Consider the following 144,179-nt stretch of genomic DNA (forward strand, 5'->3'; position numbering starts at 1 on the left):
AGGCTGGACTGGTGGATCCCTAAATTGAGACTCAATTCTGTTATGGCACGATAGATGAAGTAAATCCCGGACAAAAATTGTTCTATAGAAAAGAATCAACGGCTGTGCCTCTCAATGAGGAAAAAAGCGTTGGTCTCTATGATCCAAGTACAATCTTTTCCTGATCTGACTATGGGACTTACGGGTTTGGTCGGATCAGTTCAGTTAGTTAATTCAAGGCTTTTGACTACGTTAAGAGAAAAATTATCCTGGAGAAATCACCCATGCTTTCCGGGCAAGGGAAGTTTTTTCAAGTTCGATTTTGGAAGAAGCGATGGATTAGTCTCTTGTCCGGATATCCGTGGGCGAGGCCCTCAAGTGTGGGACCTTGCCCTGCGCAAGAAGTGCTACTTCCACTACTAGCACCCCTGAATTTGTTGCGCAGTGGGGACAGGGATCTTACAGTTGGTATCAGAGCAAATTGGCCAATGAGGATCAACCGAGAAGCCAAAAATGTTAAAAATTTATGAAGAAGCAGTAGAAGATTGTAATTGTGTGATAAAATTCGTACAAATTGTTATTCAGACTGAAATTCATAAATGAGTAATTGGGTCTTCAGATGGAAGTACCACAATTGCATGGAATCCCTCACTTGCTTGAGACCTAGACATGATGGTATTTACCTTATAATTCCAAGGATCGTGATGACTACCCGTATATACCGAGGATATAACTATAGCTCTTTACTATAGCAGTATATACGAGTAAATCTAAGACTTAAAATTATAAGCAAAAATGCTATCCAGATGATGAATTCGAATGTGTTTGATATGAATGAATTCGAATGTGTTTGATATTAATTCGAATGTGTTTGATATGAATTCGAATGTGTTTGATATGAATGAATTCGAATGTGTTTGATATGAATGAATTCGAATGTGTTTGATATGAATGAATTCGAATGTGTTTGATATGATTTTTAAATTGTGGTTCAGAACTGATGAGTTGATTTGGATTCTGATTGAAAAATGATGATTCCTGAATTTTGGTTGAAATGTAATAAGCTGAGCAAAACCATAATGAGGATGAATGGGACGAGTCCCTGTGATGATGTTCATAACTGGAATGATGTTAATGACTTCAGCAAATCACTATGAGATTAGTGGATTGTGATTACAGATTGCTGCTATTAACACTTGACCCAGTGGATCAAGTTAAGGGATGTCAAATTAAAAATCTGTATAATTGAAAATTTCCATGGAGGACTGTTCAGATAGAAAGTTCGATCTAATGGACCATCATTGTGATAAGGATTTGAATGTTATATTTTGAGTAAATTGTTATCTAATGATGAGTTCTATATAAAGGATCTTTATCCCAGGATTCTGTTGGGTTCACCATACTATAAGGAACCCCAGAATCAGTTGGATCTTAAGGAAAAGAGTTATCCTCTAATTTTGCGAGATGAGGATATCTCGCGTTTTTTAAGTGGGGTAGAATGTAAGTTTCCTTCCTCCAGCTTTTGAGATGTACAGGTGTAAGAACCTCCCCTTTGAAATAAAAGAAAGATCCTATTTTACCCTGTTTTGGCCTAGAGAGAGAAAAAGTCTAGAGGGAGGTAATTCAAAATTGAGATATTTTTGGATATAAAAATCCTCCTAGTGTCTAAAATGGTTTCCCCTAAAACAGAAATTCAAAAAGAACTTTCCAATGTGCGATTGTAATTAATTGAAAAAAGGTAAAAAGGACCTTATATCCTGAGGGTCTAGATTTTCTGAAAATTTTGGATTAAGGTTCCTATGGACCAATAAGATTAATCCAAATATAGGGAGGAGATAAATTGAAGAATAAAAGAAAATTTCTCAAAAATGAGTAAATACTCACATAAGATGGAGAGCTGACTAAGGACAAGGTTTATTAGTTAAAAAAGAAGAGATATTTAGAGGAAATGATGCATTTTTGACACCTCAGTGTGGGGAATTCCCCTCATGAAGGAGGCGCCTATTTCACATGTGTGGATGAGTTTTAAACTCACAAATAATAAGATATTTTCATCTCTCCTCTCTCCTGTTTCAACTAGATCCAAAAAGTAAGCTAAACTGACCTAAAAATGGTCAAAGTGACCAAACTGATCTGGAAAATTCTAGAATCAATTTGCTTGGTTAGAGGCTCACTTTTTCTTATAAATAAAATCCTCCCCCTTTGTAAAAGCTTAATGGTTTTTATGCACTGTTACTCTGCTTCTGTCGTCTTGAGCCATTTAACATTGAATTTCTTGATAATTCAATTGTTTTTTGGCCTAATCCTCTCCAAGTGAATTTAGTGGCCACTCTTGCTGCAAACAAGAGTAGAACCCTCAATCCCTCAAGCCAAAGGAAACCTTACAAGCTCCATGTAAGCTTAATTCTTACTTATTATGAATTATTAAATCTATGATTTTCTCAAATTTTATGCTTTGTAAGTGTTGAATTAAAATCTGATGCTATGCCTTGATGGAAAGGCCACCCCCTTCTCTTCTTTACAATTCAGCCCTTCTCAATCCTAGAAAGTTTAATTAAAAGATTGATTAAACTCTTTTCATTGTTTACTCTCTTGATTTTTGGAAAATGGAGTAGATTAGAGATATTAAAATTCAAATTGGATTAATTCAAGTCAAATTGAATGATAAAATTGAGAAATGGTTAGCCATACAAAGGAGGTTATGTTAAAATTTTCTTAAATTTTGTGGAACTAAAGTTTATCATTAGGTTATTCTAAAAGAGTAATTCCCTCCGTTTGTGCATTCTAAAAGATTTATTTTTATATCAAAAGTTCTATTCTCATTAAAATTGAATTTATGCATAGGAAGGATGCATAAAAGATTTATTTTTATTTCAAAAATGTCATTCTCATTAAAATTGAATTTATGCATAGGAAGATGCATAAAAGATTTATTTTTATTTCAAAAGTGTCATTCTCATTAAAATTGAATTTATGCATAAGAAGATGCATAAAAGATTTATTTTTATTTCAAAAGTGTCATTCTCATTCAAATTGAATTTATGCATAGGAAGATGCATAAAGGATTTAATTTTATTTCAAAAGTGTTATTTTCCTTAAAATTGAATTATGCATAAATAGATGCGTAAAGAATCTTTATATCAAAAATTAGAAGCCTCTTAAATTCTATGTTTAAATTCTGTGAATAGAAGTGATGAGAATATGAGGCAAATAGATGTGATGAGATAAGATGTGAATCAGATAGATGATTGGATGGATGGGTGTGATGTGAATAGAGGTGATATTATGTGAGGCGAATAGATGTGATGAGATAAGATGTGAATCAGATAGATGATTGGATGGATGGGTGTGATGTGAATAGAGGTGATGAGATGTGAGCTGAATAGATGTGATGAGATAAGAAGTGAATTAGATAGATGATTGGATAGATATGATGTGAATAGAAGTGATGAGAATATGATGTGAATAGAAGTGATGAGAATATGAGGTGAATTAGATAGATGATTGGATAGATATGATGTAAATAGAAGAGATGAGAATATGAGGTGAATAGATGTGATGAGATAAGATGTGAATTAGATAGATGATGATTGGATGGATGGATGTGATGTGAATTAGATAGATGCGAATGAATGGATGGATGTGATGTGAATAGAAGTGATGAGAATATGAGGTGAATAGATGTGATGAGATAAGATGTGAATTAGATAGATGATGATTGAATGGATGGATGTGATGTGAATTAGATAGATGTGAATGGATGGATAGATGTGATGTGAATAGAAGTGATGAGAATAGAAGTGATGTGAATAGAAGTGATGAGAATATGAGGTGAATAGATGTGATGGGAATTAGATAGATGAGAAGAATGGATGGATGGATGTGATGTGAATAGAAGTGATGAGAATATGAGGTGAATAGATGTGATGAGATAAGATGTGAATCAGATAGATGTGAATCAGATAGATGTGAATGGATAGATGGATGGATGTGATGTGAATAGGGGTGATGAGAATGAGAGGTAAATAGATGTGATGTGAATCACATAGATGATGAATGGATGAGATGTGATGTGAATCAGATAGATGATGAATGGATGGATGGATGTGATGTGAATAGAGATGATGAGAATGAGAGGTAAATAGATGTGATGAGATGTGATGTGAAAATTAGATAGATCTGAATGAATGGATGGATGGATGTGATGTGAATAGAGGTGAAGAGAATGAGAGGTGAATAGATCTGATGAGATAAGATGTGAATCAGATAGATGATGAATGGATGGATGGATGTGGTGTGAATAGATATGATGAGAATGTGAGGTGAATAGATGTGATGAGATGTGATGTGAATCAGATAAATGTGAATGAATGGATGAGATGTGATGTGATGTGAATCAGGATGTAAATGAATCGTATGGGATATGAGTGGATGATATGTAATGAAAATGGATGTAAATGTATAAGTGAAGAATGGATGTGAATGTATGTGATGATAATGGATGTGAATGTATATGTGAAAGAATTGATGTGAATGAGTATGTGACAGAATCGATATAGATGTGTATGTGAAAGAATGTGATGTGATGGAAAGAGATGTGATGTGTCATAAATATATATGAATGTGAATGTGATGAATATGAATGAATGTGAATGTGATGAATTTGAATGAATGTGAAAATGATGGATATGAATGAATGAATAGATATGAATGAATGTGAAAATGATGGATATGAATGAATATGATGTGATAGATATGAATGTATGGATAGATGTGAGTAGTTGTACATGTGAACGATTGGATGGATGTGGATGAATGAGATGAGATGTGTATGAATGAGATACGATATGGATAGAAGTGATGTGATATAATGGTGATGAGAATGAATGTGATGGATATGAATGAATGTGATGTGAAGGGATGTGATTTGGGAGGATAGATGTGAATGAATGAGATGTGAGGTAAAATGAATGAGATGTGCTATGAGTGAATGTGATGTGGTCTAAATGAGATGTGATGTGAGTGAATGTGATGTGGTCTGAATGGATGAGATGTGAATGAATGCGATGTGATGAGATGTGAATATGGGTAGATGTGAGTGGATGAGATTTGATGAGGTTAAATTGAGGAAAGATGAGATGAGATGAAAATCATGAGATTGGATGAGAATAGGAATACTTATGAATTTATTGTGGAATTAAATAATGTGGTTTGATGTGGAACAATGTGGAAAGATGGGAGTTTGTTATAGAAACTGTATTTTTGAACTGTTTTCAAATGATTGTTTTATGTCAAGAATGCTGGAGAAGCATTTTGACCGTCTTGTGAATGAGGTTGTGAAGACCTAATCTGATAAAGTTGCAACAACTGACAGAGAGTCAATAGAGGACGTCTCGCGTAGCAAGGTCGACCGAGGTCTTGACCAGCCTCGGTTTGATTAAAATGGTGAGCTTCCGGTACGGTGGATGAGGGACCAAGGAAGCGGCCTATGATTGAAGCGGTAGGTCACCTACAAAGGATCCTAGAGGGTGCTGACCATACGATGCTCGGGCTCTGGGTCACCGACGATACCCACCTGTGCGTCGTGGAAGATATTGGAACAAGGAGTAAGAGTTGTTTTCTAAATTCGGGCATGGATCTCGTTGCTTGACCTTGCTGGTCCTCAATGGATGAGTCCATGGCTCTTTTATATGGATCCGTTGGTTGATCTTGTTGATCTTCAACGGAGATTCCATTTTGAGATGTGAATATATTGCCAGTTACTATGAGCTAGGAACTATCGAAAAGGTCCCTGAGTGGACAGGTGGTGAGCGTTCTGGTTGCCAATGATGCCACGGGTACACTGATGAAGAAATGATTGGAAATAAGGATTCAATCGAAGATTTTGAGGATTATGATCAGTGACACAATGGTTTCATTAAATGATTGTTTTTAAAGATAGCTGATTCTGTGAAAAAGGCAATTTCATATTGGGTGTGTAAGTGATGTGACTAGTTTTAAGTTTGCATGAATATCCGGCTAGGGGGCCTGGGAACTCTTTTCCCTGGGGTACCCGGGGCAAAACCTAACCAAATTCTTAATTGGATCCCATCACTACAGTGGTTGCTAACCCACGGGACTGGATGGGGTTAGGCTAAATCTCCTATGGGCATCGGCATATTGCTTTGTACTTCTTTGAGCATTCTTCAAATTATCCTTGCATTGTTGTACAAGAGTTTGCATTCTTTCCACCTCATCCTTTACATTTTGATTTGCAATATCCTCTTTATTGATCACCATTGGCACATTCACTTTATATCCATAAGTAGCCCCAAAAGACAACATGCCAATGCTTACATGATTAGTGTTGTTGTAAGAAAACTCCGCCACCCAAAGGTAACCACTCATCCCAAGCATGTTGAGTATTATGGCAAAAGTGTCTCAAATATGTCTCTAACAACTTATTAAATCTCTTTGTCTACCCATCCGTTTCCGGGTGATAGGTAATGCTAGGAGTCAACTTGGTACCTATGAGCTCAAATAGCGTTCTCCAAAATGAACCCATAAACTTGGAATCTCTATCAGTCACAATTTGTTGAGGCATTCCATGCAACTTGAATACAAACTCCACAAATTTCCTTGCAACCATAGATGCCAAATGGGTGACCTTAGTAGGAATAAAGTGTTTCATCTTTGTCAATTGGTCCACCGCCACAAAAACAATGTCCCAACCCTTCCTTGTGTGAGGAAGTACCGCGATGAAATCCATGGATATATGCATCCACTTTCACTAGATACTATGTGATGAGACTTTTCATCATGTACTTTCAAACATGATTTATGTAACTCTACAGTTGTTTCATGGGTCACGTGAACATATTATTTGAATCAAGGTGGTAGCATATTTCTATTCGTCTATGGATTATTGTATTATGTTTAATACAAAGACACACACACACACACACACACACTCATGGTTCCTAATTCCTCACTATTCCTAGGGCTTAATTTTTTACACAACACACATACAACTTTTCACCTATCAAGCCCTACCTATATGCACTCACTATAGAGCTTCCTTCACTATGGACACACTATTTTGGGAAACCTTTTTCTACCAAACATACATATTTTCTATTCACCTCTGAGCTAGTAGAAAATCTAAGGGAAATTCTCTTATCTATGAAAAACAACTTACACTATCTTATCCATTTGTGCTACAGGCTTAATTCATTCTTGACTAGTTTTGGACTAGCCATTTTGGTTTTTAAAGATGAGGTAAACATTTCCCAAACATTGTTTGAGCCCCTATCTTGCTTCACTTTTGGGCCCACAGCCATTTTGGACTATGGCTAGTCAAGGTTGATGGGCAGCTAGTTTAATAACCTTTACCCCAATTTCCTTTTCTGGCTTTGCTCAGCAATGCGACAGAGGTGATCTCTGCACAAGCGATTTATGATGTCTAGAGGTGGAGTCTACTGGGTAGCTCGTATCCACCTTGGGCTTGCATCATTGGCTATATAACCCTATTTGTGAGTGAGTTCTCAGACTCACTTAGTCTACATGTGTTATTTCTTACAGTCAATACCTATAACATGGCTATGGTGCTGGCCTCAGCTGGGAATACTCCATCCCAGGTACTTTTGTGCATATATTTTTTCTCTCTCTCTCTATGGTTTATTTATCACATTGTCTTGTATTGTCGGTTACCCTCTGATGAGTTGGAGTTTTCATGGTGATATTTTCATGCAAATTAGCAGGGGGTCATGTTTTTGTATGGCTTTTAGTTGGATGTCTATTGTTTCTTTATATTAAATACACAATAGTGGATTAATCACCCAAAAATATTGGGTAATGCAAAAAACACTTTTAATCTGACTAAAATGACTATGTTTCCCTTTGAAAAGGTTGGGGCTTTCATGACACTCTTATTCTATACTAAAGGTGTATTGGCATTCTAAGATCAGAGGTTTTTTAAGGTTTGAGCTATAAACTGGTGTTTACCTATTTCTTTAAAAATTGTTATATATACCTTGCTTCTTTGCTTGTCTCAAGGACTTATTCTTGTAAGTTCTTGCATATTTTTCATGATTGTTAACCAATATTGAAGGCATATCATTACGGTGTTTGCTCAGTTCTTGTTCTATGGCCAGCTCACACCATGTCTACTTAGAATATGTCTCATCCTCAATTTTAGTTATGATAAAGTAGTTGTTGATAGTAATGCAGCTATGATTTGACACCTTTTTAGTTAGCCTCACTGTTCCATGAGTTTAGATATGACACACTGTTATAGAGGTTTTTTACCTTCTTCTACATACATACTTTTCAGTGTTAGTAAAGGTTTTGATGTTGAGGATGATTATAAAATTTATGGTTGAACAATCTTATAATGAACATATTTGATTATTTTTATTAACCTTAACAAGTATAAAGCAACATTTTTGCCGAGATATCAAAAGAAGGTTAGTTGGTTTTTTATGTCTAAACAAGGTATCTGGTTTTTTTATGGGCTTGCATGGTATGGTCATTATCATGGATCTAGTCAGACTATGGAAATGTATCGTGTTGGCCTGGTCATTGTCATGGATCTCTTCAGATTATGGAAATGTATCTTGCTAGAGTTATTTTGGGCTTGCATGGCCTGATCATTGTCATGGAACTACTTAGACTATGGAAATGTGGCTTGTTGGGTCAGCTACCTTGATCGATAAAACATCTTACTTTGATATTTGAAAAATGCTTGACAAGTTACTTGCCCCTATTAGTATGATTTGGTAGTACTCTATTTTTTTCAGCTACAAATTGATCAAGGTTTATGGATGTTGAATAGTGTAAAGGACTTTAAGATTGTTTACATGATGGACCGTATGGCCTTGTGTGACATACTATACTAACTATGTATAGTATGGTGCATCATGGTTATGTCATATCTCATGTATAACATAGTGCAATGTGCAGGCTACCATATTGCTTGTTGGTGGGTTGCATGTTGCATAATGGATTTAGATTTTCTCCAAATCTCAGGCTCTCTTAGATTTTGACCTGGTCTGGTTGGAATTTTTTGAGCACTATAACCAATTCTGTTCTATTCTAAGGTATGGACTCTTTATCTATGGTAGTCTCTTATTTTTCATATAGTGTATGATGTCGAGTTTGCCTACCCCACAACAATGGTTACTACTCACTTATATGTAAGACTATGGATCTAACTGATGTTTTCTGATAACTAAGTACCTGGCCCATTTAATTTCATTCATTGTTAGTGTTTTTTTTAGTAGATGCTATTTCGATCTGTGGAAGCTATGATTTTGCTAAACTATTTTTCATATAGTATACCTACTATATGCTATTTACGTACTACAGTGGTAGTGCTCACTTATGTATAAGAGTTTGGATCTCATTGGCTTACTTCTAAACATTTGGTCTTTGCATGGTCTATAAGAGTTTGGATCTCATTGGCTTACTTCTAAACGTTCAGTCTTTGCATGGTGAAAAGATGCAGGGGAGAAGAGAGCTTGAGCTCTTGCAAGCACACACACACTCACAAAACCCTAAAAGAGAACACACAAGGTGAGAGGCTGCAAATCTTCTTCTTCTTCACACAACACTCAATACACCATATACAAAGATAAGAGTACACAACATATGAAAAGGTACTCAACCAAATACATACTAGGGTTCTCTATAGTATGAAACCAACTAAATGAGCTGGAGCTATAACTATGCCAGTCTCTAGAATGGCTGTCACATAGCCTGTCATCCCACTGGCTGCATATCACCCATGATCTCACCAACCATGCCAGTGGTGTAAGTGTGGGCCCTATCCCCCAGGCGGGTTATCAGTGTCCACCGCCTCACTAGATGAGCTCGATATCTCAACACTCCCCCTCGAGCTCAACTCCATCTCATGTACACCAAACGAAGCCCTGAATCTGCGGAGCTTCTCTGCACCCAATGCTTTGGTGAAGATGTCAACGACCTGATCCTGTGTGCTTACATAAACAAGGTCAACGTCTCCTACCAAAACCTTCTCTCTGACAAAATGGTAGTGGACCTCTATATGCTTCGTGCGAGCATGAAAAACTGGGTTCCTGGCCAACTATATACTGCTAATGTTATCACAGAAAATGACAACTTGTCTATCCACTGATAGACCCAAATCAAGTAGCTTTCTCAACCAAGCTACCTCACATGCTACCATAGCAGCACCTCTGTACTCGGCCTCTGGTACAAGATAGAGCAACCGTAGGCTGCTTCTTGCTGCTCCAAGTCACAGCAGCACTCCCCAAAGAAAACATGAAGCCACTAGTAGATCTTCTATCTGAGATACTACCAGCCCAATCAGCATCTGTGTACCCATGTACACATATCTCTGTCCCAGTTTCATAAAATAGTCCACAATGCAATAGCATAGCTCAAATCTGGCCTGGTGATCATCATGTAGATCAAGCTTCCTACTATGCGCCTATACATAGTAGGATCCTCCAAAATCTCTCCTGAATCTGCACTCAACTTGCCATTATGATCCAATGGCACTGAGATAGGCTTACAGCCTGTCATACCATACTTGGACAACATGTCCAAGCCATACTGTCTCTGCAGTAATCCAAGCCATACTGTCTCTACAGTAATCCAATACCATGTGGTGACCTAATCACCTCAATGCCCAAGAAATATCTGAGCTCCCCCAGATCCTTCATCTCAAACTTCTGTCTAAGCAAGATCTTTACATCAAAGATCTTTGCATCATGGTCCCCCGTAATGATCAGGTCATCTACATAGATGACAACAAGCACAACCCCTCTATCATTGTGTCTCACAACCCCTCTATCATCAAAGATCTTTGCATCATGGTCCCCCGTAATGATCAGGTTATCTACATAGATGACAACAAGCACACCCCCTCTATCATTGTGTCTCACATACAGCGAGAAATCTGCATTGGCTACATGAAAGCCAATAGTGACAAGATATTAAGAAATCTTGTCAGACCATGCTCTTGGTGCTTGTTTTAAGCCATACAAGGCTCTCTTCAACCTGCAAACATGCTCAGGGTGACTCACATCCTCATAACCAGGTGGCTGCAACATATACACCTCTTCTTGCAAATCCCCATGCAAGAATGCATTCTTTGATGCAGCCACTGCTATCACAACTCTCACTATTGCCATCTTGGCAACTGGGCTGAAAGTTTCCTCATAATCAATGCCATATGTCTACGCATATCCTTTGGCTACCAATCTAGCCTTGTTACTGCTTATGCTTCCATCACTATTATGTTTTACTTTGTACACCCACTTGCATCCAATGGCTTTCTTGCCTTCAGGCAATTGCACTAAATCCCAAGTCTCATTTCCATATAGTGCATCCATCAGTACTCTCCCCCTCCATCTGACCTTAGGCACTTTACATGTTTCCCTGTTTGCTTTTCAACCATAACTCTGAAATTCTAAAAATGAGTGAACACCTCACTCTTCTCCTTCATGAAGTATACCCACACTTTCCTTATGTGGTCATCAATAAATGTCACATATAATACCTGCAGCCTCCCATAGACATGGTCTTCGTAGAACCCCATACATCTGAATGCACAACATCTAGTGCATTTCTGCTCACATTTCTGTAACGTGGAAATAATGCTTTGTTTGCTTTCCAAATTGTTATGCTTCACATATTTTCTACATACCTTCAACTTTAAACTTTGGCAGTCCTGTCACAATTCCTTTAGTCTGCATAGACTTCATTCTCTGCACATTCACATGTCCAATTCTTTTATGCCAAATGTCTGTGTCTGTAACAATTCCTGAACCATTTGCAAACATCGCAGCACTCACTTCAGGCATGTTTACATTCAATGTAAACATTCTGCCCACTCTATTGCCTTTTGCAACCAACCTGCACTTGTCTTTAAAGTCTTCAACATAACAACCATTAGGGTTAAACCGAACCTGCAAACCTTGCTCAATCATCTGGCCAACTGAAACCAGATTCTTTGTTATGTTCGGGACATGAAGTACATGTGCAAGGTACTTCACTTTGCCATCCTACATAGACAATGGCATATCTCTAACATGGGCAATTGGATGAGTAGTGTCATCCCCTGTTTCCACAAAATCTGGTCTTTCAAGGTATTTCATCTCCTTAAACCACTCCCCATGACTTGTCATGTGGTTTGAAGCACCTGAATCAACGTACCATACATCATCTTTATGTGCTGCTTCAACATTTTCAGACATGGCATTAACGACATGCTGCATAACAAACAACCTTTCATTATCCTCATTGTTTCTGCTCAAGGATGCATAGTTGTTTTGCTGCAATTTCCCATTTTGCATATCAGCCTACTTCTTATAACAATCTGCCTGCACATGTTCAGGCTTACCAGCACAATAAAAGCATCCACGTGTATCATTATACTGCCTTTGTTGATTTCCACGACCTCTTTGACTCCCCCTGCCTCTGAATTGGCCTCTTCCACCTGCGTGTTGTTGTTGTTGTGAATTCTGGGACTGTTGCTGCTGTTGGCCATAATTCTGATTACCTATTCAGCCACCTCCTTGGCTGCGTCCATGGCCTCCTCTACCTCGACCTCTTCCTGAACTTGTGTAGAAGGCCTATTGCTCTGAACTGTTTTTGTTTTGTGAAGACTTAGTCTTCACCCAAGCTCTTCTCTTCTATAATCAACATAGACACCAAATCTGTGAAATTGGGAATGTTTTCCCGAATTTGAATAGACATCTTGAACGCCTTGTATTGTGGCCCGAGACCACGTAGACAGACTTCCACCTTATCATCATCATCATCATCATCATCTACTGAATAGACATCTTGAACGCCTTGTATTGTGGCCCGAGACCACGTAGACAGACTTCCACCTTATCATCATCATCATCTACTGAAACGCTAATAGATGCAAGGGATTCCACAATACCCTTGATCTTCAATGCATAGTCATTCATAGACATACTCTTTTTCTGTTCATTCTTCAACTGTATCTTTCGTGCCTTGGTATTCGTTTCGTAGAGTTTTACCAAGGTGTCCCACGACTCCTTGGGGGACTTGGCATCTTGTATGTGCCCAATCATGGTGTCCTGTATACTGATAGAGAGCCAATACATAACTTTTCTGGCTCCTTGGTTCCAATCCTTGAACTCTTTCACATCTGTATAGCAGTCGGATTGATCTCCAGTATCTCTGGTGCCTCTTCATGCTCACCTTCTATGTAGTCCCAGTAACCTTTTTCCATCAGAAAATTTGTCAACCTGAACCTCCAAGCATGAAAGTTGTTCTTGTCAAGCTTCTCAGCAACAATCTGGTTTATGCCATCATTTGACATCTTGCCAGACACACAAATTTACCAGAAACAGCACTTTGGTTTGTCCTACACAAACTGTTGTATTTTCTGCATAGCGGTACTGTACTACACTCAAATGTCACAACCAGTGACCTCAATGTGCATACATACATCCAATGGCAACTGTTTGACCTCCTTGCAGCACACACAATGTCTGCACAACCAATCTGTCTTCCTACAGTTCTTAAACAGAGTTCTGCATAGAATCGATTACTTACCCGTGCTCGAAATCGCCTGACGGATGTCCTAACACGCCCGAAACGCGTTTTCGGCCCGAAAAATTTAGAACAATAATATAGTATTGTTGCCCTATAGCTGTACTCCCGCAAAGAAACCTCCTCAATCAGAGATCGTTTGCCGGTGCTTCCCGTAGAGCTCCCGATAAGGGTGTAGTTGCCAACACAAATAGGGAAGAGTAGATGAAGCTCTTACCCTTGTACCGTTTCCTGTGCTTCTCTTGCTTGAAGCTCAGCCCTTAGCATGAACCAGGCTCTAATACCATGAAAAGATACAGGGGAGAAGAGAGCTTGAGCTCTTGCAAGCACACACCCCTAAAAGAGAACACACAAGGTGAGAGGCTGTAAATCTTCTTCACACAACACTCAACACACCATATACAAAGATAAGAGTACACACCATATGAAAAGGTACTCAACCAAATACATACTAGGGTTCTCTATAGTGTGAACCCAACTAAATGAACTGGAGCTATAACTATGCCAGTCTCTAGAATGGCTCACACAGCCTGTCAACCCACTGGCCGCATATCACCCATGATCTCACCAACCATGCCAGTGGTGTAAGTGTGGGTCCTATCCCCCAGGCGGGTCATCAGTGTCCACCGCCTCATTAGATGAGCTCGATATCTCAACACATGGTCTATAAGAGTTTGGATCTAACTGGCTTACTTTTAAACCTTTGGTTTGCATGGTCTATAGTTTTGGACTTTGCCTTGTCACTATTTATGTACTTTGACTATAGAGAGTTCAATGTAATAGACTTCATGTATCCTCCTTTGGATCTTCACATACTTTGGTTATTTTTTAAAAAGGCAAGTATGGCCTATGTCATATTGGTTCACATTGTTTATATAGATACTTTGGCTTCTTGATTTCATGGTTACTCTGGGCAGGTGTAAGGTTATCTTGACTCTACTAAAACTTTTATATGATGATCTAACTTCTATTCACTAAAGATAAAATCTTGGTTTTTAGTGTGTATTCAGTACATTTAAAATCTTTCAATATACAGATGAACGCTTGCTAAAATCTTTGTCTAAATAAAATTGTTAACTCGTTACTCTAAATTGATGATTAATTCACTACAAGTACTCTTAAAAATCATCATTAAATGTATATTTAACATTGGCTTTTAAGAAATTTGTTTGAAAATCGATTTTGGTAACCTTTGAGAAAAATGAATTAATTATAACATTAATTAAAGACTGTATCACCATTGTTTACTTATGTACCCAAAATTTATCTTTTAAAAAAATTAGGTCAATTTCAAATACTTTTCTAGAGATTGGATATGGTGACTAATTTCTCCTTTTAAATCTATTTCAATTCAAAAATTGGTGTGACTGCTATTGGAAGTGGTGACCAATAGCCTATCATAACTAAAAAAAACTAGGGACACATTTTTACATGATACCACTGATCACACTTATAGGACCTCATAGGTAGGTGGCTGTTATAATATGATTTGGGTATGATAAATACCTATTTTGGGCTTTTGATTTTAGCTAGTAAGGGTTGGGTGACAAATATGACACGTGGTTAGGTCCCTTGACACCTACAATATGCATCGAGACTAACCATTTATTTGTCTATTTGTATGGATGTAGGTCACAGGACCTACCTTCTGAATGCTTATTAGTTTTATCAAAATGATGTTATTGTTGTTCACTAAAGATACTTTGTGATGAGACTTTTTATCATGTAATTTCAAAACATGATTTATATTACTCTAAAATTGTTCCATAGGCCATGTAAACATATTATTTAAATCAAGGTGGTGTTGTTTTTTGAATAGATGTTTCTATTCGACTATGGATTATTGTTTAATACAAATACACACACACACACCCTTCCCCTCGGGGAGTGCAGAAGGGTGTTTATTATGTTTTGTTGAGATTTCAAGTTCAACACGAGTTGACACTTATGATATGTCTGGTTGATCATTTTTACCACTTACATCACTGCATGTTTGGTAGGATGCTGACATGATAGATCTTTGCCAGTGATTCTACAGCTGGAATCCACCAACTACTAGTCCACCATTGAGTTATGGCATACTTATCTTGCCAGCTCACTCACTTAACGTGTTCACATTATGGACCACATGTACATAGTACTTTAGTCCTTATGTTGTATTTCACTTATCTTTTGGTAGAACCCTTTTGTTGAGAAGAAGAAGAACAACAATTTTTAGCCTCTCATCTTGTATATTCTCTTCTAGGGTTTGTGTGAGCTTGTGTGTACTTGCAAGAGCTCAAGCTCACTTCCTCCCTACATCTTTTCATAGTATTAGAGCATGGTTAATGCTAAGAAGCTAAGCGGCAAGCAAGAAAAGCACAGGAAGCGGTACGAGGGTAAGAGCTTCACCTACTCTTCCCCCTTTGTGTTGGCTACTACACCCTTGTCGGGAGCTCTTCGGGAGGCACCAGCAACGAACTCCAATGAAGGAATTGTCTTCCTGGGAGCGGAGCTGCAAGACAACTATTCTGTCCTTTGGACTTTATTTTTGTGGCTAAAAACGTATTTAGGACGTGTCTTGACCTCCGTTTTTCAGTTCGCAGGCGTTCACGTGCACTGCGGGTAAGCTTCGATTCTCTACAGATTTCTGTTTTTGGAACTGCAAGAAGGGCATTTGGTTGTACAGACACTATGTGTATTGCAAAGAGGTCTTACATGTGCTAGGCACATATATGAAAATCGAGGTCACTGGTTGTGACAGTTTGGGTGCAGTACAGTACCACTCTACAAAGAATACAGCAATTTGTGCAAGTCAAACAAGAGTGTTGTTTTTGGTGAGTTTATGTTATAGACAAGATGTCGAACGATGAAATTAACCAGATTGTTACAGAGAAGCTTGACAAGAATAACTTCCATGCTTAGAGGTTTAGATTAACAAATTTCTTGATGGGAAAAGGCTATTGGGACTACCTTCTTGAAGGTGAACATGAGGAGGCACCAAAGACACCTAAGATTAATCCAACTACTGTAGATGTAAAAGAATACAAGGATTGGAATCACAGAGCAAGGAAAGTCATGTATTGGCTTTCTATTAGCATAGAGGACACCATGATTGGGCATATACAAGATGCCAAGTCACCCAAGGAGGCATGGGACACCTTGGTGAAATTGTATGAAACTAACACCAAGGCACGAAAGATTTAGTTGAAGAACAAGCTTCATACTGTGGAGAAGAAAAACATGTCTATGAATCATTATGCCTTGAAGATCAAGGGCATTGTGGAATCCCTCACATCTATTGGTGTTTTTATTGATTGTTTCTGATGATGATAAGGTGGAAGTTTGTCTACATGGTCTTGGGCCACAATACAAGGCATTCAAGATGTCTATTCAGAATCGGGAGAACATTCCCAACTTTACAGATTTAGTGTCAATGATGCTGATCATTGAAGAAAAGAGTTTAGGTGAAGACCAGTCTTCACAAAACAAAGGTAGTTCAAAGCAATAGGCTTGCAGGTAAAGGGCGAGGGTAGTGGCCAAGGTGGTGGCCAAACAGGTAATCAAAATTATGGTCAACAAAACAACAACAGTCCCATGAATCACAACACAACAACAGCACACATGTGGAAGAGGCCAGTTAATAGGCAGGGGGAGTCAAAGAGGTCGTGGAAATTGGCAATGGGGTAGCAAAATGATATACGAGGCTACTTTTATTATGGCAAATTTGGGCATGTGCAAGCAGATTACTATAAGAAGCAAAATGACATGAGAAGTGGAAAAGTGCAACAAAATAATTATGTGTCCTCTAGTCGAAGTAATGAGGACAATGAAAGGTTCTTTGTTATGTGACATGTGCTTAATGCTGTTGGAAAATGATGTATCTGTATATGCAATGATGATATATGGTACATGGTATTCAAGTGCTCCTTAGGTTGCTTTTTGCATTGAGTATATGTCATGTGATATGATTTTTAGTTTAGGGTGGTTGGGCGGGTTTTAGTTTCTTGATTAGTCTGTGAGGTGCACTGATGAGTGACGGATGAAAACTTGTTTCATCCTCACTAAGTGACGTACTAGAACTTGTTTCGTCTTCTAACTTTCCTTGGATCATCAAGTTTTCATTAGGTTTGCCCATGCAACGAGAATGAGCTTTCTTTGGTTTTTTTGTTCTGTCTTACCCGTGGGTGTTGTGGTTTGAGTGGTAGCCTTTGAGGTGGATGCTTCTGCATCATGTGTAGCTTTTGGCTCTTTTGGGGTTATGTCCTCCACAAGCTCTTTTCCCTTGTCCTTTATTTCAACCCTTGTTTTGACAGTTTGTTGCCCCTTGTTTTTCTTGGGTTTAGAAGGTTTTGTTTCCTCTTTTGGCTTCTGCTTTAAAACATGCTCTTCCACCCATTTAGAAGTGTTTTCTTTTGCATTCTTTTTAATTGTTTCTCGTGCCTTAACTTGTAAGCATTTAAGCATATTCAAGGGTACCGTGGACAATTTCCCGTTTTGCACACTCAAGATGTTAAGAGTTGTATTATGTGAGACAAGTTGCATTAAAGCAACTCGCCTTGGGCAATCTTGGAATATGTGATTGATACCACATCGTTCACATATGGGTTACAAAGTGTCAGTGTGACTGTGTGCTTGGAAGTATTCCAAACTGTGCATTCTGCCACTTTGTGTGGTCCACGATAATAAAAACACTGAAGTGTTTGCTTAACTGCTTCCTAGGCAATTTCAACCCTTTGGACTGTTTTCGTTTGGGGCACGTGAGATGGAGGTTTTGAGTTAATTGTTGGTGAATTGGGACATTGCAGTGTGTCATGACCAAAGGTTTTGCAACATATGCAGTACAAAAAAATAGGCGTATTGTATACACAATTGGGGTTGGGATGGATGTAGCGATTACAATGAACACAAGGCATTTTTCCCATCACTTTGAGTGGCATTAAGGATGGTTGGTTTTGAGGGGGTTCATCCTCTCTCGTAGATGTCGTTTTTCAAAGCTTTTAAGTAAGGCTGCGTAAAATTCAGGGAATGACGATTCCAAAATCAATTTTTCTTTAGCCATTGCTTCACTTGGTTTAGATGAGGAACATCTCGTATCGTGATCAACCTCCATCATGTTGTCATCTACACGTTTTGCTTCTTTACCACATTGATCGAAATTGGATACAATGAACAAGTTTGGTAAGCTGTTATTCTTTAAGCCCCCAACATGAAACATCTCTTCAATTGAGCATCATTTAGTTTCTCCCATGGCTCACAACATGAGTCTAAGATTTTTATCCGAAGGATAAAATCTCTAATGGTTTTGTTTTGTTTACCCTTAATTGAATAGAGTTCTTTTGCTGCACTCCACCAATCACCTTGTCTTGAAAAGCCATGGATAAAGGTTGTTTTCAAGGTCCTGAAGTTTGTCTTGATCGCCGACATCAATGTGATAAACCATCGACTAGCCTTTCCCACTAAGCAAAGGTTCAATGCATGTACCTTGGTGGGATAGTTTCGGTTTGCAAAGGCTTCGCATCTTTGTTCAAACATTTGTATAAATTAAACAAGATCAATCGTTCCATCGTATTTGCCCATGATTTTAGAAATCTGTACGATTGTTTTCATATGAGTCACTGAGGCCACGTGTGAGTGCTAATGTGGGTAGGGACTCGCTTCGTCCTTGGGCAAACCCCCTTCCTAGATTAGTCAATACGTCCAAGGTGTGGGTATCTAGGGGTTGCAAAGGGTTGGTACCTAACATGTCTAAAGGCTTAGGACTTGTGATAGTGCTAGGCAAGGGGCCAAATCCTCGAGGGATTGATGTGATAGGGGGTGTAAAACCTGATGACACGCTTGTTGTAGGTATGGAAAATGGTATTAGGAGATGCATTTGGGGCATGGATCTCAATGGCACGAAGATATCAGCCGTTGGGTTTAGTCTGGGTGTGAGCCCACATAATCCCTCTATCGTTGCCATATCTTGACATTGTCAATAGCTTCTTAATGAGCAACCACACATTTTTTTTTAACTTTTTAGGTTTTCTTACAGCTCGTTACATAGCCTCAGGAGGCCTGGCGTACCCTTTGTTGGGTCAAACGAGTGTCTGTTTTCCCTAATTAGCTTAGGTACTACACGCACGTGAACAACCTGAGATATTTTCCCGAAACAAGTGCATGCTAGTAGCATCCCAAATGGAAGAGAAGGTCTCAAAACCTATTTTCCAATCACTCGCTTTAGATGAAATTTTTTCCAAATAGATTTATCTTGTTTCGCAACCCGTTTTTTTAATGTGTTTCAAAAGGAATTTGGAAAAACTCTGTGTGAGAGAGTTGTAGTATTTTTGGAGTCCTACAACTTTGTCTCTCTGATTTTGTCGTTTAGGCACTCAAAAAGTAGTCCGAATATGATTTGCAATCGTTTTCAAGCTGTTTTGGGCGATTTTTAGTGCTTTAAGGGCCGTTTTCTACCTCAATTTCTGGGTCGAATTTTGAGGCTACTAGTCGAAAAGCCAAAATGAAGGATTTTGCCCTCAGATGCTCAAGACCAATTTCGAAGAGCTCGATGCCGACTTTCCGATGAGCACTAGAGCACGTTCATCAAGTACAGGATCTAGGAGATATGAGCCTCTAAACAGGGCTGTTTTCATGATGGACCTCTTTCACAACGTGAAATAGCGGTTTCACAACATGAAATGGACTTCACGCAAAAAAATAAATACTTTTTTTGGCATGAAATGCTTAACCTGTGAACCACTTAATCCATGAAATGTTTAAGCCGTGAAACGTCAGTTTTTTTTTTGCCGCGAGGACTGTTTCGCGTCGTGGGTGGCGAGTGGTTCAAAGATATGAAAAATCTTGAAAAGCCAGGTTTTGTTGAAACAAGGGATGATACTACTCGTCCAATTGCCCATGTTGGAAATGTGTCATTGTCTATGTAGCATGGTAAGGTGAAGTGTCTTGCATATGTACTTCACATTCCAAATATTACAAAGAATCTAGTTTTTGTTGGCTAGATGATTGAGCAGGGTTTGCAGGTACACTTTAACCCTGATCGTTTTTATGTCAAAGACTTTAAAGACAAGTGCAGGTTGGTCGTGCAAAAGGTAATAGAGTGGGAAAAATGTTTACACTAGATGTAAATATGCCTGAAGTGAAAGCTGCAATGTTTGCACAAGGTTAAGGAGTTGTTGAAAATAAATATATTTGGCATAAGAGAATTGGGCATGTAAATGTGCAAAAAAATGAAGTCTATGCAAACTAAAAAAATTGTTACAGGGCTACCTAAGTTTAAGGTTGATGGTATACATAAAGTATGTGAAGCATGTCAATTTGGAAAGCAAACAAAGCATGTGTTTCCACATGATAGATTTGCGACCAGGAATGTACTAGATGTTGTGCATTCATATTGGGGTCCTACAAAAACTATGTCTATGGGTGGCTACAAGTACTATATGTAACATTCATTGATGTGACCACACGAGGAAAGTGTGGGTGTATTTCATGAAGGAGAAGAGTGAATTTTTGACTCATTTTAAGAATTTTCAAGTGATGGCTGAAAAGTAGACAGGAAAGCATGTGAAGTACCTAAGGTCAGATAGAGGGGGAGAGTACTTCTCCAATGAGTTCTCTAACTTCTTGCGGAAGAATGGCATTCAGAGATAGTTTACATGTAGATACACTCTGCAGCAAAATGGAATTGCTGAGCAAAAAAATGGGCATTTTGCACTAAAAAAGATGTTATTGGGTTGATGTAACTGGAAATGTGATTGCACAGAATGTAAGTCAGCAATCACAGTCATTGAGTGGACCTGGAGAGTCCTCTTGTGTTGGGTTTGTTGATAGACCATGGAGTGGCCAAGCTGCATCAAAATACCAATCCTGAAAATGTAGTTGGTACATCACGAAAAGGCAAAGAGAAGGTTAGTGAGCCTCTTGGTATGCCCGACATTTCTGCAGGGCATTCTTATGTTGATGGAGAGTCTAGTGGCTTGAAGCAGAGCCTTGATGATGAGCGTGGGATTCCATCTATTAGAACACTAGGTGTAAGAAAGGCAAGAGAAGCTACAAAAATACCAGGCAACAACGCAGGTAAGGAAGATTTAGAAAACCTCTTGACAGGTTGACATATGATGGGTTATGTTGCTCATCATTATGCATATATGGCTAAAGTTGTGTAAGATGTTGAACCCACATGTTTTGAAGAAGCTGTTGGGAATTTAGATTGGGAGAATGCCATGGATGAAGAAATGGCTACATTGGATGCAAATGAGACTTGGGACTTGGTGCCATTGCGCCTGAGGACAAGAAGGCTATTAGATGCAAGTGGGTGTGCAAAATAAAGCACAACTCATATGGAAGCATTAGGAGATATAAAGCAAGATTGGTTGCCAAAGGTTATGCTCAAACTTATGGCATTGATTATGAGGAGACGTTCAGCCCTATTGCCAAGATGGCAACCGTGAGAGCTCTTATTACAGTGGCTGCATCAAAAGGATGGGTTTTGCAACATATGGATGTTAAGAATGCGTTCTTGCATGGTGATTTGCAAGAAGAAGTATATATGGTCATTAGCCAAGTTATGAATATGTGGGTCACCCTGATTTTGTATGCAAGTTACGTAAAGCTTTATATGGCTTGAAAGAGGCACCAAGAGCATGGCATGATAAGATAGCACAATATCTTATCACCATTGGCTTTCATCTAGGCGGATGTTGATCACTCACTCTATGTGTGGAAGAGTGATAAGGGTCTTGTGGTCATCACAATCTCTATGAATGACTTGATTGTTGAGGGTGAAAGTGGAGAGGAAGTTGAGAGTGTGAAATGTCTTCTCAAGAAGAAATTTGACATGAAGGATTTGGGTGAGCTGAGATACTTCCTTGGCATTAAGGGCCAAGGGCATATGACTATCACAGAGGTAGTATGCATTGGACATGGTGTCCAAATATGGTATGGCTGGTTGTAAGCCAATTTCTATGCCATTAGATTCAAATGGCAAGTTGAGTGCAGTTGTGGGTAAGATTTTGGAGAACCCCACTATGTACAGGAAGATAGTGCGTATCTTGATTTACATGACGATCACTAGGCTAGATTTGAACTATACAATTAGATTACAGAGTCAGTTTATGCAAGTTCCTCGGAAGCCACATTTGGATGGTGAGAGGTGCACATTGCGCTATGTGAAGTCTACATTAGACTATGATCTCTTGTATGAGGCTGGTACATAGATCTTCAGCCTCTCATCTTGTGTTCTAGGGTTTGTGTGAGTGTGTGTGTGCTTGCAAGAGCTCAAGCTCTCTTCCTCCCTACATCTTTCCAATGTTTAATACAAAGACACACACACAGACCCTTCCCCTCAAGGAGTGGGTGGAAAAGCCTAAAAGCTAGACCCTTCCCCTCAAGGAGTGGAGAAGCCTAAAAGTTAGACCAATAACCTTTGAGACCTTATGTATAAAATGTGGTCTCTCCCCCCCCCCCCCAAATGGTTCACCTAAAATCTTTTCCATTGGAAATGGATTAAGTCTTAAGTAGCAAAGAGATCCTGTTTTCATTAGGAAATGGATTAATTCTTAAGCAGCAAAGGGACCCTTTTGAGTCAAATGGAGGATTGCATCCTTTCCTAGGTATATTTTAAGCCATCTTTTTTTGGGAGAGAGAGAGAGAGAGAGAGAGAGAGAGAGAGAGAGAGAGAGAGATTAACATAATTTACGTCATATTATTGTCACCTTCTAAGCATGGGTTTCTTTCATTATCTCACGAACTAGAAGGGTGCTTTCCAAGGGTATATTTTAAACGAGAGAGAGAGAGAGAGAGAGAGAGAGAGAGAGAGAGAGAGAGAGAGAGAGAGAGATTAACATCATTTAAGTCATATTCTTATCACCTTATAAGCATGGGTTTCTTTCATTATCACTAACTAGACCCTTCTACTAGGCACATTGCATATTGGATAGGGAACTCTACAAAGACAACAGCCCCAAAGGTTAGTATGTGTTGCCTATTAAAAAAGTAAAATGAGTCTTTCAATGTTCTTGTTGAATTCTCATAAACCATATACTTGATAAGCTCCTTCATTCTACATCGTGACATCTTGGCATGAGAGAGAGAGAGAGAGAGAGAGAGAGAGAGAGAGAGAGAGTTTCTCCTCAATGCTCATATTTATTTCAAAGGGATCTTCCTTGCTTATTGTCTTGTGAGTACTCACACAAACCTATTTATTCAAAATATTTCAAAGAATAAGACAAAAAACACAAGCTCTTGTCTATAGTAAAGTTGAAGTCTTGGATCCAAAGTATGTATTCATAGAAGAACTTCAAAATGTTTCCTACATAAAATCAAAATAATAGCATGCCCATTTTTTATCATCTCAAAATGATATAAAAATGTATACATTCGTATTTCACTCAAATCACAAATATACCTTTATTTTTTATGTGCTTAAATGGGAGCATAGCCCTAATCTTGTAACATTCTTGTTTATCATCCTTTTTCTAAGAGCTTTGATAAAAGTAAGTACTTGATCAAGTTCTCTATTCCATATAATCCACCACATCCCTTCCTAGGGTGTTATTGTTGTTGTTATTGATGGTGGTGGTGGTGGTGGTGTTATTGTTGTTTGTTGTTGATGTGTGGGTGTGTGTGCATGCATGCGTGCAAGCGGGCATGCGTGCACATGCACGCACGTGCATGTGCATGTGTGTGCATGTGTGTGGACGTGTGTGTGTGTGTGTGTGTGTGTGTGTGTGTGTGTGTGTGTGTGTGTGTGTGTGTGTGTGAGAGAGAGAGAGAGAGAGAGAGAGAGAGAGAGAGAGGAGGAGGTGGTGGTGGTGGAGGATTTTAATGACATATGATCCATATGGATGACAAGGAAGTGCATAGATCGGACTTGAACTTAGGATTTCTTGATTGGAAGCTTGATGCATAAACTACTAGGCAAGAATAATCAAGCTTGAATTTTATTTTTGTTAAGTATTTTCTTTCAACTACCAATCCTGAAGAGTGGGCATTTACTTAGCAATGGTGGTGGCCAATGGCCAAATTGGTAGCGAAGTGTGTGAATATAATAGGCCATGAGGTGGCTCACATGAACAACCCCAAGAAAGTGTGAAGTGAGAGGAGTGTCAAATGTGGCACACATATCCCTATGTCCATGTTGGCGGATAATAATTGACCACAAACATTGGGAGGCAAATAACAACACAATATAACACCTAACAAGTGAAATAAATGGCAACCCTTTAGAATGAGTTGAAAGATTTAACTTGATTATTTCTTTCACATCAAGACATATTAATATTGGAGGTCCTTGAAAATGACCAAATTGTGGAAAGAAGACATGACCACCTAAACATTGAATAGGCAAATGACAACACAATATAACACCTAAAAAGTGCCATAAATGGCAACCCTTTCAAATGAGTTGAAAGATTTAACTTGATTAGTTCTTTCACATCAAGCTACATCAATATTGGAGTTGCTTGAAAACTACAAAATTGTGGAAAGAAGACATGTTTCAAACTCCATGAAATTGAAGGCTTCTTTGCAACAATGAAATTAATGACATAATATCACAAAAATTGTAAGATTTTTTGGGCATTTTTTTGCCACCAAAGAGAGATAGTTATGAATTTCTTTTGATAAATTTATAAATTAAATTAACAATTTTGAAATGCAAGTCCTTGTATCGTTTTGGTAAAGAACACACGAGAGCTCTCTAGAAAAGACAGGTACACTTAGCCTTAGAACTCATTTAATATTTGAATTTGTTCAATATTCAAAAAATCCTTATCAAATTGATAGGAGAATTAAAAAAATTATCCTTGAAAATTCCAAGGTTTAGTAATAATTAGTCTAAAGTGTAAAGAAAATGCTTGTCCAAATTTATAGTTATCCCTTCTATGCATGGTGAAAAGATTGTTGTGAGGCTCAAAAAATATATTTTCCCTAACTCTAGAACACGAACACCCAACAATAGGTGCTACATAACAAAGTGTAATTATTACAGATCTTACAATATCTCCTAACAAACTAGCCATGAAGGCAGCTCCTAGAGTCTTATGAGGATGTTAAAATAAAACTAGCCATGATGGGCACCCTTGTCTGTCAAATTTGATGGGACATTTTTATTTTTGCAAGTTTTTTAAGTCCAAAACACCCAAAAACATCCACGAACGCATGTCAAAAATCAAGCCTGAGGATACAGTGTCAAAAAAACGTCCTTTGATGTAATTTTCACAGCTTAAATTGCGAAAAACCAGTTGTAATTTTGCCTAACCTTGAATTTAAAGATTCAAAATTTTGAAGTTTTAGATATAAAATGGTTAACCTATCCATTTTTTCAATAAAAAACCGACGGTCAACCTTTTTTCCATTGGTTGGAAAAAAGTTTATTTTTGACACTGAAGCCATATACAATACATGGAAAATGTGAGTATCCAAAAAAGTGCAATATTGTCCTAGGGATAGTGCAAGGGATGTCTAGAACATAAGTGTGGAAATGTGTGTAGGGAGTACAAGGGACATTCTTTTTTTTCATTTGCATGAATGGGTCCTTCCCTCACTCCCTTACTTAGTCGCACACGCACACGGGGATTTCACCTGGCTACACATACAAACCCCTAGCGCAACACCTCATGCACGGGGATTTCCCCTGGCTACACACACCCCTAGGGCAACACCTGCTACACACACCCCTAGTGCAACACCTCATTCGGTACAGGGACATTCTTTTGACTTGAGATGAACCGACATTCTTTTGCCTTGAGATGAACCACCAAAGGTCAGGGGATTTCTTGACCGTTTGGGGGTAGGAGGAATGCACACACTACAAAATCTAATGGCGCGATTTATTATTTAGTTTTATTAGAGCCCATTTTTTAGATCTGGTTTTTCGAAGAAACGGAAATGCCACGTGCGAACGCAAGTGTATGCAATCAAACAGTCGCTTTTGAATCGTCTTCTTCTTCTTCTTACCCTTCCCCTTCCGATCACACGCACAGAGCACTCCCACAAAGTCAAAAAAAAAAATTTAATTTGATTTTCCTGCTGTTTGGGAAATCTTCCCGTTGCCCGCATCACATTTTGAAACTTAATTTACCCAACAGAATTCAAATGCTTGCAATTCGATTAGCGTTGCCATGGCTGCTGCTGCTCCCCCTTTGACAGAAGCTGTTAAGAAGGTTGGTTGGCTCTCTGTTCTTTATCATGGTTTCACGCTTGGGTTATTCTTCTACTGTTTGATTATTTCTAGTTCGACTCGCAGGTGGATCGTGCTGTCGCTCGATTGGAAGAGCTTCAGTCCACCATCCGAACTCGACACCCCGACGCAGAGAGGCACAGATTACAGCAAGAACGACACCCTTCGCGCCAGAAATTGGATGTCAATGTCGACGTTAAGCCTGGCAGGAGGCGGGGATGCGCGGCAGCGGGCGGGGATACTGCCGGGGGTGAGTTACCGTGATCGCTTTTATTTTTTCGGATTACATTTTAGTGTCTCAAATCATCTTCTTCCGTTGCCCTTCTACAGTGAAGGAGTGGCGCCGCTGGTCTACTCCAGCGGCCCTGGTGGACGGAACGGTGGCGGAGATCGTGGAGGCTTTGGGCGGCGTCGGAGACACCGGTAAAGAGAATGCAGGGGTGAAGAAGAAACGACGGAAGAAGTCTTTGCCGGCTCCTGCTGATTTGCCTCCGGCGGTGGGGACGTCGCAACGGCGGGCTTTGGAGAGCCGGCCGGTGAACGTAGTGCCTGAGCAGGTGTCTTCTCCGTCGTGTTCCGGCAACGACATCAAGAATAAGGGGCTGTCGTCCGGCGAAAAATCGCCCCCCAAACCAGCAGGTTCGGGCGGGGGTGGCCGGCCACCGTGGCGGGGTTTCGCCACGATCACCACCAACAACCGTCCTGCAGCCACCATAGCGGAGCGTGTGCGCCCAATTTCTGCCGTGAGCGGTCGGAGGTCTGCGGCAAAAGCGTCCGACAGTCCAGAAGTTCTGACACCGGCGAAAGCAAGGAGGAGGACATCGCTGCCGGCAAGTGGGCGAGCTAGCAAGGCAGGGGTGGCGGAGACGGGCGGCACTCCGGCGGCGCGCCCGACGTCTGCCCACGAAGATGTCGAGTTTGCGAAGACGTTTTGTGTGGATGTCCGCCCAAATCCCAACCGCCCGTGGAGGCTAGCGCCCAAATCGTCGAAGCCTTCTGAGCCAATGGTGATGTTCCCTAATTCAGCATCTAGGGTGGGGGTGGAGGTGGTTTCAAACAAGGGATCTCCAAAGCTGGCTCCGTTCAAGAGCTTTCAACTGAGACCTCTAAAGCTGGGAGGTTTGCAGCAACAGCGCCAAACACCGCCGGCCACAATCCGCCCATACTTGTCTCCGTCGAAAACCAGTCCAAGGCAAAATCATAATAATCAACAGCAAGAAGATCCACTAGCCTTTCTCTTTTCCAACAGAGTGAGGGACACCAAAGCACGTCCACCACCTTCTTCTTGCAGCAGCAACAACAAGGGCAAGAAGAAGGCAAAGAAGGAGAGTTGGTTAAGCAGGAGGCTCTCTCTCCCTTGCTCGCCTTCCTCTACTGCCCTTATCAAGAGGTTCTCATTGCTTCACAACAAAGAAGAAGAAGGCTCCCCAGCAAAGCCCTTGCCCTCTCTCATCACTCGCCTCCCCACAAGAAGAAAGCCCACCTCCATTGATTCTCTTCTCCAAGCCACCACCACCCCACCACCACGTTTCACAAAAACGCTCTCTTCCTCCTCCTCCACCACCACCCCCCTTATACCCCCATTGCCCCTCCCCCCAGCCCTTCGTGTAGAAGGCTCCAAACCCCACCCCAAAACCCATCACATTGCTTCACACAAGCGTTCTTCAAGCTGCCATCTCCGGCCTTCCTCTCTACTTGAAGATGAGCACACTATACTACCACAAAAGCAGAAAGAGAGCTTAATCCAACGCAGCCTCTCCCGTAGCCTCTCAAGCAGGGGCGTTACAGAAGACACCTTGGATCCCACCAGAAAGAAACAGTCTTCAGGCTTGCATTGTGGAGCCTTTCCAGGCTGTGGTAGCTCCGTCTGGCCCTCCATGAAACGAAGCTGGTCCTTTGGCCAACATCTCACCTCGGATTGCACAAGCAATTGCACTGGTGCAGGTTAGTTTCCTGTTTTATTATCCAACCGTATGTCTTCTTAATTATCATTTCATCCTAAACCATTTACCAAAAACTTATGTCTTCTTAATTATCATTTCTTCTAACAGTGTGCTTTGTGGTATCCCTATCTTAATTGAAAATCGTCCTAAACCATAGTTTGTCTCTCACAAAAAGCACCCACACACTCCCCCATGCTTGATTTTTGACAGGCACTCTTGACCTTCAATATTGACAGGTTTGGTGAAAATATAGCTAGTTTTTTGTACTTTAGTGTAATTTTTTGACTGGTATTTTAAAAATTTGCAAGTATTTTACGACCAAAATGCTTTTGTTCCAGGTCCATGCCTCTTGAAGCATGTCAAAGGGTGGATGCACAATAACAAGACTACGAGTTCACAAATCTACAAAGCAAGTATTAATGGCAAATGAAAAGAATGTTACTACCAAAGAGCTTTTCAATGTTAATGTTATTAATACAACCCTTTTCCAAGAGGGCTTTTGTGTACTCTAGCCCTTTGGTTCTTTTCTTTTATTTTCCTTTTTTTTAAGAAGATGGTGTCTTTTCCACTCTGGAAGAAAATGGGCTTCCATTTAAGTGTATAAAAAATAACATCAACTTTACGATGACTCAAGTGAAACAAGAATGTATACTATGACACTTACAAAATTTAACTTAAAAAATGACACTTACAAAATTAACTTCAAAGAACAACTCTAAACACACAAGCCCTTGTTTATAAAAAAGTTAGAAGTTATGAAGCCAAATTGTGCTTCTTAGTGGAGCTTTAAAATGATCTTTACATTGAATCTAGGTAGTAACATGCCTTTTTTTGTGACATGGAGCTAACAAAAGAGATCAATTGACAAGAACGATGAGTCATTTTACTTTATCAATAAACAGCGCGAAAACGACGACGAGCCATATTCGGGCTACTTTTTAAAGGTCTAAACAATAAAATCGCGGACAACTCAGGAAAATAAAATTGTAGTACTCCAAAAATACTACAACTCCCTCATACATGGTTTTTCAAAATTCCTTTTAGAACACCTCAAAAATGTGTTGCAAGACAGGGAAAAAATTCTCGTCTTAAGACTGATGGAAAATAGGTTTTAGGACTTCCTCTTCCATTTGGGAAGTTCCTAGCATACGCTTTTTTCAGAAAAAAATCTCTAAGATCGTTCATGTGCATATAGCGCTTTAGCTAATTAGAGCAAACGGACACCCGTTTAATCCAATGAAGAGTACGCTAAGCTAAGCCTCTTGAGGCTGTAACGGGCTGTGGGAAAGTATAAAAAGCAAAATTTAAAAAAAACTATAATTGCTCATTAAAGAGCATTTAGGCACTCCGACATGGCCATGATAGAGGGAGTGCCAGGGATTGAGGCTGTAAAACGAGTTAATTGCTCATTAAAAAGCATTTAGGCACTCCGACATGGCCACGATAGAGGGAGTGCCAGGGATCACACAAGGACTAAACCCAATGGCTGACATCTTCAAGCCATTGAGATCTATGCCGCAAATTCACCTCCCAATGCCATTGGCCATGCTTATAACAAGCGTGTTATTGGGTTATACACCCCCTATCCTATGACTTCGATCCCACCGGGCTTTGATCCCTTGCCTAACATTCTCGTAAATTCTCTAAATACCAACTCTTTCCTGGATGCCCACACCTTGGACATACAGACTAGTCTAGGAAGGGGAGTAGCCCAAGGACTCACTGAGTCTCTCCCAACAAAGAGCACTCACATACGGCCTCAGTGACTCCTACAGAAATACGGCCATACAAATTTTCAAAACTATGGGCAAATATGACGAAACAACAGACCCTGTTCAATTCATTCAAATGTTTGAACAGACCCTGTTTAATTCATTCAAATGTTTGAACAGAGATATGAAGCCTTTGGAAATCCCAACTGTCCCACTAAGGTACATGTGTTGAACTTATCCTTAGAGAGAAAAGCTAGTCGATGGTTCATTGCATTGATGCCTGCGAATCAAGACCAACTTCAAAACCTTGAAATCAGCCTTTATTACATGGCTTTTCCAGACAAGGTGATTGGTGGAGTGCAACAACATAACTCTATTCAATTAAGCGCGTTAACCAAATGAATCCATTAGAGATTTTATCCTTAGGATAAAACTCTTGGACTCACGTTGTGAGTCTGGGGAAAATTAAACGATGTTCAATTAAAGAGATGTTTCATGATGGACTTAAAGAATAACAGCTTACACAACTTGATCATTGTATCCAATCCGAAAACATTCGATCAATGTTGCAAAGAAGCAATATGTTTAGATAACAACATGCTAGAAGATGAGCATGCTACGAGGTGTTCCTCATCTAAACCAAGTGAAGCAATGGCAAAAGAAAGATCTATCTCAAGATTAACATTCCCCGAATTTTATGTAGCCTTACTTAAAACCTTACAGCAGCAAACATCTATAAGAGAGGATGAAAACCTTCAAACCCAGACAAACTTAATGCCTTTAAAAGTGAGGAATGAAATGCATTGTGTTGAATGCAATCACTACGACCATCCCAATCCTCATTGTGCATACAAGGCACCTGTTCTTCTATATTGCATATATTGTAAAACCTTTGACCATGATACTAAAAAATGTCCCGCTTCATCTACAATGGACTCAAAACCTCCATCTCCCATGCACCAAACAAAAACAATCCAAAGGGTAGAAACTACTCACAGGAAGCAGTTAATTAAACACTTTAGTTTTTCTATTGTCGTAGACCTCAAAAGGTGACAGACTACGGTTTAGAATACTTCCATGCCCATACTCACTGACACCTTGTGACCAATGGATCACATGTTCCAAGATTGCCCAAGACTGAGTTGCTTCAATGCAACTTGTCTCACAAAATATAACTCTTAACATCTTAAGTGTACAAAATAGGCAATTGTCCACAATGCCATTAAATGTGCTTACACGTTTATACGTTTACAAGCCAAGGCACGATAAACAGTCAAAAAGAATATAAAGAACAATACCTCAACATAGGTAGAAGAACATGCTTTAAAACAGCTTACACGTTTACAAGCCAAGGCACGATAAACAGTCAAAAAGAATATAAAGAACAATACCTCAACATAGGTAGAAGAACATGCTTTAAAACAGAACCCAAAAGAGAAAACAAAACCTTCTAAACCCAAGAAAAATAAGGAACTACAAACTATCAAAACCAAGGTCAAATTAAAAGACAGGGAAAAGGAGCATGTAGAGGACATAAACACAAAAGAGCCAAAAGCATCCACCTCAAAGACCACCATGCAAACCACAACACCCATACATGCGACACAAGACACAAAAACCCAAAAGAAAATTCGATCTCGTTGCATGGGTAAACATAATGAAAAACTGACAAAGCAAAGAAAGTGAGAGAATGAAACAAGTTCTAGTACATCACCAAGTGACGATGAAACAAGTTCTAGTACATCACTAAGTGACGATGAAACAAGTTCTGACTATTCGTTCAATGCACCACAGAGACCAATCAAGAAACTAGAACCCACCCAACCACCCTAAATGGATAATAATGATCACATGACGTATGTGGAACACAAATAGTAAGCTCAGGAGAGCATGCTCAACTTGGTTGAATGTCTTACAGGGTCATCGATTGTGCTTGAACCTCATAATGACAAACCTACAAATAGCAACCAAGATACTAAGCCTAGAGGAGTACCGCTTTCCCTTTCAAGAGAAAGATATACTCTCTACAGAAGAGTCATTTGAAACAGACTGTACGAACTATAGGCTTGAGAAAGCACGTGAGGAATTTGATAATTCCCTTACAAGATTAAAACAGTCTCTCAAAACCTCATTCGGAGGAATGCTCTTCTCTCATAATAAAGCCAGCATCACATCAGCACTTACACCTTTAATAGCTCATCCTGAGTTATACAAGGATATAACGAACTCCATAAATTAAGACTGTGAGAATTCGTAAGTTTCTAAACAGCCCTCATTAAGAATTGTCAGAGGGCCAAGTGTGCCAATGTACGCATTGGATATGCTTGAAAAAGCTGAGACCCAAACAGAGCATGAAAGTGAATGGGACTATGAAACAGAAATAAGATCTGAAGCTGAAACAATAACCAAAACACCCATGGTTCCTTTTGAAGATTCTATCATGGTATGGTTGGATTTCCCTACAGGTAATGATGTTCAGCGCCGCAAACGCGCCATTGATTAGCCCTCAAGCTAGTCATAACACCATGAGTGTCATTGGGACAACCTAAACTCATCCTTGCAAGCAATAGTCTTGTAAGAGGATCCAATGGATAAAACATTGAAGTTCCAGGTTACTTTAGATACACTACTCAAACAATCGATGTGGCGATATGGAATTTACATTCCATATTACCCTAGATTCCCTTGAGTATGATGTCATCCTTGGCAGAACTTGGAATCGTTGTATTCACTACATGAATCCATGCAAACAGTCACCTTGAACACTCTTGCAAGCAATGTACAATTGCTATTACGGGAGGAAAAAACCTTGCAGGAGCTAGAACTTCCAACATATCTTACTGAAAAGATCCCTAGGATTCTGGTTGGATTGGAAATTTCAAATAAAATCACCATAGCTCAAGCACAACTTTATCCAATACGAGAACACAATCTCATGACTCTTGAGCTATGGGATTTGTTAGGTCAACCAACACTCACGACACATCCTAAAAGGATTACCTTTACACAAGACTTGAACATGCCATGTATGGAATACTTTGAACATACAATGTATATTGAAACTAACCCCCTCACTTGCAAGTTTTTTGTGGTTGAGTATGTATTAGAAGCAGATTTGATCTTGGGGCATAAATGGATTATTGCTGCCCAAGCACCACTATGCTTTGCTACGATAGAGTCATCATGATGGTCAACGATAAAAAGTTGACAATAGCATACTGCCAGGAAGAGGATCCAACTTTAATGGATATCTAAGATGCTGAATGCAAAAGGATACAACCCTCTTCCACAAAAGCCCCTCTACACAATGACCATCTGCGTCAACAACCAACTCCGATAAAGCCTCTACTCTTTCAACCCCATCCTCACCTATTAATTTTAATGCCAAAACCTCGCAATGAGTAGCTATTCTTGAAAAAGTTCCCAGAGCCAAACCATCTATCTCTAACAAGGAACTCAAAGGAAAGATCCGAGAGCCTATGCATCTTCATCGACAAACCTCAACAAAGGAGACAACCACATGCTCAAAGGCCTCGTCATCGACAGCCACTCCACTAATCTCATCATCAACAATGCCCATGAGTCTCAAACTTATAGCCTCAACACCAACTAAAGTCAAGGAGGGTCCCAAACCTTCCACACCAAGATTACCACAATCACGATATCTTAACAGTATCAAAATGTGGGTGGAGAAGCAGCTACTTGTAGCTCAAGGCTACTATGAAGGTGCCAATCAAATTTGGGTGCCTCGACAGTCAAAACCTCTTCCTCAACGTAGCACTTGAAAGCCAAGGAGGAAGAAGAGAACTCCACAACACCGTTCACAAAAGCCTATGCGAGTTCCTCAAAGAATTCCACCAATGCAACAAGTGTGGGTACCACAAAAACACTGTTGCAAGCACAAGGGTACTACCAAAGAAATACCAAAGCTTGGGTCCCCAACAAGCACATCACAAAGTCCCCTAAGATTGCACAAAGAAGAAAACTTCAACACCAAGCATATCGGCCACCAAATTACAGTGTTCGTCAAAGATGGGTGCATGTGCATGTACTTCAACAGCAAAGATACTATGATGGTAATTCCATCATATAGTTGCCACATTCGAACATTGTGAAGAAAACCTCACCACCGACTTCAACCCCAACTTCACCTAAAGCTCGACAAGAATGGAGGCCCAAGCAATAGCAAGCAAATCACTCAACCACTCTCATGCATTCAGCACCAACACAAGAGCTTGTCTGTTCAAGCAAATCACTCAACCACTCTCATGCATTCAGCATCAACACAAGAGCTTGTCTGTTCAAGCAAACAATCAGCACTCTTCCCTACTGCCTCGACATTATTTCAGAGCAACAAATTCAAGAATCAATATACGGAGACTTAGGAGCACATCAAGAACAAAATAACAATGCTCTTGTCACCCCTTTGGAAGTGAGAAATAAGCGCACAAGAAGCTATTGCTTCCAAATCATGACCTAGATGACCCATAAATTTTAAAAATTAAAAAAAAAACTCGAGGTCAAAACTAACAACATCACCGAATTAGACCATCTCATGAAATAACCCCTCACGGCCAAAATCCTGCAATCTCACGAGTCAAGAAATACAATCTCACGGCTTAAAAACCTGCACTTTAACGATTTAAGCCCCATCACGGATTAAGCCATACATGCAATAGCCACTATATATTTGTTAAGCTTATTGTTTACTATTCTTTTGGCTAAATTAATGTAGCAGCTGCTCCATGAGTACGTATCCATACTCATGCACTAGAGAACATTTGCACCAAAGCCTCACCATCAACAACTTCCAGGTACATCTCTGGATGGGGGGGCCATGGTGCGCGAAAGCCTAGTCAATGGTACAACCCATTGTCTGGAATTTTCCTTTAAATTACAACCTCTCCAAACAATGCCACCATCTTCATAAATCAATGATCTTCAATCCTTAGTGAAGATATCTATATTAGCCTCGCAAGTCGACGTAATTCTTTCAATCCTCACCAACAAGTGGCTACTTCAATACAGAGCAGTTCAATAAGAGTCTATATGACTCAATTCTTGTACTTCATGTAAATCTGCTTCATAAGAGTACTTAAATATGCATAAAAACATAAAAAGCACATGGATAGAAGAAGATAGGATCAAGTCCTACTCAACAACATTTGACAAGAATCCTGCCACACAAAGGGATATCATCACAAGCCAATTACTTCAAATGATAAAAGTCGCTTCAATGTATCAAATGAGGAACTGAGAATCACCATCTCATTCTGATGATTAAGTCTATGTTCCTCCGGATCCTTCTCTCTCTTCTCTCCCATTATTAACATATCTTAGTGTCCCCACTAACAAAAATCACATGTAACCTTGCCGATCATTGCCAAAAACAAATTGAGCAAAAAAAAAAACAGGCTCACACAAATATAAAAATGCAATCATTCACAAAAAACCCCACCCCCCACCCCGTTAGGAATTCCCGATACACCACTAATCTCTTCATTCATTAACTAGCTTTTCTTATTCCTTCCGAAAAGGAACAAAGACCATTGAACGTCACTCAACATTAATGTCATCGATAAATCTTGTTCATTCTCCCCACACAACAGTCTTCAATGCGATCACGAGGACGCGATCGCCATCAGAAAAGGGGGGATGTTAATCCAATTCTAGGATTAACAAGAGCTACCGCCATTATCTTACATCAAGGAGTCATGGTAGATACACCAAAGGGTCATACATTCAAGATATGAAGCAATAGTGTCCAAAACTACAACTTGGACGGGCGCCCATAATGGTGTGACGGAGTATTTATGGTGAAACCTGCTTCAAGAGCGTGTGGTAGCAAGATAGGATGAAGTCCTAAGTGATGTACTTCATGGATATATTATGAGAGTAGTCATTATAATAGCATTAGGCCTCTTATGAGCCTAAAGTGCCTGGCCGGCCACAGTTTAAGTGAGTGTGAACACTTATGGCCATGTATATAAGTGAATTTCTCTCATAATACAACATACTCTCCCATTGTACAATTGAGTCTTGCTCTTGCTAATCTCTCTCCCAATGCATGCTAGTGAGTGTGTGTGAGTGAAGTGAGGTGAGAGGAGGGAGACGAGGACCCGTAGTGCCACGCGGCGATGTGACAACGCTCACAGGAGACGCAGTAGAATTGCTTCTCAAGGAGTTGTAGCGCTTGAAGACCTCAAGGGTTACGAGCTCGGCCATTGGAAAGATCCTCACAATAGTTGCAGTTCACCACATAATCTCTTTTTTGATGTATTTCAAGGAGGGTTAGGGTGAGCCATAACAAAAGGCGCCAAATGTAAATGGTCTCTAGTTACAAGGTAGTTATGTGAATCAACCTTCCAAGGATTAACACCACTAATAAGGGATGCACCCAAATTAAAATGTGCAAGTGAGTGAGTGTGTGTGTGTGTGTGTGTGTGTGTGTGTGTGTGTGTGTGAGAGAGAGAGAGAGAGAGAGAGAGAGAGAGAGAGAGAGATATGAGAAGTATCCATTTTTTAGTGAGTTTATAAAAGATGAGAAGCATGTGTGTGTGTAGGAAAGGATCAATGCACACACCGTACACATTAGCAATTCCTAGCCCACCTCAGAGGAGTGAGTACAAGCTTAGTGAGTGTATCACCTATACAAGACATAGCAAGCCTCACAAACCTCTTATCCTTGGAGATCCGAGTTTCGATAAGTTTCATTTACAAGGAAATTCTCAACTTTGGATAGACTTATTAGACTGGATAAATGGGAACCTAAGATCCCACAAAGCTAAACCTGAGCTCGAGGAGGAAGAAGATAAATCATGTCCCATTGAGCACCCTCCCTCCATAAACAAAACCACAAGACAGTCCAAAGTGCCCATGAACATTTACTATTTTGAAAGTGACAAAATGAACGCACTATTACCTGTCGTGTACAAGGAACTTATGGTTTCTGTGATATTGGATGTGATGGGAGGGGTAGGGTAGCCTGCCACTCATAGTACAAGCCTCATAGTAGTGAAGCTTTACCAATGGAAACACAACCAAACCTATAGGCATCTTGCAAGATGAACGCACTATTACCTATCGTGTACAAGGGACTTACGGTCTCCGTGATATTGGATGCTGATGGGAGGGGTAGGGTAGCCAGCCACTCATAGTACAAGCCTCATAGTACTGAAGCTTTACCCATGGAAACACAACCAAACCTGTAAGCATCTTACAATATGCAAAAATCAAGACCTTCAAATTAAGTTTCCACCACACATTTTTGATGATGGGTTTTCAAAGAAGAGGGTCATACACAATGATCCTCTGAAGACCTTACATGATAGAAGGTTGGTTTATGATTAGAAAACCAATCACATCTATATACACAAAGGCAACCAGTTCTTAAAGATAAATCTAAAGTCATGGAAGACTCATCTCGTGGTGGGGCAAGGCATTCTTGCCAATAACTCTAACATTGCTATATACAAACTACTTTAGTCAACATTCGTAATAAATGTTACAAGAAGTTATTAGATAGTGAAGATGAGAACCAAGATTACAAACCTCTCCTAAATCTTAACAGCTATGAGGAGGATCGGGTCCATGTGAAGATGAGAACCAAAATTATGAACCTCTCCCTAAGCCTGACGATGGGTCCATGTCTTGGAAACCAAGGACACTCTTCCACAAAAGCTTGGAACAAAGCTCGCACAAATGGATGCGACAAAAATCACCTACATGTTCATGCTTATTAATGTAACATTCCTCTAAGTTGGGAGCCAATAGAAATTTTGAGCCTGGATAGTTTATGATTCATCTAGCGAGGTCTCCTCTATAGAAGGACTAAATTCTATGCTATCCATAATCACACCTTGCCAAAAAAAAAAAAAAAGGAAACCACATCGAAAGCCTAAAAAGTATCTCCTCTCCATAGAGATGGATCTTCACTGACTTCACTATCTCAAGGCTGTGGGTTCACATGAAACCTACACCCGACAGTAGGAAGTTGATTTAAACAAGGTCACTATTCAAACCAAGATAGTGGTCTATAAAAGTGATGAGGAGTCCATGAGCTGTGAGCAAGCCAAGTTCTGTCGTGCTTCCATATGTAAGCTCAAAAAGGTTAAGACCGACGCAAAGAAGCAAGAAAAACTCAAAGAGCTCATTAATCCTCAAGAGGAAGATCTGAGGCAAAGGCCGGAGTACCTCAAGTCCTACAACATTGGGGACAAGGTGGTACATGGTGAGAAGGATCAAAGGATCCTGGGTGAGAGCCAGATGCCTCTATGAGACGGTCCTATTGAGGTTAAGGAAATAAACATTGTTGGCCCAAGTGAAGAGCTTAAGCCAATGTTTCCAAGGACCTAACCCACAAGTAAGAAGGAGAATTTATTTCCTTGCTCAAGGAATTTCAGGATGTGTTTGCCTGGAAATAACTAACATGAAGGGAATTCCTAACCCTTGAGTAAGAAGAAGAATTAATTTCCTTAAGGAATTTAAGGATGTGTTTTCTTGGAAATAACTGACATGAAGGGAATTCCTTCAAAAGTGGTGAAACAACACACCATCCAAACAGATGTGTTTTCCTGGAAATAACTGACATGAAGGGAATTCCTTCAAAAGTGGTGAAATACATGAAGATATGAAACCATCCAAATAGATAGCCTACCACATGAATCCCATGAATCCCATGTATGGTCAAATAGTCAAAGAAGAGCTAGACAAGCTTATTAACATGAGATTTATGTACCTAATTGAGATTTAATTGAGATTTATTAACATGAGATTTATGTACCTAATTGAGCTAGACAAGCTTATTAGCACGAGATTTATGTACCTAATTGAGAACACCAACGAGTGGGTATCATCGCAATGAGTGATCATTCCCAAAAAGAACAAAAATATTAGAGTGTGCATTAACCTCAAAAAGATAGTGAAGGCTATAATGTTTGCACATGGTATAAATGTAAGCATGCCTAAAGTATTGTTATAGGTTTGCTAAAGTTCAAAGTGGATGGAATGCACAAAAAGTATGTGAAGCATGCCGATTGGGAAAATAGTCTAAGTATATAGGCCAAAGACCATGGGATGTGGTGTATTCTAATGTTTAAGGATCAACAAAGTCAGCATCAATCAAAGGATGCCAATATTATGTGTATTTCATTGATGATCACATTAGGAAGTTGTGGGTATACTTCATGAAAGAGTGGAAAGCGATAGAACACACCTGCCCCCAATGCTAGCAAAAACTAAACAAAGATGGCCATGTTTGTACCTTTCTCGTCCTTGGGATCTGATAACACACCTGACTCATGAGAGGGGCAACACCTAATGTGGTAGCTTGCAGCTATAGAAACCTCCAATTCATTGTCACCACAAAGCCTTCTAAGTAGAGCTTAGGCCCTCTTTACTCTAGTCTATCCAAGTCACAATCCAAGGCAACCGTCACTCTGGAGAGCACTCACACTAACAACTCTCGCTAGCAAGCATGGCATGCAAAAATGCACAAGCACTACCAAGAGTAGACAAATATATCCTAGAGGGTAGAAGCACAAGGAGAGCATTAGCTTACACAAAACTAGACCCAAGAGAATGACCCTTTGTCATTAGTGAAAATCACTTATATGCATGCCACTTATTGGCCTCAGGCATCCACACTTAAAAGTGAACTAATGAAAAATAACCGATGATACTTCATGAAGTGCATGGGATGTCAGCATTTTCTTGGCTGTGCAAACATCATGAAGTGCATTTATATGCAAGCTAAGGCAAGGGCCATGACAAATAATCTCGAGCAGCCAAAGAATGTTTCTTTGTTTCTGTGATCGCATCCTTAAGAATATTAGTGTCGCACTCCCTTTTGGTTCACATAAGCCGGATATATATGTGTAGTATAGTCTTTATTGGATAACTCTAACATATATCGATGATGACCACCACGATGACGAGGATGAGGTAAACTATGTAAGAAGGTCCCTAGTTAGCCTTGAGTTAAGATCCCCCCCTTGTTCCTAGGTCTATCCCTAGACCTAGCCATGGTTGGTGGTCTCGAGGGAGATATGTCAAGGACATTAGTACATCGAGCCATAACAAGGTAATGATGGGTGTCAATGGCAAGATAGGCTATTACTGTCTCAATGTCGTGCAAATGTAGGTACCTGAGTGAGAAATCAGAAGAATGTGTCAAATGCATGTGCTTAAAAAGTGCAAGTACCTACTTGCTTATATGCACCACAAAATCAAACAATCTTGCTATGCAAAAAAGATATAAAAACAAGGGAATGGTTGCTAGTGTGACAAGGCACTACATACACATACACCGTGCATGAATGAAAGTGTTTTGTGCATGAGTAGATGTTTGATATAGTTTGAAAGCAAGAGAGATTTAAGTTTTTGTGTCATCTCTTCTAGATGAGAGGAATGTGACATAAAATTATTCCACATTGGTCACAATAGGGTGAAATGATTATTGAGGTTAAAATTAAGTGTTGTTGGCGAGGGTACTCGTGTTATGTGAACAATGCATGTGCCTAGGATAAATAATTGAAGCGTGCCAAATACATGTGCTTAAAAAGTGCAAGAATATACCTTCTTACATGCTTCCCTACTCTAGAACATGCTATGCTAGCACGAATTGAAAGTAGGTACATGGCATTTGGTGTCAAGGCACTAAGTTAAAAAGTGTGCATAGTGTGCGAGTGAAAATACTCCTTCCTCCACCATTAAAACAATCGATTTTTTACTCTTATGCTTGCCTCTCCAGCACAAGTGACATACTTTTATGCTTGCCTCTCCAGCACAAGTGACATACTTTTATTTAGACTCTTGTGTGTATCTCATCCACCAATGTGCACAACTCAGGATTTATCTTGTTATGTGCATATACTAGGAGGCTAACCCACCCTAGTCATGTGAGCATGGGAGCATGGGAACATGCTCTAGTGGGGCAAGGGTTAGTTCTAACCTTGGGTTGAGGTTAGGGTCATGCAACCAAGGGTCACACATGGAAATGGAGAGTTTAGAGTCACTTGAGGGCCCTCCTATAGAATAGGGGCATGGGGAACTCTCAAGGGATGTTCTCTTATGTAGAGCATTGTATCTACTCTCTTGTCATTTCATGCTAGAGCTATGTGTTGCTGGAGTGAAGTCATATCTCTTGGTGCTATGGGACACCAAGGTATGTGGTACTTCATTGTATTTATGTGTGCACCCTTGGGCTCGGGTGGATGAGTATATGCCTGGTTTATGCATGTTTATGTATAGTGATTAGCTAGAGAGATCTTTAGGGTTTTAACATATGTCTACTTGAAGGTATATACAATAACGTTCAAGATAATTTGCCAGCTAAGCAAAATGTTTGAAGTACCTTTTGTAGAAGCCCCACCCCCCCTTCATTTTTGAATTTATATATTTCAATCAAGGGGATAAGGTGGTCATTATCATGTTGATGATTTTCTAGATGGTTGGAGATGGAGGGTTGGTTGACAATGAAAGAGTCAACTCCTCCTCCAATGATAGTCTGTGGTGGAGAATCTTTTGTTTCCTCTTATTGAGACGTGCTGGCTTTTCCTTGATCTGCCCATTGTTACTTCTTCATCAAGACAAATAACTAAGGTTGAGCATTGAAGTGTTTGTCTAGCGGGGTTACTTGAGTTGGCTTTTTGAGGTTGTACCTAATGTTAGGTGACCTCAGAGGCTTGGAAGGTTGAGTATGTTGTTGGGATCAAGACTTTACTAGGCATGCGATGTCTTAATTCATCTTAGATCTCCCTGGGAATCCACACTAGACGTGTTCTCGACTTCCTCCTAGAGCTTGGTTTTGTAAACCTCTCCTGATATTGTTGGTATTCGTAAGGAACTTATGATAGGTTGCTGTCAAAACCCCATCTTTTCTTGCGTCTTTTTCTCCACTTTGACTTTTGGGGTTGATGAGGATTTGTTTAAGGTGAAGATGCAGTAGTGTGTGGACACTATGTTGAGACATTGACCTCTTCTTGAAGTGCATTCCATTCAAGGAATCCGTATGAACCCACTGTTGGGCTGAATTGAGCTTGTGGTTGCCTAATTAGTAGAATTGGTGGTATGTATGCCCCATTTGCCATGACTAAGTCCAAACTAACATGATTTTTTTTCCCCTTGCCTTCTTGTTACTAGCCATAATTTTAATAATCTCCAAAACTCAATTATCCTTTATGTGCTATCTTTCGTTGCAAACCTCTAAAAACTTGCATCCAAAATAGATGATTTCTCAAGGCCACGTACCTTCAAAGGTGATGAGAAAGACCACATGCTGATATATCAACTACATGACCACATCTCCATGTTTTTTGAATAACAAACTATAGAGCCATATCCTTTTTTCCATACATGCAATGCATCCTGGTGCTTTCCTAATCCAACCAAATCATGAACTTTATGAATATAAGATTGAAAAGAAGTTGAATTACTTCATAATACTTTCTCGCAATCCTTGATTACATGCTTGTGCAGTTCTAAACATCTTATGACAAAAGGCTCAATTGCATACCAAGTCAATCGAATTGGAATGATGTGAGGCAAGAGAGGTGAAAATTTTGATAGCCTTGGAGCAATATAGATCTACATGAACTTATGCTACTAATTACATGCATCTAGAGCCATGGAGATCGAGAGCTTCCTACGTGTTGTTGTCTTTGATCTTTTCAAGGGGCGCTTCCGCCATGGCCATAGTTGAGAGAGAGAGAGAGAGAGAGAGAGAGAGAGAGAGAGAGATCAAAGGAAAACTAACTTAAATATGTTATGTCAAAGTCTATATACAACTTTTACTATTATGTTACTTCAATAATCAAAAGTTTTTGCTGCTCCTATAGAGGAAGAAAGATAAGACACTTGTTTCAAATAGCTCAAGATGTATGTATGCATGTGCAAGAGAGTAGTGCTTTAGTCTAAATTGCCTCGTGATAAGTTTATCAAAGTCCGTTTAAGATGCGAAACCTACTAAGCCCATGGAGGAGCAAGTGGAAGGTTTTGGGTTAGCCTAGTAATTAGTAATCTTAATTCAACAAGTTTCATATTTCAAAATTTTGTGCTTGTTTTGAACATGATTGAAATTGCATTTTCACCTTTTGTTTTTTTTTCTTGCAATTACATGCCTTGAAAATCAAGATATAGTGCAATGAAGAATCCCTGTATACAAGCTAACTAAGAATCCTTGTATACAAGCTAACTAAGATATGTGTACATATTTTATGTGTAGAAGCGCAAAAAGGGATCACTTCAATAATTAGTGTATTTGAGCAAAAAAAACAAAGAGTGTGTAGAGTGCTCTCCTTTACAATCCCACGCTACGCCATCTACATCGACGAATGAAAACAATCAAGATTAAAGTGTAGATGTGAGGTCTAAAGAGAAATGTTCAAATAAGAGAGAGAGAAAAGGTGCAGAGTGCTCTCCTTTACAATCCCATGCTACATCTACATAGATGAATGAAAACAATGAAGATTGAAGTGTAGATGTGAGGTCTAAAGAGAAACGTTCAATTAGGAGAAAAGTAAGGACCTAAGAGAGGAACGCATAAGGACTAATCAACCTTAAAGTAACACAAGGACGTCCCATGGAAAACATAGGGAAAGATTTGTTTAGGTATTTATGTAGATTGGACATTTCTATTCCTTAATATAAAACAATGCCCATAAGTGCAAGTGAAAGCAGTTAGATTGGCACTAAACGTAAACCCTTTTCTACCTCCGAAATTTCTACGCATATAATACATTTCAACTTATAAAACTTTTAGATATTTTATTTATGTTGATGTTTTCTCTTTAGGATTTTAGACAAATACTTCAACACAAAGCTAAGTAAGACGGTTGGTTCATTAAAAAAAAGGGTAAGTAATGGATTAAGACCATTTTGTCCTAGTCATATTTCTTTCATCAAACATGATGTATTTATACTTTTGTATCACTTCAAAAGGTCATGTAAATTCTATCAAGTTCTTGAGAGGAAGGTATTATGCCTAAAATGCCATTGTGGATTAAAGAAGATTCATGGGAAAGATTGAATCCTCTCCCAAATACAAGGTATTATGTATATATATTGATTATTTTCTTTCAAATTGGATATTGCTAAGTATTATTGACACTTGTTTTTTCTTAAATTATAATTGTGATGAGACATATATTGAAAGATGAAAATAAAGTCAATAGATCTAAACAAAAAATGGTTCCTTGTGCAACAAGGATACGTTGGATTGCAAGAAGAGATGGTATTGCTTTATACGGACTAGTGGATCAACTTTAAAAACAAGTGTAAAGGCATTCAATTATTATAAATAATCGTTGAAATATAATATGCTCTTGTCCGACATGTTATCTCTTACATGATGATTTTTTTAAAAGTGTACAAAGAAGTGGTTCATTACCTTCAATGTTACGTAAAGTTTATAACAATGATCACTTTTCTTTATAAAAAGTTTAATAACATCACGAGCTAGGAAGAGTGCCTTCATGCACCAAATTATTTCTAAGAGCACATACTTCATAGAAAGATGGAAAATTGTTGAAAGGTGAGCTCACTCACATATATATCTACATGTACTTTTATTTGAATTCCTTCTAGTCATTGACATTGTCATTTAGATTAATGATTTAGACTACTTATGTTTAGAAAGGGAGGAGAAATGGCATCAAAGAGTCACATCATAGCATCCATTGGAATGCGTAAGCTATTTTGGAAAGATGTTTAGAGGACTACTAGGGTCTTGGAATGTCACGAAGAAAAGATAAGGATAAGACAAGGGTATCGAGAGAGGGAGACATGAAAGGGATTGTAACATTAATCCAACAACAAATAGAACAAAAATTCAAAGACAGGTTAGATGAAGAAGTCCAAAGAAGAATTGGAATTGATATAGCTAGGTTAGGAAACCCAAGTTTGCACCATTCTTCTACCACACATACAATGGCATTTTGTTTTATTGAATGAAGGCATGATAATATAAAGATATATTAATCTTATTAAACGAAGGTATGTGTAAGAAGATACTTTAAATATATATTAATCTTTCTTGTCTCTCTCTCTCTCTCTCACACACACACACACACACACACACACACACACACACACACAAAGAAATTTTATTTTTTGATTAGCTTAGTGAGGGTTTGATACCTTATTTTCTTTCAAATTCACTTCATGTTTAGTGAGGGTTTGATACCTTAATTTCTTTCAGATTCACTTCATGTTTAGTGAGGGTTTGATACCTTATTTTCTTTCAGATTCATTTCATGTTTAGTGAGGGTTTGATACCTTATGTTCTTTTAGATTCATTCATATTTAGTGAGGTTTTGATACCTTATTTTCTTTCATTCACTTTTTTCTTTCTTTTCTATTTTGATACTTAGGATCATCTTTCACATTCTCTTCAAGCTCCTTTTAACAGCTTGAGCTTATCAACTTGACAAACAAATATTGATAATGTATGCGTTAAATTTCATTATTAATGAAACAATATCATTAATTGCTAACATCAGTTATGTGCAAGACACATTTAGGTATTTATAAGTTCATGTATATTTGTTTATTATAGTTAATTGGTAAAAATAATAATTCCCTAAGGGTATTTCAGATATTTTGTATTAATAAGAAAAGGAGAAGATGCTCCCTCAATCTCTCTCTCTCTCTCTCTCTATCTTTCTTTCTTTCTTTCTTTGTCTAGATCTCTCTCTCTCTCTCTCTATAAAAGGTTATATTGTCTAAACATCCACCATAATAAGGAAACATGTGAAATCACCGAAAACTTAGATTCCATGTGTGTGTGTGTATACGATAGTATCAAATTTAATAAAAACACATATAAATGATAATCTTTACCTCAAATCTTATTTCTTTTGATCTTTACATTCACAATAAAGGTTATGCTACACTTTTGAGCACTTGATAATTAAAAGGCATATCTATCTAGCATTTGGGAAAGTGTAGCGCGAGCTTATCTTTTGGTTGGCTGAGAATTTGAATTTGTTAGTTAAGATATTTATTGGAGAAGGAATATGGTAACATGGCAAAATGTACACCTTTTTATCTTCAAGCTTTCTGGTTGGTTGGTTGTTGCTAAAATTTGTGTGTGTTTTGGCTAAATTGTCTCCCAGACACTGTGTCATGTCTATCTCTTAACCGACATTTTTCAATTCAGAAAGGGAAACACATAGTCTCCCAAACACTGTGTCATGTCTATATATCTTAACTGACATTTTTCAATTCGAAAAGGGAAACACACAGTGTTTCGAGAGCCAACCATGGGGAGCCTCTTTGGAGTGTGTAGACAAGGTGCATGCATGTGATGGCCTGGGACATGGTGTCTATGATGAGGGGGGCTTGACCGATCATGTGGGGCATATGGGAGTGAGGGCTTTTTTTCTCTTGATCATGCGTGGAAGCCATGAGATTTCCCAAATGTGTTCCCCAAGGAAGGTTATGATATGGCAATGGGCATGAGGCAAGGGAAAAAAATCATATTGGGAAGTGAATATGTTTTTTTTTTTGGGGTGTGTTTTGGGGTGGGGGTGGGGGGGTAATCATGACGTTGGGCACAGCCTGTTGTTGACTGTGTCTTTGTTATGTTTTTCGAGCCGGGTCAGAGATTCGAGCAGAGAAACGCTTTTGTCATTAGCTTCGTCGTCTCGGTCGTGAACGGTTTCGCTACTGTTGAGTGTGTCCTATGCTATTGACTGTGCGAGCGAGGAATTTGTGGAGATTTGATCCCGTGTCTCGACACCCTCCGTCAGCAAATCCGTCAACCGCACGTTCTCCGCCTGGCCTTCAAGCTTATCAGGCAATTCCCCATCATCATCATCATCATCATAGCACCCCACCTCCGTACCCACTCTCTACCCACCTACCCCCCCTCCCCTCCTCCTCTGTGTCTCTCTCTCTCTCTCTTTCATATAAACACATAGATCAGAGCAGTTTACGGTACCCTTGCTTGCACCTCCTTGCTCGCGGCGTTGATTCGCTCTTCAACGCCTTTTGTCGCGACACACGCTTTGACGGAATGTCCTCGGCTAAGAAGTTGATCAATGATCCCAATGGTAAGTCCTCCTTCCATCTGAGCAACAAACACAAGCTCGTAAAGCTTCTGGCTGCTTCCCCACGCATGCTCCCTTTTAATCTCTCCGCTGCCATGCGTATGTTTCCAAGGGTGCCTTGGCGCTGCCGCCTTCACCACGCCCCCACTCTAGGACTTCAAAATGTGATCCCATCTGGAATGCACAGAGGCTCAGATTCATGCACCACAGCAAACAACATCCCCCCCCCCAACCTACCCACACATTTTCTGTAACACACCTAGGCTTAGATCGTAAATTGCTGGCCTTCTCTGGTGGAGTGGTTTTTGCAGATGTGGTCACAGACCTTATTGAGGGCATGGTCGAGACTTATCCGAATCTCCAGTATTTGGATGGATTTCCAGAGGTACATAGATTTCAACCTATCATGCTGATCAGTGAGAATGCATGCTGTGCCCTTATATGCTAGCAAAGACATGATGCATCTGATGGTGCCGGTATATTGCAGGTGAAAGTGGTGCTTCGAGCTGATGTTTGTAACACAACTTATGAAAAGGTGGCAGTCATTTCAGGTGAGCTCCTGCATGATTCTGTGTGGTAGCAGTAACTTTTGTCCACTCTTGAATCTTATAAACACCATACCTAAATTCTGCTGTTCCAAGCTGGCTCTGCTAGTTTGGTGCAGATAGACAATGCAAATTGTCTGCCTAGTACTGCAAACATTACATTGGTTATTTTGAGCAAAGGCCGCACTCTTCACTGGATTTGTGTGCTCTTTGTTTTGCTTCATTTCATACCTCAAGGGGCATCAATACATAGCATCCATTGATAATTTCTGTACAAAATTTGCAGGAGGAGGTAGCGGGCATGAGCCTGCTCATGCTGGTTTTGTCGGAGTGGGAATGCTCACAGCTGCTGTTTGTGGTGACATTTTCACCTCTCCTTCAGTAAACGCTGTCTTAGCTGTGAGCATTGATCTAACAAAAGATTTCTTTTCTATGCTAAAAAGCATATGATCTTTTACTTTAGGTGTTATGATTGTAGCAAGAGCTTTGTCTCTTCAACTTCATGCAAGCTGTTGTTGAAGGCTGTCCCCTTTTAATCCATGAATTCGCTAAAGCACTCACAAGACACTGTCCATCTCAGTTTATTGCTGAGATGGCCTTGTCCATTGATAGCATTTTATTTTGCTTGCTTGGTATTGAATCTATCTCAATTCAAGTGAATGGATTTACAGGCAATAAGAGCTGTTACTGGTCCCCCAGGGTGTCTTCTGATTGTGAAGGTAGTATTTTGACCCGACAAGCTGTCCTGACCATGATTTTTGTTGGGTAAAGCAATTTGGAGTAAGTGTTGTTTGCAGAATTACACTGGGGATCGCTTGAATTTTGGTCTAGCAGCTGAACAGGCAAAGGCAGAAGGCTTCAAAGTTGAGGTGGAAAAGAGCGTCTTAGATTGATTGTTTGAACACAAGTTTCACGGTTTGATCTCCCTTTTGTTGATTTTTCTCTCCCTTTTCTAGGGGTTAGGTCTGACCAACCTTCTTTCTTGATTTCGTGGTTCCTAGATGGTGATAGTGGGTGATGATTGTGCCCTACCTCCTCCTAGAGGAATTGCAGGGCGCAGGGGGCTTGCTGGCACGCTTTTTGTACACAAGGTCAGTTCCTGATCTGTGACAAGTAACTGTGTTGACAATCAGTTTTGCTTGGTTCTGGATCTTTTATTGCCATCTTACAGCAACCTATACCTTATTTATCTCTTGTCCATCTGTACTGTCTTTTGCTTGCTTGCATTGTTTAGAGTGTTGCCAATCCTTGACAACTGATGAGAGCTGGTCAGGTTGCGGGAGCAGCTGCTGCTGCGGGCTTGATTCTTGCAGAGGTGACTGCCGAAGCTATGAAAGTGGCAGAATTGGTTGGGACAATGGGTGTTGCTCTCTCTGTATGCACAATACCTGGTCAAGTTACATCTGACAGGTTGGAATCTGGAAAAATGGAGCTTGGCCTTGGCATTGTAAGTGGACTAGTTTTTTGGAGGTGCATATTTTCCATATCTTAAAAATTCTGCCAACTATTTTTTACTCGCTAGTTGCATGAACTGGTATCTTCCAGGTGAAACAGCTGGCATGAGCATGAGCCACACCATGGCACTTGCGGTGTGTGCTGATGCCTTGCTCGCAGGTGACAAATAGCCTTTCCAACTTCATGAGCTATTAAGCTAAGAAGTTTGCTTCACCATTGCAGCATGGAGAGCCCGGAGCTGTAGTTGCTGATATACAACCTGTTGATTCTGTGGTGCGGCATATTTTGAAGCAGATCCTTTCTCTGGTAAAGTGGTACATATTTTGTCAATTTGATTTATGAAATTAAGAGAAGCGAATCTTGTATGTGCACTTCCAATGCATACGTTGCCCTTAGATTATATGGGTATAATTTCTGTGTAGGAGACACAGTATGTGCCAATCAAGCGCGGGAGCCGAGTTGCTCTTATGGTGAACGGGTATGTGTGAGTTTGTTTGATTAACTGTTTTTCAGTTGTATGGGTGTTGTGTGTTGTAGTTGTTTTGTACCTAACACTTATCCTTGGGATTAGGGCCTAATCTGGTCAGGGTTGGGGAGCCTTGGGATTAGGGGAAGGCCACATGCAGGTTACAGGTGGCTAGGCTTCATAATTAGTGATAATCCATAGTCACTGTCACTGGCTATTTATAGCTGGATTGTTATTTATAGCGGGAGTGGTTATTATGTAAGTGACTTATGGGTTATTGTAGGCACACATGTATTTTTCTCATGTTTTATGAGTTGTGAGCTGATTTATAAGTCGTGAGGTATGTTTCATGTGAGTAGGGCAATCTTGCCCTGTGCCTATATATAGACCCCTTTGCCCTCACTTGTAATCATCCACCCATTCTGAGGTGCATTGGTGACTCCCATCTGCTGGCGTGGTATTGCCATTGTAAAGCCTGTTGCTACATAATCTAATGTTCATTGTCTGATATCTCTCTCTTACACTCCCTCTCTCCCTCTCTCCTATGTGTAGCTTCTGCTAGTGCTATTCTATCATGGCATCAGTCGCCTAGGTATCTGGCTGCCCACATCTGCGTTTTTTCTACCTCGTGGAGTTGTATTCCTGAGCTTTGCGTTTTTTCTCTACTGGATCAGCGTTTTCTGCAGTTCCACCCCTTCTTCATCAGCGTTATTCATCTTTTGGTGCTCCTACCCTGCAGTTCCGTCTCAGCTTCATGGTGCAACCTAAATGGGCTGCATTTTTTGCTTTCTTGAGCCAATTTTCAGCATTTGTTGGTGATCGGTGGGCTGTTTTTTCAGCTTGGACAGCAGCCGGAGGTACGTTTCTTGCTTATGGTGCAGCCCGACAAGTGGCTCTTGCCGTTAATCTTCTTCCCGGCTTCCCTCCCCTCCTGATGGGTGTTTCTCGGAGGATTTTGTGGACTGTTTTGCTGCTGTCCAGCCGCTCTCTACCTCAGATTTTTGAGGGGGCTGATTGGTCCTTGTGGTTCTTGCTGCTATAGAAGTGCTGGAGATTGGTACAGTGCAAAAGAAAGGATGGAGTCACTGCTACTCTTGTGGAAAGAAGGATCACTTGGCCAAGGATTGCAAGAACAAAGGTAAAGCCAAGGTGAGGGCCAAGTTTTCAAAGAAGGGCAATGATCATATACAAGATGATAACTCTGATAATTTCAGTGGTACTTCTAGTGCCCCCAAGGGTGCAATAGCCAAGGAGGACTTGGATGGTCAGCTTCTATAATTATACAGATAGTTTACCCCCGTGTCATTCCAGCCAAAGGAGGCTTGTGGGCAAGAGAGGAGACTGTTACTAGCCCCGACTTTTGGTGCATGGGACGAGTGTGTCGGAGTTCCAAGCAGGTAAAGTATATGGCGAGACAAGTTCATTTTGGTAGTTGGAGCTATGGACTGGATGTGTTCCAAGTCTATTGCTTGGTGTAGCAGAGATTATGGGTTGGACGAGTTCCAAGTTCATTGTTCGAGGTCTTTTGAGACGTGATGTGTTCACGGTCTACTATTGGGGGATGATGGGAGTGGTGTTTTCCACAGACTCATAATTCTATACCTAGAGCCAAGTGGATTTCTTTCTTGTTCAGGGTGGCATTTTGTTTTTCACGAGATAGGTTGGCAGGTGCATTTTCCAAGGTAGTAATCTGGATGTTGGAATGTCCATGGTCGCATCTTCATTAGCTTTTTTTCTTTTGACGTTTGCACACTAGGGGTGTTAAAATTCTCTACATCTCTTAGTGTGGGAACTAGTTGTTGTACATGCCCACATGTATTTTTCTCATGTTTTATGAGTCGTGAGCTGATTTAGTGCGGTATTTTTCATGTGAGCAGGGCAATCCTGACCTGTGCTTATATATAGACCCCTTTGCCCTCACTTGTAATCACCTATCCGTTCTCAGGCGCATTGTTGACTCCCATTTGCTAGCATGGTATTGCCATTGTAAAGCCTCTTGCTACATAATCTAATGTTCATTGTTTGATGTCTCTCTCTTTCTATACCTTTCCCTCTCTCCTATGTGTTGCTTCCGCTATTGCTATTCTAATAGAAATCACGTATCAAGGCCCTCGTCTGGATCACTAAACTAACACTGCTTGCTACTAACACAACCCTATGACGCATGTTGGGGCCAAAAATCGACTATGGTCCTATCTAAAGGAGTTGACTCTCCAAGTGAGTTTGCTAGGCAACCCACATTGAGATAACTTCCTTTGTACTGCCGCAATCAAACAAGACTACGATATACTGGCCTTTTATAAGACTATGGCACTCGAGGAATTCGGGTGACTTGTTATCTAGGACTGGATCGCTAATGGAGTTCCTATCCTCTGGAATGGTGGGTAATATGGGGGAAACCACGTCTCTTGCATAGCTTCGATCTCTCGACCCACATATGGAGTTGGTGGGGGAGACTGCGCTGGAGGATCCTGAACGACCACTGAAGCTGTAGAGGCAGGTAGGTGTACTCGTGGGAGTAGCTGGTCTCTTAGGGCACTTATGCTTGTGATGCCCCACAATGTGACAAAAGCACCACTGCTGCTCCTGTTGGTACTACCCTTCCTCTGTAGGGTATAATGTCCCTCCCAAGATTCCTTGGCTTGTTGGTCTAGGGTCAATTGTGATTGAGCCTATGAAGACTTGGCACCACTTGTGTTTACGGAATAGGAGGACCGCTACCCTTGGGGTCACTACCTTCCCCATTGTTATTTCGAGGCAGTGCATGATAGAATGTGCAACGGAAGAAGGGAAAGGGGAAACAAAGGAGAGAGAGTGAGAGAGAGAGAGAGATGGAGAGGAACACAGGTGAGAACCTGCTCTCAATATCATCATCCAAAAGGAATACATGTCCCAAGCAAGAGGGGAGGAAACCTCGTATGTGAGGGACTGCAGCAAACAATGCTAAGCAAGCAGTGAAGAATGAGGGAGGCAAGCTAGCTATATATATGCCCATGAGTAGGCAGCCGACTGGTGATAAATCCTCCACGACTGGGAAAATACCCAAGACTCCATAAAATGGGGAATAATGTGGGAAAATATATGTGAGGAGTGACCAGCCCCTCGAACTAACATGGTCAGTCCTAGAGGCTATAATAGGACACCAAATAAGAAGCCAGCAAGAAGGGGATGATGTCTAACACCCCCTCTCAGCACCGGATGCTGAGTGAACTCCAAGAAGCCAGAGACGCTGTCCTCGATCAAAGATGAAAGACTGTAGAAACAGGTACCAAGAAAGCTCCACAAGCAATCTCCTCAGCAACTCAGCTATAAAAGCAACAGAACAAGTTGCCAGGTACACCGCTCCTCTGGAAGAAAACAACCATGTAGGCTGTGACGTGCTGCTCCAAATAATGGTTCGAAAGGCAGTGCATGATACAATGTGCAGCGGAAGAAGGGAAAGGGGAAACAAAGGAGAGAGAGTGAGAGAGAGAGAGATGGAGAGGAAACATAGGTGAGAACCTACTCTCAATATCATCATCCAAAAGGAATACATGTCCTGAGCAAGAGGGGAGGAAACCTCGTATGTGAGGGACTGCAGCAAACAACGCTAAGCAAGCAGTGAAGAATGAGGGAGGCAAGCCAGCTATATATATGCCCATGAGTAGGCAGCCGATTGGTGATAAAATCCTCCACGACTGGGAAAATACCCAAGACTCCATAAAATGGGGAATAATGTGGGAAAATATATGTGAGGGGTGACGAGCCCCTCTAACTAACATGGTCAGCCCCAGAGGCTATAATAGGACACCAAACAGGAAGCCAGCAAGAAGGGGATGATGTCTAAGACCCCCTCTCAGCATCGGATGCTGAGTGAACTCCAAGAAGCCAGAGACGCCGTCCTCGATCAAAGATGAAAGACTGTAGAAACAGGTACCAAGAAAGCTCCACAAGCAATCTCCTCAGCAACTCAGCTACAGAAGCAACAGAACAAGCTGCCAGGTACACCGCTCCTCTGGAAGAAAACAACCATGTAGGCTGCGACGTGCTACTCCAAATAATGGTTCCAAACCCAAGTGTAAGAACACTCCCCGAAGTCGAATGTCGTGTATCCAGCCTGGAGAAGGTATGAAAAACCTCATAACTAACCAAGATCAGATCCTGTATATAATCAATCCTGGGAGAAGCAAGTTGCTCCTCACTGGAACCCTCAAAAGAAATAGTCAATTTGCTCCAACTCTATACCAAGAGTAGCCAAATGCTGTATAAAAGCATCTTGTGAAAAGATCGGCATCGCAAGATGTAAAGACTTTGTAGAAAAGATGGGGTCCATCTGCCCAAACTCCGTACCATGAGTTGCCCAATGTTGTACATAAGTACATGCCAGTGAGGTGGGCATCGCAAGATGAAAGGACTCCACATCCCCCTTTGAAAAAAGATATCGTCGGACTGGTACAAGCCCAACCTGATTTTGATCCAATTCCGAAAAACTGTGGAAGTATCATTGTGCCCCAGGCATGGTTGGCAACCACAGATCCAAAGCATCCCACTGGGTCCAAAAAACCATCCTCCAAAACAACAAACCTATAGAACGGGCAGGGGGAGGGGCATCCTCAGAAGCATCACAAAGAGAGGCAGAGGTAGACTCCTCACAATGAGGAAGGGAAGCAGGAATATAAACTATAGTGGTAACAAAGTCCTCAAAAGCATCACAGATAGTAGAAGACTGTTCCAGAAGTAGAATCAGATCCTAAGAATCAGCAACAAATAAATGATCCATGTGAAAGGATCACACCTCAAAGGGCAAAACACCCTCCTTGTTTTGCAAACACTGCAAAGAACACAGGCTCGAACAAAATAAACTCTGCTCAGGATCTCTGAAAAGATCACTGCGCTCCTCCAAAATCTGTAAACTCCTGTCATAGAAGAAAGTTTCCACATATACAAAACAGCTCTTGAAACTGATCCTCAAGTGAAGTAGTTGAAGATAGTCCCCCTTTGAGTGTAGAAAACTCATGTGGGAAGCAAAATGTAGCCAAAACACCGCTATCCAGCAAAAAATAGCACTCCACCGCCAACAAAAGGCAAGGAACATGAAGAAACTGGGAAATCGTGTAGGCCAGGAACAAAACACAGGTATAGATGCTCCAAAATCAGCAAAACGCTGACTGAAGTTAGAAATTCAGAATCCTCCTCAAGTACCAAACTGCCTCCAAAGCCACAATCCAAACAAGAAACCCCCTCTGCAAGTGATCTGTGTCCATTGCAGAAGAAAACGCAGCCAAACAAGGGGCTACAAACCTGAAAATTTAGGTCAACTAGTGTCCACACCTCTTATGAGGAAAAACGCTGAAGAGAAGGTACCTTTGGGTCCAACAAATGAAGCCCAGGTGAAGGTAGAGCTACCAGCAAGATTAGTTCAGAAAAAACACAGCAACCATGGCTGCAAATCTGAAAATGCAGAGGTTTTCGGGGCAGTAGAAAGGGCTGAATCTGGGAATGCAGAAGAAATAGGTACACCAAGCTAGCTATATATATGCCCATGAGTAGGCAGCTGATTGGTGATAAAATCCTCCACGACTGGGAAAATACCCAAGACTCCATAAAATGGGGAATAATGTGGGAAAATATACGTGAGGGACTGTAGCAAACAATGCTAAAGCAGTGAAGAATGAGGGAGGCAAGCTAGCTATATATATGCCCATGAGTAGGCAGCCGACTGGTGATAAAATCCTCCGCGACTAGGAAAATACCCAAGACTCCATAAAATGGGGAATAATGTGGGAAAATATATGTGAGGGGTGACCAACCCTTCTTAAGTGACATGGTTAGCGCTAGAGGCTATAATAGGACACCAAACAGGAAGCTAGCAAGAAGGGGATGATGTCTAACAGTGCACACTAGCGGGGGGTCCAGGCTGGGGGCTAGACATGGGGTGCCTAGTGGGGATAAATCTCTAATGTGGGAAAAGACTTATAAGAGGAGGCATAATCATAAGTAATTATAGGGTTAAAAGCTTATAAGAGCGTTGCAGCTAATTATAAAGCCGAGTGGCCTATATAAGTGAAACCTCAAGCTCATAAGTTATTATAATCATCTGGTTTGACATTGTTGAGCATGATCCATCGGAGATGTTCACCGCGATGAGACATCTTGTGACACACTTACGAGTATTCAGGGCACAGCCAGACATCACATAGCAGTCGACATGCAGAGAGACATTGTCGGTGACGCGTGGCACTACCACATGGTAGTGATGATGTGGTGGTGGTGATAATGTGGCAGTTAGGTACAGATTGGGGCCGATAACAATACTTTTAGCTAACTAGGAGCATTGGTGCATATATATACGTAGGTAGCCAAATCCTCATATTCATATGCTTTCCTCGGTGTTGGGAATTCACAGAGCGTATTATGCCGGATCTGGAATCTACAAGGGCTGGTGCTTCGGTGCAAGTGTTGTGGATGATTCTGAGGACGAAGTGGCAAAACTTTCTAGAGGAGGATTTATCACTCCTATGGATGTAGGCAAGGATGTACTATAGTAGCTTAGCTCCTAGTCCGACAATCATCATTCTACACTCGAGCGTAGTCGGCAAGAGATACACCATTGGCGTCACTGACGGTCTCCTTTGCAGAGCCCCTCTCCACTCTCTTGACGGTTCCCGCTCGTCTTCACCGGCTCAACGTCGGGGGACTGTCGGATTGCCGAGTTCTTCTTCCATGCCTCGTGAGGAACGACCTCAACTATTGAAGCTTCTAAAGCCTCCCAAGTTTAACGAGAAAATGGACAGAAAATTCGTCACCAATTGAACCCGCAAGATGCGCAAGATGGCTGCCATGTTGGTAGAAACATGTGGTTCATATATTCTTCAACTCCATTTGGTGTGTACGGCTTTGACGGGTGTCACTCTCTTGTGGTGGAAAGACCACCTTAGGCACCACTCCGTGACTTGCTCGGATGAGTGCCCACAGAGCGGTCTTGAAGCAACCATCGTGAATTAAAGAAACAATGGGAACATTTTATGGAGAAACAATAATTGACTCTCTCTCTTGTTTCTGGAAGCTTTTGCTCATGCTCCCGAAGATCGTCAGATGGTCAAAGCAAGTTGAGCAATTTGTGGATGGTTTGAAACCGTCTTTGCATGCAGGCATTCGTGCACATCGGTCCCATGATCTTGCAGATGCGGTTCATCTTACTACAACCTGTAACTCGCGGCGGTGCCCGGGGGAGTAGGGCCTTTGACACACTTGTTGATACCATCAATGCATATTAAAACATTTAAACATTGCCACAGCCTTAACACATATCCATCATCACTTTGCATGAAACATAAAAGCTGGACAAAACATCCACAAATGCTGAAAATGGAGCTTGCACATGTGACACCGTATAGAGGCCGGAATGGGCCGACCCCCTCCCTTGGAGTATTTTATTACCCAAGGAGAATAATATCATGTACAAGCTTTGAGGGCCTTACTCTCCCCACGGGAGATGCCGGATTATCCATATACAAATGCCATAACACATCCCAACACGAGGCTACCAAGCCGGAACACAGGCTGTAGAAATGCCGAGCCAACAATATAATCCATATACCTCCGTGTGGGTATTGATTCTTCCCCAAAAACCACGGGTCTTCATGCAATAGAGCTGATACAACAGGTTCAGCTCTCCATTCAGCCGGTACAATAGATACAGTGGTTGGTACAGTAGGTACAATGGCTGGTACAGCCGGTACAAGGGCTGGTACAGCCAGAACAGTGGCTGGTACAGTAGGTACAATGGCTGGTACAGTTGGTACAATGGCTGGTACAGTAGGTACAAGTACAAGGGCTGGTAGACCCAATACAGTGGTTGGTACAGCAAGTACAAGGGCTGGTACAACAAGTACAATGGCTAGAAATCATAATAAATGATTAAATACCCTTGCCTTCAGTATTTCTTCGCGATGGAAGCCTCCAAAACAGTCCCCAACAGCCGGTATTCTTCATGGGCAGCCTTCAAGAGAGTAGCCATCATTAGGGCAGCCTGTAACGGTGGTAGAGGCTAGTGTTCAGCAAGAGAGACTCTATTCATGAAGAGAGACGGCTCCAATTTATAGATTTGGGCCTCCCATGAGCTAAAATGGCAATAGAAGGCTACAATGACAAGTGGAGAGCCACACAATAGCTGAAGTGACAAGTGTGAGGCCACTTGTTGTCTCACTTTGATCCATTTTCTAACAAGTGTCAGGCCACTTGTCTCACTTTGGTTCACTTTCTTGCCACATTTCCCAATCTAAGAGATGGGTCCTTCCATAATCTTTACCTCTAAAAATATCCCAACTAGTAGACATTCTGTCATAGGCACTTTGCCAACTCTTGGTATCTGCTCAATTCCAGATGTAATGACGCGAACATAATTTCCATCGGAGTCGGGCCAAAAATAGCAACTCTCCTAAATTTTAGGAGTGTGGTCCTTTGTATTTCTAGGATAATCCCCCATTCCCAAAGCTTGTACTTTCCAAATATTTAGACATCCTGGAGTCCACCAAACTCCTTTCATACTGGGAAATGTCCAGGCTGGTGACACAACCCTTGAGACGTGGGAGAGTTTCAAGTCTGGGACTCAACAACAGAGGCTGTAGAAAGGCAAAAACAAGGGTAGCCAGTCCAAGGCCAAGTATGATAAGGACAAGGCAAGTGGGGGGAGCCTCGGTGACTTGCCTCACCCGTGAAGAGTGTCTCGCCAAGATAGCTGTTGGACAATGCTTTTATTGTGACTCCATTGAGCACATTGCGAAAGATTGTCTGAGGACCTTGGAGGAGCGATCCGAGGCGGTGGCTTCTTTAGAACTGGAGGAGCAGCCCGTGGAAGAGGCTTCTTTGGAACCGCAGGATGAGTGTGACGGAGATGCACGTGTGCGCGTCGCAGCTTTTTCCATTTCTTGGGTTGAGCACACACCTAGGGTGCTTCATTGCATTAGGCTACATGTACGAGCAAAGGAAGTTTTCATCCAGGTCTCTGAGCGAGAGTCTTCATAGTTGTTGTTTGCACTTAGTGGAGAATCTTTGGCTTCAGTGGTGGTCGCTTTAGTTTTTGGGATTGTTCAGGTGGACTCTGTGCACATGCCGTTTGTATTGGGTGGAGTATCTTCAGTGTTTGATCTCATGGAGGCATCACAGGAAGACATGTCATCATATTTGTCATCGTCTTGGGAGGATAGGCCAATTGGTGTATCTTCATAGTGACGTTCTTAGTCACACAAGTGCAGCTTTAAGGCGTTTGATGGAGAGCCATGCTGGGCATGTGTGGTGATATAGAGAGAGAAATAGTACTAGAGAGAGAGAGAGAGAGAGAGAGAGAGAGAGAGAGAGAGAGATGTATTGCACGACTCAATGACATTGATTATTGTGTTAATACTTGATCGAGTACAATGCTTTTTTAGCCTTAGAGGCTCATGTGAATTACATCATTGCTTATGTTATAATATCTATATATTATCCTAACCACTCTAAGAATGGGTTCACACACTCTCACGTGCATCCCGTCATCGGATGCCACGTGGACATATCTGTACAGTAGGTGCAGGACTTGGAGTGGTAACAGGTCCCTTGTGTGCCCCAGTCCGAGACGAGTCAACCAGGGTTCCACTCTAAGCGTCCAGGGTCAGGTGTACAAGCCCACCGACCAGCCTCTTTGGGATCTATGTAAGCATAAGCTTGGCAAAGGTCTTTCCATCTCATAATTCACAAAGTGCTGAAGTGATCCAAGGGCTAGGACAGCCAAGGGAGAACCCAAGCAAGGTGAACTTGAAGGTCGAGTCAGGTCATTACAGGCTGCAGATCTACAGCCAAGTAGGACCTACAGGAAAGTCAATCGTTTTTCATCATTCAATAAAGCAAATACACCAGTCCTTGGTGGGGGCCCTTCAAAGGGTTTTTGGGATCCAATAGGGTGTTCTTTGTCTTTGTTGTTGTTGTTCCTCTCTCTCTCTCTCTCTCTCTCTGTGCATAGCATGCTTGTACTACCCCTTCAGCATATAGAGATGCATCTTGCCTTAGCACTCCATCCACATCCCCACCCCCCCTTATATTGTTGGTATATGGGCTACACCGATCCATGATGATTCACAGTTGTATCCAGACACATGCACACTTTTTCTTTTCTTTCTTTTCTTCCGATGACCGGAAGAACACAGTTGTATTATTTTTTGTCTCATAGGCCGACTTTGGCCTCTCGTAGACGTTAATATATCTTTCTTTCTCGCACTCTTATCTCCATTGCATTGTGCAATCGTCAAGAACCAAGGTGCTGATATTCCTTATCAAAGTATAATCCTGTCTGGAAGCTTCCGCGTGTTACACACACACACACACACACACACACACACACACACACTTACTCACCTACACTCATAGGAAGTGTTCACACACATGGACACACACAAACTGGGTTTCACACATGAGGCAGATAGGCACATATGAGACTCCAAATCCCAACAAATCCCCCTTTCGGAGTCAAGGTGATGTTATAAGGATTGACCTTGGTATTTGGGCCCACAACTGTACACGTGATTCAAAAGATCACAGTGGCCAACAAGTGGACTCTCATGCCAAGCGTGATAAGGGGCTTGCTTGACCACATGATATATATCAGCCATCCTAAACTCCCCCCTCTTGACTCAAAATCTCGTCATGGATGAAATAAGAAAAAGCAAAAGTAAACTAAAACTGAAAACTAAAAGCTAAGATCTCAAACTCTGAGATTATACAAGATGAAAAATCTAGATCCTACTATGCCAGGTGGGATATGGGAAAGCTGAATAAAAGCAATTAATCAACCGTGTATGTCGGGCAAGGGCCCATCTAGGATGTCCATCATGGGTGATACAAGAAGGCTAGAGATGTCAATAGTGTGCTGTGAGTATGAGGCTGCTTGATGGTGGGCAAGGATCTCCTAAATCCGGGGTTGATGAGCTGGGGGTGGTCAGGGTCTGACAAAATGAGGGTGTCTAGCTCTCTGGAGTGTGCATGCCCGATCTAGTGTGACTCCCATGGGCTTGCTCTGCGAGGGGGCATTGTGGTATAGGCTCTTGTATCCACTGTGATGGGCTTCTGTGCCTCCACCCCTCTAGGCTGGAAAAATTTGGTGATGGTAAGTTGAGAGGAGGGCTGTTGGGGGCGAGGATCCCTGAGTAGTGACTCTATGTCGGCTGAGCTCCAATAGGAGTCCAAGGCACTTTGATCTTGGTACTCCATGATCCAAGATAAAGGTCCAAAGGTCCAAAGCCCTCTTTGAATAGACAATGAAACTCCCTTTGATCTCATAGTAGACTGGGCATTGGCAAACATAGTGCTATGTCCTGTTCTGGCTCAAGTTACAGCTTGGTAGCAAGGAAAAGTGCTTGCTGTAGCAAATTTAGTGTTCCCTTTGTAAGCCCAACGGGGCGTGCCGTGACAGATTCAACCACGTATCTAAGAGATAGAAATATATAGAGAGACGATAGAGAGAGGGAGAAGATAGAAGGGTTTATGGAACTTTGCACAGTACACACACACACTGAGTGGGGAACAGGCTCCGCCCCCTTTCAAGAATTATTCAGGAACAATCCACGGGCTCGCAAGCCGGAATTAGTACATCAATTAATACAAAAGCAAACAAATATGCCAATGTAGAAACCCAAGTCGGAGTCAATGTCGAGGCACGAGATCTTTGATGCCGAGCAGAGTGGCACACCACGGGGATGACCCACAAGAATCTCTCACCGGGCTAGTACCAGGTCTTATATCCCAAATCCAAGTCCAAATCCAAGTCCGGATCCCTAGGCTTGTAAGCAAGGTGCACTGGAAATTCGTATAGATGACAAGGTGTATGATGTTGAGTGCCCAATCCGGAGTAGAAGCAGTCCACAAGAAGGTTGTACAACAGATATATGGATTGGGTCAAGTGCACGAAACAACACAGCTTTCGGTATAGAATCAACAAGTGGTAGCTAGGCTGTATGGCAGCGCAAACACAGGTGTTCAGTCGGCGGGTGATTGTACTGGCTACAGGCAATGTTGAATAGTTGGTAGAGGTGGCGGCTGGCAGAGGTGCTGGTGTTGGCAGGTGGCGGCATCAGTAGCACCGGCATTGGCTGGCTGGCGCAGGCTGTGGTGTAGGCAGGCTGATGGCGTCGCACAACGAGGGTGCAGGTAGCGGCAGAGATGGCGCACTGGCGGTTTTGTACAGCGGCGATCAGATGGCTGGCAATTCATGAAAGAAAGTGAAGGCAATAGAAAACATAGGTGTAGGCCCAAGTACAAGACCTATAAATTCTGGAAACTGATGTTTATTGCTGAAAACTGAGCACGAGGGATGCGCGTAGGTGCTGTACAATGACAAGGTCATGGCATTTCTTGCACATGACAACTTGTCCAAAGTACCATCTGCATGAAACTTGACTTTGAAAATCCATTTCACACCAATAACACGACGATGTAAAGGCCGTGGCACCAAAGACCAAGTGTTATTCCTCTCGATAGAGGCCATCGCTGCTTCCATGGCTTGCCACCTCTGCGGCTATGAAAGAGCCTCCTTTGGACTCTCAGGCTCCTCGATCTCTTGGAGAGAACTCATGAGAGCATAATTCACTGTGATGAGATGTGGAAGCCCGAGATTAACGGCGAGGTCTAGAGGTGGTGGTAGAGATCTCTGGTTATGGGACTGTGCATTAGTGAGACCAGAATCTCTAAAGAGTTGTTGAACCCACCGAGGTAGGCTGGCCTTCCTCCCAAAGCGTGAAGAAGAAGATCCAGCTGCAGTAGAGGACTCATCCGATGCTGCTGGAAGATCAGTAACTAACCACCTGGCTGTTCCCCAACAAGATCAGGAACTAACCCTGCAAAAGGCTTTGCTTTCTTAGACTTGGGCTCCCCTTTAGTGTCAAAGCCCTTGTTGGACTTACGCTTGGGACAATTGAAAGACATATGTCCCTGTAACACGCGGAAGCTCTGGGAGTCTTCTTTCAGCCCTAAACACTCTTGGAAATCCTTCTGATGGAAAAACGCACCATCTGATGCAAAAACGCAGGTAGAGAGAGAGTAGAGAGAGAGAGAGAGACGTGCTGGAAATTCAGTATATACTATGGTACAAAAAGGGTACATATCTGCAGCCACGGGCTGCCTTCATAAAAAGGTGGTTAACACCAAAATCTATCCCCTATGGGACCTCTAAGGATCCAAACCCCTAGTGGGATTGAATGACTACAACATAGAGCAAGGGGGGCTATTTATAGCCCTTGGACTACATGGGGAACTGGCCGACTGCTGGTCGGCCAGTTACAAGTTCATAAAAATCCATTTAATGCAAGCCCGACTAGATCTGCTTCATGTTCTTGATGCGCTTGCTACTGCCCCTATGTGCTGGTTCAGCCGACCATGGCAATGGGCAGCCGACACCCCCTTTTCCTGCAGCCGACACATCTCTTGCCTTGCTGATGTCAGCCGACAGTCCTCAGCCGACTGCTTCTTCCATGCCTTGCTCCAAGTCCTGCTCCATGTCCACCTCAGATGCTACACCTGAAGTTCCTACATTCTGGTTCTACCTATCTTCTACTGGTTCATGGTCTTTACCTGTTTGCCTCTTCTGGATCTAGCCCAGAGAATGTCCATGGCATCTGTGATGCACATGACATCCCCCTCTGCTAAACTTGATGACGAGAATCCAACCTGCTCTTGGATGACTGTCATCATCCCAATCTTGTCCTGAAGTCCCTCTGTCATCATCCATCCCTGGCAAACCTTTTTCTCTGAAAACCCGGCCTGTTCTCCAAACCACTTTGTCTCTAATGAAGATCTATGCATCTGGTCTTCCTCTAGTCCACAATCCATTCCTGCCCTGACTCTGAACACCGTCTTGGTCTTCATTCTTGGAACTGAGTCTGGCACTCTCACATCACCCTTGGAGGATCAACCTCCCTTGGGACCGTTGCCTGAGAACCTATCTGGCTCACGGAACCGCCATCCCCATCTGGCACTGTGGAACACCACCAACAAACCTCCTGGGAGTTCTTCCCGCTTCTGTGCTCCTCGCCTTGGGCTTCGAATCCGTGTACTTTCCTGTACCTTGGACCTGTACACCATCATTTGGGACTGAATCAGTGTTTAGCTTTGCTGAGCCAGATGCTCTGATACCAATGTAACACGCGGAAGCTCTGGGAGTCTTCTTTCAGCCCTAAACACTCTTGGAAATCCTTCTGATGGAAAACGCACCATCTGATGCAAAAACGCAGGTAGAGAGAGAGTAGAGAGAGAGAGAGAGACGTGCTGGAAATTCAGTATATACTATGGTACAAAAAGGGTACATATCTGCAGCCACGGGCTGCCTTCATAAAAAGGTGGTTAACACCAAAATCTATCCCCTATGGGACCTCTAAGGATCCAAACCCCTAGTGGGATTGAATGACTACAACATAGAGCAAGGGGGGCTATTTATAGCCCTTGGACTACATGGGGAACTGGCCGACTGCTGGTCGGCTAGTTACAAGTTCATAAAAATCCATTTAATGCAAGCCCGACTAGATCTGCTTCATGTTCTTGATGCGCTTGCTACTGCCCCTATGTGCTGGTTCAGCCGACCATGGCAATGGGCAGCCGACACCCCCTTTTCCTGCAGCCGACACATCTCTTGCCTTGCTGATGTCAGCCGACAGTCCTCAGCCGACTGCTTCTTCCATGCCTTGCTCCAAGTCCTGCTCCATGTCCACCTCAGATGCTACACCTGAAGTTCCTACATTCTGGTTCTACCTATCTTCTACTGGTTCATGGTCTTTACCTGTTTGCCTCTTCTGGATCTAGCCCAGAGAATGTCCATGGCATCTGTGATGCACATGACAGTCCCTCTTTGGTACAGAAAAAGCATTTCTTGGCATCCAACAAAGCCTGCTTCTCCTCGGGAGTTCTCTTCGGCATTTGTAACATCTTACGCCGCTTCTCTGCAGGCACTGTTGCATCCTGGGATGTATGCCTTGACTTCTCAGTTTTCTTGCCAGTGCTTTTGCTCCCCTTAAATCCAGTTGAAACCCCAGTGAATAACGCATTTGCCGTCGTGGCATTCTCTATCAGTGTAACATGCGGATGCTTTAGGGAAGATCGGTAACTTCAATGCTCAGAAATCAGCACACTTGTCGCGACGAAATTAACGCACAAAACTGAATATAGATGTGCAGAAAAATAGAGAGAGAGAGAGGGAGAAGAGGACAGAGTATTGGGTCCCGAATACCCTCTGTAGGGCCCCCACCACAAATGGTGTATTTGCTTTTATTAGAATGATGTGAAATATTGTAAATAAAAGACTGACTGAACCTTCTTGTTGGCGGAGATGAATCTCTGCCCTTGACCTTCAATCCTTCACCCCTTCTGCATTAGCTTGATCTAGGCTGTCCTGGCCCTTGCTTCAGCTTCAGCGCTTGGCAAAGATGAGATGAATGAAGTGAACCAAGGCATGGGTATTTATACCCCTCTAGACAGCCAGTTGGCTGGTGAACAGCAGTCGGCTGTCTCAAATCTGCCCCACGACTGAATAAGTACATTAAAAAGTGTAATAAATGCTATGCAATACTCCACACTAGGCTGGGCACTTATGCGCAAGATCAAATGGCTGCTAGGCACTTAGGCGCATGGAAAAAGGGGCTGGGCACTGTGCGCCTGCTGTACTGGAGGCTGGGCAGCCTGTATGGGCTGCCCCACGCTTGCCCTATAACCCTCCTAGGGCTGGATAACCAGTCCGCTACCCATGCCAAGCCCCTAGGGCTGTCTGTAGCCCTTCCATGACCTACCCATGGCTGGTGGGTACAGCCAGGGCCTTCCTGGCTCTTATGGGGATTGTCTTATGCTTTCCCCATGCCCACAAGAGTTCCTGGGGTAGCCCTATGGGCTGGCCCCTTTTCCTAAATGCAAACCCTAAGTGTCTACACAGTGTTCTGGCATCCGGTACAGCGCGGACTTGCACTGTTTCATGTGTAGGACAATGCACATGACCTTGGACTCATGTGTAGGACAATGCACACCTGACCTTGGACAACCAAGATGGAACCCTGGCTGACTCGTCCCGGACTGGGCTCACATGGGACCAATTTACCATCCCAGGTCCTGCACCTTCTGTACAGATATGTCTATGTGGCATCCAAGTGCGGGATGCACGTGACATCCCCTTCTGCTTAACTTGACGGAAGTTGCATAGCCTCCAAATAATCCGTCAATAACACCGGATAGTCGTTGAAAAACTCTTTGTCAAGCCATACCGCTTCGTGGGTCCCTCGGTCTTGAAACTTCGTGAGGAACTGTCTTTGCCTTCAGCCTGAGCCATACTTGAAACGGTGCAAAAGGATCTGTTCTGGAACCATAACTTCTGCTTCATCAATAATATCTGGTTCCGCCTCGTCTTTAACTTCTGAAGGGATCGGACCTGCATATGGCTTTAACCAACTGACGTGAAACACATCATGCATAGTCCAACTCGGAGGTAGCTTCAACTGCATTGACACCTCATTAACCTTTTTCTGGATGGGAAAAGGTCCGAAGCTCGTGAAAGACAATTTTAGGCATTGCTTGCCCACCTGCTTCAACCTTTGCTTCATAATCCGAAGATAAACCCAATCCCCTTCCGAAAACTTTATATCCCTTTGGTCTTTATTAGCCTGTCGTTTTACTGACTCTAAAATCTCCTGGTAAGACTCCGTCACTTTGTTCGCTTCAGGTACTGAAGACGAGGTCCTGGTAAAAAACGACTGGAATGGTCTTCCAAACGCTGCCTCATACGGAGTTCTGCCAATAGCTGAAGAAAAAGAATCATTCAAAACAGCTTGAACTAAAGGCAAAAATGATTCCCACTTACCTTGCTGATCGTGGACATAACACTTCAGCACATCAAAGGCCAACTGGTTGTAAATCTCTGTCTGGCAGTCCGTCTGTGGGTGAAATGCACTGGAAAATTTCAATTTAGTACCAAAGTTATCAAACAATGCCCTCCAAAAATGATTGGTAAACTTGGCATCTCGGTCTGACAGTATGGTCCTAGGAATCCCGCCAATCGGGTACCAATGCCGAATGAACAACTGAGCAACATCCTCGTCGGTCACATTGGCCTTGCAAGGAATAAGCATAACAAATTTGCTAAATCTATCAACAATAGTTAAGCACTTACGCTTACTCGGATTGGGAGGCAGATTCGTGACAAAGTCCATTGAAATATCTTGGAAAGGTCCCTCAGGAATTGGCAAGGGCTGTAATAACCCTATCTTCTTTCCACGAGGAGCTTTCACCTTTTGACAAATATCACAGCGTTGTACATATGTAAACACATCTCGCCTCATCTTTGGCCAGTAATATTGCCGTTCCAATTTCTCCAGAGTCGAATTCATGCCCCGATGACCACCAGTAATGGCGTCATGGGCGTCATATAGAAGAACTGCCTTGAATGACTTCATGACACACACTCAGCCTTTGTAGAAAAGCCAACTATCGCGTAACAGAAAGTGGCATGGTCCTGTGGCATGCAATGCCTGTTTCCATTGTGTACTGAATTCCTCGGAATCCGCGTACGTGTGCTTTATGTCGTCTAGTCCCGTACCAACATGGTCGAGTCTAGTGGTCTGAATCGAAGTCACTTGTCCCTTCCTGCTTAAAGCATTGGCCACTGGATTGGCCTTTCCTAGAAGGTACTCAATCATACCATCAAATTGCTGGAATATCTGGCTCCAGCGGTGTTGTCGGTCACTCCATTGTGCACTTGGCATTGTCTGAATCCAGCGTAATGCCTAATGGTCAGTGCGAACCTCAAGGTCACGGCGATAAAGAAAATGTTTCCAATGTTTCAAGGCTTGTATGACTGCAAGGAGTCCACGATCGTAGACTGAGTAATTTTTCTCTGTGGGCAGTAACTTACGAGACTTGTAAGCTACTGGATGACCATTCTGTTGTAAAACACCGCCAATTGCGATGTTACTCGCATCGGTGATCACTTGAAATGGGTCGTCCAACGAGACAAGTGCTAAACAAGGCGCTTCTGATAAAGCCACCTTGAGGTTCTTGAATGCCTCCAAAGCTCGTGGAGTCATTCGAATCCGTTGCCTTCTTGTCTTGACCCCCTTCGGTAAGATCCGCCGAGAGGTGAGAAAACTTGTCTATGTGGGTGGAGTATGTCTGGCATTACCCACAAAGGATCTAATGTCATAAGCTGTCTGAGGTACTTCCCAATTGACAATCTCGACCACTTTAGCTGGATCAAGTTGAATGCCTTCTGCACTAATTATGTATCCCAGATAATGCACCTGGAACAAATAAAATTCCGACTTCTTTCCATTGACGTAGAGCTCGTTGCTTTCCAGCAACTTAAGGACGTTCTCCACATCAATGTCATGTTGCTCAACCGTAGCTGTGAACACACTTTCCAATTAAATCTCGAAAAACACGCATCATTATGCGGTTGAATGTAGCTAGGGCGTTCATTAAACCAAACGGCATGACCACAATTCATAGTGGGCCCGTTCCGTACGGAAGGCTGTCTTGGGAATGTCCCCCTCCACAATCCGCACCTGGTGGTATCCACTCTTTAAATCGAGTTTCGAGAACACCTTAGCTCCATTCAGCCTCTTGAGAATATAATCTATTTGAGGCATCGGGAATCTACTCTTGATAGTCAGCTTATTGAGTGCACGATAATCGACACACAAACGAGAAGACACATCTTTTTTCTTGACAAACAAGATCGGTGCTGCAAATGGCGACGCGCTGGGGCGGATGAAGCCAAATTGCAACAATTCTTGGAGTTGGCAGTCCAACTCCGATTCCATTGCCTTGGAAAGGTGATACGGAAACTTGCTTGGGGATTCCGAGCCTTGGAGGAGGTCAATCTTGTGGTCCTCCGGTCTGGACGGGAGGAGCTAGGGAGGGAGATTGTCCCGAATAAAAATCTTATGGAACTTTTCATGGAGAGCTAAATACCTCTCGGAAGCACTGGCCACCGTCTGGGTTGTCTGGATGTATATCATCGCACAATGTGCACCTTTCCTGACTGCTCGCTTAGCCTGTAATAAGTGGCTTATGAGCGAAAAGTTCGGAATTCCTGGCTCACACTTAACGATCACCGGGGTTTGCACCATAAGGTTATGCATGTTGGAAAACTGCCCAAAAGCAGGATCATGTGGGAAGGCACCACTATTGCCCTGAGGTGGGTTCCCAGAAAGCACCTTCTTCTTCTTCTTCTTAGGCTTAGAAGGGGCCCTTATAAATTCAGCAAATTTCTCACTTTGCGTGAGGTGCATGAGCACATCCATTGCCCATGCCAAACGGGCTTTGAATTGGGCATCATCTTCCTCTTTACTTGGCATGTCTTCTTGTTGCGCCGCTGTGTTACACCCTCATAACGTGCATCTTCTGCAGCCTGTTCTCTTGCAAGTACATCCTCAGATTCAGTCCTCTCAGGAGTGGTCTCCTGCTCTTCCTCAACATCATAATCATAGTCATCCTCATAGTTTGACATCTTGCTGAAATTTTCAGCAACGACTTTCCTCGAGACAACCACGAGCTTACTCCCTTAAGAAAGTTGGTGATGGTCCCGGCAACGGAACCTTGAAACCGGCCTCTAGTAGAAACCAAAGTGCGGTAGACTAGCAGTCACCCAAACACAATTGTAGTCTAGCAAATAAGACAGACAAAAGGGAGCTAGAGTGCTCCTACACAAAAAGATCAGCGACACCTGTTGGTCCCAAATCTTGGCGCCCCTTTCGGTATTTCATTATTCACATTGACATTCAATCATAGTAACAAAAAAAACTTGTTTCTAGCTTTCGAAACCTCGAAACGGTTTTTAAAAACCTCGAAACCTCTCCAGTACGACAGTTTCACCGAAATTTCAGGTTATGTTTTTTTTCCCTCTTGATTTTTCTGGGACTTTTTTATTTTTGTTTTTCTTCCATATCCTTCCTTCCCTCTTCTTCTTTTGCCTCCCTCCTTCCCTTTTCTATCTTCTGCTACTTCTTTCACGTCTAATCCTCCTGAATTCTCTTCTTCTCTCCTCTTGTTCTCCTTTGCTCTTGTTCTCCTTTTCTCTTCTTCTCCTCTCTCCTTTCCCCTTTTTCTTACTTCAATGTCTTAAATCTTTCCCAATTTCGACCTTCTCTTCTTCAATTTCATAAGAGTCCTTGATTAAATCATTTCGTAAGAGTCCTTGATTAAATCATTTGTGGCATCTAATCAAGCAAAATTGCGATTTCGCCTCACCAAAATAACGATGGTTCCCCGAGATGAGTGAGAAGAGACCATGTTTTCATCATTACATTGTTTTTAGATGGCCTCTAAGTATTTATACTTGAAGAAATTATTGATTTTTCGAAACCTCGCGGTTTCTTAGCCAAGGGACGAAACCTTTCGAAACAAAAACCTTGAAACGAAAAAAACCTTGAAACAAAACCCCAAAAACCTTGAAACGAAAAAAAACCTTGAAACGTTTCTTGTGACTATGCATCCAATGGAAGAGTTTAACTGAATACATCATGGCCATTCATGGCTTATACATATGCTTGTCCAAACTGCCAGTCCCTGGACCTCTTAGCATAGAGGTTTTACACAGTTGTGTGCCCAAAACACCACACTGTTATTCACCTCTAATCTGCCAAGATAATACATCCATGAGCCCCTAATTATGCATCCAATTGGCACATGCACATAGCCAAAAATCACAGACATACATCAGCTTGTAATCTTATGGCTACTTGGACTCGCATTTAGGGGCCCTCTCGTTCTGCGCAGGCGAAGCGTGTGATATTTATGTGGGAATGGGACCATGGCATCTTCTTTTCCTCTAGTACCACAGGTCTTACATGGCATCATGATGCTCCTTAGTGGTTGAAATCACCTTACATATTGGGGTGATTCTATTCTCTTCCGGCTTATAGCTGTGATTGTTGTATGTTTTTCTCATACTTAATAGAAGTCTCTTTCTGGAAAAAAAATTAAAAAATCACAGACATACATCAGCCTGTAAACTCTTCCAAAAACATGCTAAAGTTTACTCCTGTTTCTGCCCTCTTAGGCTGTAAATCCCTCCTCTCACAAGGGACCAGGAAAGACACTCCCAAACAACCCAGCAGCCGGAAGGAAGAGGAGTTTTAACTTGTGTGCGTTTTGACACTGCCCACAAGCCTGTAAAAGAGAGAGAAATCAACAGTCAACTGTCTCTGTCCAGCAACGCCGATCCCCCCTGTTTCTCCTGCAACCTGTCACTCTCCACGAGAGAGAGAGAAAGACAGCCCTGTCAGCCTGCAGTCTTGGTCATGTGCAGTCCAAAACTGTCTTCTCTGTAGCCCAGCCAGTCGCCTAGAGAGAGAAGGAAAACATGCAGCTGCAGGCCCCGTGTGCCGGCCTGTTGCAAGGAGGAAAAACACCTGCTGTGCAGCCCCTGTGCACCGCCTGCCTAACCAACGTACAGGCCAGCCCTGTTCTCTGTCCGCTGTACGTTTCTGCTGCAGCCGCCTTTGCACAAGTAAAGACCCAGCAGTTGTTGCTGTCCGACTGTGTGCTTAGAGAGAGAAAAACCAGCCAGCGTTACTGCTCGACTAGCCCGCTTGCTTTTCCACAATCTCCAGCACTTGTGTGTAACTCCAGTCCAGCCGCCAGCCCCTCTAAAAGAGAAAAGCACACTTCTTTGCTGCAGCCACCTGTGTGCCAACCTTCTTCCCACGATCAGCCCTCTCCATGTGTAGTTGCAACCGTTTTTTTCCCAAAGAAAAAGAGTCCTCAAAAAATAATGTGGAGCCTCCCAAAAAGGGCCACGACTCTCTAAAAGAAGTGTTCTTTTGTTTTAAAGGTTTTAAAAACCTTTGTCCCCTTCAAACATTTGTCCCTACATGGGATTATGTAAAAAGGACCTTATTAATTCCTAATGTCACCCTTGCCCCAAGTGTGAACATTAAAAACATGTCTTGCACACCGACCACCATGCTCACACATACGCTGCATAGATTCACAGGGTCATGACATACCCCCCTCTTGAAAAATGGCAAGCGTTCTCGATTGCATTCTAGTGATACAACAAGACATCCAAAGCGGAACCACACTGATAACAAAGGCTGCCCAATATAGTAAGATATGAGCCATGTGATCCAACTAAAAGTGAAAAGTACAATATGGCAAGATTAGCGTCCCAATCTCTCTGAGCCATGCATATGTAGTAACATTCACTGCAAGCCAATGGTGTAGTAATAGTCCAAGTTGTATACCACGGTAAACCATACATAACCACAACATCCAATGTGACTAGTACACATATATCATAGAAGTCCCATAAGCAGATGTACTTACTGTCAGTACCTTCGGATGAGACAAAAGCTGCACCAAGCGACCTCTAGATGACATCCGAGCCTAGCATCAGACGATTCTCTAGACCTATGCTCTGCTGAACCTGAATGAGCCGTAGCAAGAGTCGGTTGCAACTCAAAGGCATCAAGATAAAGCTGCAATACTTGAGGTGAATCTGCTAAGTCACCCTCCTCCATCCACTTTGCATCCATAGGTGAATAGTTCTTGAACTTCACAAGATAGCGACGGGAAACTTTACCTTGTACCTTTCTTTCCTTATGTGCCAGTATCTGCTCGGGAATAAGAACCTCGTCAAGTTCTTCCACTTCTGGCTGAGCCTCATCTGATACATCCTCAGGCACATCCCCACGGAAAGGTCTAAGTAGACTCACATGAAATGCATTGTGAATCCTCCAATGATCTGGTAGCTTCAAACAATAGGCTACCTCACCAATCTTTTCCAATACTTGAAAAGGTCCATAATAGCGCATGCTCAACTTAGGGAATAAGTGCTCTTTACCCTTCATCTTCTTGAGCCTAGCTTTCTCAAAACGCAAAAGAACCCAATCACCCAATGCAAACTCTAATGCACGCCTATGACGGTCTATTGCCTTCTTTTGATTTTGTTGAGTTTTTTGGAGTGCCAACTTAACTCTCCTATAAGCTTCATCCATGTTCTCCACATACTGGTCAGCTTGAAAGATCTTATCCTTTGTGTGCAAAATGGGTGGTACCTTCTTTCCTCTTTCCACAATCTCAAAAGGCGCCTTGTCCATCGAGGTATGGATGGTGTTGTTATAAGCGAACTCCACCAAAGGAAGATGCTTTTCCCATTGTTGCTTGTGCTCTAACACATCGCACTTGAGAAGATCTAACACTGTGGAAATTAGCCTCCTCCGACGGTCAAACTTCACCTTCTTACATACGATGCATTGCCTAACAAAAGCATCAACATCCCTTCTCAAGATCGGACAATAAAAGAAAGCCTCAACTGCCTTTACCGTGGCCTCAATGCCCCTATGACGTGCATACGGTGGAGCATGACTTTCAATCATAACCTTGAGCCGTAATTGCTTGGTTACACACAATTGACCATGCATCAACAAGAAGCCATCCCGGAGAGTATAATGATCACGCTGTTGACTCTTAGACATCTGATCATAGACCCTGCCAAAATCCTCATCCTGCGCATACTGCTCTTTCATCTCATCAAGCTCATGACGATAAGCAAGTGAAACTGCTGAGACCTGTGGCTTGCATGACAAAGCATCTGCCACAACATTCTTTTTGCCTTCCACATGTATGATCTGGAAGTGGAACATAGACAAAAAGTTGGCCCATCTCATATGCTTCTCAAAAAGCTTAGTTTGCGTGAGGAAATAACGCAAGGTCTGATGATCTATCTGCACAGTGAAATTAGCCCCAAGCAATTAGTGTTTCCATGTAGAAAGAGCATGAATTACAACCAACATCTCTTTCTCATAGACCTGTAAATGCTTCTCGGCATTCTAAAATATACGACTCTCATAGGCTATCACATGTCCTTCTTGCATGAGAACTGCTCCAATGGTGTTCCCACATGCATCACACTGGACAACAACAAGTCTTTCGGAGATCCGGTAATACCAATATGGGATCTGGAGTAAGCTTTTCTTTAAGCTTCTTAAAGGCTGCAATTTCTTGATCAACCCATTGAAACGCAGGTCCCTTATTTGTCAAAGCATGAAGGGGCGAAACAATCTCAGCAAAATACCGTATGTACCGCCTGTAATAGGAACACAATTCCAAAAAGCTGCATACATCATGCATGGTCCTCAATCTGGCCAATTGAGAATTGCTTCTACTTTCGAAGGATCCATACGGACTCCATCTTTAGACACGATGTGCCCCAAGAAGTGTATTTCTTCCAAGAAGAACTCACTCTTCTTGCCATTTATGACCAACCTATGCTTGTGGAGTTCTTCGAATACTGTGGCCAAATGCTTCCTATGCTCCTCCTCTGAGCGTGAATGCACAATCATGTCATCAAAGAATGTGCCCACAAACGCTCTATCAAGCCAGAAAATCTGTCCATCATCTTGTTAAAGATGGTGGGAGCATTTGTCAAGCCAAAGGGCATGACCAAGAACTCATATAGCCCAAAGGTGGTCCGAAATGTTGTCTTATACACATCCTCGGGTCTAATGTGTATCTGATGATCCCCGCTTTCCAAGTCTATCCGACTAAAGACCGGGGGAATAGATTCTTGATGGTGTTCTTGTTTAGCACCCTGTAATCTATACACATGCGTCGAGAACCGTCTTTCTTTTGCACTAAGAGCACAGGTGAGCAAAAGGGTGATGAGCTTGGCTGAATCAACCCCTTTTTCAACAACTTTTGTACTTGGCTCATAATTTCCTCTTGTTGGATTGCACTAACATGGTACAGCGGTCTATTTGGTGGAGTACTCCCCGGAATAAGATCAATAGTATGATTCTGGCCTTTCCGGAGGAAGTTCTCCTGACTCGGAAAAGCAATCTTGGTACTCACGTAGGAAATCAGTCCTGTCTTTGTCTAACATAGATAAATTAGATTGAGATTCATTATCTTTTGCATCCTTAACAAAAACGAAGTACGCGGAAAGATGCTTTTTCATTACTGATCAAATGGTCGAAGCCGATACAATAGGAATAAATTTTCCTTTAAGCTTTACATCCAAAATGTGCTCTTTCCCTCTATGAGTCAAAGTAATCTTCCTGTTGTACGTATCCACCACCGCATGTTCTCTATGGCACCATGGCATACCCAACAAAACATCACACCCATAAAGTGGCATGATATAGAATTCCTCACTGTCCACATAACCCTGAACAGCTTCCCAATAATAGGGGTAACGGGTTCTGTATTAGCCTCGTACAAAGGCCCCATCTCCTTCGCACGGATCCCCAATTTGCCAGCCAAATCTGGTGAGATAAAGTTGGCTCTAGCACTTGTGTCAAAGAAAATCAAAACATTCTAATCTCTAACTTTGCCCCACGCTCTGCACAACTCAGTCTCCTCACCACCTGGCTGTTCCCCAATAAGATCAGGAACTAACCTTGCAGAAGGCTTTGCTTTCTTAGACTTGGGCTCCCCTTTAGTGTCAAAGTCCTTGTTGGACTTACGCTTGGGACAATTGAAAGACATGTCCCTCTTCGATACAGAAAAAGCATTTCTTGGCATCCAACAAAGCATGCTTCTCCTCCGGGGTTCTCTTGGGCATTGGCAACATCTTACGCCGCTTCTCTGCAGGCATTGTTGTGTCCTGAGATGCATGCCTTGACTTCTCAGTTTTCTTGCCAGTGCTTTTGCCGCCCTTAAATCCAATTGAAACCCCAGTGAGTAACGTATTTGCCGTCATGACATTCTCTATCATCTACGACATATTTGTTACTCGGGTCTTAATGCAATAGTCACGCACTTCCTTGGGCAACCCACAACAATACTTCTCAACCTGCTCAGATAGTGGCGCTGCACGATAAGAAGGAACTGGGAGTAGAGCCTCCCAAAACTTCTTATTATAGTCTTCCAGATTTTCACACTTCGATGCATCCAACTTATGCCATGCTATCATTACATCCACCTGAAATGTAGATGTGAGCCACACGGAAGAGAACACCTGTTTAAACTGTACCCAAGTAGATGGTGCTATGCCCTGCAAAAGAAGAGTGGACCACCACTGCAATGCATTGCCCTTGAGAAAAGTCGCGGCTTTTCTCACTTTCGAGGACTCCCTGTAATTTCCACCAAAAAAAGTAGCATCAAACTGTTGTAAAAAGGTAAGAGCTTGAGCCTGTCTTTGGCCCCACTGAATGTGTCAAATTTCACCGCAGCTCCCCCTTCCTTATAATCCTTTGCCTTACCCATAGGCATTAGATTATCGTAAGGAAGTGGCTTCACAAGATTGCTACCCCGTGCAGTCATGCCCATACTAGGGTCAACATTGCCAATTCCCACACCTTGCATACCATGCAATCTTGCTGATCCTCCCATGTTACCAAACATGCCACTATGCATACCGGGCTACATGCGCCCATACATGTTTCCTTGCATTCCGGGCTGCATGCCCCCATACATATTCCCTTGCATTCTGGGTTGCATACCACCATACATGTTGCCTTGCATACCAGGCTGAAAACTAACTCCAAGATTCCCTTGCATTCCCATGCCTCCTTCAGGGTAACCCCCAGTCATAGATTGGAACATAGAACCACCGCCAAAATAACCTAGATGCATTGATTGTAGTGGAATAGGTGGCTGCCCGAAAAAGGAACTCTGTGAATTTGCACCATAAGTGTTCTGCATGTTCCAAAAGTAAGATCCTGTGGAAAGGAACCACTATTGCCCTGAGGTGGGTTCCTAGAACGCACCTTCTTCTTCTTCTTCTTAGGCTTAGAAGGGCCCCTCATAAATTCAGCAAACTTCTCACTTTGTGTGAGCTGCATGAGCACATCCACTGCCCCTGCCAAACGGGCTTTGAATTGGGCATCCTCATATCTTCTGGCTGTGTTACATCCTCATAACGTGCATCTTCTGCAGCCTGTTCTCTTGGAAGTACATCCTCAGATTTAGTCCTCTTAGGAGTGGTCTCCTGCTCTTCCTCATCATCATAGTCATAGTCATCCTCATAGTCTGACATCTTGCTGAAATTTTCAGCAACAACTTTCCTCGAGACAACCATGTGCTCACCCCCTTAAGAAAGTTGGTGATGGTCCCGGCAACGGAACCTTGAAACCGGCCTCTTGTAGAAACCAAAGTGCGGTAGACTAGTAGTCACCCAAACATAGTTGTAGTCTAGCAAATAAGACAGACCAAAGGGAGCTAGAGTGCTCCTACACAAAAAGAATAGCGACACCTATTGGCCCCAAAGCTTGGCGCCCCTTTCGGTATTTCTTTATTCACATTCAATGGAAGAGTTGAATACATCATGGCCATTCATGGCTTAAACATATGCATGTCCAAACTGCTAGTCCCCTGGACCTCTTAGCATAGAGGTTTTACACAGCCCTGTGACCAAAACACCACACTGTTATTCACCTCTAATCTGCCAAGATAATACATCCACGAGGCCCTTATTATGCATCCAACTGGCACATGCACATAGCCAAAAACACAGCCATACATCAGCTTTTAAACTCTTCCAAAAACATGCTAAGTTTACTCCTGTTTTTGCCCTCTTAGGCTGTAAATCCCTCCTCTCACAAGGGACCAAGAAAGACACTCCCGAACAACCCACGAGCCGGAAGGAAGAGGAGTTTTAACCTGTGTGTGTCTTGACACCGCCCACAAGCCTGTAAAAGAGAGAAATCAACAGTCAACTGTCTCTGTCCAGCAACGCCAATCCCCCTTGTTTCTCCTGCAACCTATCACCCTCCATGAGAGAGAGAAAGAAAGAAAGAAAGAAAGAAAGAAAGCTGTATTAACGTCTACTAGAGGCCGAACTCGACCCATGAGACAAATCAATGTACAACTGTCAATGTCCTCCGGATGTCTAGAAAAAAAAAGGGACAAAATGAACATGAAATAAACTATGAAATTGCTGAGCTAGTGGGGGGGTGTAATGGATGGAGCACTATTGCTAGAGGCTCAGTATGCAACCTATATGCGTAGGGTATACAAGAATGCAATGCAGATCTGTCTAGCTCCAACCAGTACCATAATGGGGGTGTAATATGTGATACATAGGCGATGGCGAGGCAAAAATACCAAGGAGCATGATCTCCGGGTGTGTGTAAGTGAGCTAGTTGCTCCTTGATATGGTGCTAATGTCGAGCCCGTATCTCTGTGATCTCCCTCCGATGTAGTTTGGGAGGCTCTCTCATCCTGCGCCATGCAGTGGCTGTATCTCTACTCATGAGAAGGTGGTACATATCCCAGTACTGTGCCTCCTCATATGCACGCCTCTTACGGCGTGTGAGGGTCCGTATCTGTCGGCTCGCCTGTCTCTGTGTAATGGTCCCGAGTGCTCTCTGGGCACGGAGGTGTCTGTATAGCTCTCTGCACTCATCATCATACCACCGATTCTGGGGCATGCTCCCAGATCTATCTGTGTGTGCAATGTGTGTATGGTGGGGGAAACTGCGGGTGTGGCGGCCGTATGTAGTAGAGATGACATCTGAGTGGTGAGTGTGTCTAGGGGTGACAGGGGATCCATCTGGAGTAGACCGTCATATACATGATGCTCATATATGTTTGCCAAGTCATGGGTGAAGTAGAAAGTGGTATGCGATGCCTGTGTGGGTGTTGGTGTGGAGCTCACCAGTGACAGCAAGAGGTACGTGTGATCTGCACCGATAGGACAAGGGGGGATGGTGAAAGATGTCACTGCCTGTGTGGTCTCCATGGACCCCATGATGTAGTCCATTGTGCTACCTCCCCCTGACCGTGGAAAGCATGTCAATGCTCCTGAGTCCTGCCCCACTGTCTCATCCTGTTATAAATAATGAGATGGTGTCGGGCTCCCAACTCAAGTAGGTGATGACCATATCTGGTGTTATCCGGCCCCATGTCGTCTGACACCCTGCAAGCTCCCGTGTCCTCCACCTCTAGTGTGTGCATCACCTCGGGGTGCTCGAAATCATAAATGTCGCACTGTTGGCTCTGTGTCCGTGCATTGAAGTCCCCCATAAGGAGGACTTCCCCAGGTTGGAGTAGTGTATGATCTCATCTGAAAGGGCTGCATATGGTGACTCTCCTAATGGCCTTCTGTCCTCTTCCTCCTTTCTACTCTCCTCTGCTGTCATGCCATATCTCGATCCTCTAGGAAAGAAGTAGCATAGAGCAATGTATAACACCCTGTCTGCCGAGAGCTGCAGTCTGATCCACATGTATCTAGCCTCCTGGTCATGTGCTGCCACCCGTAGGTGCCCATGTAGCTCTCGCCTGAAGAGTACCGCTATACCTCCAGATCCTCTCGATGTGCTCTGTCGTGTGGTCCCCCTGTGTGTAGACTCCCGCTGATAACCCTCTACTTTGGGTAGCCCCCTCTCTGGGCTCTGGTGTGTCTCTGTAAGTAGTATGATGTCCCGTCCCTCCATGACCTGTCAGCCTGCAGTCTTGGCCATGTGCAGTCCAAAACTGTCTTCTCTGTAGCCCAGCCAATCGCCTAGAGAGAGAAGGAAAACGTGCAGCTGCAGCCCCTGTGCGCCGGCCTGTTGCAAGGAGGAAAAAAACCTGCTGTGAAGCCCCTGTGCACCGCCTGCCTAACCAACGTACAGGCCAGCCCTGGTCTCTGTCCACAATGCGTTTCTGCTGCATCCGCATGTGCACAAGTAAAGACCTAGCAATCATTGCTGTCCGACTGTGTGCTTAGAGGAGAAAAACCAGTCAGTGTTGCTGCTCGACTAGCCTGCCTGCTTTTCCACAATCTCCAGCACATGCGTGTAACTTCAGTCTAGTCGCCAGCCCCTCTAAAAGAGAAAATCATACTTCTTTGCTGCAGCCGCCTGTGTGCCAACCTTGTTCCCATGATCAACCCTCTCCACGTGTAGCTGCAGCCGTTTTTTTTCCCAAAGAAAAAGAGTCCTCCAAAAATAACGTGGAGCATCCCAAAAAAGGCCGCGACTCTCTAGAAGAAGTGTTCCTTTGTTTTAAAGGTTTTAAAAACCTTTGTCCCCTCCAAACATTTGTCCCCACATGGGATTATGTAAAAAGGACCTTAATAATTCCTAATGTCACCCTTGCCCCAAGTGAACATTAAAAATATGTCTTGCACACCGACCGCCATGCTCACACATACGCTGCACAGATTCACAGGGTCATGGCAGTGTGAGGGATCTGGGAAGAAAAATTGGTGATCTTGTAGAGACTCCTATCATGGACTCCATTGGCAACAACCGAGAGAGTCTTCCTGTCAATTACTTCGATGACCTCATCATCAAAGTACACACCAAGTCCCTTCTTATACCGAAAACAGATTTTTGGAAATCCGTGGTGTTAGAGATCATCCCCTTCTTGCTGGCTTCCTGTTTGGTGTCCTATTTTAGCTTCTAGGGCTGACCATGCTAGCTAGAGAGGCTGGTCACCCCTCACTTATTTTACCCATATTTTATCCCCATTTTATGGAGTCTTGGGCACTTTTTCTCCTAGTCATGGAAAATACAACAGTCCCAAGCGTTAGATGAAGAAAACGTAGCAATCTTGAGGAAGCCTCTGCTTCCGGAAGAAAACGCAGCACTTTCCACATTGAAATCTGAAGAAAACGCAACAAATAGTCGAAGCCTCTGCTCCAAAACAGAAAACGCAAGTCTCTTTTGTTCACATGTCAGCGTTTTTCTCTCATACCATGAAAGAAAGTGAAGGCAATAGAAAACACAGGTGTAGGCTTGTTGGTCATGTCCACTTGGCCACTCCCGGCTAGTTCAAGTGTGAACCCAGCTTACTCATGGGCATTTTTTCCATGTGGCTGGACACAGGTTTTTTCCTCATGTGAACACACTCGTGTGTTGGGCACTTAACCCTAGGCTTTTAGTACTCTTATCTTTTGTACTTTCAACATACATTATTATCGAGTAACTTTTTCTAGCATCTCATCTCTCTCACGTTTTCTGTTCTAGCTGTGTGTGTGTGTGTCTGTGTGCAGGCAAGCTGCTTCCATACCCAACATTGGTATTAGAGCTTGGTGGGATTAGGGTTAGGGTTTGCCCCTACTGCCCTTCAGCTTGTTGCTTCAGCCTATTGCGCACATCAGTCACGCTCTCTCTCTCTCTCTCTCTCTCTAATATATATATATATATATATATATATATATATATATATATATATATATATATATATATATATATATATATATATATATACAGGGACCTGCACCAACAGAGCAGAGGAGTTGCCGCCCGTTGCAGAGCAAAGCGTCATTGCAGTCGCCGTTTAGAGCCAGCGCCGCCATCCCATTGCCGTTCGTTGTTGCCTGCCGCCAACTTTTCCACGTTCCGCCCGCCACTTCAGGCTCGAACTAGTGCAGAGGGTGCGGTGCGAGTGCAGAGGGTCCGCCCATTTTGGCAGAACATGGGCACTTGAGAGGGTAGTGTGGGTTGCAAGTCTACATCGACAACCACTTGTCTGCAATACTGTATTCATATGCATTGGTATGGAAATCTGGTCAGAAATGCCCATGACACTATGTACTTGATTCTCCCAAAATTAATATACTTTATTTGAGGGAGGGGTTGGCCGTTCCGGCTCATTGTGTGTCTCTTGTCAATTCAGCAATTTACTTCTTGTATTTTTGAGCAAGTGTCCATCAAATCTTAGTGTATTTAAGTGTATTGATTAGCATTGTGTTCAACCAAGTTACAGGAAACACTTCCCTTCTTTGGCGTATTCCTCACGTTGCTTGAGGGATAATCTTCTTCGAAAGAGTGGAGGTTTGTCCCCACTCCCATCCTTCTTCTCTTGAGACTCGGCTCTTGATGGGGATCGGTCTTTAAACTTCTTCCTTTGAGGTGAATTCCGATTGTCGTTCTTTGTCTTGTCGTCCATCCAAGGCATGTACAAGGCCTCGGCTTGCAAAGCTTTGTCTTGAGCTTCTTCCAAGGACTTTGGACCAACCATGTACACTACTTGCATAAGCTTAGGTTGCAATCCATTCACAAACTTATGCATTTCCATTAGTGGTGGAATGGGAGTATAAGAAGTAAACTTTATTGAAACGATTGAAAAGTCGTCAAGATATGATGCCACATTCTCACCGATTTTCTGCTTTACCTCATTCCTCTCTTTTTGCACATATGCTTCAAAAAACAATGAATACAAAAGCAAACAAATATGCTGATTTAGAATATCCAAGTTGTCGAGGCACGAAATCTGTGATACCGAGCACACCACAAGGATGACCCACAAGAATCTCTCACCGGGCTAGTACTAGATCCAATATCCGAATCCAAATCCAAATCCAGATACTAGTCCAAACCCAGTTCCAGATACTAGTCCAAATCCAAGTCCAAAGACAAGTCCAAGTTCAAGTCGAGATACTAGTCCAAATCCAAGTCGAGATACTAGTCCAAATCCAAGTCCAGATACAAGTCGAAGTTCACGTCCAGATACTAGTCCAAATCCAAGTCCAAATACTAGTCCAAATCCAAGTCTAGATACAAGTGCAAGTTCAAGTCCATCTTGTACACCAGGTGCACAAGGGGATGCATGTAAATGTCAGAGAATATGAGGACCAGTAGTAAACTCAATGCCCAATCTAGAGTAGAAAAAGTCCACAAAGAGAGGCCGCGTTTTAGCCAGTAGGTGATGATGGTGGTGTCGGGTAACACACAAGTTCTTTGTTGGTGGCACAAGTGGCAATAGGCAGCTCTAGGATTGGCACGGGTGTCAGCCAGTAATGGACGATGCTGCTCTGCGAATGTCGGTCAAGAGGCGCAAGTTGGCGATGACAGTAGGTGCTGTCGGCTCAGGTGATTCAGCAAGTAGGCGGTGCTAAGTTTGGCTAAGATGATGGCACTGCTGGATGGCCGCGTTGGCAAGCAGTGCAGTACGGCCAGAAGACAAGCAATCAAGCAACACTAGTAGATAGCATAGCCAAAAGGTTTAGGAGGCATCATTGGTTGGTTGGCGGAGGCAGCGCAGATTGCGGACAGATGGCTTCGGGCGGTGCAATAGCAGCAACAGGTGGCTTCAGGTGGCGCAATAGTAGCAAAGGCTGTTGGTGGCGCTGGCGTTAGAAGCTGATGGCACTGGTTGTAAAGACTGGCTGCTGCAGGCGGTATGACAAGCGGGCAAGTGCAATCGTACAGACAAACGACAGCACGTAGATAATTCAGACAGCAAAAACGGTTGGCAGCGCATTGGTGTAGACAAGTGGAGAGAGGCAATGATGATGATGATGTTGAAGATATCCACACTCTTGATAATATTTCATCCCTTGTTGATGATGAAGGTCTTCACTCTCCCACCAAGATCTTGTTCATGATGCTCTAGAGAGGTTCATCCTTGTTTTATACTTGAGGAGGGCTGCTTTTTGCCAAAAGCTTAAGCATGCTTTTGCTTTTGCCTTTTTCACTTGGCTTTTCCCTTTTTCTTTTATTAATAAAATAATACTCATCTTTGACTATCTTTTCCAAAGTTCTTGTGCTTTGCTTTTTCTAGCTTCAGGGACTTGTTTTTTGACTCTGGAGCTGCTTTTTGAAAAAGTGGCTTTTAGCTTTTTGGTCCGGCTCAGTCTCCTCTTGCTAGTGGTGCTCCTGGCTCTCGATCAACCTAGTTTGACTTTTTATTTTTCTATGCTTTTTGACCAAGACTGATGCTTTTTCATGAGCAAACTTAATGGTCCCTGCCTCCATGCCTTCTTCCACCTGTTTGGTGTCCAGGCAAGGGTTCCATCATGAGAAAAGGGTGCTAGGAGGGCCAAATAGTTATATCTGACTTTGGCTATCCAAAGATAAAATCCATGGCAATACTCTTCCATAGAACCTTCAATGGGTGCAATAGTCTCGTTGGTGTTTGTCGATCAAACTTGACCTTCTGACAAACCAAACATTCTCGAACATAAAGCTCAATATCCTTTCTCATACTAGGCCAATAAAAATAGCTCTCCAAAGCTTGAAGTATAGGCAAGGTGCCTCTATGCTCCATGTAGGGTGGAGCATGGCACTCTTTGATCACTTTGGCCTGAAATCCTTTTGTTGCACATAACGTGGGTTTGCATCATAGGGAAATCATCCTTGATGGCATAGGAGTTCACCAAATCTTCATTTTGCAATATGTTCCAAATGTCTTTGAGATCCATAAGATAAAATCCATATGATATCCAATAGAAACCACATGGCTCATGGGTCGTCAAGATAATACATTTGCTACCCTGTTGTCTTTGAGTTTCATAGGCCATAGCATGGCCCTCATGGTTCAAGACTGCTGCAATGCAATCTCTTGAGGCATTACATTCGACCATAAAAAGCTTTGACAAATCCGGAATAATCAATGCTAATCCTTTGCTAGCATAAAATGGTGACCATAAAAGGCTTTGACAAATAATCAATGCTGAATCATAAAAGGCAAAAATTTGACAAATTTGGAATAATCAATGTTGATCCTTTGCTACCATAAAATCCCAATGCTTCAAAGGATTCTTTTTCAGCTTTGGTCCGCAAAGATCGCACGACTTTCTTTGTAAAGTCTTGCAATGGGTTAGCCACCATTGCAAACCACTTGAGGAACTTCCTGGCACCATGTCAATCTGGTGATGTTCCGATCTCTGTGGCTTCTTGCTTTGGCTCGTCGGGACAATTTACAGCCGTATGCCCCTTCTTTCCACATTGGAAACACTTCCCTTCTTTGACGTATTCCTCACGTTGCTTGAGGGACAATTTTCTTCGAAAGAGTGGAGGTTTGTCCCCACCCCCATCCTTCTTCTCTTGAGATTCGGCTCTTGATGGGGATCGGTCTTTAAAGTTCTTTTGAAGTGGATCCCGATTGTTGTTCTTTGTCCATCCAAGGCATGTACAAAGCCTTAGCTTGCAAAGCTTTGTCTTGGGCTTCCTCCAGAGATTTTTGACCAGCCATATACACTGCTTGCATAAGCTTGGGTTGTAGCCCATTCACAAACTTACACATTTCCATGACCGGTGGAATAGAAGTATAAGAAGTAAACTTTAATGAAACAGCTGGAAAGTTGTTAAGGTGAGTTGCTACATTCTCACCGACTTTTTACTTTACCTCATCCCATTCTTTTTGCACATCCGCTTCAAAGTTTGCGGGTAGAAACTTTTTGTTGAACATAGTCTTGAAATCTGTCCATGTCTTTGGCTCGGTCTCTTCTTGTACCAACTTTAGCCACCAATTCAAGGCGGCGTCCTTCAAATGCATGCGAATAGCTTGGACTTTTCAGAGAAGTCCTCTCCTCCCAAAAGCAGCATCAAATTGCTTAACAAAAGATAAAGCTTTTTGTGTATCCCTCTTTCCATAGAAAGCATCAACACTCTTCTCTCCTGGCTTGAAGTCCACTTTGCCTGTTGTTGAAGGCTCCTTTGCCTTCCTTTCCCTTACCTCTTGAAGAGGCTATATGCGAGAGAGCAGACCTAGGGATAGTCGCCCTGTCTCCTCGACGAGGAATAGACCAAGTGGCTCTAGATCCTTCTGAAATGGTGATTCCTTTGGCACAAAGATAGGCTTTAGGAGCTTCAACTCCTTCGGCTTCGGTGGCTGTATCCTTGATGAAATCTTCAAACATTTGAGTCCTCCTTTTTTCCTGTTCCCTCTTGGTTCTCCAAGCAAGGAATTCCTCATCTCTGAGCAAATGCTTGAATTGCTGAAAATCTTGGTACTCTTATGATGACATGGCCGCGGTCTCACAAGTAATGGATCGGCGACCCTGGTTCCCATCTTGAAGACGTGGATCGGCCTCAAAGTTGTTCCCTTCGTTAGGCCCTTGGTTTCCCTCTACTCTTGACATGGCTCTGTAACCCCAAGAAAGTGTCTTCAAGAGAAATCCTGCTTTGATACCATTGTAAGCCCAACGGGGCGTGCCGTGACAGATTCAACCACGTATCCAAGAGATAGAAATATAAAGAGAGAAGATAGAGAGAGGGAGGATATAGAAGGGTTTAGGGAACTTTGCACAGAACACACACACTGAGTGGGGAACATGCCCCGCTCCCTTTTAGGAATTTATTCAGGAACAATCCACCGGCTTGCAAGCCAGGATCAATACATCAATGAATACAAAAGCAAACAAATATGACGATGTAGAAACCCAAGTTGGAGTCGATGTTGAGGCACGAGATCTCTAATGTCGAGCACACCACGGGGATGACCCACAAGAATCTCTCACCGGGCTAGCACCAAGTCCAATATCCCAAATCCAAGCCCAAATCCAAGTCAAGATCCGCAGGCTTGTAAGCAAGGTACACTAGAGATTCATGTAGATGACGAGGCGTATGATGTTTAGTGCCCAATACGGAGTAGAAGCAGTCCACAACAAGGTCATACACCGGATATATGGATTGGGTCAAGTCTACGAAATAGTATAGCTTTCGGTATAGAATCAACAAGTGGTAGCTAGGCTGTATGGCAGCACAAGCACAGGTGTCACATGCACTCTGCACTGTAGTGCATGGTGACAAGATGGCTCATCATCAGTCCATCATTGTACAAGAGTAGGACCCTTTTAGGATATGAATTTGTTGTATGCCGTGGCGCCATTGTAATCCTCTGTCCAGGATATACCAGGCATGAGCTACGTAGGTCATTCCTCAGCCTTAGAGTGTCAGTCAGTCAGTCAAGTCGCTTAACCCACTTGGAGAGAATCATTCATGCATATAGAGTGAGTAGAAACCTTAGGGTTTGCATCAGAGCATGGTTGCATTTGCATATCATTCATCCCATATGCACATAGACCATTGCAAAAGCCTTAGAATATTATTCAGCATTTTAACCATATTTGTTAGCATTTATTCTGGCATTTTAACATATTATTTCAGCATTTATAGCTTGAGCAAGTCGTGTAGCATGAATATGCTATAGTCGGCTAGCTTTGCCGCCAGCCGATCAGCCCTCTGCTCACATAAATAGCCATTGTTTGGATCATTCTCATATCATCTCATCAATTCAGTCCACAGCCAATTGGAGCATCATCGCTTGATCATATAGAGCATACGTCATCAAAGCGCAGCCCGAATTTAGTCCAAGGAAAGAGGCGCATCAGATCTTGGTTTTCAGCACTGGTGCAGTTTTCAGCATTCACACATCATGTCGTTGCTATAGCCATCTCGGTGAAGCCATCCTACATGTAACTTGGTTGAACACAATGCTAATCAATGCACTTAAATACACTAAGATTTAATGGACAACATGCTCAATACAAGAAGTAATTTGCTGAATTGACAAGAGACGCACATTGAGCTGGAATGGCCGGTCCCTCCCTCAAATAAAGTATATTGATCTTGGGAGAATCAAGCACATAGTGTCATGGGCATTTCTGACCAGATTTTCATACCAATGCATATGAAAACAGTATTGCAAACAATGTGGTTGTCGGTGTAGACTTGCAACTTACATTACCCTCTCAAGTGCCCATGTTCCCTACCATCTGCTCTCTATTGTTCTACCAACACATGGTATCCTTTGTGACAGAAGTCTTCAAGAGCACGAAGGGAACCCTGGGAAAGCTTTCCCTATGGTTCAACTAGGTGTCAAGTAGGTGTTTTGTGGTGCAAGCTAGAACGGACACATGGCTGGTTGCTCCCTTTGTACAAAGGGATAAGGTCTGGGCGGTGGGCATTGGGTTTTGTCCACCTCGGGACATCAGTGTGTGCGAACACAGGGCTGGTCATAATTTATAAGTGAGTTTTGGTTGCCCAAAACTTAATGAAGTGTGTACACTCTCAGTGCTCACTTGTAAATTAGTGCTAATTCCTAAGGCTAGGTGTATGACCAATACTTACCACTTTTCACATGCCACATAACCATGTCAGCAAACAGTTTCACATGCACGGTTCACGGGCGGGCATCCCCTTACCCTAAAATACACATTGGTCAAGCAAGCATGCAATTGCAATTGCAAGTAAGCACATAAAGATGCTATGCGATGCAATATTGGTATAGACAATCCCCGTTCATCAGACTATACTAAAATAGACACGCTCCAGGCAAGTACACAAGGTACTAGACCCAATGGAACACCAATTCACCAGGCATTTCCGGGCATGTACACAGAGGCACAAGTCCCAACGAAAAAACAATTCCACATTATCACATAAGTGTCATCAATCTCCGGCATATACAACTGCCATGGACGCCAGTCCAATGTACATACATGATGAGAAAGCACGGGTGGACCAATTGGGTGGCGAAATGGTGATATCTCCCTCGGCTTCTAAACAGTTGTCCGCAATTGAAAAGCATCCAAATATGTCTGAAGCAAATGCGGGCAATCTCTAAAGAACTCTTCATCTACCCATTTAGCATCAATGGAAAGTAGTTCTTAAACTTCACAAGGTAACGCCTGACAACTTTGCCTATAGCAAGCTTGTGTTCCTTGTGATACACAATCTGCTGTGGCTGCAAAATCTCCTCAAGCTCATTCACTTCTGGTGGATCTTCAATCACCATTTCACTGGGCTCCGGCCCTACATACTTGCGAAGGAGACTTACATGAAAAGCATCGTGTATGTGCCAATCATTGGGCAATGGCAATATGAAAGCCACTTCATTGATCTTCTCGATCGCTCGAAAAGGCCAATAGTACTTGGTTTCAAGCTTAGGATATGCACCCTCTTTGCCAGGTGTCTTTGCAAGTCTTGCTTTCTCAAATTTCAGCAATATCCAATCATTCTCTTTAACATCCAGTTGCCTTCTATACTTGTGAGCAGCCTTTTTATGCTTGTCTTGTGACCTTGCAATGGCTGTCCACACGTGAGCAAAAGCAATATCCAAGTCTTTTACATACTCATCAGCTGCCAATATGTCATCCTTCGTGCGAAGGATGGGTGGCAAAACCACCTTACCATAAACAATCTCAAATGGGGCCTTTCCCGTAGATGCAAGCACCATGTTGTTGTATGCAAACTCCACAAGTAGTAATTACTTCTGCCAAGAAGACTTCTGATTCGTCACATAACATTTCAAGAGATCCAACACGGCTGAATTTGCAGCCTCACTTTGCCCATCCGTTTGAGGGTGATAAGCTGATGAGAAGTCCAATTTGGTGCCCATGTGTCCAAATAGCATCATTATCATGTTGGGTCCGTGGCAAGTCCATAATGAAATCCATTGTAAAACTTTCCCATGGTTGAGTGGGAATAGGCAATGGCTGAAGCAAACCTGGTGCCTTTTGCCTATCAAATTTCACCTTTTGACAGGTGATACATGTACGTACATGTGCCTCGATGTCCTTCCGCATACTTGGCCAAAAGAAATACCGCTCAATCATGTGCGTAGTAGGCATTATGCCTCTATGACCAGCATATGGAGGAGCATGGCACTTGTGCAAAATCTTTTGCCGCATGTCAGACACCACACATAGGCAATTATCTTTCATAAGATAACCCTCTTTGATCACATATGAGGCATGTGCATGACCAGCCATAAAATCAGCCCAAATAGTGGCAAAATCAGCATCTGTACGATACAAATTATGTATGGCAGACAAGTCTGCATGAGAGGCAGCCAAAATAGTTGCTACATACGGCTTTTGTGACAATGCATCTGCCACTACATTCTTCTTTCTTGGGGTGTGTAAGATCTGAAAATGAAACATAGAGAAGAAATTGGCCATTCAAACTCTGGTGATCTATCTTCACAGTGAAATCAGTCCCAAGAAGGTAATGTTTCCATATGGTAAGCGCATGAATTTCAGCCAAGAGCTCTTTCTCATAAATGCCAAGAGAGAGCTCTGCATCATGCAATCTACGGCTCTCATAGGCCACGGCATGTCCCTCTTGATTTAGAATAGCTCCTATGCAATTTTCCGATGCATCACATTCCACACTAAAAGGCTTTTGCAAATCCGGAATGATCAACAGTGGACCGTGAGTAGTTGTATCTTTCAATTTGAGGAATGCATCCCTCTCTACATTAGTCCATTTGAATGTAGCTTTCTTCTTTGTCAAATCATACAAAGGAGAAGCAATCCATGCAAAGTGCCGAATGAACCTACGGTAATAAGAGCATAATCCAAGAAAACTACGGATCTCATGCACCGATCTCAATTCCGGCCAATTCCGAATTGCATCAATGCTTGCACGATCCATTTGCATTCCATCTTTGGACACAATATGCCCAAGATAATGTATCTCTGACAAGAAGAACTCACTGTTCTTTGCATTTATGAAGAGTTTATGCTTATGGAGTTCTTCGAAAACAATAGCCAAATGAGCTCTATGCTCTTATTCGGTCTTCGAGAAGACTAGGATGTCATCAAAGAAGACACCTATAAATTTCATGTACCCACGGAATATGTGAACCATCATTCTATTGAAGGTCGCCGGGGCATTTGTAAGACCAAAAGGCATAACACGATACTCATAAAGCCCAAATGCTGTCCTGAAAGCAGTACACGCACTTAATGATACCCGGTGCCCACTCTAGAGATCAATTCGGCTAAAGCATGCCGATTCATCCAACTTGTCAAGGATGTCGTCTATGCGTGGAATCGGAAACCGATTCTTGATGGTGAGCCTATTCAAAGCTCTATAATCCACACACATACAAAAGGATCCATCCTTCTTTTGATCCAAAAGGACGGGCGAACAATATGGAGAAGAGCGTGGCTGAACCAAACCCTTCTCAAGAAGCTCATTTACCTGCTTCATGATCTCCTCTTTTTGGGATGCACTTACATGCTAGGCTGGCCTATTAGGTGATGAGCTACTCGGTAGAAGATCAATGCGATGATCTTCCGGTCATATGGGTGATATCTCATTTGGTAACTCATCATTAAAACAATCATTGTATTGAATTTCAACCTTTCATTACTAAGAGTGTTTACATGCACATTATTTTCCTCAACATGATCCTGTACAAAAATCAAGTACGTAAAAACACTCTTTTTCATTACTTTCTTAATTTGTACATGAGATACAAGGGAAATGGTATCACCGTCTTCACCAGCATCATCAATTATATGCTCTCGGCCTTTATGCATGAAGGTGATCTTGTTGGTCTTGTAAGCCTTGCAGGGATCAATGCGTATGTTCCAAGGCTTTCCAAGCAATACATTACAACCATTCAAAGGCGCTACAAGAAAATCCTCATGATCCACATAGCCTTGAATGTGTATGCGCAACTTGCCAATAATAGGCATAACCTGCACTTCTCTACCAACAAAGGCAGTCCCTGCTTCAATTTGAGGATCCATGTCCTCAACTTCAATACCCAAAATAACTGCCATCTGTGTAGATATGAAGTTCTCAGTTGCACAATCATCAAACAAACAGGAAAAAAGCGGGCTGATCCTTGAGCTGTCCCCAAGCTTTACATACAACCCTGTCTTGGCTATCATGTGAAGTGTTGCCCTGCACATCTGGAACCATATGCACATTGGGCTTTGATGCATTCGCATTATCGCGCTTCTTCTTGTTTGGGTATGCATTTGCAATATGCTTAGTGCTACCACAAGTAAAGCATTTTCCCACGCTCACAGAGTGAGACCATAGTCTCTAACTTTGAAGGGTTGCTTCTTGGTAGAGTTATTTTCAGCCTTTGGACCATTTTTATCTTGGTTTTGGTCCATTTTAGGTGCCTGTCCATTATTTTGCAGGTTTTGGGCAACCCTCTCTTTGCCTTGAAATGAGGGTTTAGCCTTATTGGATCGACTCAATTTAAGCTCCAATTGCTCGGTGGCAGTGGCGATTGTGATTTGTTGGTGTAAGGTGCGACCAGGATACATTTGTAGTCCCGCTTTGTACACGGGTTGTAATCCTGATTGAAATCTTCTCTTCCTTTTGGCCTCGGTGACATGCATAAATGGAGACACCTCCAAAAGCACTTTCCAAAACTTTTGCATACCTTCACTGTTTTCCTTGGCATGAGAGATACACAGAATACCTGTACCAACAGAAAATTGCAGCCCATGTTGCATGTGTTGTGCATGCACATTTTCAACCGGCAATGGCATTTGACATACATTTTGACCACTGCCATAAACATTGCATCCTTCACGGGCTACATAAGGTACTCTTGCATGGTGTGAAGTCGTCGATGGTTCCTCATCATCCTCTTAGACATAAGTTCTTGTTCGGGCACCTGTAAGGATTCCAAGACATGTGGAATGGTTGCCTTTTTTGCATAGGAGCGTTCACGATGATCGTCTATCACGATAGAAGTGAAAGAGAACCATATGCTCTGATACCAATGTAACTTGGTTGAACACAATGCTAATCAATACACTTGAATACACCAAGATTTAATGGACAACATGCTCAATACAAGAAGTAATTTGCTGAATTGACAGGAGACACACATTGAGCCGAAACAGCCAGTCCCTCCCTCAAATAAAGTATATTGATCTTGGGAGAATCAAGTACATAGTGTCATGGGTATTTCTGACCATATTTTCATACCAATGCATATGAAAACAGTATTGCAAACAATGTGGTTGTCGGTGTAGACTTGCAACTCACACTACCCTGTCAAGTGCCCATGTTCCCTACCATCTGCTCTCTATTGTTCCACCAACACATGGTAGCAACAATTTGGAAGAGAGCACGTAGGACAAGAGAACACTACACAGGGTATGTGATCTTGGAGTCCGGTTCCTCCCTCCTGTTACTTGCTTCCATATTTAAGCATAAAAGCTTACCAATTGCAAGTAGAGTCGTTGACAATAGAAGTCTTCGTGTTGGAAGCACTTGGAGTGTTGAAATCTTCGATTTGTCGCAATCCTTCGCGACAAAAGTCTTCAAGAGGATGAAGGGAATCCTGGGAAAGCTTTCCCTATGGTTCAACTGGAAACACTCTTGGAAGCTTGGAAAACACCCTAGCAAGCTTGATATGGAGTTGGGAAGAAGTGCACAAAATACAGCCAAAGATGCTATGCAATGCAACATTGGTATGGACAATCCCCATTCATGAGACCACACCAAAATAGACGTGCTCTAGGCAAGTACACGAGGTACCAGACCCAATGGAACACCAATCCACAAGGCATTTCCGGGCATGTACGCAGAGGCACAAGTCCCAACGGAAAGCCAATTCCACAGTATCACATGAGTGACATCAATCCCTGGCATATACAATTGCCATGGACGCCAGTCCAATGTACATACATGATGAGAAAGCACGGGTGGAGCAATTGGGTGTGCAAATGGTGACACTACATTCCATTGGAAGAGTCCATTGGCATTGAGATCGGTCATCATGGGTGCTTCTACAACCGGTACAGTTCAGTCCGACTCTTAGTCTTTCAAAGGATAGTCCAAAGTGAGTCCAAAGGATAGTCCAAAGTCAGTCTTACATTCATTCTCTTCAAAGATAATAAAGCAAATACTCCTAGCAATAGAAGGGGACCCTTCAGTGGGTAATTTGGGACCCAAATAAGGAGCCTCGAGGGAGACATGTATCTGCAGATTGTGCCACATAGAGGTGGAGACAGAGGAGCGTTATGTTTACCATTGCCCAGTATACTATGAGATTCGGGGGAGATACCACTGTCTCTTCAGGGAGGGATTCGGTCCACTTAGCAGAGTTATGCAGTTTCATGATTAGAGATGTTTGGGGGGGTTATTGATGGAGTTACGACGTCATAGAGAGCCGCTATTACAACAGCTCCCACAGCAGAGGGATACATCTCAGACACGGATCACTACCTTCTTCCAGCCGCTCAGTGGTGGGACATCCTCCACAGCTCCTTCGGTCCAAACCCGGGTCACTCAGAGATGCACTATCTCTACATCTACTAGTAGAGGAGTGACATCAGCCCGAGCGAGAGAGCTACGATCCAGGAGACGCCCCTGTCCACCTGGCCCTTGCCCCCCAAGTCTCCACCAGACACAGATTGATGAGATCTTGAGGAGACATAGCAGAGAGGACAGACCCCAGATTGATCTAGCATAGATTGGGAGATATCTTGCCCCAACCCGATGTATGACATCCTACACCCAGTCATTAGCACCGGTTGGAGCTAGTTGCTTTATTGGATGTATTTACTCCCCCTCCCTCCCACCCACCCACTCCACTGTAGTTAACCAGAGCCCTGTATGTGATTTATCTCCACATTATAGAGTACTTTGTACTTTTTTCTCTTTTGTATCCATTTGATGTCCATTGAGACATGATGATGATGTACACAGGTTTTGTCTCATAGGCCATTTTTTGGCCTTTAGAAGACGTTAATAAAATCTCTCTCTCTCTCTCTCTCTCTCTCTCTCTCTCTCTCTCTCATATCTTAAATTGTGAAGTGATAAAGTGGATTGCTAAAGACTCGCGAAACTCAAGATAAAGAAGGCGGTGTGAGACTGTGCGCACCAGGATCCTTCATCTATGCATAATTCGGTTGCATGTTACAACAGGTGTTCAGTCAGCAAGTGATTGTACTGGCTACAGGCAGCATTGAATAGTTGGTACAGGTGATGGCTGGCGGAGGTGCTGCTGCTGGTAGGTGGTGGCAGCAGCAACACCGACGCTGGCTGGTTGGTGCTAACTGGCGCTGGCTAGCTGACGCAGGCTGGTTGGCGGTAGTTACAAGCCACCGGCGTCGCACAGCACAACAGGGTGCACATCGCCAGAGATGGAGCAGAGATGGTTCTGTACAACAGCAATCAGATGGCTGGCAGTTCAGGCGCAGAGAAGCACAGGTGCACACAGCCAGGTCGTGGCCACGTTGACAGCAGTTGTGTAGAGTTGGTGGATGACGGTGCTAGCCAAATACGGGCAGTAGTACGGACATTTGAGCCTTGAAGATGATGATGAAGATAATGATCTTCTCGCCTCCATGTTCTTGATGGTGATGTAAATCTTTACGCCTTGATGCTTGATGAAGAACGTCACACACCCTTCAACCATGGTGATAATCTTGGAGAGGTTCTTGCTTCTTTTATACTTGAGAGGATCTTGCTTTTTGCTTTGCCTTTTTCACTTAGCTTTCCTCTTTTGCTTTTAATGATAAAATACTTACTCATATAAAGCCAACCTTTATTAAAGTTCTTTTATGCTTTGTTTTTCTAGCTTTAGGGCCTTGCTTTTTGGCCATGGGGTTGCTTTTTGAAAAGCTTTTTGGTCCGGCTCAGTCTCCTCTTGCCAGTGGTGCTCTTGGCTCGTGGTGAACTCGGTTTGACTTTTTGCTTTTGTCTGCTTTTTGACCAAGACTTGCTTTTTGACCAAGACTGGTGCTTTTTCTTAAGCAAACCTTACGGTTCTTGTCCCCATGCATTCTTCCACTAGTCCTATGTCCGGGCAAAGGTTCCATCATGTGAATAGAGCTAGGAGGGCCAAATAGTTACACCCTTTGTGTCAAGTTTCTATCCTAAGTGGAATATGCATGGAAGGCTGAAGCAGGTGGTCTAACTCCAGCTCTAAAATTGGGCTCATACACCAATCCTTGAGCTTTTGCCAAGGTTGAGGGATTGCTGCACGAACATCTGATGCAATTTGAGTATGCAGCCCAAATACGTATTTCTTCAGTCTGAGCTCATTCATGCTGCCCACGAACATGGAAAGCTTCTAGAATGCATGTGAACAAGGAAAACTTCTAGAATGCATACTTTTTGGTCCTCTTGGGAGGCTCGTTGAGATCTAATGGTCCTTGAGGTGGTCAGCTTGTGCTACCCTTCTGTGTCACCTGAAAGAAACTGGTGTTGGGTGGCTGTGAGGTATCCTTGACATAGGCTTTGCCCTCTTGTAGAAGATTGCTATGTCTGTGTAGCTCCATCAAGTAGTGCTCTAGGCAATGGAGGTCTAGGAAAGTGGCCAAACCCCTCTGTGTGAAGAGAGAGAGAGAGAGAGAGAGAGAGAGAGAGAGAGCATAGTCGAAACGATGGAAGAAGAAGAGAAGCCAATGGCATACATGTCTCCTCCTTTCTTCTTCCCAACTTCCCTTTTTCCTTCAAAAAATATTGTTCCAAAAGTGATGATGCTGTGAGGATTGTAAGAACTAGATGCACATATATGTTTTGACCAATAAAATTGTGGAAGGGACCTATCAAAATTATCAAAAGTGCTGAAACCTTTTGAGTAATAATTTGAACATTTGTATTAAAGATCCTTTCTATTTGATGTTGGGACTAGAACTAATCACGAATGGGCTAGCAGTACTTTAAAGCTACAAAAATATCTTTTAATTTAGGCAAACTCGAGATTGATACTTTGTGATTTGGGACCTTAAGTATGGGTAGTGAGTGATATGGGTCTGCAATGTTCTAGTAAATTTAAATGGTTTAATTGGGTTTGCTTTTCTGCGTGTGGACTTAATACTTTATGCGGCTGTCTTGACATGTTTTTTTAAAAGTTGATGCCACTTGTATTTCAAATGATAAATGGTCATCTGATGAATGCAGGCTAGGTGCAACCCCTATCATGGAGCTGATGATTGTAGCGGGCAAAGCTGTTGCACAGCTTCAGCTGGACTATGGATTAGCTGTTGAGCGTGTTTTTACTGGCAGCTTTATGACTTCCCTTGATATGAAAGGTAAGGCTCTCTGTGAAGTTGTTTTAACACTTGATCGGAAGGTTGTAGCCTGGCTTGCTTGCACGTCTAGGGGTATGCTGGGGAGGGTTAGCAATGAGGTACAGGTTCTCCATTTTCGTGCCATCACATGGTTTATGTTCTCTTTGAATTGACGTCAATTTTCAATGACGTGATGTGCTTTGCTTACAATCGGCCTCTGTATTATCTCACAATTGCACTTGTTTTCGTGAATCTAATTATTCATAACATTTGGTTATATCCAGGGTTTTCACTCTCTGTTCTGAAAGTGGATGACTCCATATTGTCAAGGTTGGATTCACCAACTAGGGCACCGGCATGGCCAGTGGGTGTTGATGGTATTTGTTCTCATGCTTTCAAAGTTATGTACAGTCTTGTGAGACGCTATGGAATGTCCAGGCTTTTTTGGTGACTTGATTTAGCTTATTCGTAGGACGTCGACCACAAACTACAATCCCTGTGACTTTACCCAAAGTGCTATCTGCTATTGATTCGGTAATATGATATCCTATCTCTTTTTAACTTATAGAAGCATATGAACTCAATCTACTTGTTGGAGAATATCTTATGATGTTTCAGTGCTGCCTAGCTTTATACAGGAAGTATCAAAATGCATCAAGTGTTTATTTTCTTAGAAGTGGAGAGGCTGCTTGAAGTGATTGAGATGCCTATAATTGTATTCTGTTTCTTGACACATGGTTTATTTGGGTGGGTGAAAGCTATATATTCTTGTGTATGTGTGTTTATGCTCTTCACTTGTTCATCTGAAAGAGGATATGAAGACCTCTTCGACCAAACAGTTTATTCTCAAAGTTTTGCTAGTTCTTGTAGCATATATTGCTTTGATTTCAAGACTTTTCATTGGCAAAGTTTTCTTTATTGCCCTTGTTTGCATGGCAATGTAGTGTTTGCATGGCTTTTCTGTTTTTTTTTTTGACGAAACTTCTGCTATGTCACATGCTTCAGCCCTCAGATGCACGTGTCATGTCCGTTGGGGCAGAGAGGCTAGTCTAGGAGAGGTATGGGCCATTGTGACCTTACTTGAATGGACAAAGCCATGGGGTACACAGACAGGCAGAGATGCACTAGGGTAGAGGTAATGCGCACGTATGACGTGAGATTTCACTGGATTTCGGTGCCTGTCGGGGCGAAGGCCTATGGGAATGAATGTCCCAGATGGAGCAAGCTTTGGGTAGCATAAAAGGGCAATTCCTAGCGTGGAAAATAGAGGTGAAGTTTGGGTCACATTTTAGGGTCTGTTAACAGCTTAATAGGCAGCCCCAGACCAGCCCTTTCCAGGCAGGATGGGTTGGGGGCGAGAAAGGCCTTTGAGTGAAATGGGGGAAATACCCCATTATTTGCAGTAGTCCTGGGACGGGGGTGTTTTCTCCCCGGGAAAAGAGACTTCTATTAAGTATGAAAAATTTTACAAAACGAGAGATTTCAGATCAAGCAAGGGGGAAATCTCAACCAATCTGGTGCCTTGTGCTGCCAGCAGGCCAGACTTTCTCTTTGCAGCCCTCGAGGATCCCTGAACCTTGGCCCAAGTGGCCATGAGTGTGTGGATAATATCACACCAAATCCTGTAAATGCACTGTGTATCATAAACCGAAGTGCCCTCCATGGCCTCAGTGCATCTAGCCTTCCAAATGTGCCGGGCTGTATGATCTCCCATACAGTGTCCAACCTTTGCGCCAGCGATACGTAGCGAGAATCTAGTAGGTCTTGAAGATGGCACCGCCAACCCACTCCCTGGCTAATCCTCGTGACCATATCATTGTTGTTCCCCTCAAACCTGAGTTGAGGGCCTAATTGTGTCAACCAAGCAATAGCACCGAAACAAATGTAGGCATCCCTCATCCTTCCAAACAGGTGTGCTATTGCAATCCACATCCTCAATGCCTCCCCGCCCTCCCATAAGCAATGGTAGACTGTCTTTAAAGCTCCTGTGCATCTCGGGCAAGCTGGGTTGCCACCAACGACCGATCTCCACTGGTTGGTAGGAAAACCACCATGTAGAGAAAGCCAAATAAAAGAGGAAATCTTCATTTCCCTGTACGAGTGCCACAACCTCCAAGCTCTCCGAATGTCGAGGGTGATCCCATAAGCCTCCCATTTTGGTCTAAGAGTAGGGATTCTTTGGATGTGTCCCGGAACCAGGTTTCTGGCGTTCCACACAGTGTAACTAAAGAAGGGCATTTTTTTCATGGGATTGAATGCATCCCTCCACTCCCACTCACCGGGGTCCCAGTGCAGGTATCTGATAGGACACACATCATATAGCCAGAGGCTCCAAGAATCTGTAATCATCCCTTGAGGGGGATTAATATAGAAGTGCTTCCTTGCTTTGCCCACCACTCACCGGCCGGACCATCGGACCCTCGATGATATCGTGCCCAAGACTTCTCTCCAAGAGCCATCTATCCTGAATAGAGTAAAAAACTGGTACATCATCCTCACCCGAAGTGGGAAGGCACATGACCTGAAGGGGTACCCCTGTCCCTGAAAACACCCCTGATCATGAGTGATGAGGCCCTTCCGTGGTTGGGTATGGCTGCATCAATCTTCATAATCCTCTGACTAGTGCCCCTCAAGTGCTGTGTGTGAAGCATTCGGAGGGGGTGTTTTGAGACCCCCACACACCATTTTGTCATTTCTCTGTTCTCTCATTCCTAAGCTACCTGTGAGAAATCTAGCAATTATTTGGAGTCTAGAACCAGCCCAGAAACTCAGAAAAACACACAGATTTTTCAACAGTACTTGCAAATTGGAGAAGAAACAGTCAGACTTGCTCCATGCCGGTGTTGTACCAAGAGCATAGTGACATGACAGTTTACATCTTTGCATTGTGTTCTCATATCAGTAAAGTATGTAATCCCCAAAAGGAGGGGGCCTCCGGCCATTGGGACCCTTTGACAGTGTTGTTTGATGATGAATCTCTATAAGGTGAAGTAAACCATTCAGTGCACAACTTCTTGATTGCAATAGTATCTGTCATGTTATCTCATTATTGTACTGTACTTGGCCTTATATTTCTTGTTTTCTATGAAAGGTTATTGTCAAATGCAAGGATCAAGTATGTCTTGTTTATTTGCGAGCACGTGCTCATACACGCGCACACATGCACACATAGATGCATGGAGGCACGTGCATACACACACATTGCTAACTTTTTTAAATTTGGCCTGCCTTGTTATTGCCAAGTTTGTGCCATTGGGAAGATTCATGTGGCAGATTTCAATGTATGCTGTTTCCACACAAGCAATGTTATGATATTTTGCATCTTGAGATCACTAGGGTTGACATAATAGAGATATCTAGCTTGTATGGTAAGGCTTACTGCACAAGATTCTTTCAGAGATTTGGTGCAGGCTAAATGTATTGCAATAAATTGTTTTCTTTGCAGATGCCTTGTCGGCCACAGGAGCTAAGTCCACAAGGACAGGTCTTGGAGATGGCCATTCAAGCTGGAGCAGAGGCTGTTGTGAAACTCAAAGATGCACTAAATGAGTGGGATAGTAAAGTAGGTGATGCAGATTGTGGAACAACGGTGAGCCTACACTTGATGGTTGTCACAAAAGCAATTGACTATCTTTCCTGGATGGCTGGTAAGGAACTTGTTGCTTGTACAGATGTGCAAAGGTGCTACTGCAGTACTCGAAGATTTGAAGAAGCAGTGAGTGTTCAGATTTACTGCAAATAATAATACACCATTCAGCCTAATTTCCAATTAGTTTCATGATTGAACGATTTTTTGGAGGAAACCTTGCAATCATCTGGTGTTTTGCAGCTATCCCCTCAATGATGCTGCAGAAACAGTAAATGAGATAGGTGTATCGATACGGCGAGCTATGGGTGGGACAAGTGGTGTTATGTAAGTTTTGAAACCTTTTTAAGCTTTTACATTTAATGCAGAGTTCTGAATGTAGCTGGTAAAAGTTTAGCATTTAGGTCTTGGGAGTGGTTTGTGTGACTTGCTTTTTTGAGTTGCTTTGCGATTAATTATATGTCTTGTTTGAGCTAGTTTGTTGTGATCACGAACTTGCTTGCAAGCATTGATTCTGATGTGTTGCACCCCTTGTGTCGACTTTCCCTGCTTTTAGACCATAAGCACATTGTTGCCCGCTACATACCTTGTGTTGACTTTCCCTGCTTGTCATGGATATATTAGACCTTGAGCACATTGTTGTCAAGGCTGGCCAATGGAGGCGCCAAACAAAGAAGAAATTGTTGCGAAGGTGAAAGAAGAGATGAAGCAAGACTTGCTTGAGATCGTTAGCAGCATCAAGATGGTGGGCAAGGAAGATGTGAGAGAACACATCAAATTAGAAGTCACAGCTGAAGTCCAGGAAAATGAATTGAAACAATTGAAGGCGAAGTGGGCGGTTTACCCGAAGGATGGTACATGGATTCTTAGATGTTCGACCACGTGAAGCTATGTGAATAATGACTGGACAAGGCAAATCATGCAGTAATTACTTATTGTACCAAACTCGATATGGTTGGAGTTCTAAAACAGTCAAACAAGCTTAAAGGCACAAATATCTGGATTGCAGAGGAATTATCCCAATGCAACTCAAGTAGAAGAATGCAAAATGAATCAAAGTCAGAGCAGCTCAAAAAGAAGGCAAGTGGACAGTCTATTCTGAGGGAAGAGCTCTCATTGAGGATTTTTGTGAGTCCAAACCAAAACCCAAACCAAAATGAACACAAAAACCACACCGAGATGATTGTTTTTGATGCTTGGCATCTAGATCTACTGGCATGAGGTTTTTTCTTTCGCTAGATTACAGATTTAGCTCAAGACAGACATGGTCTTAAGGATATATATTGTGTCTCATAGGTCCATTTTGGTCTGCCACAGACATTAATATAATTCTCTCTCTCTCTCTCTCTCTCTCTCTCTCTCTCTCTCTCTCTCATCATGGATACATTGTACTACCTTTTTGGTTGCATAAACCCTCTGGGTCTTTTAAAGATGTTAATCTCTCTCTCTCTCTCTCTCTCTCTCTCTCTCTCTCTCTCTCTCTCTCTCTCTCTCTCTCTCCTCTTTCTTCTATAGGGTTAGGGTTTTTGCAAATTAGGGTTAGAGTTTTTGTGCACTTCAGAATTCAGGGTTAGGGCTTTGATAATTTAGGGTTGCACCATGGAATTTGCTGTGCGAATTAGGCTTTTTCCACCTGCACAAAATTAAGGTTTTGCCATGTGTGTGTGTGTGTGTGGGGGGGGGGGGTGAGCCTTGCTATCCTAGCCTTCTCTTGTTGAAACCAAACCGGGGAAACTCGAGGGAATAGAGACACACTTCAGTATCAGACACAAACTTTGAGACATAGCGGAAGAACCATAAATAATACCAAATCACAGTACTGAGCCGGAATCCCCCCCCCCCCCCCCTCCCCCCAAGGAACTTCTTTATTCAAAGAAGAAGCTTTTACAACAAACCAAGGTGCGGGTGCAATTGCACTGGATTCTCCACAGCTCCTGAGTAACTTTCCACCAAAGCACACACGAGACTCGGGCTAAGCTCTCCTTACAGAAGCCAGGACAAGTCGGTGCCCCAAATCAGTCTTCAAATCAGATCCAAAACAGCCCACTATTGAGAGCTTTTTTTGGTCACAAGAGATTGAAACAAACTGTAAAATCAGTTCTTACAAACTACCATAAACAATAGCCAACCGAGAAATGAAATGAAATGAAATGAAATATTAACGTCTCTAAGAGGCCATAGTGGCCTATGCGATCAAAACTGAGAGTACATCTGAAGTTGGTGTCTCATCAAAGAGAACAACTAAATGAGACTAAAAAGTACAATAAACTGATCCAAGGTAGTAAATCCTCTCCTGAAGCCAGCCTGTCCATGTGTTCGATGACCATGCCTCTCTGCCCATCGGCTGAGCTCCGACTCCAATATAGAGCCATGGGGGGTGGAGGGGAAGCTTGGGTTGAGGCAGGCAAGGCCTTACTTTACGAGGATTCTTAGGTGAGAATGGCAAGCATGGACATGATGGCAGCTGTGCTAAGCACATAGAGGGGGACCACCTATGGGCAACAAGTGTCACCATTTGGTCCCTTCACCAGTCTTGATTAGTGTTTCACATACTGAATGGAGCCAAGGTGTGAATGGGGATTTTCCACATAAGAAAGCTGAAGCATTCACTGGCATATTTTGGTCTGAAGTGTTGGCTGCAGAGCATGAGCAACATGGGATATTATTTGTTGATGTGACTTATTAGGTTTATAAATCAACAGGTTCACACATCATTAAAGTTTGGCCGGACATATTATTATTTGGGCGTGGATTTATGGACATGCGGGACAGCTTGTGACCCAAAAAGTCAATAAAAGCTAGGCGACCACCTTTTAGGAGATTTTTTTAATCCCTTCCACCCACCCCCGCAGCACTGCCCCACAGAACAGTTGGTATGATGATGAGTGTTGTGAGACATGAGCACAGCTACAGCGTGAGATTGCCATTGGGTCTCACACGCATAGACAAACTAGGATGATCTTTCGGCGCCTTGTGCGGAGGAAGAAACGAGTCTATCTGGCTAAGCTAGAGGAGGAGATCTACCAACTCTTCCGGGGGAAGGACAACAAGAGGGCATGGAAGATGTTTCAGGAGAGACAGCCTGGTACTCCAATTACTGCACCTGAGGCATGGCATACTTATGCTAGAGAGCTATATGATGCACCAGGACAGTCCCCCACCCCCCCTCCACTGGGAGCTAGACCGGCTAGCAGCACCTTTTTTACTATGCAGATGGTGCTAGATGCGATAGACAGGTTACAGAATGGAAGACAGGATCATGATGGGCTAGTTCGAGAGCACTTCTCATATGCACGAGACACTTTGGCTCCGCTCATCGTACATGTGTTTAATCGTGCCATTTGTGAGGGTTTCCCGACAACCTGGACAGAGCATATCATTGTACCAATCTTTAAGAGTGGGGACCCCATGGTACCAAGCAACTACAGGACGATCATGATTACGGTGCGGGTGGTGCTCGGACTGGAGGCGATCAGGTGGAGGATCTGTTGCCATACCTGTTTGTGCCTAGAGACAGTCCCAAAAGCAATGTCTCAAGCTCTCCCAGGGCTGCCATAGTGGAAACAGCTCGCTTATCTGCCAATGATCGCCAGCCACGTGCCCACAGCGAGGCTCTGATGAGCTGAGACTCATAGAAAGAAAGAGATCTTCCGGGGCTAGAAGCTGCTTCAGACTCTGCCAAATATCTTCAATGAAAGCAGTTGGGACTCCCTAGGCTTCCCAATGTTGCTGCGCCACCGAGGTGCCATCTGAGGTCTCAAAGAGGATTTGACGCCCGAGCTGCATGGAGTAATCAAAGAATGGAATAGCCTCCTCGGGATCCTGAATCAATGGGTCTCTACACTGTTGCCACTCTTTGGGATCCCATTGAAAGCGAGCCAACAGGCTGTTCTCCCAAAGCCATGGGTGCTAGGATGCGAGGCCTCTAACCTCAAGGATGGGGGGGGAGGGGGAGGGGGAGGGGGAGGTCTGTGGTACCACTTCTTCACCTCACAGCCTGCCACACAGATTTGTTTAGGAGGGAGGGCATCACCGATCTGCCGCTGAGACGTGTCACAAGGCTGCCCAATCTGACCTCATGAGTGATGATGAGGTAACCATGTGAATAACGAAAAACCACCCGGGGAAAACTTCGAAAGAGGCCATCCATGGGATGTCGGGGGGATCTAGGGAGGGAGATGCCAATCTGGTAGAATGGTAGAGTCGATGTTGCGGACCATAGTGAACGCTCTTGTTAGGATTATTGCAATCATAGCCGATTCCGAATATTCCATGGGAGTGTATTGCTATGGATTTTATCTTTGGATTGCGAAAGTCACGATATAGGAATGATGGAATATGGACTATTATTGATAGATTTAGTAAGCAAGCCCACTTCATTCCAGTGAAGAAAACCATTCGCACAGAGCATATGGCAAGATTGTTTATTCAATAGATTTTCAAGCACCATGGATTGCCTAAGTCCATTGATCTACAGGCAAAGCTCCTTTTGAGATTATTTATGGCAAACCATTGTTGTTGCCCATGCTTAGAATGATGGAAGAGATCTTCCATACTGCAGATGAGTTTGTTCGAGACTTGGATACAACTTTGGTACATGTTCGAAAGGCTAATGAGACATCTCAAGCCAAGTAAAAAGAAAACTGCGGATAAGCATAGAAGGAAGGTCTTATTTGAAGAAGGAAATTGAGTCTTGTTGAGATTTGACTTAGGAAGTCTAAAGCCAAGGAGCACAAGGACCCAAAGCTTGCTCTTAGGTACTATGGACCTTTTCAGATTACAACGAAGATCAACGATGTATGTTATCGGTTGGACCTTCCAGATCATTGGAGGATACATAATGCCTTCCATGTGAGTTTATTGAAACCATATACAGGACCCCATCCCTAGAGGAGCATGTATTGGAGGATCCACAAGAGGTGGAAGAGCAAGAAGAGATTTTGAAACCAGAAGAGGTTGTATTCCATTCTGTGAGAAAAAGAGGAAAGACAGTGGTCAGAAAGTTGCTCCTGAAATTCAAGAATTATTCGCCATTGGATGCAAAATGGATGGCAAAGCACTACTTCCAGGACTATCCAAAGATGCTTCGAGCCTATAAGGAAGCGGTTGGTCCAGATGTATTTGAAGTACAGGCATAGACATCTTGTTAACAAGATAGATTCAAAGAGGGAGGGATTGTAACTCTAGCCCTCTTCATTGTATATATATTGGAATATAATTGACCATTATTTTGCTTATGTAATGGTTCATTGGACATGCTCTAGTTTGGGTCGGTTGCACAGATGACCCAAGGAGCAAGATTTGTATTTAGGTGGTAGTAATGCCAGATGACCTATTGGGCGTCCTTTGTGCAATATGCCTTGGATTTCATAGTCGGGCGGTAATAGTGACCAAATAGTCCAGATGACTGTGTTGGATTTCATAGTTGGGCGGTCAGTGCGACCAGATGGCCCAGATCACTATTGATGAACACTCGGGTGGTCATAGTGACCAAACGGCCCAGATGAGTGCTTATGATTGACTGAGCAGTTTCCTTGCGGAGCCAAATAGCTCAGAAGCGATTTCCTATAAGACCAGATAGGACAATCCATGAACAGGAGGATCTTTACATGTGCATTGCATACTGATGTATGTTTGAATTTCTTTGACTCTGTGTGCTGTTTTTGATGCGTGAACAATGCTTGGATTTATGACATGTTATGGTCCACTGGGGTCCAAACTACCTGGCCAGTACTTGGAATAACGAGTAGATGCAAATGATACATACCTGTGTTGACTATATTGTGTCTAGTTTTTGTAGGAGGTAAGTATGGATTTCTTTTATCTAACATGTGACGTGTCATGAAGAAGAACCATCAAGGACAGCCATTGGTCAAAGATAAGGCATAGAGATGTTGCCAGATGACACCACAGATATGGGGGATGTCCAGATGCACAAGCGCTCCAAATGGGGCTAGTACTTGGAACATATGGATATGCTTGGTACACTTGTACTCCGTAGTTGAGTACAACTGTGATATAAGAGGGAGGGAATGTAACTATTTGGCCTTCCTAGCTCTATTCACATGATTGAACCCTTGCTCGGACACCGGACTAGTGGAAGATGGTATGGGGATAGGGACCATAAGGTTTGCACATGGAAAAGCAGAGAAAAGCAAAAAGTCAAACTAAGTTGACCATGAGCTAGGAGCACCACTGGCAAGAGGGGATTGATGAGCAGGACCAAAAAGCAAAAAGCAACTCTAGGACCAAAAAGCTAGACCCTAAAGCGAGAAAAGAAAAGGACAAGAACTTTGGTAAAAGATTAGTCTTATTTGAAAAGTATTTTATTGTAAAAAGTAAAAGGAAGAATGCAAAAGCATGGATAGCTTTTTGGCAAAAAGCAGGACCCCTTCCACTGGTATAAAATAAGCATAAACCTCTCTTGATCATTATTGTCAAGGCGTGGAGCTCATCATCGCCATCATCATGCAAGCGTGGAGCTTCCGTCGCTGCTTGTCACCGTACCCCTGCCATTCGATAGCCGTCCTCGCTGCCAACTGTTTTGCGCCGATTGTCGCCTGTGCCTACTAGAACCACCGTTGCCTGGCCTCTACTGACTGAGCTGCGTCGTATCGCCTGGCTACCGTACACCTGCCAGTGCCACCACCGGCCAGCACCGCCGTCGCCGCCTGAACCACCGGTGTTGTATCTGACGATCGACTACTCAACGTCGAACAGTTATAGCCTCTAGTTGTTCTGCATCATACAACGGCTGCCATGTAGCCACGAGAACGTGATTCGGTCCATACACCCCGCTTGGGATTGGTACTAGCTTGGTGAGAGATCCTCTGAGTCATCCCCGTGGTGTGCTTGGCATTAGGACCTCGTGCCTCGACATCCACTACGACTTGGGTTTCTACATCAGCATTTTTGTTTGCTTTTGTATTCATTGATATATTGATTCTGGCTTGCTAAGCCTGTGGATTGTTCTTGAATAAATTCTTGAAAGGGGGCAGGGCTTGTTCCCTGCTTAGTGTGTGTCCTGTGCATAGTTGCATTCCATACTCGTACTTATCCGTTTGGTACCTTCAATACGTACCATACTGGTACCATGCTTTCCGTACCCGTACTTCTAAAAAAAAATTAAAGTGACTAGTCACTAATAACTACTATTATTAATTTGATATGTAGGTTGATGTTGAGGAGCTCGAGTGTCACAATCAGTAGCATGCAAAGGAGAGCGACATAGTACCTGATGAGCAGGAGGAGATATACAGACAACTTCACAAAGAGCTCAAGAGCATTGATAGACGAGTCACTCTAGCTCAGTCTCGAGCTCTCATGACCACTTCCCTCACTTCTTCAGCTGAGCAGAGTTGTCCTTTCACCTCTAAGGACACCAGGATATATACTCGTCGTGCACACTCGAGAGGGAGAGCCGCCAAAGCGACTAGTAGAGGCAATCCAAAGCACCAGATGTAGACTCTTCCAGAGGAGAAACCTAGACCCTCTACCATTGTTGAGGAGATACCAGGTACTAATGTACTAGGTGATGTGGTGGAACATGGAATCTGTCACAGCACGCCTCGCTGGGCTTACAAGATCCAAGACTTTCTTCAGTGACATGGACCACATGAGGTGGACTTCAACATAGCTCTATGCTCGGTTATGGAGGAGGAGGATACAATTATTGGATGAGGAGGCTGCTCTATGCTTTGTTTTTGAGGAGGATGGTACCATTGTTGGCCGAGGGAGATGGATAACATGACCTTATACTCCGTCTTGGACATACAAGAGATTTTTTATTTCATGGTTACTACACTATGTAGTGCGTAGGCCTTGCTCTTTTGCTTTTCATGTTGTGTTGACATGGGCGCTGATGACATGAGTGGGGATATCATAGCAAGAAGACTTTGCTTTGCATGGAGTTGATAATTTGAAACTTTGAGTATATTCTCATTGAGTCAAGATCACACTTCGGTTTTTTGTAAAGTTTGGGAAATAATCAAAATTTTGCATTGATATATCTTTCTGCTGTATTAGTTGACATGCATATCCAAGTTGTGGCCTGTTGGTTCATGTTAATTCTTTGTTCCCAAAGTGGTGCAATTTTCCCAACTAGCTACCGTGTGTGTGTGTGTTCTCTCTTTAGTGTGACCTTTCAGCCCTTCACCTCTAGAGAAGTGATAGAACTCAATCCCATGGTTTGTCTATGAATGTTTGTCCACTAAGGTAACTTATCTTTCTGCTTGAACTTGCACCTACTCTTGGGCGTTCGCCGTTGATGACATGTGTAAGGAGGTAGTCTATGCTATGCATGATGGAGTTAATGATTTAAAGCTTTGAGTAGACTCTAATGGAGTCAAGATTGCACTTGGGTTTTTTGTTAAGTTTGGGAAGTAACCTAAACTTTCCATTTGTACAACATATATAGTGTAAACATTCACCCTTGAGGCAAAAGTTCCAGCGTCACCAAAAAACATTTCATCCCCAAAACAGTTCACCTCGAAACAAGGCAAGAAACGCCAAAACGTTTCACCCCTTGACAAGTGCTGACTGAAATGCCGGACCAAAACGGCTATACACACACACACACACACACACACACACATTTATATAGCGTGAGAGAGAGAGAGAGAGAGAGAGAGAGAGAGAGAGAGAGAGAGTTATATTAACGTCTACGGAAGACCTCAAGGGCCTATGAGACCAAAAGTAATACAATGGTACCATGGATATACTGAGCCATGGAAAACTGAAAGAAAAAGTAAAAATGAAAACATCTGACAATACATGTGATCAATAGATGATCCTATGTAGAGTCAGATATGCGGTGATCAGCTAATGTCGATACCCGCCTCGGCCAGAACCGATCTGATGGTGGAGTGAATGTTAGGCCTCTGTGATGGGAGCGTGACATGGCAGAGAACCCCACGAATCCGTCTTTGTTAGGTGGAGGGTCTTGATGCTCTGGGTCGGGGACATTTGGCTCGCAGAATGGATCGAGCTCTCTCACTAAGAACTCCTTTGGGGCATGGAGCTGGAGCGTGGGTACAGGTGGTGGGCTCTGATGTCATAGTAGAGGAACAGTTGTGGGCAGTAGATTCCGATGTGGATGTATGTACCACAAAGAAATCTGTGATGGCTCTCTGTGAGGTGTCCCGTCGGAGCCGGGGTTGTCTCTCAGCATGCTACCTCCACACTACATCCATGTGTCGTCTGAGCTCCATCAAGTACATGCCCAAGCACCTCTGATCCTGTGAGAGAGAAATGAAATGATATATTAACGTCTCTAAGAGGCCATAGTGGCCTATGAGAGAGAGAGAGAGAGAGAGAGAGAGAGAGAGAGAGAGAGACTTAAAACTGAGAACACGGAACGGCATTTCAGGAATGGCGTTTCAAGGTTTCATGAAACGCGAAGCGTCTTTCAGCGTTTCAAGGTTTCAAGGCTACCGAAACTCATTTCATGGTGACCATGGGGGGCAAAACATTGGACACCTTCCCAAAGGCAAGGCTGATGAGTAAGGTAGACGCTTATACCGCTTATATACACTAGTAGAGATATGATATCTATGTACTAGAAATCGAAGATCCATCCTCAATGAATGAGCTATGAAAGCTCAGCTGTAGAGAGTTAGGGTTTCATGTGGGAGATACACAGAGAAGAAGGGAGAGATAGAGAGAGATGTGTGGGGATAAGTCAACTCACAGTATGAGTGTGTGACTCCCCTATCACACATGTATATTTGCTCAAGTACACATAGTGCACTTAGTACATTAAAAGTACTAAGTGTACTATGTACTATAAAACACATGGGCTTGTACACACTATAAGGGTGGGCATAATGCCTTTACCCCAACAACCTCCCACTTAAAGGCAAAGTGCCCTTAAATGAAGGAAAAGAAAAAAAAACAGCATGTACATGATAATATACAAGGCCATATCAAGGCTGAAACTGGCCTCATCCAATGCCCATCAAGTGTCTGCAATGAGCAAACCGCTCTGGAGGCAAACTCTTTGTCAACAGATCAGCCGGGTTGTCATCCGTATGAATCTTGACAAGCTTGTTCTCTATCACCTCTCTGATGAAGTGATACTTCACATCCACATGCTTCGTCTTTGCATGAAAGACATGGTTCTTTGCCAACTGGATGGCACTGTGACTGTCACAATGCAACAATGGAATATCCCCTGTATAACCCAAATCAACCACTAACCGAGATAGTCATAATGCCTCCTTGCAAGCCTCTGTGGTTGCAATATACTCGGCCTCTGTAGTAGATAAGGCAGTGCACTTCTGCATCCTGGATATCCATGACACAGCACCTCCTGTGAATGTAAACACATAACCGGTAGTAGACTTCCGGTTATCTGGATGACCGGCATAATCCGAATCCTGTTTGCCAAAGCAGATGCACATATCCTGTGTGCCCTTCAGGTATCTCATGACACCTTTTACTGCTTCCCAATGCTTCTTGCCAGGTTTGGCCATGTATCTAGAAACCACTCCCACTGCAAATGCAATGTCGAGCCTGGTAGCAACCATGGCATACATGAGACTGCCACAAGCTGAAGCATACGGAATCTTGGCCATATCAGCCCTGTCACTATCCGACTATGGGCTGTCCATAGCACTGAGTTTCACATATGGAGGCAAAGGAGTACTAGTCTTCTTCCCCCCATCCATATTGAACCTCTGCAAAACTTTGCCAATGTATTCCTTCTAAGACAAATACAAACATGCTGATTTCTGTCCCGAAGTATCCGCATACCCAAAATGTGATTTGCATCACCCAAATCCTTCATATCAAAGGTTTGATGCAGCCTCTTCCTCAAGGCATCCATCTCTTTACGAGATTTCTCGGCAATCAACATATCATCAACATACAAAATGAGGATCAATAGACTGCCATCCAAAGCTTTCTTGGTGTATAAGCAGTGATCTATGTCACTCCTCCTGAAATCCTGGGATTTCATGAATGTATCAAATTTATGATACCATTCCCTTGGTGCCTGTTTGAGTCCATAAAGACTCTTTTTCAGCTTGCATACAAGCTTCTCCTTTCCATTCACTGCAGAACCCTCTGGCTGTTGCATATATATCTCCTCATGGAGATCACCATGAAGAAAAGTAATCTTCACATCCATCTGAATCAAATCCAGATCATCATGAGCAACCAAAGCTAATACAGCTCTAAGTGTGGTCATTTTGACCAGTGGAGAGAAGATCTCATCAAAGTCCACACCATATTCCTGCTTGAAGCCCTTAGCCACTAACCTGGCTTTGTATCTTGGCTTTGCATCAGGTGCAACTTTGAGCCTGTAAACCCACTTGCATGGCAAAACCTTCTTGCCTGTAGGCAAATGCACCAACTTCCGTGTTCCATTTTTGTGGAGAGAATCCATCTCTGACTTCATAGCACGCTCCCAAAGAGCCTTGTCTGCCCTCTGTAAAGCCTCCTTATAACAAGAGGGCTCCCCACAGTCACTGAGCATCAAGTAGTCAATCCCTGGAACAAACCTGTCAGGGGGTCTGGAGGGTCTTGTGGACCTCCGTACCCAATGACCATCATTTGCAGGTTGCTGTCCAGCCTGCATATCACCTATTGGTGGCTCCTGTTCCATGCCATAAGGTTGAAAGATCATGCTCGGTATCTCCTCTAACTGTGGGATATCCATAGGGATATCTTCTGCCATCTCTGGCTGTCCATTTGGACCATTTTCAGCACCATTTAAGGGCTGGTTTTGATGCTGTAATGGCTGATTTACAGCCCTTGGTTGTTGTCCATGATGTCCATCATCATCAAAGATGACTCTGCCAGGCTCCTGTTGCCTTGCAGGCTCCTTATACATGCATGTTTCATCAAAAATGACATCATTGCTGCGTATAATCTTTCTATTCACTGGATCCCAAAGTCTATACCCCATTTCACCTCTGTCACCATATCCTAGGAATATGCATTTGTGAGACTTAGGATCAAGTTTGGTGTGTATTTCCCTGCGTATGTGCACGTACGCAACGCAACCAAACACTCTCAAGTGCTTGTAGGACGGAGGCTTGCCTGTCCATACTTCCTCTGGCACTTTCCCACCAAGCCTCGTGTTAGGTGACTTGTTTATAAGATGAACAGTTGTCATAACAGCTTCAGCCCAAAAACCATGAGGTAACGCAGCATGTGACAACATAGAACGGACCTTCTCCTGAATGGTCATGTTCATCCTCTCTGCTGTCCCGTTTTGTGGAGGATCATAAGGAGTAGAGAGCTCCCTCTTGATGCCTTTAGCATCACAAAAGTCCTGAAACTGTTTGGACATATACACTCCACCATTGTCGGAACGCAAAGCCTTCAGTGTTTTGCCAGTTTGATTCTCAACATGAGCAACAAACTTCTCAAACACTGAGAATGTATCACTCTTCAAACGAAGAGGATAAACCCACACCTTGCGTGTGGCATCATCAATAAAAGACACAAAATATTTTGTCCCTCCCAAAGAAAGCTGAGGCATCTCACATATGCACAAGCTCTAACTGAGCAACTTTCTGTCCAAGAGCTTTCTTTTGGGGGCACTGGAGTTGCCTGCCATATATACAATGCTCACAAAACTGGAAACTTGAGAACTTTAGAGAAGGCAAGTAACCAAAACGAGACAATTGCTCCATTCCTTTGACACTCATGTGTCCCAACCGGCTATGCCACATAGAGATTTCCGGCAGCTCGGTTGCATTTACATTAGCATGGTGACAAACATTAGCATGCATCAAGTAAAGAGTGTCCACCTTAGAGCCTTTGGCAACAACCAGTGAGCCCTTACTAATCTTCCACTTTCCACCACCAAATGTGGTAACATAACCAGCATCATCAAGCTGTCCAGTAGAAAACAGGTTCTTCTTGATCTCAGGCACATGCCTGACATCATGGAGCATAAGCTATGAGCCATCTGAAAACACAAGCCTTACATCACCTCTGCCAAGAATCTGGCATGCATGGTTATCACCCAAATAAACTACTCCTTCATTGCCAGCAGTATACCTGACAAACAAGTCTCTGTAACCTATGACATGAAAGGAGGCACTTGAATCAATGATCCATGAGTGCATACCATGACCATCTCCTGCATGGAGTGAATGGGCATCAAGTGAAGACATGAATAGGACTTCATCCTCACTGTCACCTGCATGTGACACATTGACTTCTTCAATCTTGACTCCACTTTTGCCCTTTGGCTTTGCATCTTTGGCTTCATCTTTGTCTTTGTCTTTGCCTTTGCCCTTTTCCTTTTGATCATTCTTCCATTTGTAGCATTGCTTTTTGAAATGTCCCTTCTTGCCACAATAGTGGCATTCCAAGTCCTTTTTGGAGCGGGACCTGCTCCTTCCCCGTTCTTGGCTTTTACCCCTTTGCTGGGATCTCCCACGTGCATTCATTGCATTGGACTTTCCAACAGAATTGTTCTTCCTGTTCATCTCCTCTTGAAGAAGAGCACCCTCCACATCTGCATATGACAGCATAGCATTTGAATTGCTAGTGGCTGTCCTGAATGTGTCCCAACTCTCTTGTAAAGTGCATAAGAGAAAGGTGGCTTTGAACTCATCGTCCATTGCCAACTTTTGATTGATGACCTGGCTGACAACACCATTAAACTCATTTAGATGGGCTGTCATAGACGCCCCTTCCTTCATTTGAAGACCTATGAGTTTCTTCAACCAATACACTTTGCTTGAGGCACTTTGCTGGGCATACAAGTCCTGCAATCTTTGCCACATTCCCCAAGCTGTCTTCTCTTCACGTATGCTGAAAAGTAAAGAGTCTGACACAGACAACATGATGGTGGATCTTGCCAGCTCATCCATATCTTCCCATTCTTCAGCAGTAAGAGAAGCGGGCATTACACCCCTTTCTTTGATTGGCTTGTGCTGCTTCTTCTGGAGCAACACATTATAGCACTGGGTTTGCCAAATATCATAATTATGTGAGCCTTCAAGCTTCTTGATGTGAAGCAATGAAGAGCTCACCTGTGGTTGCCATAGCAATATGCAACCTTTGACACAGTCAATGCCTGACTCCTGCAAGATGTGCAAACACTGCACCAAAGCACACAAAGTGCTCACAGTTGTTCTCCCAAAGTTTATCTCCCACTGCGGAAGCACAAATGCAACTCTACTCCCACTGAATGTGATAAAATCACCAAAATCTGGTTGCTGCAGATTTATGACAGCACCTTAGATGTGCTCTGTTCCCCTTCCAAAGTACTGTACAACAGTACTAAGTGCTCACCAATGATGTACCAAATCTGTACCGGCAAGTACAGCAGCTGAAAATGAGCCTTTTCCTCACTCAAATCAATGTACAGCCATGCCAAAACTTGTACAAAGTTGTACCAAATCTATACCAGCAAGTACAGCAACAATAAATGCTCTCCTGGCTGTCCAAATGAGTGAAAATCAGACCTTGACAGTCCCCACCACTGCATACAACAGTCCCGGACAGAAATTGGGCAAAAACACCTTGACTTCAAGTGGATTACTGAGGGTTCAAGGCATAAAAGTCTTCCCTGCTGCTTTGCCAAGCTCAACAAGCACAGAATCTTGAAAAGCCCCTTGATTCAAGATAAATTTCTGATCATGAATGGTACATTAATGCACATGAAGGCATCCAGAGTCTTCACAATGCTTCCCCCTGGCCACATATACATCCAATACATAAAAGCCCCTTGATTTAATGGAACATTGAGTGCTTGACAGGCATCAACACATTGTCCAAAGCATCAAATGCCAGTGCGTGCATGCAAATCAACCCAATTGGCACAAAAGCCCTTTGATTTACACTCCAATTTCCTGCAATTTTGGCCCGAATGTGAGATTGCTCACATCATACAGCATGTATGAATGCCCAATGGCACAATTACATCAAAAGCCCCAAATGTTGACACCCAATTTTCTGCAAATTGACCCGGAATGTGACCAATGTTACCCAATTTTGCCAATTTTGCTCAAAATATGAGCTATTTGGACATGTACCTGCACAATTGATGAAAATGGACATACAAATCCCCAAAAAAATTGAAGCAAATACCTCTGAGAATTTTTTATTTTTGTTGCAAAAAAGGAGGGGGCGTCGTATTTGCTGACTGTGTGCTGCTGCTGCTGCTGCTGCTGTGCAGGTGGGCGATAGCTGAGGAGCTCTGCAGTGATAAAGGGGAGGTGGTGTTGACGATAGACAGAACTGGAGGCTGGTTGCGGCGTTTCGCTATAGGCGCCTCACCTGCTGCGAGCGCTGCCCCAGCAAGTCGAGAAGAAGGCGACGGGCTTTGGAGGAGTGACACGTAATGTAGGCTACGCAGGTGAGCACAAAGCCGGCCTCCTGCTGGTCATCGCCCAAGAAGGACTGCCCGTCCTGGTCCACAGAGCCCGCAATGACCTTGCCCGTGCACGACAAACAGGCGCCGGTAGAAACAGTGACACGGTCGACGTTAGGGAGCTACCGATTGGAACGGAGCCTCTCCCACATGGCGCCCGACTCCTCCAGCTGCGCGCGAAAAACTCCTCCAGCTGAGCGCCGCCTATTGTGGTTTTACGCCTTGTGGCCAAGCGTCTAACGCCCAATGCCTTGCTGCCTGCCGCTCCCTCTCACTGTCTTGCAGCGCCCATCCCTGTTTTGGCAACGAGTATAACCACAGTTGACGAAGGTTGCACAGGTGGGCAGAGCGTCACATGGCGAGGAAGGTTGCCGTGGGCATGTAGTAAGCAGGCAGAACCTGTAAGCGCACACACTCAGCTCATTTTGCAGCTCTTCTACAGTCGATTTCCAGCTGAGAACAAAACCCTAAAACCAGAGCTCTGATACCAGTTGAATGAGCTATGAAAGCTCAGCTGTAGAGAGTTAGGGTTTCATGTGGGAGACATACACAGAGAAGAAGGGAGAGAGAGAGAGAGATGTGTGGGGATAAGTCAACTCACAGTATGAGTGTGTGACTCCCCTATCACACATGTATATTTGCTCAAGTACACATAGTGCACTTAGTACATTAAAAGTACTAAGTGTACTATGTACTATAAAACACATGGGCTTGTACACACTATAAGGGTGGGCATAATGCCTTTACCCCAACACTCAACTTGTAGTGGTCCTCATTATAAGTAGTAGCCATGGATTAGTAGCCCAAATGTGCAGCACGATGGTTTGGACATAGGATGGTGGTCTATTGAGTCTGTTGAGGCTAGATGGTTTGTAGACAGCTTAGGAAATTTTGACACAGCTGTGCTTGGATGGATCGATTTTCTGATATAAGGTAAAGCAAAGGGTAGGAGGAGATATCTTTTCGAGACACGTTGTCCTTCGGTTGTGGAGCCCAAATTGATGCCTTGAGACTCTGAACTACAGCCTTCAGGTGGATGATTTGGGCTTCTGGATAGCTTTGGATGGGCTTGGAAGCTATGGCATGAATGGTTGTTTCCTATGATTTCCATTATTGGTTGATGAAAGGGAAACAATCACGTTGAACTAGTTGGCTCCTTCCATATGTTGATGATCATGGAAGATTCACCAGGATCAACCATGGTGTACGAAGGCCATTTAGAGAACTTGATGCTAGTGCTTTTAGACATTCAGTTATCTATGCTTATTGTGTGCTGCACCCAGCTTCCTTCTAGTTGGTGAAAGGGAAACAATCACATTGAACTAGTTGGCTCCTTCCATATGTTGATGATCGTGGAGGATTCACCCGGATCAACCATGGTGTACAAAGGCCATTTAGAGAACTTGACGCTAGTGCTTTTAGATACTGAGTTATCTACGCTTTTTGTGTGCTGCACCCAGCTTCCTTCTAGCTGACCACCTCTGAATCCTCGGTTCCTGGTCAGCCATTGAATCTCGCTTTACAACAGCATACAAATATGGAGCTTGGAGCCACCTGTTGTAACACAAACATCAGTAAAAATATTTGTCATCTTTGTCATCGTGCAACTGATTTCTACTGCCAGGCTTACCTTGGTGTTGTCACTCTAAATGGGTTTCCAAAGTAACGAGTCTTCATGCTTTGATTTCTACTGCCAGGCTTACCTTGACCTTGGGTTTCTAAGCTCCTCGTTTTATTGGCATTACTTTGATTTCTAGTGCCAGGCTTACCAACCTTGTCACTAAATGGGTTTTGATTCTGTACATGCGCATTGATATCTTTTAGCACAACTTTTCTGGACTGTAACACTTCGCGAGCTTTGTCGCACAGCTAAATCAGATGAACTAGAATTCTGATACTTATTTGCCCTACTTATTCCAGATATGATATTTTCTGTAAAGCTGCATATGTACCGTTAAAGGAGCATCCATCCACTACTGTATCTGCGAAGGATTGTAAGAAAGCTTGAATTGTTCTGCTGTAATATGGCTTCTGGTATTTGCACTACTTCAGAGATAGAAATTGTAACTTTGAGATTTACAACTATATTTTGCTGCTTTTTCCATAGGGGTCGATGCTCTAGATGCAGCTGTCTCTGCTGTTAGTAAATATGGTGGTGCTTCTTTGGGATATCGAACTTTGTTAGATGCCTTAATACCTGCCAAAGCATGTCTTCAAGAAGTAAGATTCATGGCTTCAATGAAAGATCTTGTGCTTTGTCTTGCAAAGTCTCAATGTTGTTGAAATTCAGTGAGTTCCTTTTTTTTCAGAGATTAAAATTAGGGGAAGATGCAGCAAGAGCCTTTCTGTCTGCATCAGAGGCTGCTTGTGCAGGTGCTGAATCAACAAAAACTTTACAAGCACAGGTACACAAATCCTTAATATCAGTGACGTTCACAAGCAGGAAATCTGAGCACAATTTGATATTACATTAGAATGATGTGAAGTTGTTGTACAACAAATAGATTCATATTTACCAAATCTCTAAATGATCATGATAAGTAAAAACTGGAAAACATAGCTCGCTTGGAGTTTAGTGAAGGGACCTTTATGCTTGTATTATGACCCTGTGTCATTTGAGTGGTCTCCATGAGTCTTTGCTACATCCGTAAGTGTTATAAAAGTAAATTGTCATTGACCATAAGGCAGCACACCCACCTGGTGCGTAACGAGCAAACATGCTCCCAAGTCATGTATTCATCTGAAAAAAGCTACTGGTCTTGTAGAAGAGTAGAGTAAAGCTCTGCACACTTTTTCCTCACATGCACAACTCCTCTTCAGCTTAGGAGTTGTTGATGATGACGATGACGATGACAAGGTAGCTGCGCTTCTCAAGAGAATACAAAAGTTATCACGTTTTTTTTGAGATTTTATCTGTTCTTTGTCTAGCCTATGGTACATCTGATGAAGATATAGTGGCTATGCTTATTGAAGAAGATAGAAGATTGAAGGAAGAGGATAACAACAGTGGTATCTTTCTTGACCTTGACACAACTTTAATTAGTAAATGGAAGGACAAAAAGGGAAGAAAGATCCGGTGTCACTACTGCAAGAGACATGGGCATAAAGAAGCTCAATGCTTCAAGAAAATTGAAGAGGAACAAGCAAAGCATCTTGCCCATCTTGTAGTAGAAGACAGAAGAACAAGAAGAGATTGAACAAGAAATGGTAGCCACCGTTGCAGTACATGGTACTATTTTGACACGAGAAAGACTATGATTGGCTTTCTAATCAGTTTGTGTGGTTCAAGGGTTCTCTACCCAGGCTGTCTCCCAAAATGAGATGTTGTAATAATGAAGTGTGTGTCAAATTTCTGTGTTTTTTTTCTTTGTGCGCATAAAAGGGCCTTGATCATATAAAAGGTTCTATTCCCATATTATCCTCTCCCCTCTTGCATGAGTGCAAGCTATTGCACCTCGCAAGTTACGAGGATGAGGGGGATTATTACTATGGAGATGTCTTGGTTTTGCACCTGTGGTGGAGCTCCTTTATCATGCCTTGTTGACTTGAGTCTGGAGGCCGTCATTGATGTTGTTGCTTAAGGTTTTCTCAAGCATTTTCGAGTGGGGGGTTTTGTTGGGATTTGAAGCTTTATGTGTGTGAACCACCCCTTAGTATGTGTAAGCGTGCCTATGTGTGTGAACAGCCTCTAAAGGCTAGATATTATGTGTGTATGTAGTAAGCAATGATCAGCATATGTGCCATGTGTCAGTGTTTAGGGGTGTGTGTGAACAGCCTTTAGACATTATGTGTGTATGTAGTAAGCAGTGATGTCAGCACATGTGCCATGTATCACTATTTGTGTGTGTGTGATTGAGTCATAAGATAGGCTCTAAGCCTATAAAAGCATTGTACTTGGTGAAGGATTTAACACATCATCATCATAATCATCATTGGGTGGTGCAATACTCTGAGCTTTGTCATCTTTTTCTCTCACTAGGTCTCCATGCACTGGCACCATGGTTGTCTTTCATCCACCCTAGCTTGTGTGTTTTAAACCCTAACTCTACACTCAACAACGGTACTCTTATTTGACAATTTGGTGGGCACTAATGACGTTAGTGGGGATGTCGTAGTATCTAGTCCATACTATACATGATGGAGTTGATGGTTTATTGTCTTGTGGATGATTACCATAGGTTATAAATTGCACTTTCTTATAAGGTGAATTTGGGCATGTTCCTGGATTCATCTAGGTATATCTGGAAATTTTGAGTTTCTCCTCATATTCATGATTTTGGAGCTCTAGTAGGAACTGTTTGTGAATGTACCTTGGGGTGGTCGCTTGTGATCTTATGGGATACCAGGATTATTCATCAGAGACTGTTGGTTTCTACTTTCTCTACTAGTCTTCAGTCAATAGTTAGTTACTTACCACAAAGCTTCCATTTCGACTAACTCTTTCTCTTAAACACTAGCTGATTGAACTTCATTTATGGTTCAAACACAAATGTCACAGTAAAATGAGGCCGCCTTTTGTATACTGGCTGTATGATCCGGAATGTTTCCATTTTCATACAATCATAACATGGGCATTTCTCCCAACTTTTGCATGGTCAAACTTTTATTCAGGGGAGAGAGTATTTTCTTTCAGACTACCAGCACCACCTCTTCCAGTCCTAAAGGCATTTTCATTAAGATTAGGAAGCAACCACCATAGAATATTCAGGCGAACTCATCTAAATTCTTGTCCGTACTTGAGATCAGTGGTGCGACTCTTTGTGGGTCGACTTGCAACTTTGTTCCAGTTAGTGTTCTGCATGTCTTTAATTGAAAAACTGATTTGTATCTGACCAAATTCATCTGTGCTTTTCACTTTCAGGCTGGGCGATCTAGCTATATCACAGCCGATGTTCTATCGAGTGTTCCTGATCCAGGGGCCATGGCAGCTGCGGCTTGGTTCCGGGAGGCTGCTATTACAGTAGCTGCGTACCATAAAATTTTGTAGTGTAAAAGATTAAGCAGAGGGTCTTGGAAGAAAACACTTGTCCTAATAAAACTACTAACAGTCGTAGAGGCGTTAGCGTGAGTTGCCATGCATATAAAAGAGAGGCTCTTTGATGCACACAGAACTTGCACATGTACTAAATCACAAAAAATCCATTGATGGGAGATTGAGATGCAAAATACCAATTTATAAATTGCCAAAATTCTAGCGACCTCAAAAAAAAAAAAAATTTTTAAAACACGTTAAGCCAATTTACTAGTTCTCGATCTTTGAATCTGATTGTCAATCAAAAACATTGGAGCATGTACTATCTTGAGAAATTGTCTGCCCCTTACCATTGGAATCTTTGCCTTCTACTTGATTATTGATGACTTTATTGTTGGAGAAGCATTTGCAGGTGCTCCACCCTCGTGTTGATATAGTTAGAAAAACATTTGCTCAATGTTCCATCCTTGTGTTTTTATTGTTAGAAAAGCCTTTGCTTAATGTTGTATCTTCTTGTGCTACTGTCGATGACATATGTACTCTATTTTGTAAGCCTCTCTATATGATTAGTTGCCGTCGTCGTGGTGAGCTTTCAGGTAGCTTCCCAATTTAGATAGTTTATGATCCCAATTTAGATAGTTTAAAAAATCATCCATGAATTATCGAGACATTTCACTATCATGATTAGTAATCTTAATTATTTAGTATCTAATGATAATTAATTAATCATAGAAATCCATATGTATTGTTGATGGAGATTGAGATGCAAAACAACAATTTATAAATTGCAAAAAGTCTAAATTTTGATCTTTAAAAAAAAAACTCACTTACGTTAAGCCAATTTACCAGTTCTTGATCTTTGAATTTTATTTTCAATCAAAAACATTGGAAGTATATTTGCAACATTGGTTCCTTGAGCATGTACTATCTTGAGAAATTGTCTGTGCCTTCTCACAAACGACCATTAGGAATCTTTGCCTTCTACTTGTTTATTGATAGCTTTACTATTGGAGAAGCATTTGTAGGTGCTCCACCCTCGTGTTGTTATACTTCGAAAAGCATTTGCTCAATGTTCCACCCTTGTGTAATTATTGTTAGAAAGGCCTTTACTTAATGCTCTATCTTCTTGTGCTACTATTGGTGAGAAAGATGTCCTCTATTTTGTAGGCCTCCCAGGCCTTGTGGTGAGTTCTTAGGTAGCTTTCCCAGTTTAGATAGTTTATGACCAACCCACAACTTGGTCTAAAATAACCAATCAACCATATTCTTTGACTAGGACTATATTAGACTACAATAGTGTACTCATGAGAATGATGTATAGCTCCCATAGCCATTTGAGTTTATCTGGACCCTTAAATGGGTCCTACAACCTAAGAACAATGTTTCCTTACATTACTATCCAGCACTCACTAATGCAGTCAAATAGCTTGCACAACAAGTGTCTGCCAAGTAGGATGCATGCTTGTGCGGGCTATATGACCACATTAGTGAGTATTGGATAACAATCCAAGGACATTGTTCTCGAGTTGTAGGGCCTATTTGAGGGTCCAGAGAGCCTCATATGGTTGTGGGAGTTGTACATCATTCTCATGGAGAGGACATTGTTGTAGTCTAATATGTTTCCACTCGAGGAATATGGTTGGTTGGTCATTTTGGACCAAGTCGTGGGTTGGTCGATATGACTAACCTACTTTCATAACATCTTCACAAAGACATTGGGGTAAAGAAACTCCAAAGATTCAGGAGCTTACTTAGAGTGTAGGATATAGAGTGAGTTAGGGTGAGTGTTGAGATATCGAGCTCAACTAGTGTAGGTATGGATGACATGATGCTAGTATGACAGTTTCGCACTTATGCCACCAGCATGGTTGGTGAGATTATGGTATACGTCAGTACAAAGGATCGGGATAATTGGCATCTTCATAAAGCCATTGGGTGTAGAGAAGCTTCGCACGTTCAGAAGCTTATAGATTGCTTGACAGCAGCCACTTAGTTTGCTATAGTTATAGCACCCTCATATAGTCGGGTTCACACTATGGACAAACCTTGTATGTTTTAATAGAAGAGTACTCTCCCTTATGGTATGTACTCTTATCTTTATGTTATTGATGTAGACAAGAGAAGAGAATAAAAGAAAATTTAACCATCCATCCATCTTATGTGCTTGCCTACTCTTGTGTGTTTGTGTTTTCTTACAAGAAGCTCAAGCTCACCCTTTCCCCTATATTCTTCTCAAAGGAGATACACTTCCAACTCTTAGAATCCCGCCTAGTTCTGAATGAGTACGAAACATGCCTGAAATAGTCACATATAAATGTCTTGAATGTGCAACTGAAGGTTTCTTACCAAAATAAGATTCCTGGAATGTCATGCCCTTCATTGCCTTTGCATTACTCTTATTAAGAATATGCAATGCAATGTTAATTATCTCAGCCCAAAAAGAATTGTGAATTTCTTTCCCTTTCACCATATTATGCACCATGTCCATAATTGTGCAATTTGTAATACCATTTTATTGTAAAGTATGAATCTCTCAATCCCATGCTCCTCGCATAGTAGGCATTAAATTGAGGTGAATTCACATCCTTCTTTCCTTCGTGTCATCTCGATAACTGTATGATTCTTACACTTCGCAACACCATTTTATTGCGAAGTATGAGCAACTATCAAATCTCTCTTGATCCCATGCTCCTTACAGTAGACATTGAATTCACCTGATGTGAATTATCGTCCTTGATCTATTTGAAAACTTCTTCAACCTCTTTCCTATCTCATTGTCTTTTGAGCCATGTCAAATTTTGAATTCTCTAAAAGCTTCAACCTTATCCTTAAAAAATACACCCATATCTTCTTACCGAAGTCATCAATCATTTTTAAAAAAAGAAAGAACGACCCAATGCAATGGTTTGCATTTTACCATAAAGATCTGCATGGACAAGCTCTAGAGGAGCCTTTGCATGATTCTTGCTTTCTTGTGGAAATGTATGCTAATGCTGCTTCTTGTTGCCCATCATATCAGTTTCACATACATCTGACATCTCATAAAATGCTTATGAATGTGTCAGAATCCCAGTCCTTTATATCTCTTTATCTAAATCTTCCATGCCATAGCTTGGTTTTCCCGACATCGGCTCGAGTTGTAACCCCCGAGAGCTCATACAAGTTGTTGCACCAGATTCCTCTCCCTACAACATTGCCAATTGTCGTTAACGTCTGTGATGGTAGTAGTACACCAGCCTTATCGAAGTGAACCTTCAAGTCACAATAATCTATGGCCATAACTAAAATTATATTTCTCTTGATTTTTGGCACATAAGTGACATCGGATAACTTCTTAGTATCACTATTGCTAGAAACAAAAGAAATGGTACGTGATCCCATGGTTAGGCGTTTGGCATCGCTCTTGACTGCTACTACTATGGACTCTTCCAAAAGCTTAAGAGAGCTACTCCATCCCTTTTAACTGGTCATATGTCAAGATGCTACTCCATCCCTTTTAACTGGTCATATGTCAAGATGCTTCATTGTGGATGATCTAGAACCATCGAGTGGTGAGGAATGTTTTGTCTTTGCACAATTTCTTCGATTGCCACAAATAACTTCAATTTTTCTTCAGCATAGATCTCAAACTCCTTCAAAGGCCTTTAAAGTGCCATTCTTCTCATTTGCTTCCTTCTTAGTGTACATGATTTGATCATTGACTAGGCTCATCGTAGTAGAAACTCTTTGCTTTTGATTTCTTCTTCTTCTCATAAGCATTGGGGTTATTGTCGCCCTTGTTAAAATTACAGCAATGTGATGAGCTATGGTGGATCAAATGCTTGAATCAACATCATTAACAAAGTGATTAGATGATAATTAAGATGTAATTAGTGAGCAATTAAGATATAATTAGTGAGCAATTAACAAATAGCTTAATGTAGGCATGGATAATCAAAAACCAGCAAATTCTCATTAGGCCAATGCCTCAATTTATAGAGTTTACATCCAAGTATCTAATCCCACTGATTTCTCCTTGATTCACTCCACCTCTTTTGCTTGATTCTCTCCACTTCTCCCAGAATATCTCCACACTTCCTAAATCTTCTCATGCTACCCTTTATTCTCTCCCAGTAGATTCTTCTCACCTTTTCACAAGTTCTTTCACATTTACACATTCTCTTTTACAGCCTCTAACCAAGGGCTTGTTCCTGCACACACCCTATTCACTTGTATATTTCAACACCTCCCCTCAAGTGAATACTCCTAGCACACAATACTCCTAGCACACCTGGACTCTATACCAAGTTTCCCTCTTACTTGATAGTCCGCGAGCGACCAGTGCCTAGCAGACCTCCCCTCAAGTGAACTTAGCACACCTCCCCTCAAGTGAACTTAGCACACCTGGACCCTGTACCAAGTTTCTCTCTTACTTGATAGTCTGCGACGACGACCAGTGCCTCAAGTCCCTAAACTCATAGTCCTTTGACACTCTCTCTCTCTATGTGTCCAAGGCTACTACACGTGCCCGTGACCTTGACTAAAGTGCTCACACATACATCTACCCCGTGGCCTACATCATCGGTGGCTCAGAGGTGGTTTTACTTTGTTGGGGCAGGTTACATTGGGTTGTGGGGTTTCTCTCTCTCTCTCTCTCTCAGAAAAGATGATCCGACTCCACTTCCTTAGAGCCTCCATGAAGTTTGCCGATGTCGTTTCCTTCTCCACTGGGTTTGCTGTAGCAGTCTCTTGCACAGTTGTGGCAAGTGAAGGTCCTTCCTCCTGATCTGCCTCTTTCTCATCCTCGTCCTTGAGAGAATCCTCCTCGGGTGAAGAATGCTTTTTCTTCTCCTGATGTTGAGTCAAGCCATTTCTTCTCTTTGCCTCTGCTCTCTTGCTCTAGTAGAGCTCCTTCTATCTCGTGTAGCTTCAATTCAGGTACATTCTTTAGTGTTGCTATAATATTTTCATATTCACCTTTGTCCACACTCTTTAGAAGCACTACTAGTGCCTCATCATCTTCTACCTTTTTGCCAATAGCTGCCAGTTGTTGCTTAATGCTTTTATATATGTTCAAGTGTGTGATTAAAGGTTCACTTTCCTTTATATCCAATTTGTAGAATTGCATTATATGCGGGGAGCCCAGATCTGAGGCCTTAGAGTTCAAATGAGCTCAAATGCTTTCAAGGCCATCAATAGCAATTAGTCTAGTAGAGGATTAAGCCAAGAAACACAAGATTTGACCAAACATTGAATGCTTAATCTCTGTTTTACCAAAGTCACCTGCAGATTTGATGAAGAGCTTGGATCTCACTCTAGACTTGATCAAATCAATTTCTGACTTCACCATCTTGTAGAGCATGCTTGAAAACCCCCGAGGCTAAGAGGAATTAGATCAATTTGATTTGGAGTAGACAAGATCTGCAACTTTCTCAGAAAAAACTGCACTGAAAAAAATGCGATTTTCTCTTGAATGCGTAGGCGGTTTGATGATATTTTTGCATGGGCTGGAGCCCAATGGTTATGGCTAGCTAGGGCTGAAAGGTTTTGAGCTAATGTTGTGCCTAGAGTGAGAGGAAGCTCCTCCACTGGCTGGGGGTGCAGAGACTAGTTAAAAAAGAGGTGAAAAATATTAATTTTCTACTAATCTTAATTAGTAAAGTGATTAGCAAGATAATGGACTCACAAAATGATGGATTCTAGGCTTGGCTCTGATACCATGTTAAAATTACAGCAATGTGATGAGCTATGGTGGTGGATCAAATGCTAGAATCAACATCATTAACAAAGTGATTAGATAATAATTAAGATGTAATTAGTGAGCAATTAATAAATAGCTTAATGTAGGCATGGATAATCAAAAACTAGCAAATTCTCATTAGGCCAATGTCTCAATTTATAGAGTTTACATCCAAGCATCTAATCCCAGAATATCTCCACACTTCCTAAATCTTCTCATGCTACCCTTTATTCTCTCCCAGTAGATTCTTCTCACATTTACACATTCTCTTTTACAGCCTCTAACCAAGAGCTTGTTCCCGCACACACCCTATTCACTTGTATATTTCAACAGCCCTTCCCTTATCTTTCTTTGCATTTGTGGAGAATGTAACGTCACTACCATCTGTGGATTTGAAATGCATCTCCTCCTCCATTAGCATTGTGCCAAACTCCTCAATCTTCTCTCACTAGTCTAGTGATCCCCACAATCATCATCTGATCGTGTAGATTCTTTATCCGTGATATAAACTGCTCTACCCATTCTCCTTCAGAATACTTTTATGCTACAAGATGATTCTTAAGGGTTTATCTCCCCTTATCTGATTCCTTATCTCATACTTGTCTTGCTATGATTCACAAGTTGTGGTAGTATGCTCAATAAAGGTCATCATCACCGAATCAGTGACAATGGAGACAGTGGCATATAATGTATGCTCAATCAAGGTCATCACTGAATTAGTGATGCTAGAGACAATGGCATATAACGTATTCACATTCCTTAGCCTCCATGCTAAACTAAGACTAGGGTGTAGCAATATAGTCTTCAAATAGCAAACTCCCAAAACAACCTTTATCTAGAGCTTAAGTTATGATACGATGTAAGAAAACACAATAGTGAAAGCAAGATCTTCACAATACAAAGCACTAAATTGTAGAAAGAAAGAAATGGAGAATAAGTAACATTATTGCTTGCAAACATTAACCGCCTACCCTTGTGCTCTAGGTAAGGAGCTTTGATGGTGATTTAGACAGATTCTAGTTGGAGGATGTCTTGCTTCTAAGAGTACTTGAACACAATGAACTTGATGATGAATAAAGGCTACAAAACTAGTGTACATATAGCGCTCAAGGCTAGCTTTATACAACCAGCAAAAAAATATGAGTGTGTATGGTTCTCATATCCTAGGGTCTGCACCATGTAGGCCATGTAGACCTCCTCTTGTAAATCACCATGTAAAAAAGTATTCTTTACATCCCTTTGATGTAAAGACTATCCCTTGGCTCTGGCCATAGCAATGACTGCTCTCACAATGCCATTCTAGTAAATTAGGCTGAAAGTCTCCTCCTAATCAATGTCATAGGTCTGTGCATATCCTCACAGACCCATCTAAATTCTACTTTACTTTATAGATCCACTTGTCTGTAATTGCCTTCTTCTCTTTAGGGGCAAAGGCACCGAATCCCATGTCTCATTTAGGTCCAATGTAGCCCTCTCTTTATCCATGGAATTTTCTCAATGTTTATGTCCAAGTGTCTCCTCAAAACATGTGGACTCTATCTCTTGTATTGCTTTGATTATATATGCATAATAATGAGCCATGATATTTCAACCTGTCCACTCAATATATGACCCTTGTAGATGTTCATACACCTGGATCACTGCCAAGTATTCTCAAGACTACTTTGGCCCTTTGTACACCAGATGTAACAATAGCTAGGATAAACTCCTCATCAAGTCTCTATTCTTAGGCATTATGAAAGGCAGCATGCTCCACATTCCCTTTTCCCTTACGCGATACATGTGAATTTGCGAAATTTTTAGCATGCATAGTACCACCAAATGATGTGTTATAATTGCATGCATTTTGCCTTAACCTTCTTGACCAAGGTCTAATAATGGACCCGTTGTTAGAGGATTTTCCTAGCTGCTTGCTGTCACTGCCACGTTGTTGTTTACATCACCCTCTATAGAATTTTTCAATGGTGTGTACCAACTAGCTACTCATCACATCAAACACAACATCCCTACTCACTTACATCTCACGTGTAGTGGCTGTATAATCTCTATAATCTTTTTACTCAATTAAACATACATTTTTCTACCTTGGGATCCAATTTTCTTCTCACCTCTTCTGATACATGTACAGAGGCAATGTACCCAAACACTTTCAAGTTTGCCAATTTGGTTTTCTGCCATTAGACTTTTGTTGAGACATCATACCATGAACTGTTGTAGTGGAGGCTCTATTTATAATATAAACTAGAGTTGTACTACTTCAACCCAAAATATTAAGGCATTTCTTTCTCATTCATCAATGTACTATGGACAACTTCTGCAATATGCATTCCTTTATGTAACCCCATTTTGTTGCAAGGTGGTGTACCTACATGTAAACTACCTCTTTATCCTATGCTCTCTTAGATAAACACAAGATTCATTGTAGAAATATTATCCCCCACCATTTGATCTTAGGCAATTTATGTCCATACTTTTGTCTTTCTCAACATAGCCTTGAAGCTCTAAAAGTGATTAAACACTTCACTTTTCTCTTTGTTAACCTGAGGTTAACTAGGGACCTTCCTACCTAGTTTACCTCTTCCTCATCATCACAGCGGCGGCGGACGTCATCATCGACATCATACATTGAAGACAACCAGTATGCACTGGAGTCAATCGACGAGTGCAGCTTACCACGTGGCAACATCGAATCGCCCACGTCAGCATTGGATATCCAAGTTAGCATCATGTATAGCCAATTCAACATCAGCCACATCATCATCGCAATAGTCTACATCATCAAGAGTTACTTAGTCATCACAAGGACAAGTCCATGTCATCGCACGACAACCAAGTCAGCATCGGACTATTCCATGCCATCACTCGATAGCCAAGTTAGCATCATGACAACCAGTCAGCATCACGATAGTCCATGTCAGCATTGCGATTTGCCAAGTTAATATCGCAATCACGTCGTCATCATCGTGATCTCGCCACGTGTATCTGAGTGCCAAGTCAATATCGTGATCGCTACGTCATCATTGTAATATAGCCACATCATCATCGTCCCAATAGTCCACATCATCAAGAGCTACTTAGTCATCAAGAGGACTAGTCCACTGGGAAAATCCCAATTCCCATTTTGTAAGATAAAAAAGATGGGAGCTCATGTGACATATTGTTGGAGAGTAGTCCACATTCTCTGACAACTTTGGATTTGGTATGCTTAAGATACACTAAAAAGTATATTGAAAAGAACATTCCCAAAGTAATGGGAATTTCCCAAACTCCCTAATATGGCCTTTGGACCTTGTTTTGCCGATTAGATGCCTTATCAACACCCTTTAAAATCCACCACACCATCTTATGGTTGATCTCAATACTAAATTCATCTTCAATTGTGTATGTGTGTCTTTTTGTCATGCTTCAATTCCTTTGATATTCCAAGCTTATGAAGGTGTTTTCACCTTGACAAACACTTATTGATTACCCTTAATGTCACTTGTAGAGTCCAATCTTGATGCAAAATGGTGTAAAGAAATCAATACTTTGTGCTATAAATTAGCCACCCATCTAGCTCTCCACACAATATGATCCCAACAAAGTGTCTATCCACTTTAAGTTGTGCTAAAGAGTATTTGATAGAGTCCAAATGCTTGTAGTTTATTTGACTTATACTTCCATCACTTTATATATGCAAATGGCATCTAGCAGCATATGAGGAGCATGTCAAACACAAGGCAGGTGAGTTATTTGCAATCCCAAATTTTTTTATTGAAATTTATTATCTTTCTCTCATATTCGACATGGACACTCCCCCACTTTTTATTGTCTTTTTCATCAATGATCTTGGGACTTTGTGAGACGTGCACACATTGATCAAATGCAAACTACATTGTTTTTGAATAAAAGAAAATGACCACTTAGTCTGTAGCATTGCCTTGCAAATAAGCTATCCTCTAGGCAGCAAAGGAGATAATATAGAGAATATCACAAAAGAAGCTGCAAACCTAATGTCCCTCCAATTCTCTAAGAGTCCTTATCAAACTTTGTGAGCAGTGAGTGTGGGCAACAAAGGTTGATTAACAAGGGATTAAAAGTTAACAAAAGATTAAGGGTTAAAGGTAAGCCTAATAATTCTTGGATTAAAGTACAAGATTAAATAGTGCGCTCCACCAGCATAAACTCACCCTACACCATAAATGATGGTAGATTATCCTACAATAGTTTGAAATTAGCTCTTGCCCTCGTAAGCTACAAGCTTGCTTAAGGCTTGGTTGAGCTTCCACATGGCTGTAAGTACTTCTTAGGTAATTTAATATATTTAATCCATATCATCTACCATTAATTAATAGCTTTGGGGGAATTCGAGTGAATAACATAAATAAGGCACCAAAAAATAGAGCACTCCAATATTGTTTTGGGTAGGTACTTGTTAATTAGTTTTTTGTTTTTTAAATTTGTAAGCTATATAGGCATCATTTGTAATGTTTTCAATCCTATTTATCATAGCTAAAGATAGCAATCAAGGATTCACAAGTTTTCTTAGTGGTTGCATCACAAACATGTATAAATTGGATCTCTCTCTCTCTCTCTCTCTCTCTCTCTCTCTCTCTCTCTCTCTCTCTCTCTCTCTCTCTCCTATTTTTGGGGCCCTAATAGAGGCCAAGGGAGGGTGTGGTCTACTGCACATGTAAACACACGATGACTTCACTTAGAACAAATTGGGAAAAATTCAACGTGTGCGCGTGCGTGCGTGCGTGAGAGAGAGAGAGAGAGAGAGAGAGATGGAAGGTAGTTCATATTTGGGCCATTTATTCCATTTATTTTAAAGATAAATAGTTTAAAAAATGTTACCAATATATTATCAACTTGAGATGGTGTGATTGTGTGTTACTATAAATGCAAGATATTCTTATAAATACTATAGATGTGATGCATGTGCAGAAGAACATTGCAAAAAATGTCTTGAAAACCATCATAAATTTTTATAACAAAGATTCATTGAAGGTATGAAAAGACATGGAAGAAATTGGGATTCATAAAGACTTGTGGGGCATGGAGACTTTGGAAAAACTACTTAAGCTTCTACTTCTACTTGCACCTTTCACTTTGACAAAGAAATAGAAGCAATTTTTTTAAATATGATTTATAAAATTAGCCTACCGTCAAACTATTGAGTTTCATCTCGAGAGCACGAGTGTCTATGGATAATAAGATAATGGGGATGAAAATTGCATGATCACCATGTTGGTATTATATTTCCACTCCTTGATTCCATATTCCTTATTAGATGGTGTGTATTCACCTACTATAAGCTTCAACCTTCTTTTTAGAAGGATATATGCTAGAACCCTTGATCCATAAAAACATAACATATATGAGGAGGCAATTTTGGTGAGTTTTGGTCTTATGTAATTTTGATATTAGGAATTATTTTCTTAATCATATTGTGGAGCAAATAAATTAATGCGGGGGCTAATGAGGTTAATATGGGTGTATCCTTTTGAATGGTACATGAATCATAGGTCAAATCTAGCAAAGCTTGAGGGAAGCATGGTAGAGAGATATTATAAAGACAAGGCTCTAGTTTCACAACATAATAATGAGTTTGAATGTATTTCAAAAAGACTGGGGGGTGTAAATTTTGACCAAAATGATGATATGTAAACTCTTACAATCTTTTCCCATTTTCTATTTAGGTCTTTACAAATTATCTTTTGATTTCCTTTCTCTTTTTCTATGTATGAATGCATGAGTTTGGACATGCTTTGCCATTATGACGTTTGATGAGAAAGGCTACCATGCAAATATTCACAAAGGTTTGTGCTTTGAAGAAACATAGTAGTTTCAAGAATTTCGCTTTTTGGTTTATAGAAAAGGTAATGTCATTCTACACTACATTTTCATCTTAATGAAAATATGTCAAGGTACTTATAATGCTCTTGAATTATATAAAGGTACTTTCATTCTACAATACCTTTTCATTTAAATGAACTTATGTCAAGGTACTTATAATGCTCTTGTATTATAAATTTTATAGCAAGATGTAAACCGCCACCACCACTATCCATGTTAGAGTGAAGATGGAGGAAGTAACACACACACACAACACAAATGCAGCAACAAAGTAGAGATGGAGTAGATGTAAACCACCTCCCTATTGGAGTGGAGACAAAAGTAAAAACCCACATAACACAGATGCAGCAAGCAAGTAGAGATGGTAGAAGCACAATACCCAAAGTAGATTGATGAGAATGAGTGAAGTACAAGTGAAGTGACATGATAAGGTCACTTACAATCATGCTCATAAGAGTGTGTACATACACTCTAGGGAAAACACCTCCTAAAGTGGGAAAAAGTGCACCGACCCATTATTAGCCTACGTCCACATATAGCATTACCATACAAACGGATTCAAATCCCTAATGTAGTGATGATGTGAACTTGTATAGGGATCATGTGGTTGACCAATCCCCAAATGTTGACTGCAAGCATAATACCATCATCACATTACATCTATATGCCCAAATAATAATGCAATGAGTCCAAATCCATCATCTTAATAAATGACACATGTAATTTAGCCTTGAAGATTGAAATCTCCTCCTTATTAAGGCTTGTTAGAAGCATGTCATCAATGTAGAAAATGATAACCAAAAAATAATCTTTACTCCTCTTTACATAGAGGATACTCTCAGTTGGACTGTTGTAAAAACAATTATGCATTTATCTTCTTATAGCATCCTCTAGGAGCCTGCTTAAGGCCATATAAAGATTTTGTTAACTTGTATACTTTACACTCTCGTCCTTTCTCTACAAAACCATGAGATGACTCAGATACATAAACCTCCTCGTGCAAATCACTAGTGCAAATCACCATCATGAAATCTTGATATTCAATTGATGTACATTTCAACCATGATGTGTTTTGAATGTGTTAAGAAGGAAATCTTGATATCAAACTGACGTACATTCCAACCATGATGCATTTCCAATACAATAATAGAACTGATTGTAGTCACACGAGACTCGATGCAAAGGTCTCATCATAATCTATGTCCATCTCTTGAGCATAACCCTTTGCAACAAGCCTTGCCTTATAGAGCAGACATTACCATCATCTTTACACTTAAGCTTATAAACCCACTTTGTACCAATGGCCTTTTTATCATAAGGAAAATTTACCAAATATACCAACTATCATTTCCATCAACATACTAAACCAATTGATTGGTTGGGGGCCTCTACCGTGAATAAAGAATCAGGCAAATTATAAGGTAAGTATATTGAATTTTGATCTTTTCTATAATTTCTCAATGATTCTCTCTTCTCAACCCCTCTCAAGCTTGAGAAGCTTAATTGGTATGGTTTTTTTTAAATGCTATTGAAGTTAATTGGTGAATAGTAGTGAAGAGTTACATAATTTAATAAATGCTATTGAAGTTAATTTTCATTTATGTTTAAATTCTAATGGTTTTTATGTAATTTCTCTCTCTCACTCAAGAAATGGTCATACTCATGACCCATTCTCAATCCAAATGAAGCTTTTCATAAAGCTTTTTCTTAATCCAAGATTAAGCTATGCTTGAGGCCAAATTAATGGCTTTTTTCTATGCTTTTAGTTTATGCATATTGATGATTCAATCCATTATGGATTGATGATCCAATTAGAGACCATTCTAATTATTTCCTTAATGATAAGCTTTACCCCTTAGAAAAATTGATATTTATCAGTCATAGCAGCGGAGCTATGGCAAAATTTTTATAAAAATTACGCATAAAATAATTTCATTCAAAGCATAAAAAGAGGACTTCCTACCATATTCTAGGAACTATCATCCTAGATTAATTAAAAGAATTTTATTATGCATAGAGATGTGGATGTATGCATGTAGATGTAGATGTATAGATGTGAGTGTGAATGTGGAGGTGGATGTATGCATGGAGATGTGGATGTATGCATGTAGAAGTAGATGTATAGATGAGGATGTGGATGTATGCATGTAGATGTAGATATATAAATGTAGATGTGGATGTGAATGGAAATGTGGATGTATGCATGTAGATGTAGATGTAGATGTATAGATGTGGATGTGGATGTATGCATGTAGATGTAGATGTATAGATGTGGATGTATGCATGTAGATGTAGATGTATAGATGTGGATGTGGATGTGGAGGTGGATGTATGCATGTAGATGTAGATGTGGATGTGGATGTGGAGGTGGATGTATGCATGTAGATGTAGATGTATAGATGTAGATGTGAATGTGGAGGTAGATGTATGCATGTAGATGTAGATGTATGGAGGAGAATGTGAATGTGGATGTGGATGTATACATAGAGATGTGGATGTATGCATGTAGATGTAGATGTATAGATGTAGATGTGAATGTGGAGGTGGATGTATGCATGTAGATGTAGATGTATGGAGGAGAATGTGAATGTGGATGTGGATGTGGATGTATACATAGAGATGTGGATGTATGCATGTAGATGTGAATGTACGCATATAGATGTGGATGTATGGATGTGAATGTATGAATGTACATGTGGATGTATGGATGTATGGATGTGGATGCATGAATGTACATGTAGATGTGGATGTGAAAATAGATGTATGGATGTAGATGTGGATGTATGGATGTGAATGTGGATGTGGATGTGGATGTGGATATATGTATGAATGTGGATGTGGATGTGGATGTGGATGTATGAATGTGGATGTATGGATGTGGATGTGGATGTGGATGTATGGATGTGAATATATGATATGTGATGTGAAGGAATCTGAAGTGATGAGATGGAAAATGATGTGATGGGATGAGTACACATATAACTGGAATGTGGGATAAGCAATGTGGATTGATGAGGGATAATGTGGAAAAATGAGAGTTAATATAGAAACTATATTTTGTGACTGTTTGTAAATGCTGTTTGTAAATGATTGTTTTATGTCAAGATTGCTGGGAAAGCATTGTGACCATCTTGTGATTAAGGTCGTGAAGACCTAACTGATAAAGTTGCAACTACTGACGGAGAGTCAATGAAGGACGTCTCGCGTAGCAAGGTCGGCCGAGGTCTTGACCAGCCTCGGTGCGATTAAAATGGTGAGCTTCCGGTACGGTGGATGAGGGGCCAAGGAAGTGGCCTATGAGTGAAGCGCTAGGTCACCTGCGAAGGATCCTAGAGGGTGCTGACCATATGGTGCTCGGGCTCTGGGTCGCCTAGGATACCCACGCGTGCGTCGAGGAAGATATTGGAACAGAGTTGGAGTTGTTTTCTGAAATCGGGCATGGATCTGGTTGATTGACCTTGCTGGTCTTCAATGGATGAGTCCATGGCTCCTTATATGGATCTGTTGGTTGATCTTGCTGATCTTCAACGAGAGTCCATCTTGATAAGTGATTATATTGCCGAGTATTATAGGCTAGGAATTAGGAAACGGCCCCTGAGTGGACAGGTGGTGAGCGTCCTAGTTGCCAATGATGCCATAGATACTCTGATGAAGGAATGACGGGAAAATTAAGAATCAACTGGATAAATTGGAAGATGGTGATCAGTGACACTATGACTTTATTAAAGGATTGTTTTAAACTGGTTGAATCTGTGAAAAGGCAATTTCATATTGGGTGTGTGAGTGGTGTGACTAGTTTTATTTTTGCATGAACATCCGGCTAGGGAGCCTTGGAACTCTTTTCCTTGGTACCCGGGACAAAACCTAACCAAATTCTTAATTGGATCCCATCACTACAGTGGTTGGGCGGTTGGCTAACCCATGGGACTGGATGGGGTTAGGCTGGACTGATGGATCCGTAAATCGAGACTCAAACTTTTATTTTTACGATAGATAAAATAAATCCCGGACAGTAACTGTTCTATGGATAGGAATCAACGGCTGTGCCTCTTGAATGGGGAAAAAAGCGTTGATCCCAATGATCCAAGTGCAAGTTTCTCCCTTGATCTGACCAAGTATCTTATAGATGTAATTGGATCAGCTCGATCAGAAATGATCTTGACTACGTTAGAGTAAAAAGTTATCCTGGTGGAATCGCCCGTGCTTTCTGGTAAAGGAAGTTTTTCCGGGTTCGGTTTTGGAACAACCGACGGATTAGTCTCTTATCCGGATATCCGTGGGTGAGGCCCCGAATGTGGGACCCCTGTCCCGCGCGAGAAGTGCTACTTCCGCTGCTAGTATCCCGAATCTGTTGCTCGGTGGGAACAGGGATCTTACAGTTGGTATCAGAGCGTTTGGTTAATAAAGATCAACTGAGAAGACAAATATATCAAAAATTTATCAAGAAACACAAAAAGGTTATAATTGTGTGATATAATTCATACAATTTGATATTCAAACTGAAAGTCGTAATTTGGTAATTGGGTCTTCAAATGGAAGTTTCGCAATTATATAGAACCCTGACTTGCTTGAGGCTTAGACATGATGGTATTTACCTTATAATTCCAAGGGCCGTGACTACCCGTATATACCGAGAGTATACTGCAGCTCTTTACTGACAGTATATACGAGTAAATCTAAGACTTGAAATTATAAGCGTTAATGCTATCTAGATGATGATTTCGAATGTGATTGATATGATTTTTAACTCTTTTTGAAAATTGATGAATTGATTTGGATTCTGATTGAAAATTCTGATTGAAAAATGATGATTTTTAAAAATTAGTTGAAATATAATGAAACCACAATGAGGGGGAATGGGACGAGTCCCTGTGATGATATTCATAACTAGAATGATGATAATGAATTCAGCAAATCACTATGAGATTAGTGGGTTGTGCTGTCAGATTGCTACTGTTAATACTTGACCGGTAGATCAAGTTAAGGGAGGTCAAATTGAGAACTTGCTTGACTGAAATTTCCGTGGAGGAATGTTCCGAAGGAAACTTTTCGGTCTAATGGACCATTATCATGTTAAAGATATGAATAATACGATCTGAATGAATTGTTATTTAATGATGAGTTCTATATAAGGGATATTTATCCCATTGTTCTGTTGGGTTGACCAGAATATAAGGAACCCCAGAATAAAATTGGATCTTAAGAAAAAGAGCTGTCCTCTACCTTGCGAGATGAGGACATCTCGCACTTTTTAAGTGGGATAGAATGTAAGATTCCTCCCCAGCCTTCGAGGTATACAGGAGTAAGAATCTCCCTTTCTGATCTTATAATTATTCCCTCTCTAAAATAAAAGAAAGTTTCTGTTTAAAAAAGGAAGACCCTTTCCCTAGAATACTTCTCAGGAGTCCCACCTGTTTTAAGGATTTAGAACAATGAGTTCAGAAGTGAGAATCGGTGTTTTGGATACCAAGGTTTTGGCTTTCATTCGAGTACGGCCCAAAAGAAGTTCTTTATCTCTTGGGGAGTATAAGAAGTTATCCCCCAGATATTGTGACCCTTATATCTGAATTCAATGAAAGTAGGTGACTGAGCCTACAAGCTTCTTTTATCTCCTCATCTCAAAATTCTTAATGCCTTCTATAGAAAAATGTGTCAAACACAAATCATGGAAAGACGGTAAAACTTCAGTGGCAAGTTACCGTTGGCTTCTATGTTACGCTAGCTCCTTCCTTTATATAAGTCGTAACTTTTACTTGTCGTTCACAGTAATCTTACTCCCATCAATCTCCTTTCTTTCTTAATCTCCTTCATGGCTTGGCAACAAGAACTAGTTTTATCCATGATGATTTCTCACCTTCAAGACGCAAGAGAGTCTGTGAAGAAAGACTTTATAGAACAGTATGAGCGCTCACTTTTTCCTCACTTAGGAACTTCTGTAGCGCAGACCAAATGGCGGACCTATCAAAACATAACTAGGGTAACACCCTGGGTTCAGCAGCACTTTCGTAACAATGTCCGCTTGGCCATGGTTATCGAAGCCTTGGGTTTGGGTCCCCGATACTACTGCGTCATGAGATCAAGGCATCTTGGGTTTTCTGAGCGGGTCTTCTTACTGGCGTGTTTTCTTCCTCATGAGAAGATATGCCTTTACCCCGTTTTTGGCTTGCCTCTCAGAGGTCCTTTTGTTGGATCACCTCATACCACTGAGATAGGTGCGGCAATAACCAGCAGAATCATTCCCATAGATGAGTTACCCTATACTTGTGCAGCTTGTGAGGACTGCTTTTGTGACCATATGATGGACGGGCTTATGGAAGTGTAAAGAGTTCTTCTATCTTTACTGTATAAGTTCCGAGAATGAATAAAGTTTAAATCTTGTTCTTATCTTGCCCTCTTTAAGACTTTTCTTGGTGGTTAATCTTGATTAAAATTTTCCTCTAAGTCTCATATTCGTGCATCTTGCGAAATTATCCCAAGTTGCAAGATGAGGACATCTCGTGTTTTTTAAGTGGGGTAGAATGTAAGATTCCTCCCCCCAACCCCCTTTTTTGATGTCTAGTATCTTCCCCTGTAATCAATCACTCTTCAGAAATATAAAGACCTTGTTTCTAACTGTTTTAACCTAGAGAGAGAAAATATTCTAGAGAGAGAATATTCAGATTTTGAATATTTTTGGATAGAAAAATATCTCATATAATTAAGATGAATTCCCCTGAAACAGAAATTCAAAAAGAATTTTCAAATGTGCAATTGGAATTAATTGGAAATAGGTATAAAGAACCTTAGTCTAAGGGTCTAGATTTTCAGAAATCTTTAGACTATGGTCCAATTAAGGTTCCTATGGGCCAATAGCATCAATACATGTGTAGGGAGGAGATAAATCCAATTTGTAAAAAGAAGATACCCAAAAATGAGTAAATGCTCACATAAGGTGAAGAGTTGAAAATGTACAAGGTTTATTAGTAAAAAACTATGAGCAATATTAAAAATGTGAGATATTTTGGGTATCCAAAAATGAGTAAATGCTCACATAAGATGAAGAGTTAAAAATGTACAAGGTTTATTAGTAAAAAACTATGAGCAATATTAAAATGATTCCATTATGATACATATGTAAGGAAGGGGAGTTCTTTAAAGGAGGTGCATATTTCACATGCTTGAATGAGTTTTAAACTCATAAAAATTGAGATATTTTATCTCTCCTCTCTCCTCATTCAAGTCTAGTTCCAAAAAGTTAGCTTAACTGACCTAAAAATGGTCAAAAAGTGACCTAACTGACTTGGAAAATTCTAGAATCAGTTTGTTTGGTTAGGAGCTCAAATTTTCCTATAAATAGAAGCCTCCCCTTGTTGAAAAAAATATAATGTCTTATGCTTTGTTACTCTACTCCACCTAAGCCAAAATATATAATGTCTTATGCTTTGTTACTCTACTCCACCTAAGCCCAAAATAGATAGTGTTTTATGCTTTGTTACTCTACTCCACCTAAGCCAAAATATATAGTGTCTTATGCTTTGTTACTCCACCTAAGCCAAGAACTGTGAATTCTTTAATAATTCACTAGTTTTTGACACTTCTCTCTTTCTTCAATCCCCATTGGTGGCTCCATCAACATACTAAACCAATTGATTGGTTGGGGGCCTCTACCGTGAATAAAGAATCAAGCAAATTATAAGGAAAGTATATTGAATTTTGATCTTTTCTATTATTTCTCAATGATTCTCTCTTCTCAACCCCTCTCAAGCTTGAGAAGCTTAATTGGTATGGTTTTTTTTAAATGCTATTGAAGTTAATTGGTGAATAGTAGTGAAGAGTTACATAATTTAATAAATGCTATTGAAGTTAATTTCCATTTATGTTTAAATTCTAATGGTTTTTATGTAATTTCTCTCTCTCACTCAAGAAATAGTCATACTCATGACCCATTCTCAATCCAAATGAAGCTTTTCATAAAGCTTTTCCTTAATCCAAGATTAAGCTATGCTTGAGGCCAAATTAATGGCTTTTTTCTATGCTTTTAGTTTATGCATATTGATGATTCAATCCATTATTTATTGATGATCCAATTAGAGACCATTCTAATTATTTCCTTAATGATAAGCTTTACCCCTTAGAAAAATTGAGATTTATCAGTCATAGCAGCGGAGCTATGGCAAAATTTTTATAAAAATTACGCATAAAATAATTTCATTCAAAGCATAAAAAGAGGACTTCCTACCATATTCTAGGAACTATCATCCTAGATTAATTAAAAGAATTTTATTATGCATGGAGATGTGGATGTATGCATGTAGATGTAGATGTATGGATGTGAGTGTGAATGTGGAGGTGGATGTATGCATGGAGATGTGGATGTATGCATGTAGAAGTAGATGTATAGATGAGGATGTGAATGTATGCATATAGATGTAGATATATAAATGTAGATGTGGATGTGAATGGAAATGTGGATGTATGCATGTAGATGTAGATGTAGATGTATAAATGTGGATGTGGATGTATGCATGTAGATGTAGATGTATAGATGTGGATGTATGCATGTAGATGTAGATGTATAGATGTGGATGTGGATGTGGAGGTGGATGTATGCATGTAGATGTAGATGTGGATGTGGATATGGAGGTGGATGTATGCATGTAGATGTAGATGTGGATGTGGATATGGAGGTGGATGTATGCATGTAGATGTAGATGTATAGATGTAGATGTGAATGTGGAGGTGGATGTATGCATGTAGATGTAGATGTATGGAGGAGAATGTGAATATGGATGTGGATGTATACATAGAGATGTGGATGTATGCATGTAGATGTAGATGTATACATGTAGATGTGAATGTGGAGGTGGATGTATGCATGTAGATATAGATGTATGAAGGAGAATGTGAATGTGGATGTGGATGTGGATGTGGATGTATACATAGAGATGTGGATGTATGCATGTAGATGTGAATGTACGCATATAGATGTGGATGTATGGATGTGAATGTGCATGTAGATGTGGATGTATGGATGTGGATGCATGAATGTACATGTAGATGTGGATATGAAAATAGATGTATGGGTGTAGATGTGGATGTATGGATGTGAATGTGGATGTGGATGTGGATGTGGATGTGGATGTATGAATGTGGATGTATGGATGTGGATGTGGATGTGGATGTGGATGTATGGATGTGAATATATGATATGTGATGTGAAGGAATCTGAAGTGATGAGATGGAAAATGATGTGATGGGATGAGTACACATATAACTGGAATGTGGGATAAGCAATGTGGATTGATGAGGGATAATGTGGAAAAATGAGAGTTAATATAGAAACTATATTTTGTGACTGTTTGTAAATGCTGTTTGTAAATGACTGTTTTATGTCAAGATTGCTGGGAAAGCATTGTGACCATCTTGTGATTAAGGTCGTGAAGACCTAACTGATAAAGTTGCAACTGCTGACGGAGAGTCAATGAAGGACGTCTCGCGTAGCAAGGTCGGCCGAGGTCTTGACCAGCCTCGGTGCGATTAAAATGGTGAGCTTCCGGTACGGTGGATGAGGGGCCAAGGAAGCGGCCTATGAGTGAAGCTCTAGGTCACCTGCGAAGGATCCTAGAGGGTGCTGACCATACGGTGCTCGGGCTCTGGGTCGCCTAGGATACCCACGCGTGCGTCGAGGAAGATATTGGAACAGAGTTGGAGTTGTTTTCTGAAATCGGGCATGGATCTGGTTGATTGACCTTGCTGGTCTTCAATGGATGAGTCTATGACTCCTTATATGGATCTGTTGGTTGATCTTGCTGATCTTCAATGAGAGTCCATCTTGATAAGTGATTATATTGCCGAGTATTATAGGCTAGGAATTAGGAAACGGCCCCTGAGTGGACAGGTGGTGAGCGTCCTAGTTGCCAATGATGCCATAGATACTCTGATGAAGGAATGACGGGAAAATTAAGAATCAACTGGATAAATTGGAAGATGGTGATCAGTGACACTATGACTTTATTAAAGGATTGTTTTAAACTGGTTGAATCTGTGAAAAGGCAATTTCATATTGGGTGTGTGAGTGGTGTGACTAGTTTTATTTTTGCATGAACATCCGGCTAGGGGGCCTTGGAACTCTTTTCCTTGGTACCCGGGACAAAACCTAACCAAATTCTTAATTGGATCCCATCACTACAGTGGTTGGGCGGTTGGCTAACCCATGGGACTGGATGGGGTTAGGCTGGACTGATGGATCCGTAAATCGAGACTCAAACTTTTATTTTTACGATAGATAAAATAAATCCCGGACAGTAACTGTTCTATGGATAGGAATCAACGGCTGTGCCTCTTGAATGGGGAAAAAAGCGTTGATCCCAATGATCCAAGTGCAAGTTTCTCCCTTGATCTGACCAAGTATCTTATAGATGTAATTGGATCAGCTCGATCAGAAATGATCTTGACTACGTTAGAGTAAAAAGTTATCCTGGTGGAATCACCCGTGCTTTCTGGTAAAGGAAGTTTTTCCGGGTTCGGTTTTGGAACAACCGACGGATTAGTCTCTTATCCGGATATCCGTGGGTGAGGCCCCGAATGTGGGACCCCTGTCCCGCGCGAGAAGTGCTACTTCCGCTGCTAGTATCCCGAATCTGTTGCTCGGTGGGAACAGGGATCTTACAGTTGGTATCAGAGCGTTTGGTTAATAAAGATCAACTGAGAAGACAAATATATCAAAAATTTATCAAGAAACACAAAAAGGTTATAATTGTGTGATATAATTCATACAATTTGATATTCAAACTGAAAGTCGTAATTTGGTAATTGGGTCTTCAAATGGAAGTTTCGCAATTATATAGAACCCTGACTTGCTTGAGGCTTAGACATGATGGTATTTACCTTATAATTCCAAGGGCGTGACTACCCGTATATACCGAGAGTATACTGCAGCTCTTTACTGACAGTATATACGAGTAAATCTAAGACTTGAAATTATAAGCGTTAATGCTATCTAGATGATGATTTCGAATGTGATTGATATGATTTTTAACTCTATTTGAAAATTGATGAATTGATTTGGATTCTGATTGAAAATTCTGATTGAAAAATGATGATTTTTAAAAATTAGTTGAAATATAATGAAACCACAATGAGGGGGAATGGGACGAGTCCCTGTGATGATATTCATAACTAGAATGATGATAATGAATTCAGCAAATCACTATGAGATTAGTGGGTTGTGCTGTCAGATTGCTACTGTTAATACTTGACCGGTAGATCAAGTTAAGGGAGGTCAAATTGAGAACTTGCTTGACTGAAATTTCCGTGGAGGAATGTTCCGAAGGAAACTTTTCGGTCTAATGGACCATTATCATGTTAAAGATATGAATAATACGATCTGAATGAATTGTTATTTAATGATGAGTTCTATATAAGGGATATTTATCCCAGTGTTCTGTTGGGTTGACCAGAATATAAGGAACCCCAGAATAAAATTGGATCTTAAGAAAAAGAGCTGTCCTCTACCTTGCAAGATGAGGACATCTCGTACTTTTTAAGTGGGGTAGAATGTAAGATTCCTCCCCAGCCTTCGAGGTATACAGGAGTAAGAATCTCCCTTTCTGATCTTATAATTATTCCCTCTCTAAAATAAAAGAAAGTTTCTGTTTAAAAAAGGAAGACCCTTTCCCTAGAATACTTCTCAGGAGTCCCACCTGTTTTAAGGATTTAGAACAATGAGTTCAGAAGTGAGAATCGGTGTTTTGGATACCAAGGTTTTGGCTTTCATTCGAGTACGGCCCAAAAGAAGTTCTTTATCTCTTGGGGAGTATAAGAAGTTATCTCCCAGATATTGTGACCCTTATATCTGAATTCAATGAAAGTAGGTGACTGAGCCTACAAGCTTCTTTTATCTCCTCATCTCAAAATTCTTAATGCCTTCTATAGAAAAATGTGTCAAACACAAATCATGGAAAGACGGTAAAACTTCAGTGGCAAGTTACCGTTGGCTTCTAGGTTACGCTAGCTCCTTCCTTTATATAAGTTGTAACTTTTACTTGTCGTTCACAGTAATCTTACTCCCATCAATCTCCTTTCTTTCTTAATCTCCTTCATGGCTTGGCAACAAGAACTAGTTTTATCCATGATGATTTCTCACCTTCAAGACGCAAGAGAGTCTGTGAAGAAAGACTTTATAGAACAGTATGAGCGCTCACTTTTTCCTCACCTAGGAACTTCTGTAGCGCAGACCAAATGGCGGACCTATCAAAACATAACTAGGGTAACACCCTGGGGTCAGCAGCACTTAACACCATATTGGGGAATATGGGAATTTTCCACAAGTTTGGGACATGTGGTCAAAAGTTTGGATTAACCATAACTTGAACACCACTAATCCAAAATGAGCGCTTTATAGCTCTTTAGATTCCATTTTTCAAGCGCTTTCCAACGATAGGTCATATGATAGGGTTTTGAGAAACTTACAAACATGTTATCCATGTCCCCTTTTTTAAGTATTCAAAAATGGGACTTGGGAAATTCCC

General features: G+C 41.9%; 2 protein-coding genes across 2 annotated transcripts; both read left to right on the forward strand.

Annotated features, from left to right (window-relative positions):
• The first annotated feature begins 26,484 nt into the window (after positions 1 to 26,484).
• Positions 26,485 to 29,135, forward strand: LOC147605157 (uncharacterized). Its single transcript, XM_086793928.1, has 4 exons — positions 26,485 to 26,669; positions 26,753 to 26,936; positions 27,017 to 28,630; positions 28,968 to 29,135. Exons 1-4 carry the CDS (start codon positions 26,628 to 26,630, stop codon positions 29,057 to 29,059), a joined length of 1,932 nt encoding a protein of 643 aa, XP_086650054.1. The 5' UTR covers positions 26,485 to 26,627; the 3' UTR covers positions 29,060 to 29,135.
• Positions 29,136 to 46,948: 17,813 nt separating this feature from the next.
• LOC147605158 (putative 3,4-dihydroxy-2-butanone kinase) lies at positions 46,949 to 120,504 on the forward strand. The gene is made up of 20 exons (XM_086793704.1): positions 46,949 to 47,392; positions 47,701 to 47,774; positions 47,877 to 47,940; positions 48,221 to 48,333; positions 48,606 to 48,653; positions 48,732 to 48,803; positions 48,936 to 49,025; positions 49,208 to 49,381; positions 49,612 to 49,695; positions 49,812 to 49,867; positions 96,109 to 96,239; positions 96,503 to 96,595; positions 96,691 to 96,752; positions 99,664 to 99,807; positions 99,890 to 99,933; positions 100,048 to 100,131; positions 117,062 to 117,135; positions 117,249 to 117,361; positions 117,451 to 117,546; positions 120,003 to 120,504. Exons 1-20 carry the CDS (start codon positions 47,023 to 47,025, stop codon positions 120,126 to 120,128), a joined length of 2,112 nt encoding a protein of 703 aa, XP_086649830.1. The 5' UTR covers positions 46,949 to 47,022; the 3' UTR covers positions 120,129 to 120,504.
• The last annotated feature ends 23,675 nt before the right edge of the window (positions 120,505 to 144,179 follow it).

Source organism: Cibotium barometz, chromosome 60 (genome assembly GCF_041138505.1).
Source record: "Cibotium barometz isolate CiBa-2024 chromosome 60, ASM4113850v1, whole genome shotgun sequence".
Taxonomy (NCBI): domain Eukaryota; kingdom Viridiplantae; phylum Streptophyta; class Polypodiopsida; order Cyatheales; family Cibotiaceae; genus Cibotium; species Cibotium barometz.

Bases quoted from the DNA above. Each gene is read 5' to 3' on its own strand.
- LOC147605158 (XM_086793704.1), top strand. From the start codon at position 47,023: ATGCTATTGACTGTGCGAGCGAGGAATTTGTGGAGATTTGATCCCGTG. The intron at 96,240-96,502 runs GTAAGGCTCTCT...GGTTATATCCAG, and splicing joins GACTTCCCTTGATATGAAAG to GGTTTTCACTCTCTGTTCTG. The intron at 100,132-117,061 runs GTAAGTTTTGAA...TACTTATTCCAG, and splicing joins GGTGGGACAAGTGGTGTTAT to ATATGATATTTTCTGTAAAG.
- LOC147605157 (XM_086793928.1), top strand. From the start codon at position 26,628: ATGGCTGCTGCTGCTCCCCCTTTGACAGAAGCTGTTAAGAAG. The intron at 26,937-27,016 runs GTGAGTTACCGT...GCCCTTCTACAG, and splicing joins GGGCGGGGATACTGCCGGGG to TGAAGGAGTGGCGCCGCTGG. The intron at 28,631-28,967 runs GTTAGTTTCCTG...CTTTTGTTCCAG, and splicing joins AAGCAATTGCACTGGTGCAG to GTCCATGCCTCTTGAAGCAT.